Source organism: Carcharhinus amblyrhynchos, unplaced genomic scaffold (assembly GCF_965287045.1).
Source record: "Carcharhinus amblyrhynchos unplaced genomic scaffold, sCarAmb.v2.hapA chromosome_218, whole genome shotgun sequence".
NCBI classification, from domain to species: Eukaryota; Metazoa; Chordata; class Chondrichthyes; order Carcharhiniformes; family Carcharhinidae; genus Carcharhinus; species Carcharhinus amblyrhynchos.
In genome coordinates this window covers 99,052-235,000 of record NW_027649958.1, presented here as the reverse complement: position 1 = coordinate 235,000, position 135,949 = coordinate 99,052, and the positions used below count along the sequence as shown (strand labels likewise).

Below are 135,949 nucleotides of genomic sequence, written 5' to 3'. Positions count from 1 at the left end.
TAGTCACCCTATTGGTGTGGGGATTAGGACGAGAGATTAATACTGCGACGGAAGGTGGGTGGGTGACTGAGGATGAATCATTACAAAGCAGGATCCACTCACCAGAATTCGCCCTTCACTCCGAGGGAGTGGAGATATCGGCAAACTGCCTCCCGAATGGCAGTGACTCACTCAAATCCGAGCCATGCACACAGGCTGGTCTGAATAGTTGAAGAATGAATATAACCTCACACAGTTAACAACGCAACCCGTACACCGGTGTGGCTTCACTCCAAATACTCACAGTCAAGGGCAAACGGTGAAGCTAAATGGAAATATTTTCTGCTCTCTTGTGCTATCGGATGCCCTTGAGTGAGTCACGGAATAATGGTTAAGAACAGAGACACCGGCGAAATTTTCACTGTTTTGGAACAAAACTGTCTTTACTGCTGCAAGATTAGTCTGTGCTTTTATCTGTGTGTGTGATTGTGTGCGAGAGAGTGTGTTTTTATTTCAAACAAGGGTTCGTACAGAATGATTTCAACAAGCGAGAGGTTTGTTGTTTTGTTAGGAGAACAATGTGATCTCAGTGCACTTTGTGATGGGAGATTACTTACCAGTCACTGCGATGTTACAATCCGCACTGCATCTACTGTGTGAAATGGTGTATCTGTGCGTGAGAGTTACAAGATCACAGCATCAGATTAACCTCGCTGCAATTTTGCTGTCTTGAAATTAAATCTATTCCAGTGACTTTTATTTATTAGTCGGCTTACATTAACACTGCAACGAAATTACCTTGAAATTCCCCTACTTGCCACACTCTGACACCTCTCCGGGGAATTTAGCATGGCACCTAATCAGCATGTCTTTCAGACTGTGGGAGGAAACCCACACAGACACGGGGAGAATGTACAAACGCCACACAGACAGTGAGCCAAGGTCAGGAATCGAACCTGGGTCCCTAGCGCTGTGAGGCAGCCGTGCTAACCACTGTGCCATAGTGCTTTTCGACTTAAGCCTGATGTTATGTATAACATTAACAAAACTGCAGTCAGACACACAATTTATATCAAATGTGCTGGAGTTAGGCCACAAGTATTGGAGCAGACTTAGGCCACTCAGCCCATCGACTCTGCTCCGCCATGCAGTCATGGCTGATAATTTTCTCATCCCCATTCTCCTGCCTTTTCCCCATAACCCCTGACCCCCTTATTAATTAAGAACCTATCTATCTCTGTCTTAAAGACACTCAATGACCTGGCCTCAATGACCAGCCTTCTGTAGCAAAGAGTCCCACAGATTCCCCACTCTGTGGCTGAAGAAATTCCTCCTCATCTCTGTTTTAAAGGATTGTCCCTTTAGCCTGAGGTTGTGCCCTCTGGTTCTAGTTTTTCCAACTGGTGGAAACATCCTCTCCACATCCACTCTATCCAGGCCTCGCAGTATCCTGTAAGTTTCAATAAGATCCCCACTCATCCTTCTAAACTCCAACGAAGACAGACCCAGAGTCCTCAACTGCTCCTCATACGATAAGCTCTTCATTCCAGGGATCATTCTTGTGAACCTCCTCTGGATCTTTTCCAAGGCCAGCAAATCCTTCCTTAGATACCGGGCATTGGTGAGGCCGCAGCTGGAGTACTGTGTGCAGTTTTGGGCGCCGCACTTACGCAAGGATATTTTGGCCTTGGAGGGAGTGCAGAGGAGGTTTACTAGGCTGATGCCGGAGTTGAGGGGGTTGAGCTATGAGGAGAGGCTGAATAAACTCGGCTTGTACTCGTTAGAGTTTAGAAGAATGAGGGGAGATTTCATTGAGACGTACAAGATGATGAATGGGATGGATAGGATAGAGGTGGAGAGACTCTTCCCGCTCAGAAAGGACAGTAGGACTAGGGGGCACAGCCTCAAGATAAAGGGGGGGGCGGTTTAGAACGGAGTTGAGGAGGAACTTCTTCACTCAAAGGGTGGTGAATCTCTGGAATTCTCTGCCTGTTGAAGTGGTGGAGGCTGCCTCGCTAGATATTTTTAAGACACGGGTTGATGGGTTTTTGGTAAGAGAGGGGATTAAGGGTTATGGGGAGAGGGTGGGAAAGTGGAACTGAGACACGACAGATCAGCCATGATCTTATTGAATGGCGGGGCAGGCTCGAAGGGCTAGATGGCCTACTCCTGCTCCAATTTTTTATGTTCTTATACAGGGCCCAAAGCTGCTCACGATACCCCAAATGAGGTCTGACCAGGGCATTATACAGCCTCAGAAGTACATCCCTGCTCTTGTATTGAGACCGCACCTCGAGTGTGCTGCACAGTTTTGGACCCCTTATTTGACGAAGGAGGCAGTTCAGAGGAGATTCACTAGATTGACTCCAGAGATTAGGGGTTTGTCTTATGAAGAGAGTTTGAACAGTTTAGACCGATGCTCTCTGGAATTTAGAAGAATGAGGGGAGATCAAATTGAGGTATACAAGACGATAAAAGGTCTGAACAAAGTAGACATGGAGTGGATGCTTCCACTGGTGGGACGTTCTAGGATGGGAGATCATAGTCTTCGGATAAGGGGGAGCAAATTTAAAACAGAGTTGAGGAGAAACTACTTCTCCCAAAGGGTTGTGAATCTGTGGAATTCGCTACCCCAAAGTGCGGTGGATGCTGGGACAGTGAGTACATTTAAGGAGGAGTTAGACAGATTTTCAATAGGGAATGGGTTAAAGGGTCATGGAGAGAAGACAGGAAAATGGGGATGAGGAGCATATCAGCCACGATCGAATGGCGGAACAGACTTGATGGGCCAAATGGCCTAATTATGCTCCTATAATATGGACTTATGTATTCTAGTATGTTCACAGCACAATTCATATTGGGATCAGGGAAATGGTATTGCTCTGAATTTGATGAGCTGATGTCTGGAATGCAGCTTACATAGGATTCAACTGCTAATAGATTCATTGATGTTTCCAGGACAGAAGGAGGCCATTCGGCCTATCACGTCCATGCTGGCCAGCAAAGATCAGACTACACTAATCCCATTTTCCAGCGTTCAGTCCATAGGCCTAGAGGATGAAGCTGGAAATACTCCCTGCCTATCCACCCTATCTAGGCCCCTCATAACCTTACACCTTTATCAAACCCTCTCCGAACCTTCGCAAACCCCATCCTATCTAATAACGTGAAGAGGTGGCCATTCAGCCTATCGAGTCTGCACAATCCTTATCCCCATTAACTCCACATATTTAACCTGACACGGAGGGAGAATTTAGCATGGCCAATCGAACTAACCTGCGCAACTTTGGAGTGAGAGAGAGCACCCGAAAGAAACCCACACAGGGACGGCGGCACAGTGTTTAGCACTGCTGCCTCACAGCGCCAGGGACCTGGATTTGATTTCAGCCTTGGGTCGCTGTCGGTGTGGAGCCTGCACATTCTCCCCGTGTCTGCGTGGGTTTCCTCCGGATGTTCCAGTTTCCTCCCACAGTCCGAAGGTGTGCAGGTCAGGTTGATTGGCCGTGCTAAATTGTCCCTTAGTGTTAAGGGACTAGCTAGGGTAACATACGTGGGGTTACGGGGATAGGGCCTGTGTGGGATTGTTGTCTCAATGGGTCAAATGGCCTCCTGCAATGTAGGGATTGTATGATTCGGATATGGGGAGAACGTGCAAATTCTATGCAGTCATCAGAGGCAGGAATTGAACTCAGGTCCCTGACATGTCAGGCAGCATTCATTTATTCATTCTTTCATGGGATTTGGAGGGGGGTGGGGAGGAGTGAAGTGGGGAGTGGTTTCGCTGGCAAGGCTACCATCCTTTATTCCCTGAAAGGTGAAAAGGACTGGGGGAGCAGCTTTTACAGTGAGCTAGCATTGGGCTCAATGGACCAAATGGCCTCGTCCAAGCTGGAGCCAGTCTATGATTCTCCAAGAGGTGAAAGGATTATAGCTGAGATGGAGCAGTCAGGATAATCATCCTCACCAGAATGAGCACAGGAACAGGCTCGTTGGCCCTCCAAACCTGCGCTGATCATGTTAAGAACATAGAACATAGAACATTACAGCGCAGAACAGGCCCTTCGGCCCACGATGTTGCGCCGACCAGTTACAAAACAATGACCCACTAGCCTATACCAATCCCTTTTCGTCCATAAACCTGTCCACAGATCTCTTAAACGCCCCCAAACTAGGCGCATTTACAACTGCAGCAGGCAGGGCATTCCAATCCCTCACCACCCTCTGGGTAAAGAACCTACCCCTGACATCCGTCCTATAACTACCCCTCCTTAGTTTAAAGCCATGCCCCCTCGTGCTAGATTTCTCCATCCGAGGAAAAAGGCTATCACTGTCCACCCTATCTAAACCTCTAATCATCTTATATGTTTCAATAAGATCCCCTCTTAGCCGCCTTCTTTCCAGCGAAAACAACCCCAAATCCCTCAGCCTCTCCTCATAGGACCTCCCCTCCATACCAGGCAACATCCTGGTAAACCTCCTCTGCACCCTCTCCAAAGCCTCCACATCCTTCCTGTAATGTGGGGACCAGAACTGCACACAGTACTCCAAGTGTGGCCGCACCAGAGTTGTGTACAGTTGCAACATAACGCTACGACTCCTAAATTCAATCCCCCTACCAATAAACGCCAAGACACCGTACGCCTTCTTAACAACCTTATCTACTTGATTCCCAACTTTCAGGGATCTATGTACACATACACCTAGATCCCTCTGCTCCTCCACACTATTCAAAGTCTTCCCGTTAGCCCTATACTCAACACATGTTGTCCTACTAAACCAAACCGCCTGTATCCCTTTACTTCCCGTCTGTCCATGTGTCTACCCAGATAAGTCTTCAATGTCACTAATATAACTGCCTCAACCATCTCACTTGGCAGTGCATTCCAGGCTCCCACCACCCTGTGTGTAAGAAACGTCCCCCCACGCATCTCCACTGAACCTTCCTCCCTCACCTTGAACTTGTACCCCCCGTGTAGTTGTCATTTCTGTCCCGGGAACAAGCTTCCAACTGATCACCCTATCGATACCCCTCCTAATTTTACAAACTTCTATCAGGTCTCCCCCCACACTCAGCCCCTGTCTTTCCAGGGGGAAAAATCCCAGTTTACTCAATCTCTCCTCCATACCAGGCGACACCCTGGTAAACCTTTTCTCTCTAGAGCCTCCACATCCATCTGAGGTCAAACCTCAGCACTGTGTGAGGTTCAGGAGTAGCTCCGATATAAGCAGATGCTTACACAGCAACTGTGAGAGGAAATGTAATAGCTACAACCCACTCCCTCTCTCTCTCTCTCTCTCTGTTATAATCACCCTCACTATAAGGATCTCAATATCAGTAACTAGTCCCTCTGGTGGCTGGTCCCCAAAGCTAGTGGCTTTTGCTACCAAATAAACCTGTTGGACTTTAATTGTGAGAATTCTTACTGTTTTTATCCCTGTCCAACACCGGCATCTCCACATCTGAGTCAGTAAACAGATGGTGTAGATTTAAAACAGAAACATAGAAACTAGAAGCAGGAATAGTCTAAGTTGCAATTCCAGCTGTGGCCAAATATCTCATTCGCTTTGTTCTGTGTTGTTCACTTTGGAAGCGAAAAACAAGAAGGCAGGTTACTGCCTGAATGGCTGTAAATTGGGAGAGGAGAGTGTGCAGAGGGACCTGGGTGTCCTCGTGCACCAGTCGCTGAAGGTAAGCATGCAAGTGCAGCAGACGGGAAAGAAGGTAAATGGTATGTTGGCCTTCATTGCCAGAGGTTTCGAGTACAGAAGCAGGAATGTGTTGTTGCAATTATACAGAGCCTTGGTGAGGCCCCACACCTAGAGTATTGTGTGCAGTTTCGACCTCCTTTTCTGAGGAAGGATATTCTACAGAAGGTCAGGGGACATGGAGTTGGGGGTAGGGTGTTAGCGTGGATAGAGGATTGGTTGTCAAATAGGAGGCAGAGAGTGGGGGTCAATGGGTGCTATTCGGATTGGCGGTTGGTGACTAGTGGAGTGCCCCAGGGGTCGGTGCTGGGGCCTCAGCTATTTACCATTTATATAGATGATCTGGAGGAGGGAACCGAGTGTAGGGTGTCGAAATTTGCTGATGACACCAAGATTGGGGGAACGGCAAATTGTGCGGAGGGTGTGGAGAGTCTACAGAAGGATCTAGATAGGCTGGGCGAATGGGCCAGGAAATGGCAAATGGAATTTAATGTTGGCAAGTGCGAGGTGGTCCACTTTGGTAGGAAGAATGGTAGGAAGGATTATTACTTACATGGAGAAAAACTGCAGCAGGTGATGGTGCAGAGGGACCTCAGGGTCCTTGTGCATGAGTCGCAAAAACCCAGCTTGCAGGTGCAGCAGGTGGTCAGGAAGGCGAATGGGATGCTGGCCTTCATAGCGAGGGGGATTGAATATAAAAGTAGGGAGGTCTTGCTGCAGCTGTATAGGGCATTGGTGAGGCCGCAGCTGGAGTACTGTGTGCAGTTTTGGGTGCCGCACTTATGCAAGGATATTTTGGCCTTGGAGGGAGTGCAGAGGAGGTTTACTAGGCTGATACCGGAGTTGAGGGGGTTGAGCTATGAGGAGAGGCTGAATAAACTAGGCTTGTACTCGTTAGAGTTTAGAAGAATGAGGGGAGATCTCATTGAGACGTATAAGATGATGAATGGGATGGATAGGATAGAGGTGGAGAGGCTCTTCCCGCTCAGAAAGGACAGTAGGACTAGGGGGCACAGCCTCAAGATAAAGGGGGGGGCGGTTTAGAACGGAGTTGAGGAGGAACTTCTTCACTCAAAGGGTGGTGAATCTCTGGAATTCTCTGCCCGTTGAAGTGGTGGAGGCTGCCTCGCTAAATATTTTTAAGAAGCGGGTTGATGGGTTTTTGATAAGCGAGGGGATTAAGGGTTATGGGGAGAGGGCGGGAAAGTGGAACTGAGCCACGACAGATCAGCCATGATCTTATTGAATGGCGGGGCAGGCTCGAAGGGCTAGATGGCCTACTCCTGCTCCTATTTCTTATGTTCTTATACCGGGCCTGATGTCTGAGGAGAGATTGACTAGGTTAGGATGGTTTTCACTGGAGTTCAGGGGGAACGAGAGGGGAATCTCACAGAGACTTTTAACAGGACCACACAGAGTAGATGCAGGGAGGATGTTCCCGATGATGGGGGAGGCTAGAACCAGGGGTCACTGTCTGAGGATTCGACCATTTAGGACGGAGGTGAGGAGACATTTCTTCACCCAAAGAGCAGTGAGCCTGTGGAATTCATTACCACCGGAAGGAGTTGATGCCAAAACTGTTAATGTGTTCAAAGGTGGCTGCACATAGCACCTGGGGCGAATGGGAGTCTAACCAGCCTCTCCCCATAGCTGAAATACTCTATCCCAGGCAGCATCCTGGGGAATCTCCCTCTCCAGTTCAATCAGATGCTGAGGGACAGAGATGGAGATAAATAAACAGGGATTGAAAGAGAGTCACAGAATCATAGAGGTTTATAGCATGGAAGCAGGCCCTTTGGCCCAATTTGTCCATGCTACCCTTTTCTGAAACTACTAAGTTAACCTCAATTGCCCACATTTGGCCCGTATCCTTTTATATCCATCTTACCCATGTAACTGTCTAAATGCCTTTTAAAAGATAAAATTGTACTCACCTCTACTAGTACCTCTGGCAGCTTGTTCCAGACACTCACCACCCTCTGTGTGAAAAGATTGCCCCTCTGGACACTTTTGTATCTCTCCTCTCTCACCTTAAACCTACGCCCTCTACTTTTAGACTCCCCTACCTTTGGGAAAAGTATTGACTATCTAGCTGATCTGTGACCCTCCCAATTTTATAGACCTCTATAAGGTCACCCCTCAGCCTTCTATGCTTCAGGGGAAAAAGTCCCAGTCTGCACATTCTCCCCGTGTCTGCATGGGTTTCTCCCGGTTTCCTCCCACAGTTCTGGTTAGATGGATTGGCCACGCTAAGTTCTCCCTCAGTGTACCTGAACAAGTGCAGGAGTGAGGCGACTAGGGGTTTTCGCAGTAACCTCATCGCAGTGTCAATCTAAGCCCATTTGTAACGCTAATAAATAAGCTTCAAAAACTTAAAGTTTAAACAAAATGACCAACCCATGACCTCTGACTTCCGTCGCTGCAATCATTCTCACAATGACAGGGTAGGGTAGTATAGGGGACCTGGATAGGTTGCTGTTGTCAGAGAGTTGCTGCATACTCGATGGGCTGAATGGCCTCTCCTGCACTGTCCGAATTCTATGATTGCGTTGGGGCCAAGTCTTTCCAAACTGATGTCAGGAAACGGCCATCGACACAAGGAGAAATGGAGATCTCGAACTCTCTCTCCCCACAAAAAACTGAGGGTCAGTTAAACATTTCAAACATTAAACTGAGAGGCTGAAGGGTGATATAAACAAAGTGGATCACTGGAACTCATCAGCCATGGCCCACCGGGGCTGTACAGAAGGCTGAATGGCCTCCTCCGGTTCCAAAACAACTTGAAGTGGGCTGAATGGCCTCCTCCTGTCCCTGTGTAACAGGCTGGAGAAGGGGCTGAATGGCCTCCTCCGGTTCCTGTGTAACAGGCTGGAGAAGGGGCTGAATGGCCTCCTCCTGTCCCTGTGTAACAGGCCGGAGGAGGGGCTGAATGGCCTCCTCCTGTCCCTGTGTAACAGGCCGGAGAAGGGGCTGAATGGCCTCCTCCTGTCCCTGTGTAACAGGCCGGAGAAGGGGCTGAATGGCCTTCTCCTGTTCCTGTGTAACAGGCTGGAGAAGGGGCTGAATGGCCTCCTCCTGTCCCTGTGTAACAGGCTGGAGAAGGGGCTGAATGGCCTCCTCCTGTCCCTGTGTAACAGGCCGGAGGAGGGGCTGAATGGCCTCCTCCTGTCCCTGTGTAACAGGCCGGAGGAGGGGCTGAATGGCCTCCTCCTGTCCCTGTGTAACAGGCCGGAGAAGGGGCTGAATGGCCTCCTCCTGTCCCTGTGTAACAGGCCGGAGAAGGGGCTGAATGGCCTTCTCCTGTTCCTGTGTAACAGGCTGGAGAAGGGGCTGAATGGCCTCCTCCTGTCCCTGTGTAACAGGCTGGAGAAGGGGCTGAATGGCCTCCTCCTGTCCCTGTGTAACAGGCTGGAGAAGGGGCTGAATGGCCTCCTCCTGTCCCTGTGTAACAGGCTGGAGAAGGGGCTGAATGGCCTCCTGCTGTCCCTGTGTAACAGGCTCTTATTAACGAGTGCCCCAGGGGTCGGTGCTGGGGCCTCAGCTTTTTACCATTTATATAGATGATCTGGAGGAGGGAACCGAGTGCAGGGTGTCGAAATTTGCTGATGACACCAAGATTGGGGGAAAGGCAAATTGTGCGGAGGGTGTGGAGAGTCTGCAGAAGGATCTAGATAGGCTGGGTGAATGGGCCAGGAAATGGCAAATGGAATTTAATGTTGGCAAGTGTGAGGTGGTCCACTTTGGTAGGAATAATGGTAGGAAGGACTATTACTTACGTGGAGAAAAACTGCAGCAGGCGACGGTGCAGAGGGACCTCGGGGTCCTTGTGCATGAGTCGCAAAAACCCAGCCTGCAGGTGCAGCAGGTGGTCAGGAAGGCGAATGGGATGCTGGCCTTCATAGCGAGGGGGATTGAATATAAAAGTAGGGAGGTCTTGCTGCGGCTGTATAGGGCATTGGTGAGGCCGCAGCTGGAGTACTGTGTGCAGTTTTGGTCGCCGTACTTACACAAGGATATTTTGGCCTTGGAGGGAGTGCAGAGGAGGTTTACTAGGCTGATACCGGAGTTGAGGGGGTTGAGCTATGAGGAGAGGCTGAATAAACTAGGCTTGTACTCGTTAGAGTTTAGAAGAATGAGGGGAGATCTCATTGAGACGTATAAGATGATGAATGGGATGGATAGGATAGAGGTGGAGAGACTCTTCCCGCTCAGAAAGGACAGTAGGACTAGGGGGCACAGCCTCAAGATAAAGGGGGGGCGGTTTAGAACGGAGTTGAGGAGGAACTTCTTCACTCAAAGGGTGGTGAATCTCTGGAATTCTCTGCCCGTTGAAGTGGTGGAGGCTGCCTCGCTAAATATTTTTAAGAAGCGGGTTGATGGGTTTTTGATAAGAGAGGGGATTAAGGGTTATGGGGAGAGGGCGGGAAAGTGGAACTGAGCCACGACAGATCAGCCATGATCTTATTGAATGGCGGGGCAGGCTCGAAGGGCTGGATGGCCTACTCCTGCTCCTATTTCTTATGTTCTTATGTTCTTAGGTATCTGAGTGTGATATTCGCACTCACTTGTCACCCTGACCCCAATCTTTCTGTTCCTCTCTTGTGATCTCTCACACTCTCTGTATTTTTATTAATCTATCATTCTCTCACTGTCTCTGACACTGACTTCCCATTCCAATCATTCTACATCTTCCTCCTTTATCTCTGCCTCCCTCTATCTCCCTGTGTCTCTCAGTGACTGTACCCTCCCCTCTCTCTCTTCCTCCATGCTCTGTCTCGTTCTGTCCCTCTCCCTCTCTCTCCCTCCCCTGTTCCCATCTTTTGACTTTCTTCCTCAACCTCCCTCCCTTTACTTCAACCTCTTTCTCTCTCATCTTTCCTTTCTCCACCTATCCTCCTCTCTCTGTCCATCCCTCCATCCTTTCTCTCTCAATCTATCTGCTTCGCTCATTCCTTCATGCATTTCTCTCTCACACACACACACACTCCCTTCTGCTCCCTCTTTCGCTCTCCTCCTATCTCCTTCCCTCCATCATTCCTGTCTCTCTCTCTCCCTCCTTATTCCTTTCTACCTCACTGTTCCTCTATCCCTCATTCCTCTATCCATAGATATCCCTCTCTCTTTCCGACCCTCTATCTCTCTATTCCTCTTCATTCCTTTCTTGCCCTCTCCATCCCTCTATCTTTATCTCTGCCTCCTGTCTGCTTTTCTCCCCTCTTCCTCTATCCTTCTGCCATCATCCTCCTTTCCCCATCTTTGTTTTTCTCCATCTTTTGCCCTCTCTTTGTATCTCTCTCTTTCATTTTCCTTTCTCATTCACCCTTTATCCCTTCCCTCTCTCTCTGCCTCACAGTTTCTGCTCTTCTTTCTGCTGCTTCTCATTCCCTCTCTCTCTCCTCCTCTTACTCCCTTTGCATCTCACTCTCTCTCCTTCGCTCGCCATCCATCTCTCACTGGTTATCTCCAGCTCATTGCCCCTCTCACTCTCACTCCAGCTCTCTCAACATTCTCTCACACTTTCTCCGGCTCTCAATCCCTCCCCGTCTCTCACTCCCTTTCTCTCTTTATTCCTCTCTCGCTCCCCCCCACCCCCGGTCTCTGTCCTTCTCCATATTTCTCTGTCGCTCTGCCTTGATCGCTCCCTCTCTCCCTTTTTCTGCCCTTCTCTCTCTCACTCCATCTCTCTCTTCTATTTTCTGTTTCTCTTGCTCCCTTCTTCTCTCTGTTACTTTCTCCCTCATTCCCCCTCTCTCACTCCCTTTGTCTCGGTCTATTCTCTCTTTCTCTGCCTCTCTCACCGCCTTTATTTCTCTGTGCTCTCAATCTATCTCTGTTTCTCTACTTTGCTCATTCCCTTTATCCATTTCTTTCTTTCTCTATCTCTCTGTCTCACTCACACACACACACACACACACACACACACTCACACTCACACACACACACACACACACTCACACACTCTCACACACACACACTCACACACACACACACACACACACACTCACACACACACACACACTCACACACACACACACTCACACACACACACACACACACACTCACACACACTCACACACTCACACACACACACACTCACACACTCACACACACTCACACTCACACACACACACTCACACACTCTCACACACACACACTCACACACACTCACACACACACACACACACACACTCACACACACACACACACACACACTCACACACTCACACACACACACACACACTCACACACACACACACTCACACACACACACACTCACACACTCACACACACACACACACTCACACACACTCACACTCACACACTCACACACACACACACACACACACACACACACACTCACACACACACACACACACACACACAAACTCCCTTTTGTGGCCCATCTCTCCTTCTCTTCGCTTTCTCTCCATCTCTCTCTCTCTACTTCCCTTTCTACCTCTCTCAATCATCATCTCTCTCTCTCTCTTGCTCTTTTCATCCAAGTTAACTGGACTGGGGCAGCAGTTAGACACATGCACACTCTCCCGTGCATATTCTCACATGCATAAGAACATAAGAACATAAGAAATAGGAGCAGGAGTAGGCCATCTAGCCCTTCGAGCCTGCCCCACCATTCAATAAGATCATGGCTGATCTGTTGTGGCTCAGTTCCACTTTCCCGCCCTCTCCCCATAACCCTTAATCCCCTCTCTTATCAAAAACCCATCAACCCGCTTCTTAAAAATATTTAGCGAGGCAGCCTCCACCACTTCAACGGGCAGAGAATTCCAGAGATTCACCACCCTTTGAGTGAAGAAGTTCCTCCTCAACTCCGTTCTAAACCGCCTCCCCTTTATCTTGAGGCTGTGCCCCCTAGTCCTACTGTCTTTTTTGAGTGGGAAGAGTCTCTCCACCTCTATCCTATCCATCCCATTCATCATCTTATACGTCTCAATGAGATCTCCCCTCATTCTTCTAAACTCTAACGAGTACAAGCCTAGTTTATTCAGCCTCTCCTCATAGCTCAACCCCCTCAACTCCGGTATCAGCCTAGTAAACCTCCTCTGCACTCCCTCCAGGGCCAAAATATCCTTGCGTAAGTACGGCGCCCAAAACTGCACACAGTACTCCAGCTGCAGCCTCACCAATGCCCTATACAGCTGCAGCAAGACCTCCCTACTTTTATATTCAATCCCCCTCGCTATGAAGGCCAGCATCCCATTCGCCTTCCTGACCACCTGCTGCACCTGCAAGCTGGGTTTTTGCGACTCATGCACAAGGACCCCGAGGTCCCTCTGCACCGTCGCCTGCTGCAGTTTTTCGCCCCGTAAGTAATAGTCCTTCCTACCATTCTTCCTACCAAAGTGGACCACCTCGCACTTGCCAACATTAAATTCCATTTGCCATTTCCTAGCCCATTCGCCCAGCCTATCTAGATCCTTCTGCAGACTCTCCACACCCTCCGCACAATTTGCCTTTCCCCCAATCTTGGTGTCATCAGCAAATTTCGACACCCTACACTCGGTTCCCTCCTCCAGATCATCTATATAAATGGTAAATAGCTGAGACCCCAGCACCGGCATTCTCTCGTTCACACTCTATCGCCCATGCACTCTCACACACACTCTCAGGCACGTGTTCTCCAGTGCGCTCTCTCCAGCACATGCTCTCCAGTGCGTGCTCTCCAGTGCGCTCTCTCCAGTGCGCTCTGTCCAGCACATGCTCTCCAGTGCGTGCTCTCCAGTGCGCTCTCTCCAATGTGCGCTCTCTCCAGTGCATGCTCTCCAGTGTGCTCTCTCCAGTGCGTGCTCTCACACATGCTCTCTCCAGTGTGCGCTCTCACACACGGTCTTTCCAGTGCATGCTCTCCAGTGCGCTCTCTCCAGTGTGCGCTCTCACACACGGTCTTTCCAGTGCATGCTCTCCAGTGTGCGCTCTTTCCAATGCACTCTCACCAGTGCGCTCTCTCCAGTGCACTTTCTCCAGTGCATTCTCTCCAGTGTGCTCTCTCCAGTGCGTGCTCTCCAGTGCGCTCTCTCCAGTGTGGTCTCTTGCATGCACTCTGGCACTTGCTCTCTTGTGCACAATCTCTCGCATGCATTCTCTCGTGCATGCTCTCTCTTGCGCGCGATCTCTTGCGTGCACTCTCTCACATGCACTCTCTCACATGCTCTCTCTTGCATGCACTCTCTCTTGCATGCACTCTCTCATGTGCACTCTCTTGCAAGCACTCTCTCGCACACTTTCTCATGTGCAGTCTCTCGTGAGCACTCTCTCGCGCACTCTCTTGCGTGCACTCTCTCACGCGCAGTCTCTCATGTGCACTCTCACACACATTCGTTCGCACTCACAAGGGCACACATAGTCACACTCGCACTGTTATGTGTCTTGAGTTATGGTTCAGGTTAGAAACTCCGCAGTGTTCTATGAAGCCCGCCTAGATTACAAGTTTTGCACCTTGAATTTGGTTAGGATAAGCACGATATGGTTTACTCCAGGCATGATTCAAATGACCCACTGGGAAGCTTTTATCAAACAAAGTTTATTTTAGAATACAGTTAACATGTATAGTAAGAATATTAGCAAGAACTTTTATCAATTACAAAAGCAAAACAAATGATAATGTATAACCCTTAACAAAGATATCTACAATGTTCCAATCCAACCAATCCGATAGACAAAAGACCCTCTAAACAGGTTTAACACAGCACAGACTAATGCTCACGTGATACTTGGATTGAGGCCATTAGTTGAATTCTGCAGTCAAATACTTTTGCGGCTCAGAAACAGTTTGAAGACAAGACAGCTTCCCAAAACACCAGAGAGACTCTGGACCCAGCCCCCAACAAGAGCAACTTTTCACCCTTCAGGAAAGCAGCAGAACTTTCAACGCCACACCTAACCAGCCCAAGGATTTTTCATCCTCCCAACAATGCTGTGAGCTGGAATTAAAAAATAACTCTTAAAGGTACACTAACATATCACAACATGCACGTACATACAAACAAACAAACACTCACACACACTCTCTCACACACACTCTCTCTCTCACACACTCTCTCTCTCACACACACTCTCTCTCACACTCTCTATCGCACACACTCCCTCACTCACACACACTCTCGCACACTCTCTCTCTCACACACTCTCTCTTGCACACTCTCTCACACACACTCTCTCTCTCACACACTCTGTCGCACACACTCTCTCTCTCACACACACTCTCTCACACTCTCTATCGCACACACTCCCTCACTCTCTCACACACACTCTCGCACACTCTCTCTCTCACACACTCTCTCTTGCACACTCTCTCACACACACTCTCTCTCTCACACACTCTGTCGCACACACTCTCTCTCTCACACACACTCTCTCTCACACTCTCTATCGCACACACTCCCTCACTCTCTCACACACACTCTCGCACACTCTCTCTCTCTCACACTCTGTCGCACACACTCTCTCTCTCACACACTCTCTCCCTCACACTCTCTCCCTCACACTCTCTCTTTCCCACACTCTCTGTAACACATTCTCTCTCACACACACTCTCTCTTTCCCACACTCTCTGTAACACATTCTCTCTCACACACGCTCTCTCACACAATCTCTCTTTCACACACTTTCTCGCACACACATTCACTCCACACATTTGTTTTCTCTCTCTCTCTCTCTCTCACATACACACACACACACACACATTCACTCCACACATTTGTTTTCTCTCTCTCTCTCTCTCTCACACACACACACACACACACACACACACACAACCACACACACTCTCACACACACTCTCTTTCACACACAATCTCTTATACACTCTCTCTCTCACACACAATCTCTCTCACACACACTCTGTCACTCACATGCTCTCTCTCTCTCACAAGCACACACTCTCTCTCTCACACACACATATATTCACACACACACACACACACACTCTCTCACACAGACACACTCTCTCTCTCTCACACACACACACACATGCTCTCTCTCTCACACAGACACACTCTCTCTCTCACACACACACACACACACACACACACACATGCTCTCTCTCTCACACAGACACACTCTCTCTCTCACACACACACACACACACACACACACACACATGCTCTCTCTCTCTCACACACACACGCTTTCTCTCACACACACGCTGTCTCTCACACACACGCTCTCCTTCACACACACACACACTCACATTCTCTCTCTCACACACACACTTTCTCACGCACTCTCTTTCTTGCAGTCTCTCTTGTACACTCTCTCACACACACGCTCTCTCTCACTCTCTCACATACACACTCTCTCACACACACACTCGATTTCTCATACACTCTCTCACACACGCTCTCACGCACATTCTCACACACACACTCTCTCTCACACACACGCTGTCTCACATGCACTCTCTCACACACTCTCTCTTGCATTCTCTCTCACACACAAACCCTCTCTCTCTTGTACACACTCTCTCACATACACACTCTCTCACACACTCTTTCTCGCATACGCTCTCTCACACGTTCATACACACACACACTCACACACAAACATTCACACACTCACTCACATACACACAAAGACACTCACACACACACACGCACATCCTGACTCTCACTCACATGCACACACATAGACACACATATATTTACAGAGACACACACACACTCACATTAACTCACGCACTCACAGACATTCACACACACACACTCACACACACACCCCCTCATGCACACACTTTTACAAACCCTCATTCTCACACATTTACACTCACACTCAGACACGCTCACACTCTCTCTCAGACACATACACACTCACACACACAGCTCACATACACTCTCTCACGTTCACACACACACACACATTCACACACAGTCTCACACTCTCTCAGACACACACACCAGCACACACTTACAGACACACTCACACACATTCACATACACACACCCTGACTCACACTGACACATAAACACACACACATACTCACACACACACACATACACCCTCACTCACACACTCACAGTTACAGACACACTCACACCCTTGTGCACATACACACACACACACATTTACACATACTGTTATACACACACGCTCACACACACAACATACAATCACACGCTTACGTACAAACGCACACATACTTACACACAAACACACACACTTACACTCACTCACACAGACAGAATCACACTCTCTCACACTCACACAACCTTAACACACACACCCTCACACACACTCTCTCACATAATCACACACACCTTCATGCACAGATATGGACACGCTCGCACACGCTCTTATACACACACCTTCACCCTCACACACACACACACACCCTCACACACACACACACACCTTCACCCTCACACACACACACACACCTTCACCCTCACACACACACACACACACTCTCTGTTTGTGAGGTGAGTCTGTGGGGCCCCACACAAGGAGAGCTTGGTTACCAGTCACGACTCGGTTGGAGGTTATTTGAAGTTGTTGTGTCAGCTTGTAGGAGACCACACAGGAAGCTAGAGAGCGAGCGAGCGAGCGAGATAACCTGCACTCTCCGCATTGCCAGCCTGGTCTCCAGGGGGTGAGCGAGACAGAGAGCGAGCGCTGTGTAAATACCTCCACAACCGTACCCTGGGTCTTTGAGACCTGCCCTGAAACAGCTCGGACCCCCCCCCCCACCCCGAGGAGTCCTGCAGGAACCAGCCCCGAGGAGGTGGAGAATGGTCCTCTCAGTGTGTTTGCTGTCAGTCCAAATCTGCACAGGTAAGAAACCAACCTTTGTTTCCTAACCCTAACCCTAACCCTATCCCTAACCCTAACCCCACCCAAAACCCGACATCATCCCCCCACCCCCCCCCCCCACCCACCCGCAGTCCAATTCACCACCCCCTTGTAATCCACCTCCTCTCCCTCTCTCCCATTCCCCCACCCTCGATATCTGAGTGCCCCCCCCCCACAATGCTCGCGTGGGCACCTGAAGGTCCCGTCAGCGTAAATCGATCGTTCTCGGAAAGGGGGCATCGCTGAGTTGGGGGGGGTGGGTTGGATGGGCTGAGTGGCCTCTTTCAGGCTCCATTCTCCGTCACTCGCTGCCGCCCTGAGCCACGGCACATCAGTCACCCGGCGCTCCCTGCACAGCGGCAGAACCAAAGACGCGACCACGTTGGTTCGTGCCTGGGTTACCGCAAGCGGGGAGAGACCCAGGACGGGGTCTGCTGTCCGGATCTGGAGATCTCCCAATCCCGCTTTTCTTTGTCAATGAAGTATTCGCATCAGGGCGTTCCAAACTCCGGCCTCCCGTGTCCAAACATTTCCTCCCGGAAACGCTCCTGAGAAAACAGCTTGGAATTCCAGAGGCTGGCCAGAATTTTAGCAACCGGCCAGCCACGGGAACCGGAGTGAGCCGAAGGCAGAGAACAGAAAGGTCCGTTAACCTCAGTTTTTGGGACAAGCGGGTCTTAAACTTCTGCCCTCTGCCTCCTGCTCCCAGAGAGCTGAAATCAACTCCCCCCTCCCCACAACAACCCCTCCTTGTCTCTGTCTATCTGAACAATTCTCCTCAATATCTTGAAAGGTGCGATCAAATCCGCCTCCGAGTCTTCGGAATTCCAGGGAAAATAGCCCCTAGTTTGTGCCATCTTTCCCCGTAATTTAGTTTTTTTATTAATCCATGGAACGTGGGCACTGCTGGCTGGGCCAGCATTTATTGCCCATCCCTAGTTGCCCGAGGGCAGTTGAACGTCAACCACATTGCTGTGCCTCTGGAGTCACGTGTAGGCCAGACCGGGGTAAGGACGGCAGATTCCCTTCTCGAGAGGAATCAGGTGGGTTTTTTTCCAACAATCGACAACGGCCATCAGTCGATTCCAGACGTTTTTTATTGAATTCAAATTCCACCATCTGCTATGGTGGGACTCGAACCGGGGTCCCCAGAACCTGAGCTTGAGTTTCTGGGTTGTTAGTCTAGCAATAATACCAGTAGGCTAGGTTTAGTTAGGGTAAATCCATGATGTACTCCTCTCGAGGCTAATATCTCCTTCCTAATATGCGCTGCCTGGATATATAGCTGTGGATAACCTGACCAGGATTATGTGCACGGATTATAGTCTAATCTCTAACACTTGGGTTGTCCGGTCCTCTGTACAGGGTGGCTAAGGTCAGCACAGTGGGATTTCTTCCTTACAAGACATTGCTGAAGTCTGTAACACAAACAGAAAATGCTGGAAAATCTCAGTGGGTCTGACAGTATCTGTGGGTAGAGAATAGAGCCAACGTTTCAAGTCTGGATGACCCTTCATCACTGAGCTCTGACTCGATACATTTGCTCTATTCTCTCTCCGCAGATGCTGTCAGACCTGCCGAGATTTTCCAGCACTTTCTGTTTGTATTTCAGATTCCAACATCCTTGTGCATGAGTCGCAAAAACCCAGCCTGCAGGTGCAGCAGGTGGTCAGGAAGGCGAATGGGATGCTGGCCTTCATAGCGAGGGGGATTGAATATAAAAGTAGGGAGGTCTTGCTGCAGCTGTATAGGGCATTGGTGAGGCCGCAGCTGGAGTACTGTGTGCAGTTTTGGGCGCCGCACCTGCGCAAGGATATTTTGGCCTTGGAGGGAGCGCAGAGGAGGTTTACTAGGCTGATACCGGAGTTGAGGGGATTGAGCTATGAGGAGAGGCTGAATAAACTAGGCTTGTACTCGTTAGAGTTTAGAAGAATGAGGGGAGATCTCATTGAGACATATAAGATGATGAATGGGATGGATAGGATAGAGGTGGAGAAGACAGTAGGACTAGGGGGCACAGCCTCAAGATAAAGGGGAGGCGGTTTAGAACGGAGTTGAGGAGGAACTTCTTCACTCAAAGGGTGGTGAATCTCTGGAATTCTCTGCCCGTTGAAGTGGTGGAGGCTGCCTCGCTAAATATTTTTAAGAAGCGGGTTGATGGGTTCTTGATAAGAGAGGGGATTAAGGGTTATGGGGAGAGGGCGGGAAAGTGGAACTGAGCCACGACAGATCAGCCATGATCTTATTGAATGGCGGGGCAGGCTCGAAGGGCTAGATGGCCTACTCCTGCTCCTATTTCTTATGTTCTTATGTTCTTATCCACAGTATTTTGCTTTCACCTCGCTGAGGTTTGGTGCAGTTTTACAGCTTCATGGTTACTGTTCGTGATTGGGAGGGCATTTCTTTTATTTCTCAATATTCTACAAAGGGAATTTCCAATGGGGTTGGAACCCCCTTTCTCCGGATCAGTCATCAGGGCTTTGGCCCTGGTGACCAGGTTGTTACTGTGATCACTGCACTCTAGGACAAGCAATGGGAACACAGTGAGGGAACTCTGTCTCCTGGAACACTGTGATTCCCAAACTCCCGACTGCCTATTACAGCCGGAACTGAGGCAGAAAGATAGGGACCGTAAGAACAGGAGACCATTCAGCCCCTTCTCCAGCCTGTTACACAGGGACAGGAGGAGGCCATTCAGCCCCTTCTCCAGCCTGTTACACAGGGACAGGAGGAGGCCATTCAGCCCCTTCTCCAGCCTGTTACACGGGAACAGGAGGAGGCCATTCAGCCCCTTCTCCAGCCTGTTACACAGGAACAGGAGACCATTCAGCCCCTTCTCCAGCCTGTTACACAGGAACAGGAGACCATTCAGCCCCTTCTCCAGCCTGTTACGCAGGGACAGGAGGAGGCCATTCAGCCCCTCATTCCAGTACCGAAGTCTGGGCAAAGTTTATGTATTAGTGCGACAAGTAAGCTTACATTAACACTGCAATGAAGTTACTGTGAAAACCCCCTCGTTGCCACGCTCTGGCACCTGTTTTGGTACATTGAGGGAGAATTTAGCATGGCCAACGCACCGAACCAGCACATCTTTCGGACTGTGGGAGGAGACTGGAGCACCCCAAAGGAAACCCATGCAGGCATGGGGAGAATGTGCAAAATCCACACAGACAGTGACCCCAGGCCAGAATTGAATCCCGGTCCCTGGCTCTGTGAGGCAGCAGTAATGCTAACCACTGCGTCACTGTGCCCCCCCCGCTTACGATTACTGTGACTGAAATTGCTGTTTAAGCTTGTAAGTAAAAACAGGAGGAAGGAGGTCCATTCAGCTCCTCGAACCTTTTAAACAGGAACTAACGGAGGCCATTCAGCCCCTTCTCCAGCCTGTTACACAGGGACAGGAGGAGGCCATTCAGCCCCTTCTCCAGCCTGTTACACAGGAACAGGAGGAGGCCATTCAGCCCCTTCTCCAGCCTGTTACACAGGGACAGGAGGAGGCCATTCAGCCCCTTCTCCAGCCTGTTACACAGGGACAGGAGGAGGCCATTCAGCCCCTTCTCCAGCCTGTTACACAGGGACAGGAGGAGGCCATTCAGCCCCTTCTCCAGCCTGTTACACGGGGACAGGAGGAGGCCATTCAGCCCCTTCTCCAGCCTGTTACACGGGGACCGGAGGAGGCCATTCAGCCCCTTCTCCAGCCTGTTACACGGGGACAGGAGGAGGCCATTCAGCCCCTTCTCCAGCCTGTTACACGGGGACAGGAGGAGGCCATTCAGCCCCTTCTCCAGCCTGTTACACGGGGACAGGAGGAGGCCATTCAGCCCCTTCTCCAGCCTGTTACACGGGGACAGGAGGAGGCCATTCAGCCCCTTCTCCAGCCTGTTACACGGGGACAGGAGGAGGCCATTCAGCCCCTTCTCCAGCCTGTTACACGGGAACAGGAGGAGGCCATTCAGCCCCTTCTCCAGCCTGTTACACAGGGACAGGGGGAGTCCATTTGTGCCCCTTGAGCCTGTTACCAGAATGAGGCCATTCAGCCCTCGAATCGATGTGTACTTCGTCATTTTGCAGCCTTTGCATCACCCTCCTGTCCTGAATCAAGAAGTTATTCTCAATATCTTTGCTGGAACTTCTAGCAGACCCCTCAGTGTGAGCAGCATCCTGGGGAGAGAGTTCCAGATATCCACTCCCCGTTCTATGACCAACTGCTTCCTGACATCAGGCCTGAACGGCCAAGTTCAGATTTTCAGGTAACCTCTTTAGAGGAAGTAACCACTCTGAATTTACTTCATCCCGCTCAAAAAAGACAGTAGGACTAGGGGGCACAGTCTCAAGATAAAAGATTGCACATTCTCCTCGTGTCTGTGTGGGTTTCCTCCGGGTGCTCCTCCCACAGTCCAAAGATTGAATATAAAAGTAGGGAGGTCTTGCTGCAGCTGTATAGGGCATTGGTGAGGCCGCAGCTGGAGTACTGTGTGCAGTTTTGGGCGCCGTACTTACGCAAGGATATTTTGGCCTTGGAGGGAGTGCAGAGGAGGTTTACTAGGCTGATACCGGAGTTGAGGGGGTTGAGCTATGAGGAGAGGCTGAATAAACTAGGCTTGTACTCGTTAGAGTTTAGAAGAATGAGGGGAGATCTCATTGAGACGTATAAGATGATGAATGGGATGGATAGGATAGAGGTGGAGAGACTCTTCCCGCTCAGAAAGGACAGTAGGACTAGGGGGCACAGCCTCAAGATAAAGGGGGGGCGGTTTAGAACGGAGTTGAGGAGGAACTTCTTCACTCAAAGGGTGGTGAATCTCTGGAATTCTCTGCCCGTTGAAGTGGTGGAGGCTGCCTCGCTAAATATTTTTAAGACGCGGGTTGATGGGTTTTTGATAAGAGAGGGGATTAAGGGTTATGGGGAGAGGGCGGGAATGTGGAACTGAGCTACGACAGATCAGCATGATCTTATTGAATGGCGGGGCAGGCTCGAAGGGCTGGATGGCCTACTCCTGCTCCTATTTCTTATGTTCTTATGTTCTTATTAACCCTAACTAGATCACCCATTAATATCCCATACTCGTGGGAAGACAGGCCCAGCCTATAGAACCAGCAACCATCATTCTACCCACAGTCATGTTGGTACATTTGTACTACACGCTCTCCAACATCAATACGTCCTCTGAGACATCAACAGAAATGTTCCAGATAGGGTCTAAACAGGTCCCGAACGGTGCAAACTGAATATTGCTCCGTATCACACTGGGAGTCACCGTGCACAGTTCCGGTCTCCGTATCACACTGGGAGTCACTGTGCACAGTTCTGGTCTCCGTATCACACTGGGAGTCACTGTGCACAGTTCCGGTCTCCGTATCACACTGGGAGTCACTGTGCACAGTTCCGGTCTCCGTATCACACTGGGAGTCACTGTGCACAGTTCCGGTCTCCGTATCACACTGGGAGTCACTGTGCACAGTTCCAGTCTCCGTATCACACTGGGAGTCACTGTGCACAGTTCCGGTCTCCGTATCACACTGGGAGTCACTGTGCACAGTTCCCGTCTCCGTATCGCACTGGGAGTCTCTGTGCACAGTTCCGGTCTCCGTATCACACTGGGAATCACTGTGCACAGTTCCGGTCTCTATATCACACTGGGAATCACTGTGCACAGTTCCGGTCTCCGTGTCACACTGGGAGTCACTGTGCACAGTTCCAGTCTCCGTATCACACTGGGAGTCACTGTGCACAGTTCCGGTCTCCGTATCACACTGGGAGTCACTGTGCACAGTTCCAGTCTCCGTATCACACTGGGAGTCACTGTGCACAGTTCCAGTCTCTCTATCACACTGGGAGTCACTGTGCACAGTTCCGGTCTCCGTATCACACTGGGAGTCACTGTGCACAGTTCCAGTCTCTCTATCACACTGGGAGTCACTGTGCACAGTTCCGGTCTCCGTATCACACTGGGAGTCACTGTGCACAGTTCCGGTCTCCGTATCACACTGGGAGTCACTGTGCACAGTTCCGGTCTCCGTATCACACTGGGAGTCACTGTGCACAGTTCCAGTCTCCGTATCACACTGGGAGTCACTGTGCACAGTTCCGGTCTCCGTATCGCACTGGGAGTCTCTGTGCACAGTTCCCGTCTCCGTATCGCACTGGGAGTCACTGTGCACAGTTCCGGTCTCCGTATCACACTGGGAGTCACTGTGCACAGTTCCGGTCTCCGTATCACACTGGGAATCACTGTGCACAGTTCCGGTCTCCGTGTCACACTGGGAGTCACTGTGCACAGTTCCCGTCTCCGTATCACACTGGGACTCACTGTGCACAGTTCCAGTCTCCGTATCACACTGGGAGTCACTGTGCACAGTTCCGGTCTCTCTATCACACTGGGAGTCACTGTGCACAGTTCCGGTCTCCGTATCACACTGGGAGTCACTGTGCACAGTTCCGGTCTCCGTATCACACTGGGAGTCACTGTGCACAGTTCCGGTCTCCGTATCACACTGGGAGTCACTGTGCACAGTTCCCGTCTCCGTATCACACTGGGAGTCACTGTGCACAGTTCCGGTCTCCGTATCACACTGGGAGTCACTGTGCACAGTTCCGGTCTCCGTATCACACTGGGAGTCACTGTGCACAGTTCCCGTCTCCGTATCACACTGGGAGTCACTGTGCACAGTTCCCGTCTCCGTATCACACTGGGAGTCACTGTGCACAGTTCCGGTCTCCGTGTCACACTGGGAGTCACTGTGCACAGTTCCCGTCTCCGTATCACACTGGGAGTCACTGTGCACAGTTCCAGTCTCCGTATCACACTGGGAGTCACTGTGCACAGTTCCAGTCTCCGTATCACACTGGGAGTCACTGTGCACAGTTCCAGTCTCCGTATCACACTGGGAGTCACTGTGCACAGTTCCGGTCTCCGTATCACACTGGGAGTCACTGTGCACAGTTCCGGTCTCTCTATCACACTGGGAGTCACTGTGCACAGTTCCAGTCTCCGTATCACACTGGGAGTCACTGTGCACAGTTCCAGTCTCCGTATCACACTGGGAGTCACTGTGCACAGTTCCGGTCTCCGTATCACACTGGGAGTCACTGTGCACGGTTCCCGTCTCCGTATCACACTGGGAGTCACTGTGCACGGTTCCCGTCTCCGTATCACACTGGGAGTCACTGTGCACAGTTCCGGTCTCCGTATCACACTGGGAGTCACTGTGCACGGTTCCCGTCTCCGTATCACACTGGGAGTCACTGTGCACAGTTCCGGTCTCCGTATCACACTGGAAAAAGCGAAGAGATTGCAAAATGGTTTTAACAGATTGACGTAGAGGAAATGTTTCCACTTGCAGGAGGGACTCATAATTGATCAGCTAGTCAGTAACGAACCCAATGGGGAATTCTGGAGAAGTGTCTTTGTACAGCGAGCGGTGAGAATGTGGAACTTGTTCCCGTAGGGAATGGTTGAACCATAGAATTCCCGCAGAAAGAAGCCTTCCAGTCCATTGAGTCTGCACCGACCCTCCAAAAGCGTATTTTAAACCAGCGGCCCTCTCTGCATTTTACCATGGCCAATCCACTAAACCTGCACATCTTTGGAGTGTGGGAGGAAACCCACACAGACACAGGGAGAATGTGCAGAGTTTGCACACAGACAATGGCCCCCGGGAATTGAACCCGGGTCCCTGGCACTGTGAGGCAGCAGTGCGAACCACGGTGCCACTGTTCCGCTTGTATTGAAGGGAAGTGGTTTCCTGGGTTAAAGAGGTGCTGACACTTTGTGATGTTAATTCACCCACTGTAACCCACCTCCCCCCCCATCACCCACCCCAACCAGCATCAATGCTAAAGCTACTGGGAATTTACACAGGTGAATTGCTCTCCGATCTGCCCGGGATTCCGTTGGGAAGGACGTGACTGATATCTGTGGTGCCGGCCAGTTTCAAGACTTTAATTACACGGGCATTTCTGATTCTTCACTAAACTTCGCCAAAATCCAACATCAGTGTTTCTTTACAAACACACCAACCTTACTTGACAAACAACAGGATGCACATGTCATGTAAAAGCAGATTACTGTCGATGTTCCCACTCACTTAGCATGGTCAATCCACCCAACCTGCACATCTTTGGACACTAAAGGGTAATTTAGCATGGCCAATCCACCTAACCTGCACATCTTTGGACACTAAGGGGAAAATTAGCATGGCCAATCCACCAAATCTGCACATCTTTGGGCACTAAGGGGAAAATTAGCATGGCCAATCCACCTAACCTGCACATCTTTGGACATTAAGGGGAAAATTAGCATGGCCAATCCATCAAATCTGCACATCTTTGGACACTAAGGGGTAATTTAGCATGGCCAATCCACCTGACCTGTACATCTTTGGACACTAAGGAGCAATTTAGCATGGCCAATCCACCTAATCTGCACATCTTTGGACACTAAGGAGCAATTTAGCATAGCCAATCCATCTAACCTACACATCTTTGGACACTAAGGGGCAATTTAGCATGGCCAATCCACCCTAACCTGTACATCTTTGGACACTAAGGAGCAATTTAGCATGGCCAATCCACCTGACCTGTACATCTTTGGACACTAAGGGGCAATTTAGCACGGCCAATCCACCTAACCTACACATCTTTGGACACTAAGGGGCAATTTAGCATGGCCAATCCACCTAATCTACACATCTTTGGACACTAAGGGGCAATTTAGCATGGCCAATCCACCTAACCAGCACATCTTTGGACACTAAGGGGCAATTTAGCATGGCCAATCCACCTAACCAGCACATCTTTGGACACTAAGGGGCAATTTAGCATGGCCAATCCACCTGACCTGTACATCTTTAGACACTAAGGGGTAATTTAGCATGGCCAATCCACCTAACCTACACATCTTTGGACACTAAGGGGTAATTTAGCATGGCCAATCCATCTAACCTACACATCTTTGGACACTAAGGGGTAATTTAGCATGGCCAATCCACCTGACCTGTACATCTTTGGACACTAAGGGGTAATTTAACATGGCCAATCTACTTATTCGATTGCTGTCTGATAAGGGGACAAGGCAGGAACGTGCGACTCAGTTGAATACTATTTCACAGGGCGGGCATTTATGGCCTCGCTCGACCCAACAGTGGAAAATCCCGCCAAAGATCAACGAACCTTCCCAGTCTGCCACTTGCCCACTCCAATTCCCATGGGAGAGTCCCGGTGAGGCAGTCTGGTGCAGGCTTCATGGGCTGAATGGCCTGTACGCTAACGGTTTGGTGAATTAATTGGATCAAAGAATTTTACAGTGCAGAACAGAAGGAGAAGTGGGAGGGGATCATTCGATCTGTCAGACAACGTGTCAAAGCAATGCTTCTTTTCCAGATATCCTGCTGACATGGTCCATTACAGTTAGGAAGTCTGGGAAAGGGGAGATTTAGGAAATTGGGAAACGTTGGTCCCAGTCTCTGCCTGTCTCCAAGTCCGCATAAATCCTGCTGCGAATTCCAAGTTGAAATGCCAGAGCTGGAATGGCTAATATTTGGGGCATTCACTTATAGCGAGAGTGGGAAAGTTCAGTGGAAACGTGAGGGGCAAGTTTTTTAACACAGGGACCAGTAGGCATCTGGGACACGCTACTAGGGGTAGTGGAGAGAGGCAGATACGTTTGGGGTGTTTAAGGGGCTTTTAGATAAGCACTTTAATATGGAATAGAAGGATATGGGCCAAAGGCAGGGAGAAGAGGGAGGCAAGGACCTAGTGGTATTATTAATCTAGAAACTCAGCTCACTTTCTGGGGACCCGGTTTCAAATCTGACCACGGCAGATGGTGAGATTTGAATTCAATAAAAAATACACAATCACAAAATCCCTACAGAAGGAGGTCATTTGGCCCATCGAGTCTACACCGACTCTCCCACCCAGGTACTATCCCCATAACCCCACGCATTTACCCTGCTAATTCCCCCTAAGCTACGCATATGTGTACCACAACAGGCCATTCATCATGGCCAATCTACCTAATCCACACATCTTTGGACTGGGGAAGGAAACCAGAGCACCCAGAGGAAACCCACGCAGAAACAGGGAGAACATGCAAACTTCACACAGGCAGTGACCCCAACCAGGAAGTGAACCCAGGACCCCGGTGCTGTGAGGCAGCAGCGCTAACCACTGTGCCACATCTGGAATTGGGATACTGATATCTGATGGCCTTGAAACCATTGTCAATTGTCAGAAAAATGCATCAATATTTGGTCTGGCCTACATGTGACTTCACAGCCACAGCAATGGGCTTGACTTTCAACTATCCTCGGGCAACTAGGGATGGGCAATAAATGCTGGCCAGCCAGTGACGCCCGTGTACCATGGATGAATTAAAGAAAAAGAAGGGATTAGTTTAATTTGGTGTCATCTTCGGCACAACATAGTGGGTCTGAGGGTCTGTTCCTGTGCTGTAATCCTCAATGCTCAATATTCAAAGCTGGTTCTCCTCAGCTCGTTCCACTCCAATGGAGCGAAACCGTCACAAATCACTGGTAAATAGGCCACGGTTTGAGCGCTGGATCCAATTTCTGGACGCCGCACTTTATGTGGGAGACAGTCCAGCCCCTGGAGAGGTGGGGCAGAGGCAACTGGCCAAAAAACACCCAGGGGTCGAGGGAATTTAGTGAACGTTGAAGCGCCTGGGACTGTTCTCCTTAGAGCAGGCAAGGCAGATCGAAACCTTTCAGATCCTGAGGGGGGTATTGACAGGGCGAAGAGGACGTTTCCTCTTGTGGGAGAGTCTAGAACGGAGATGAGGTGGATTTCTTTCTCTCGGAGAGGGGTTGAGTCTTTGGAACGTCCTTCCTCAAAAGGCAGAGGAAGCAGAGTCTGCGAATACTCTAAGGCAGAGCGAGAGGGATTCTTGATGAACGAGGGGGTGAAAGGTTATTGGGGGGTCGGCAGGAATGTGCGACTGAGGTTACTATCGGGTTGGCTGTGAATGGGGTAGCAGGCTGGAGGGGCTGAGCGGCCTACTCCTGATTCCCAAGTGGTATTGTTTGTAAGAATAAAGGACAGTACAGCACTAGAACAGGCCCTCCGGCCCTCCAAGCCTGCACTGGTCACATTGTCCTATTGACCATCTGTATCCCTCTACACCCCGTCTGTCTGTCCTGATAAATAGTAAATGCCCCTAATGTATTTGCCTCAACCACCTCACTTGGCAGTGCATTCCAGGGCCCCGCTACCCTCTGTGTAAAATACTCCCCCCCCCTACATCTCCACTGAACCTTTCCCCCCTCACCTTGAACCCCCTGTGTAATTGCCATTTCTGTCCTGAGAGAAAGCTTCCAACTCCAAGAAGGCGTACGGTGTCTTGGCGTTTATTGGTAGGGGGATTGAATTTAGGAGTCGCAGTGTAATGTTGCAACTGTACACTACTCTAGTGCGGCCGCACTTGGAGTACTGTGTGCAGTTCTGGTCCCCGCATTACAAGAAGGATGTGGAGGCGTTGGAGAGGGTGCAGAGGAGGTTTACTAGGATGTTGCCTGGTATGGTGGGGAGGTCCTATGAGGAGAGACTGAGGGATTTAGGGTTGTTTTCGTTGGAAAGAAGGTGGCTAAGAGGGGATCTTATTGAAACATATAAGATGATTAGAGGTTTAGATAGGGTGGACAGTGATAGCCTTTTTCCTCGGATGGAGAAAGCTAGCACGAGGGGGCATGGCTTTAAATTAAGGGGGGGTAGCTACAGGACGGATGTCAGGGGTAGGTTCTTTACCCAGAGGGTGGTGAGGGATTGGAATGCCCTGCCTGCTGCAGTTGTAAATGCGTCTAGTTTGGGGGCGTTTAAGAGATCTCTGGATAGGTTTATGGACGAAAAGGGATTGGTATAGGCTAGTGGGTCATTGTTTTTGTAACTGGTCGGCGCAACATCGTGGGCCGAAGGGCCTGTTCTGCGCTGTAATGTTCTATGTTCTATGTTCTATGTTCTAACTGTTCACTTTATCCGTACCTCTCATAATTCTATAAACTTCTATTAAGTCACCCCTCAGCTCTGTCTTTCCAGGGAGAACAATCCCAGTTTACCCAATCTCTCCTCATAGCTAAGCAGGCAACATTCTGGTAACCCTTTTCAAAGCCTCCACATCCTTCTGGTAGATCTAAGACCAGAATTGGACACAGTATCCCAAATGTGGCCTCACCAAGTTTCACATAACTGAGATGTTGAAGGTTACGAAGAGTTTGCAGAGCGTAAATAAGGAGCGACTGTGGCAGGAGGGTCAGGGAGCAGAGGGACATGGATAAACGGTGGTCGTTAAGAGAATCAGAGGTCATATCTGAGGGGAATTCGATTTCTGTGGTGCGTTATTGTGATTGGGAACTCGCTGCTTGAAAGCGAGGTGCTAACACAACTGAAGAGCAGCTCCGAAAAGAGAAATTGGATAAGCCTTCCAACAGGAAAACCATTTAGGGGCTAGGGCAGGAGCAAAAGGGGATTGAGCTGTGAAAAGGAAGGCGCAGGCCTTGGGAGGGGCCGAATGGCCTCCTTTGGTGCTATATTGTTCGAGGATTGTTTTGTCTGGCGCTTCTGAACCACACGAGCAGGTGTTGTGTTTGAACTGCACCCAGGCAGAGAAAGCGAGCAGATACCGTCTCTTCTTCGCATCAACACAGAGGCACCAGGCAACTTGAAAAGACGCGAGTGAACAGATAGGCAGCTCCTTCAGAGGACAGCTGCTTCAGTCGCTCCATTTGTGCGAAACACCGTACCGATTGTCCAAATCGAGATGTGAGAAAAGGGGCCAGGCTCCAAATGCCGGCCTACGGTGCCCAGTTAGCTGATGTGACATTCGGTGTTAAGGGATACTGAGTCCCAAACCACGTGCGCATGCACCCACAGGCTCCGATCTCGGCCTAGCGCTAAAAAAATGTTTATTTATTAGTCACGAGTGAGACTTGCATTAACGCTGCAATGAAGTTACTGTGAAATGAGTTAGCCTGGTCACAACCAGGTGTGGTACAGGGAGCCTTAGAGAGCAGGAAAGGCCCAGGTTCCAATCTTGGCCGAGCACTGAGATAGTGTGGTCACAATGCGGTGTGAAACTGAGAGTCACAGAGAGCAGGAAAGGGCCAGGCTCCGATCTCGGCCTAGTGCTGAGTTACCCTGGTCGCACCCAGTGTGGTACTGAGAGCCAGAATCAGAGAGCAGGAAAGGGCCAGGCTCCAATCTTGGCCTAGTGCTGAGTTAGCCTGGTCACACCCAGTGTGGTACTGAGAGCCAGAATCAGAGAGCAGGAAAGGGCCAGGCTCCAATCTCGGCCTAGTGCTGAGTTAGCATGGTCGCACCCAGTGTGGTACTGAAAGCCAGAATCAGAGAGCAGGAAAGGGCCAGGCTCCAATCTCGGCCTAGTGCTGAGTTAGCATGGTCACACCCAGTGTGATACTGAGAGCCAGAATCAGAGAGCAGGAAAGGGCCAGGCTCTGATCTTGGCCTAGTGTTGAGTTAGCATGGTCGCACCCAGTGTGGTACTGAGAGCCAGAATCAGAGAGCAGGAAAGGGCCAGGCTCCGATCTTGGCCTAGTGCTGAGTTACCCTGGTCACGCCCAGTGTGGTACTGAGAGCCAGAATCAGAGAGCAGGAAAGGGCCAGGCTCCGATCTCGGCCTAGTGCTGAGTTAGCATGGTCACACCCAGTGTGGTACTGAGAGCCAGAATCAGAGAGTAGGAAAGGGCCAGGCTCTGATCTCGACCTAGTGCTGAGTTACCCTGGTCACGCCCAGTGTGGTACTGAGAGCCAGAATCAGAGAGTAGGAAAGGGCCAGGCTCCAATCTCGGCCTAGTGCTGAGTTAGCCTGGTCACACCCAGCGTGGTACTGAGAGCCAGAATCAGAGAGCAGGAAAGGGCCAGGCTCCGATCTCGGCCTAGTGCTGAGTTAGCCTGGTCACACCCAGCGTGGTACTGAGAGCCAGAATCAGAGAGCAGGAAAGGGCCAGGCTCCAATCTCGGCCTAGTGCTGAGTTAGCCTGGTCACACCCAGTGTGGTACTGAGAGCCAGAATCAGAGAGCAGGAAAAGGGCCAGGCTCCGATCTCGGCCTAGTGCTGAGTTAGCATGGTCACACCCAGTGTGGTACTGAGAGCCAGAATCAGAGAGCAGGAAAGGGCCAGGCTCCGATCTCGGCCTAGTGCTGAGTTAGCCTGGTCACACCTGATGTGGAGCCGAACGCCCTCTCCTCCCCACCGTGCACCCGCACACAGAGAGGGAAAGGCCCAGTGGTTTCAATCCCAGCAGAGTTAGCCGAATATTCGACAAGTTAGTCGGTTGCAATCAGATCAAGTGCGCCCTGTGCCGTCTCACGGACTCATGCAGCGAAGGGAAATTCAGTAGGACTTGAGAAATGACTAACAAGGATCCAAAACTGTAACACCTTAAAATGGAGCTGCAGTTTGGGCCAGTCATTACCAGAATCACTGTTCCTTCCTTCTACCCTTCAGCTCTTTATGTCTGTATCAGGCCAGAGCTTAGTGGAGAAAAAAAGAAAAAATTGCACCTTCTGGCATATTTTTCTCAACCGGGTTTTTACGCACAGACGTCTCAATGTGCTTTACGGTCAATGAGGAATACTTAAAATGTGCTCCCTGTTGCAATATAACAACTGAATCCAGGCACAGCAAAGGGTCCCGCAAGCTGATCTTTCTCTACACCCTAGCTATGACTGTAACACTACATTCTGCATTCTCTCCTTTCCTTCTCTATGAACAGTATACTTTGTCTGTATAGCGCGCAAGAAACAATACTTCTCACTGTCTGCAAACACATATGACAATAATAAATCAAATCAAAGGAACGGCTGGATAATGGGTCTCATCTGAGACGTCGATGGAGGGGTAACTGTTAACCAGGACACCTGAGATGCCAGGGTGGTACAGCGGCACAGTGGTGAGCACCGCTGCCTCATAGCGCCAGGGACCTGGGTTCAATTCCAGCCTTGGGTCACGGTCTGTGTGGAGTTTGCACATTCTCCCCATGTCTGCATGGGTTTCCTCCGGGTGCTCCAGTTTCCTCCCACACTCTAAAGATGTGCGGGTTTGGTGGGTTGGCCATGACAAAGTGCCCCTTACTGTCAGGGGGATTAGCTGGGGTAAATACACGTGATCCCAGAAATAAGGCCTGAATACGATTGCTGTCGGTGCCCTCTCAATGGGCTGAATGGCCTTTTTCTGCACTGTACAGTTCTATGAAGATCCCTCCTAATTTTGAATGCTTCCACCAAACCTCCTCCCAACCTTCTCCACACGAAGGGAAATGCCTCGGCCCCTGGTTCCATTCTGGCCAGTCGCCTGATACACCTAGTCCTTGGTATCTGTGCGGTGCCCATAAATTGGGGCACAGTGCTCCAGGATGTTTCTGCTTTCTCTCCTCTCTTTAATCTTCCATGAGGATACGTGCGCTGTGGGCAAGGCCCAGCCTTTGATGCCTAATTGCCCCTTAAAGTTAAGCGGCTTGCTCAGCCATTTTGGAGGGGCAGTTAAGAACATAAGAACATAAGAAATAGGAGCAGGAGTAGGCCATCTAGCCCTTCGAGCCTGCCCCGCCATTCAATAAGATCATGGCTGATCTGTCGTGGCTCAGTTCCACATTCCCGCCCTCTCCCCATAACCCTTAATCCCCTCGCTTATCAAAAACCCATCAACCCGCGTCTTAAAAATATTTAGCGAGGCAGCCTCCACCACTTCAACGGGCAGAGAATTCCAGAGATTCACCACCCTTTGAGTGAAGAAGTTCCTCCTCAACTCCGTTCTAAACTGCCCCCCCTTTATCTTGAGGCTGTGCCCCCTAGTCCTACTGTCCTTTCTGAGCAGGAAGAGCCTCTCCACCTCTATCCTATCCATCCCATTCATCATCTTATACGTCTCAATGAGATCTCCCCTCATTCTTCTAAACTCTAACGAGTACAAGCCCAGTTTATTCAGCCTCTCCTCATAGCTCAACCCCCTCAACTCCGGTATCAGCCTAGTAAACCTCCTCTGCACTCCCTCCAGGGCCAAAATATCCTTGCGTAAGTGCGGCGCCCAAAACTGCACACAGTACTCCAGCTGCGGCCTCACCAATGCCCTATAGTCTCGTGTGGGTCAGATTCAAACCTGTATCAGGCCCAGAACAAGACCCGAAACGTGGTTTAAATAAATGATTTAGACTCGAATGTGGGAGGGTTGATCAGCAAGTTCACGGATGATTTTTTACAGAAGTTTTATTCCCTGTGGGACATGGTCATCGCTGGGTGGCCAGCATTGCCCATCCCGAGTTGCCTGAAGACAGCTGAGAGTTCCCCACATTGCTGTGGCTTTGGAGTCACATGTAGGCCAGACCGGGGTAAGGACGGCAGATTTCCTTCCCTAAAGGAAGCAGATGGGTTTTTCCGACAATGGGTCATCAGTAAATTCTTAATTCCGGATATTTTTTATTGAATTCAAATTCCACCGTCTGCCGTGGCTGGATTTGAATCTGGCTCCCCAGAACGTTAGCTGAGTTTCTGGATTAATAGTCTAGCGATGGGCCAACCTCTAATAGAGTGTAAACAGTGGGGAGTAAGCCTTCGATTACAGGAGAGAGGAGCCACAGTAGCACAGTGGGTTAGCACTGTTGCTTCCCAGCTGCCGGGAGCTGGATTCGATTCCCGGCTCGGGTCACTGTCTGTGTGGAGTTTGCACATTCTCCTCGTGTCTGTGTGGGTTTCCTCCGGGTGCTCCTCCCACAGTCCAAAGATTGAATATAAAAGTAGGGAGGTCTTGCTGCAGCTGTATAGGGCATTGGTGAGGCCGCAGCTGGAGTACTGTGTGCAGTTTTGGTCGCCGCACTTACGCAAGGATATTTTGGCCTTGGAGGGAGTGCAGAGGAGGTTTACTAGGCTGATACCGGAGTTGAGGGGGTTGAGCTATGAGGAGAGGCTGAATAAACTAGGCTTGTACTCGTTAGAGTTTAGAAGAATGAGGGGAGATCTCATTGAGACGTATAAGATGATGAATGGGATGGATAGGATAGAGGTGGAGAGACTCTTCCCGCTCAAAAAAGACAGTAGGACTAGGGGGCACAGCCTCAAGATAAAGGGGAGGCGGTTTAGAACGGAGTTGAGGAGGAACTTCTTCACTCAAAGGGTGGTGAATCTCTGGAATTCTCTGCCCGTTGAAGTGGTGGAGGCTGCCTCGCTAAATATTTTTAAGACGCGGGTTGATGGGTTTTTGATAAGCGAGGGGATTAAGGGTTATGGGGAGAGGGTGGGAATGTGGAACTGAGCCACGACAGATCAGCCATGATCTTATTGAATGGCGGGGCAGGCTCAAAGGGCCAGATGGCCTACTCCTGCTCCTATTTCTTATGTTCTTATGTGTAGGTTAGGTGCATTGACCATGCTAAAAATTGCCCCTTAGTGTCCTGAGATGTGTGGGTTAGAGGGTTAGCAGGTAAAGGGGATAGGGCCTGGTTGGGATTGTGGCTGGTGCAGACTCGATGGACCAAATGGCCTCTTTCTGCACTGTAGGGATTCTGTAATCCTATGAGGAGAGAAATGGGCTGATCAGTGGCAAATGGAATTCAATCCAAGTAATTGTGAGGTGATGTATTTGGGTAGGACAAACAAGACAAGAGAATGGGTGCTGTGAAGCACTGAGGATCAGAGGGACCTTGGTGTGTATGTACACCAATCCATTAAGGTAGCAGGACAGGGGGATGAAGTGTTTCAGAAGGCGTGGTATACTTACCTTATCAGCTGAGTTTAAAAGCAGGGAAGTTATGCTGGAACTATATAAAACACTGGTTAGGCCACAGCTAGAGTATTGTTTACAGTTCTGGCATCCACATTACAGGAGGGATATGATAGCAATGGAAAGGGTACACAGGAAATTTACCAGGATGTTGCCTAGACTGGAGAGTTTTAGATATGAAGAGAGATTGAATAGATTAGGGTTATTTTCCTTACAGCAGAGACGACTTGGGGGTACACGACAGAGGTGTATAAAATTATGAGAGGCGCAGATAGATTGAAAACTTTCCCCTTGGTAGACGGGTCAATAACCAGGGGGAGAGATCTAAGGTAAGGGGCAGGAGGTTTAGAGGGGATGTGAGGAAATACTTTACCACCCAGAGGGTGATGGAGTCTGGAACTCACCGCCTGAAAGGATGGTGGAGGCACAGACCCTGTAACGTTTGACAAGTATTTAAGGCATATTGCATATTGCAAGGCAGACAGGGCTATGGAGCAGGTGCTGGGAACCGGGATTAGTGGGTGGTTTGTCTTTGACCGTCATACACACGGTGGGACAAAGGGCCTTTTCCTCTGCTGTATAACTCTATGATTCTCTGAATCATACTGGTCTAGCAACTTTACCACTAAACCACCATCCTCCATTTTGCCGTGCACAGTTTAGCTGCTGTGTTGCTGTTCTCAGCCTCCAGCCAGTAACGGTTAGCAGCGCTGCCTCTCAGTGCCAGGGACCCGGGTTCGATTCTCGGCTTGGGTCACTGCCTGTGAGGAGTTTGCACATTCTCCCGTGTCTGTGTGGGTTTCCTCCTGCATTCGGGTTAGGTGTATTGGCCGTGCTAAATCCTCCCTCAGTGTACCTGAACAGGGGATTTTCAGTAACTTCACTGCAGTGTTAATGTAAGCTTTGCTTGTGAAACTAATAAATAAATAAATAGATTCCAAAATGGCCAGCATGAAAAAGTAATAACATTCAGGCTCTTCATAAATGCCTAGTAACATTGCAAGAGGCTTCAGTTCAGTAAAGGAAATGTTTCAGACATTTTACAATGCTGCTTACAGTGTTATTTTAAAGGCTGCCGCCCATAGAAATAGTCGCACTCCGAGGTATCACAGAGACACGTGTAATATTCACTGTATACATTCAGTGAGATAGCCGAACCGAGAGAAGGTTTCGTGTCACACAGGGAGGTGATGGCCTCGTGGTATTTAACACTAGACTATTAATCCAGAAACTGAGCTAATGTTCTGGGGACCTGGGTTCGAATCCTGCCACGGCAGAAGGTGGAATTTGAATTCAATAAAATAATATCTGGAATTAAGAATCTACTGATGACACATTGTCGATTGTTGAAAAAACCCATCTGGTTCCTTTAGGGAAGGAAATCTGCCGTCCTTACCCCGGTCTGGCCTACATGAGACTCCAGAGCCACAGCAATGTGGTTGACTATTAACTGCCCTCAGGATGGGCAATAAATGCTGGCCCACCAGCGACGCCCATGTCCCCTGAATGAATAGAAAAAACAAGTAGGCTTACATTAACGCTGCAATTAAGTTACTGCGAAAATCCCCTAGTCTCCACACTCCAACTTTGAAGGGGAATTTAGCATGGTCAATGCACCTAACCAGTACGTCTTTCAGACTGTGGGAGGAGACTGGAGAACCCGGAGGAAACCCACGCAGACACAGGGAGAATGTGCAAACTCCACACAGACGGAGAACCAAGGCTGGGAATTGAACCAGGGTCCCTGGCGCTGTGAGGCAGCAGCGCTAACCACCGTGCTGGCATTGTATTCTGCTCCCCTCGGTTCACTGTGTTTGAAATATCTTAGACGGCCACCTCTTCCCCTCACGGCTCTGTGCTGGCTGTGTTAGTGCCTCCCACAGTACGTAGCCCTGGGCTTTGGAAGGTGCCCCAGTCTTCAACATCAAAAATCAGCAGACGCCTGTGTCACTGTGCCTGTACGGTGGGCAGGAACATCAATGAGGGGAAAGTGAAACCCTTTCTTAGCCGCATGAGCGAGAGTTTGAAGAGAGGGATGTTTCAGCAGAGCGAAGGCAGAGGGGGTGAACAGAGGGAGCTCGCCCCAATTTGAAAAGATTGGCAGAGAGGAGAATAATTTACACAAACTAGGCTTATACATTAACCTCTTTAACAAGCAGCAGGATGATTCGATCACAGATTTTGAGACGTGAATCACAGAATCCCTACAGTGCAGAAAGAGGCCATTCAACCCAGCGAGTCTCCACTGACTCTCCGACAGAGTATCCTACCCAGACTCTATCCCTGTAAACCCACAGATTTACCCCACCGATCTCTCTGACTGACATATCCTTGGACACTAAGGGGCAATTTAGCATGGCCAATCCACCTAACCTACACATCTTTAGGCACTAAGGGGCAATTTAGCATGGCCAATCCACCCTAACCTGCACATCTTTGGACACTAAGGGACAATTTAGCATGGCCAATCCACCTAACCTACACATCTTTGGACACTAAGGGACAATTTAGTATGGCCAATCTACCTAACCTACACATCTTTAGGCACTAAGGGACAATTTAGCATGGCCAATCCACCTAACCTACACATCTTTGGACACTAAGGGACAATTTAGCATGGCCAATCCACCTAACCTACACATCTTTGGACACTAAGGGACAATTTAGCATGGCCAATCCACCTAACCTGCACATCTTTGGATACTAAGGGACAATTTAGCATGGTCAATCCACCTAACCTACACATCTTTGGACACTAAGGGACAATTTAGCATGGCCAATCCACCTAACCTACACATCTTTGGACACTAAGGGGCAATTTAGCATGGCCAATCCACCTAACCTACACATCTTTGGACACTAAGGGGCAATTTAGCATGGCCAATCCACCTAACCTACACATCTTTAGACACTAAGGGGCAATTTAGCATGGCCAATCCACCTAACCTACACATCTTTGGACACTAAGGGGCAATTTAGCATGGCCAATCCACCTAACCTACACATTTTTGGACACTAAGGGACAATTTAGCATGGCCAATCCACCTAACCTACACATTTTTGGACACTAAGGGACAATTTAGCATGGCCAATCCACCTAACCTACACATCTTTGGACACTAAGGGACAATTTAGCATGGCCAATCCACCTAACCTACACATCTTTGGACACTAAGGGACAATTTAGCATGGCCAATCCACCTAACCTACACATCTTTAGGCACTAAGGGACAATTTAGCATGGCCAATCCACCTAACCTACACATCTTTGGACACTAAGGGGCAATTTAGCATGGCCAATCCACCTAACCTACACATCTTTAGGCACTAAGGGGTAATTTAGCATGGCCAATCCACCTAACCTACACATCTTTGGACACTAAGGGGCACTTTTTTGCAGGTTATTTATTTATTAGTCACAAGCAAGGCTTACATTAACCCTGCGATAAAGTGACTGTGAAAATCCCCTAGTCACCACAGTCCAGCGCCTGTTTGGGTCAGTGACCCTAACCAGCACGTTTTTCAGACAGTGGGAGGAAACTGGAGCATCCAGAGGAAACCCATGCAGACACGGGGAGAACATGCAGACTCCACAGGGACAGTGAGCCAAGCCGGGAACTGAACCGGGGTCCCTGGCACTGTGAGGCTAATCACTGTGCCACCAGGCCGCCCCAAATAATGGGTTAGCCAGGTTACAGATCAGTCCTGATCTCAGTGAACGGCAGACGGATCGAAGGGGCAGAATGGTCCCCTTCTGTTCCTGCCTTGATTGAACTCAGCGAATCGCTCTTTCAAAAGAGTGGGAACACACATAAGAGGGGGGCCGAATGGACTCGGGCTACGGCAGGCAACATCGCACAGGTAACCAAAATAAAAAACCCCATAATACTGAAATCTTGGACGGAAAATGGAAAATGCTCGGGGGGGGGGGGGGGTTGTTGATGGGGAAGGGAGAATTGGCACGGTTCAGGCAGAGGAAAAGCACGGAGAGCGAAAAAGAGAAAATAAGTTAACGTTGCAGCCCGTGACCTTTTCTGACCTTTCGGAAAAGGTTAAGCTTTCGAGTCAGTGGGCGGTGGGTGGGTGGGTGCCTTGGGACAAGGACTGACAGGGTGAAAGTTGGGAGAGAATGAACAACGGAAGAGTTGGGGGGGGGGGGGAGGCGGCGGGGTTTCTGCTGCAGCTAAATGTCAGTGGCCTTTTGGCTGGGCCAATCGATGGCGCGCACTCCCTCCCCCCTCACCTCCCTCACCCCCCCCCCAATCTGCCTCGGGTGGTGGTCTTACTGTGTCAGGGAAAGGAAATGTTGGTCTGACTCTTCTGGGATGGAGAAAATGGAGTTGTGGCCAGAAACAAAGAAACCTTGAAGATCCTGAGGGGGTATTTATTGACGGAGTGGAGGTGGAGAGGATGTTTCTCTTGTGGAAGGATGTAAAACTTGGCGTCACTGTTTAAAAATAAGGGGCCGCCAGTTGGAGACGGAGGTGGGGGAATTTTTTTTCTCTCAGAGGAGGGCTGGGTCTCTGGAACGTTCTTCCCCAAAAGGCAGGGGAAGCAGAGTCTGTGGATATTTTTAAGGCAGAGCGAGAGAGGTTCTTGACGAACGGTCGGGGGATGGATGAAAGGTTATTGACAACGGGCGGAATGCAGTCTTGGGTTTACTATCAGGCTAAGTGCTCATTCAATGACGTTTGAGGGGCTGAACGTTCATATGTTTGAAACAGAAAATGCTGCTAGCTAGGAAATGGAAACCTGTACAGAGCAAAGGAAAAACAGAGCAGAGGTTACGCTCTGAAACGACTGAACTCAGCGTCGAGTCCAGAACGCTGGAAAGTGCTTGAGTGGAAGGCAAGGTGCTAAAAGTTTATTTATTAATCACAAGTGAGGCTTACATTAACACTGCAATGAAGTAACGGTGAAATCCCCTCGTCAGCACACTCGGACGCCTGTTCGGGTCAACACACCTAACTAGCACGTCTTTCTGACCATGCGAGGAAACCAGCGCACCCGGAGGAAACCCACGCCGACACGGGGAGAATGTGCAGTCTCTGCACAGACAGTGACCCGAGCCAAGAATCATACCTGGGTCCCTGGTGCTGTGAGGTGGCAGTGCTAACCACTGTTACACCGTACCGCCCACAGTCATTGGGCTGAGGGCAGTATTTTTCTTTTTATTCACTGTGTGCAATGCATTGCTTTCAACTGGTTTGATGTATTATTGTTACATTTATTAGCAAACAGTGAGAAGTATTGTTTCTTGCGTGCTATACAAACAAAACATACGTTCGTAGGGAAGGAAAGCAGAGAATGCAGAATCGCTAGGGTGTAGAGAAAGATCAGCAAGAAAGTACAAAGGGTCATAATGGAACCCAATCCATCACACAAACCAGCCTCCCATCTATTAACTCTGTCTACACTTCCCGCTCGGGAAAGTAGCCAGCATAATTAAGGACCCCACGCACCCCGGACGTTCTCTTTTCCACCTTCTTCTGTTGAGACAAAGAAACAAAAGGTCACGTACCAACCGACTCAACCAACTTTTGAGTGGACCTACCTCGCACTAAGTTGCTCTTTCTCTATACCCTAGCTATGACTGTAATACTACATTCTGCACTCTCTTCTTTCCTTCTCTACGAACGGTATGCTTTGTCAGTATAGCGCGCAAAAAACAATACTTTTCACTGTATCCCAACACATGTGACAATAATAAATCAAATCAAATTATTATGATACGTCCAGTCAAAAGTCTGACAGCAGCAGGGAAGAAGCTGTTCTGGAGTTGGTTGATGTGTGTCCTCAGACTTTTGTATCTTTTTCCTGACGGAATAAGTGGAAGAGAGAATGTCCGGGGTGCGTGGGGTCTTTAATTATGCTGGCTGCTTTCCCCAGCGGGAAGTGTAGACGGAGTCAATGGATGGGAGGCTGGTTTGTGTGGTGGACTGAGCTTCGTTCACGACCGTTTGTAATTTCTTGCGGTCTTGGTCAGAGCAAGTGATTATTTTGCGAATCACTTTCAATCTTTGCCCTCTCGTTCGCGATCCCTTTACAAGCGGGGACCGTTTCTCCCTCTCTACTCGATCCTCCCTCCCCCGTATCATGATTTTGAATGTCTTTCTCGAATTAACAAGGTGCCTCATACAAAGCGAATCATCGTTAAATGAAACTCGACACTCCGGAGATATTAGAATATAAGAACATAAGAAATAGGAGCAGGAGTAGGCCATCCAGCCCTTCAAGCCTGCCCCGCCATTCAATAAGATCATGGCTGATCTGTCGTGGCTCAGTTCCACTTTCCCGCCCTCTCCCCATAACCCTTAATCCCCTCTCTTATCAAAAACCCATCAACCCGCGTCTTAAAAATATTTAGCGAGGCAGCCTCCACCACTTCAACGGGCAGAGAATTCCAGAGATTCACCACCCTTTGAGTGAAGAAGTTCCTCCTCAACTCCGTTCTAAACCACCCCCCCCTTTATCTTGAGGCTGTGCCCCCTAGTCCTACTGTCCTTTCTGAGCGGGAAGAGTCTCTCCACCTCTATCCTATCCATCCCATTCATCATCTTATACGTCTCAATGAGATCTCCCCTCATTCTTCTAAACTCTAACGAGTACAAGCCTAGTTTATTCAGCCTCTCCTCATAGCTCAACCCCCTCAACTCCGGTATCAGCCTAGTAAACCTCCTCTGCACTCCCTCCAGGGCCAAAATATCCTTGCGCAGGTGCGGCGCCCAAAACTGCACACAGTACTCCAGCTGCACTGGTCGTCAAATCCTTACCCCTAAATTTTTTGATTTTAAAACACTTATCCCACTGTTCAAACCCCTCCAAGCTCCCCTCTATCTCTGCGATCTCCTCCGGAATCTCTACACCCCTTCCATTCTGCTCTCCACAGCAGCCCCACTACTGATTTTAATCGTTCTGTCATTGGCTTTCTCTCTCTCTTTCATTCAGACACTCATTAAGACCAATCTCTCTGACCAACCTTCTGACGACCTGTCCTAGTATCCCGAGTGTGAAGTTTGATGAAGATTTGTCTTGCTAATTTGAGACGGCTGCTCCAAATCATGAGGACAGCAGAGCAGAGCAGAGCAGGAGATAATCTTCCTGCTTCTAAAATAATCAAGGGTGAGGGGGGCCCAGGCTGAAAGTGATTTACAAAAAAAGCAAATGTGATGTGAGAGGAAGCTTTATCCACAGTGAGTGGCTGGAAAATGCTGCCGGGAAGTGCGGTAGAGGCAGGTTCATCCGGGCATTCAAGAGGGTATCAGATGATTCCTTCAGTAGAAACAATTTACAGGGGTAAGATGTATGGGCACTGCTGCGTCACAGTGCCAGGGTTTTGGGAGTCTGTCTGTGCGGAGTCTGCACATTCTCCCTGTAGGTTATCGCCGGGTGTTTCGGTTTTCTCCCACAATCCAAAGGTGTGCAGGTTAGATGACACTAAGGGTCAATTTAGCATGGCCAATCCTCCTAACCCGCACATCTCTGGACACTAAGGGGTAATTTAGCATGGCCAATCTACCTAACCCGCACATCTCTGGACACTAAGGGTCAATTTAGCATGGCCAATCCACCTAACCCGCACATCTCTGGACACTAAGGGACAATTTAGCACGGCCAATCTACCTAACCCGCACATCTCTGGACACTAAGGGGCAATTTAGCATGGTCAATCCACCTAACCCACACATCTCTGGACACTAAGGGTCAATTTAGCATGGTCAATCCACCTAACCCGCACATCTCTGGACACTAAGGGTCAATTTAGCATGGTCAATCCACCTAACCCGCACATCTCTGGACACTAAGGGTCAATTTAGCATGGTCAATCCACCCTAACCTACACATCTCTGGACACTAAGGGGTAATTTAGCATGGCCAATCCATCTAACCCGCACATCTCTGGACACTAAGGGTCAATTTAGCATGGCCAATCCACCCTAACCCGCACATCTCTGGACACTAAGGGTCAATTTAGCATGGTCAATCCACCCTAACCTACACATCTCTGGACACTAAGGGGTAATTTAGCATGGCCAATCCACTTAACCCGCACATCTTTAGACACTAAGGGTCAATTTAGCATGGCCAATCCACCTAACCCACACATCTTTGGACACTAAGGGGCAATTTAGCATGGCCAATCCACCTAACCCACACATCTCTGGACACTAAGGGTCAATTTAGCACGGCCAATCCACCTAACCCGCACATCTCTGGACACTAAGGGGTAATTTAGCATGGCCAATCCACTTAACCCGCACATCTTTAGACACTAAGGGTCAATTTAGCATGGTCAATCCACCTAACCTGCACATCTCTGGACACTAAGGGTCAATTTAGCATGGCCAATCTACCTAACCCACACATCTCTGGACACTAAGGGATAATTTAGCATGGTCAATCCTCCTAACCTGCACATCTTTAGAGTGTGGGAGAAAACTGGAGCATCCGGAGGAAACCCACAGAGACACGAGGAGAACGTGCAAACACCACACAGACAGTGACCTGGGCCGGAATTGAACCGGGATCCCCGGTGCTGTGAGGCAGCAGTGCTAACCACTGCACTGCCCCCTAATCCAAGGCTGAGACGGAAATGTGAGATAAAGTAATGAAATGAGAGTGGCCGTAATTGAGAGGTAGCATGACTCTGAGATCACTCAGTGTCCCTGCAAGTTTGGGAACTGCCTCCAGTTATCTCAGCAGGGGGAAGATGCGACAGGCTCATTCACCTGATTGCCCTTTGGCCTGTGGGCCTGTTTTGTACTGTGTGTGTGCTTTATTATTGCTGAGGCAACATGCTGCACCTGTTTAACTGGATAATCTCTTTCATTTCAGTGTTAATCTGTGGAGTGAATTCCATTAATGGTAAGTGAGCCCCTCTCTCACATCACAGTGAAGGTCAGCACCTATTTCACAGTATCTCACTTAGTCACAGAATCTAACCTGGATGATCAGCACTCCCTCAGCACTGACCCTCTGACAGTGCGGCACTCCCTCAGTACTGACCCTCTGACAGTGCAGCACTCCCTTAGCACTGACCCTCTGACAGTGCGGCACTCCCTTAGCACTGACCCTCTGACAGTGCGGCACTCCCTCAGTACTGACCCTCTGACAGTGCAGCACTCCCTCAGCACTGACCCTCTGACAGTGCAGCACTCCCTTAGCACTGACCCTCTGACAGTGCGGCACTCCCTCAGCACTGACCCTCTGACAGTGCAGCACTCCCTCAGCACTGACCCTCTGACAGTGCAGCACTCCCTCAGTACTGACCCTCTGGCAGTGCAGCACTCCCTCAGCACTGACCCTCTGACAGTGCAGCACTCCCTCAGTAGTGGCCTTGCACAGCGCTCTCTCACTGATGGGGTTTATGGATTGGGGATTGTCTCTGGGACTCAGTAAGTTGTGGGTGTGTGTGTTTCACACAGAGCCTTGTCTGATCACACTGTACATGGAGATAAAACTGATGTTTCAATCATACCTCCCAAGACTCAGCCTCACGGAATGTCTCATTTTGTTTTTCAGGACCTGTGATACCAACACAGAATGGTTTGTATTCCTGTGTATCTCACTCAAATAGAAATGAATACATTCATTATTCCTATCAATGCTTCCTATGGCAAAATGTTCCCCTTGTTTCCAGGCTCATTTAATATTATCCAGCCATTCCACTGTCTGTTATTGGTGAACTGTGTTTGACACACACACACTCACACACACACACACACACACACACACACACACACACACACACACACACACACACACACACACATACACTGACAGACACACTCACACACACCCTGACACACACACTTCCTCAGCTCTGACCCTCTGACAGTGCAACACTCCCTCAGCACTGACCCTCTGACAGTGCGGCACTCCCTCAGCACTGACCCTCTGACAGTGCGGCACTCCCTCAGCACTGACCCTCTGACAGTGTGGCACTCCCTCAGCACTGACCCTCTGACAGTGCGGCACTCCCTCAGCACTGACCCTCTGACAGTGCGGCACTCCCTCAGCACTGACCCTCTGACAGTGCGGCACTCTCTCAGTACTGACCCTCTGACAGTGCAGCACTCCCTCAGCACTGACCCTCTGACAGTGCGGCACTCCCTCAGCACTGACCCTCTGACAGTGCGGCACTCCCTCAGCACTGACCCTCTGACAGTGTGGCACTCCCTCAGCACTGACCCTCTGACAGTGCGGCACTCCCTCAGCACTGACCCTCTGACAGTGCGGCACTCCCTCAGCACTGACCCTCTGACAGTGCGGCACTCCCTCAGCACTGACCCTCTGACAGTACAGCACTCCCTCAGTACTGACCCTCTGACAGTGCGGCACTCCCTCAGCACTGACCCTCTGACAGTGTGGCACTCCCTCAGCACTGACCCTCTGACAGTGCGGCACTCCCTCAGCACTGACCCTCTGACAGTGCGGCACTCCCTCAGCACTGACCCTCTGACAGTACAGCACTCCCTCAGCACTGACCCTCTGACAGTGCGGCACTCCCTCAGCACTGACCCTCTGACAGTGTGGCACTCCCTCAGCACTGACCCTCTGACAGTGTGGCACTCCCTCAGCACTGACCCTCTGACAGTGCGGCACTCCCTCAGCACTGACCCTCTGACAGTGCGGCACTCCCTCAGCACTGACCCTCTGACAGTACAGCACTCCCTCAGCACTGACCCTCTGACAGTGCGGCACTCCCTCAGCACTGACCCTCTGACAGTACAGCACTCCCTCAGTACTGACCCTCTGACAGTACAGCACTCCCTCAGTACTGACCCTCTGACAGTGCAGCACTCCCTCAGTACTGACCCTCTGACAGTGCGGCACTCCCTCAGCACTGACCCTCTGACAGTGCGGCACTCCCTCAGCACTGACCCTCTGACAGTGCGGCACTCCCTCAGTACTGACCCTCTGACAGTGCGGCACTCCCTCAGCACTGACCCTCTGACAGTGCGGCACTCCCTCAGTACTGACCCTCTGACAGTGCTGCACTCCCTCAGCACTGACCCTCTGACAGTGCGGCACTCCCTCAGCACTGACCCTCTGACAGTGCGGCACTCCCTCAGTACTGACCCTCTGACAGTGCAGCACTCCCTCAGCACTGACCCTCTGACAGTGCAGCACTCCCTCAGTACTGACCCTCTGACAGTGCAGCACTCCCTCAGCACTGACCCTCTGACAGTGCGGCACTCCCTCAGCACTGACCCTCTGACAGTGCGGCACTCCCTCAGCACTGACCCTCTGACAGTGCAGCACTCCCTCAGTACTGACCCTCTGACAGTGCAGCACTCCCTCAGTACTGACCGTCTGACAGTGCGGCACTCCCTCAGCACTGACCCACTGACAGTGCGGCACTCCCTCAGCACTGACCCTCTGACAGTGCGGCACTCCCTCAGTACTGACACTCTGACAGTGCGGCACTCCCTCAGTACTGACCCTCTGACAGTGCGGCACTCCCTCAGTACTGACCCTCTGACAGTGCAGCACTCCCTCAGTACTGACCCTCTGACAGTGCAGCACTCCCTCAGCACTGACCCTCTGACAGTGCAGCACTCCCTCAGCACTGACCCTCTGACAGTGCGGCACTCCCTCAGCACTGACCCTCTGACAGTGCAGCACTCCCTCAGCACTGACCCTCTGACAGTGCGGCACTCCCTCAGTACTGACCCTCTGACAGTGCGGCACTCCCTCAGTACTGACCCTCTGACAGTGCAGCACTCCCTCAGCACTGACCCTCTGACAGTGCGGCACTCCCTCAGCACTGACCCTCTGACAGTGCGGCACTCCCTCAGCACTGACCCTCTGACAGTGCGGCACTCCCTCAGTACTGACCCTCTGACAGTGCGGCACTCCCTCAGCACTGACCCTCTGACAATGCAGCACTCCCTCAGCACTGACCCTCTGACAGTGCGGCACTCCCTCAGCACTGACCCTCTGACAGTGCGGCACTCCCTCAGCACTGACCCTCTGACAGTGCGGCGCTCCCTCAGTACTGACCCTCTGACAGTGCAGCTCTCCCTCAGCACTGACCCTCTGACAGTGCAGCACTCCCTCAGCACTGACCCTCTGACAGTGCAGCACTCCCTCAGCACTGAGCCTCTGACAGTGCGGCACTCCCTCAGTACTGACCCTCTGACAGTGCAGCACTCCCTCAGCACTGACCCTCTGACAGTGCAGCACTCCCTCAGCACTGACCCTCTGACAGTGCAGCACTCCCTCAGTACTGACCCTCTGACAGTGCGGCACTCCCTCAGCACTGACCCTCTGACAGTGCAGCACTCCCTCAGTAGTGGCCTTGCACAGCGCTCTCTCACTGATGGGGTTTATGGATTGGGGATTGTCTCTGGGACTCAGTAAGTTGTGGGTGTGTGTGTTTCACACAGAGCCTTGTCTGATCACACTGTACATGGAGATAAAACTGATGTTTCAATCATACCTCCCAAGACTCAGCCTCATGGAATGTCTCATTTTGTTTTTCAGGACCTGTGATACCAACACAGAATGGTTTGTATTCCTGTGTATCTCACTCAAATAGAAATGAATACATTCATTATTCCTATCAATGCTTCCTATGGCAAAATGTTCCCCTTGTTTCCAGGCTCATTTAATATTATCCAGCCATTCCACTGTCTGTTATTGGTGAACTGTGTTTGACACACACACTCACACACACACACACACACACACACACACATTGACACACACACAAACACTCACACACACACACACACACACACACTCACATTGACACACACACAAACACTCACACACACACACACACTCACATTGACACACACACAAACACTCACACACACACACACACACACACACACACTCACATTGACACACACACAAACACTCACACACACACACACACTCACATTGACACACACACAAACACTCACACACACACACACACACACACACACTCACATTGACACACACACACACACACACTCACATTGACACACACACAAACACTCACACACACACACACACACACACACACTGACAAACACTGAAACACACACACACTTTTACATACTGACACACACTGACACACACACTGACACACACAGACTCACACTGGCACACACACACTCTCACATACTGGCACACACACTCTCACATACTGACACACACAGGCTCACACACACATACACACACTGACACACAACACACACGCACACAAACACTGAAACACACACACACATTGACATGCACACTGACACACACAATCACACTCATGCGCACACACACACACACTCGCACACTGTCACACACACAGATATTCGCATACACACACACACACACACAAACACACACCCCCACAGATGGTCACACTCGTACACACACACACAAAAACGCCCACACAAGCACACTGATGCTCACACAGACACTGAAGCTCATATAAACACACAAAGACACAAAACATTCATACAAGCACACACATATACACATGCACACACTATCAGACACATACAGTTACACACTCACACTAACACACATTGACACACACACACACACAAATTCTCAAACACCCACACACACATTCAGTCGAACACGTGCACACAAGTAGGCACACGCTGACACATGCTCACAAACTTGCACCTATTGAATGGCCTCCTCCTGTCCCTGTGTAACAGGCTGGAGAAGGGGCTGAATGGTCTCCTCCTGTTCCTGTGTAACAGGCTGGAGAAGGGGCTAAATGGCCTCCTCCTGTCCCTGTGTAACAGGCTGGAGAAGGGGCTGAATGGCCTCCTCCTGTTCCTGTGTAACAGGCTGGAGAAGGGGCTGAATGGCCTCCTCCTGTTCCTGTGTAACAGGCTGGAGAAGGGGCTGAATGGCCTCCTCCTGTCCCTGTGTAACAGGCTGGAGAAGGGGCAGAATGGCCTCCTCCAGTCCCTGTGTAACAGCTGGAGAAGGGGCTGAATGGCCTCCTCCTGTTCCTGTGTAACAGGCTGGAGAAGGGGCTGAATGGCCTCCTCCTGTTCCTGTGTAACAGGCTGGAGAAGGGGCTGAATGGCCTCCTCCTGTCCCTGTGTAACAGGCTGGAGAAGGGGCTGAATGGCCTCCTCCTGTCCCTGTGTAACAGGCTGGAGAAGGGGCTGAATGGCCTCCTCCTGTCCCTGTGTAACAGGCTGGAGAAGGGGCTGAATGGCCTCCTCCTGTCCCTGTGTAACAGGCTGGAGAAGGGGCTGAATGGCCTCCTCCTGTCCCTGTGTAACAGGCTGGAGAAGGGGCTGAATGGCCTCCTCCTGTTCCTGTGTAACAGGCTGGAGAAGGGGCTGAATGGCCTCCTGTTCCTGTGTAACAGGCTGGAGAAGGGGCTGAATGGCCTCCTCCCGTTCCTGTGTAACAGGCTGGAGAAGGGGCTGAATGGCCTCCTCCCGTTCCCGTGTAACAGGCTGGAGAAGGGGCTGAATGGCCTCCTCCTGTTCCCGTGTAACAGGCTGGAGAAGGGGCTGAATGGCCTCCTCCTCTTCCTGTGAAACAGGCTGGAGAAGGGGCTGAATGGCCTCCTCCTCTTCCTGTGAAACAGGCTGGAGAAGGGGCTGAATGGCCTCCTCCTGTTCCTGTGTAACAGGCTGGAGAAGGGGCTGAATGGCCTCCTCCTGTTCCTGTGTAACAGGCTGGAGAAGGGGCTGAATGGCCTCCTCCTGTTTCTGTGTAACAGGCTGGAGAAGGGGCTGAATGGCCTCCTCCTGTTCCTGTGTAACAGGCTGGAGAAGGGGCTGAATGGCCTCCTCCTGTTCCTGTGTAACAGGCTGGAGAAGGGGCTGAATGGCCTCATCCTGTTCCTGTGTAACAGGCTGGAGAAGGGGCTGAATGGCCTCCTCCTGTTGCTGTGTAACAGGCTGGAGAAGGGGCTGAATGGCCTCCTCCTGTCCCTGTGTAACAGGCTGGAGAAGGGGCTGAATGGCCTCCTCCTGTCCCTGTGTAACAGGCTGGAGAAGGGGCTGAATGGCCTCCTCCTGTCCCTGTGTAACAGGCTGGAGAAGGGGCTGAATGGCCTCCTCCTGTCCCTGTGTAACAGGCTGGAGAAGGGGCTGAATGGCCTCCTGTTCCTGTGTAACAGGCTGGAGAAGGGGCTGAATGGCCTCCTCCCGTTCCTGTGTAACAGGCTGGAGAAGGGGCTGAATGGCCTCCTCCCGTTCCCGTGTAACAGGCTGGAGAAGGGGCTGAATGGCCTCCTCCTGTTCCCGTGTAACAGGCTGGAGAAGGGGCTGAATGGCCTCCTCCTGTTCCTGTGAAACAGGCTGGAGAAGGGGCTGAATGGCCTCCTCCTGTCCCTGTGTAACAGGCTGGAGAAGGGGCTGAATGGCCTCCTCCTGTCCCCGTGTAACAGGCTGGAGAAGGGGCTGAATGGCCTCCTCCTGTCCCTGTGTAACAGGCTGGAGAAGGGGCTGAATGGTCTCCTCCTGTTCCTGTGTAACAGGCTGGAGAAGGGGCTGAATGGCCTCCTCCTGTTCCCTGTGTAACAGGCTGGAGAAGGGGCTGAATGGCCTCCTCCTGTTCCTGTGTAACAGGCTGGAGAAGGGGCTGAATGGCCTCCTCCTGTCCCTGTGTAACAGGCTGGAGAAGGGGCTGAATGGCCTGTTCCTGTCCCTGTGAGCAGGTGTACTCAGCCTAGTTCTGGAACCTCCCACACCCAGGGTCACTGGACCCACTTGCGTCACCACAGACCTCACTCACATTCTCCCTGGTACTGTTCCCACCCCCAGGCAGAGATGGTTTGAGTCAGGCAGGAGCTGGAAGCAAACTTCGGGAACTTCCGCTGCACTCCGTAATGGGCGTGAAAGCGAGTGCTATTGTTCATCTGAAACCACTACCTTCCCATCGCCCACATAACAAAACCACACGTTAAAAACAAGCAGCCTCGAAAACCAAAACTCAGCACATCCTGGCCATGAGATCAGCTCCGTGCCAAACCTACGCTGTACCTGTGCTGGGAGTGTTTGATGGGGACAGTGTAGAGGGAGCTTTACTCTGTATCTAACCCCGTGCTGTACCTGTCCTGGGAGTGTTTGATGGGGGGACAGTGTAGAGGGAGCTTTACTCTGTATCTAACCCCGTGCTGTACCTGTCCTGGGAGTGTTTGATGGGGGGACAGTGTAGAGGGAGCTTTACTCTGTATCTAACCCCGTGCTGTACCTGTCCTGGGAGTGTTCGATGGGGGGACAGTGTAGAGGGAGCTTTACTCTGTATCTAACCCCGTGCTGTACCTGTCCTGGGAGTGTTTGATGGGGACAGTGTAGAGGGAGCTTTACTCTGTATCTAACCCCGTGCTGTACCTGTCCTGGGAGTGTTTGATGGGGACAGTGTAGAGGGAGCTTTACTCTGTATCTAACCCCGTGCTGTACCTGTCCTGGGAGTGTTTGATGGGGACAGTGTAGAGGGAGCTTTACTCTGTATCTAACCCCGTGCTGTACCTGTCCTGGGAGTGTTTGATGGGGGGACAGTGTAGAGGGAGCTTTACTCTGTATCTAACCCCGTGTTGTACCTGTCCTGGGAGTGTTTGATGGGGGGACAGTGTAGAGGGAGCTTTACTCTGTATCTAACCCCGTGCTGTACCTGTCCTGGGAGTGTTTGATGGGGGGACAGTGTAGAGGGAGCTTTACTCTGTATCTAACCCCGTGCTGTACCTATCCTGGGAGTGTTTGATGGGGGACAGTGTAGAGGGAGCTTTACTCTGTATCTAACCCCGTGCTGTACCTGTCCTGGGAGTGTTTGATGGGGGGACAGTGTAGAGGGAGCTTTACTCTGTATCTAACCCCGTGCTGTACCTGTCCTGGGAGTGTTTGATGGGGACAGTGTAGAGGGAGCTTTACTCTGTATCTAACCCCATGCTGTCCCTGTCCTGGGAGTGTTTGATGGGGACAGTGTAGAGGGAGCTTTACTCTGTATCTAACCCCGTGCTGTACCTGTCCTGGGAGTGTTTGATGGGGACAGTGTAGAGGGAGCTTTACTCTGTATCTAACCCCGTGCTGTACCTGTCCTGGGAGTGTTTGATGGGGGGACAGTGTAGAGGGAGCTTTACTCTGTATCTAACCCCGTGTTGTACCTGTCCTGGGAGTGTTTGATGGGGGGACAGTGTAGAGGGAGCTTTACTCTGTATCTAACCCCGTGCTGTACCTGTCCTGGGAGTGTTTGATGGGGGGACAGTGTAGAGGGAGCTTTACTCTGTATCTAACCCCGTGCTGTACCTGTCCTGGGAGTGTTTGATGGGGACAGTGTAGAGGGAGCTTTACTCTGTATCTAACCCCGTGCTGTACCTGTCCTGGGAGTGTTTGATGGGGACAGTGTAGAGGGAGCTTTACTCTGTATCTAACCCCGTGCTGTACCTGTCCTGGGAGTGTTTGATGGGGGGACAGTGTAGAGGGAGCTTTACTCTGTATCTAACCCCGTGCTGTACCTGTCCTGGGAGTGTTTGATGGGGGACAGTGTAGAGGGAGCTTTACTCTGTATCTAACCCCGTGCTGTACCTGTCCTGGGAGTGTTTGATGGGGGACAGTGTAGAGGGAGCTTTACTCTGTATCTAACCCCGTGTTGTACCTGTCCTGGGAGTGTTTGATGGGGGGACAGTGTAGAGGGAGCTTTACTCTGTATCTAACCCCGTGCTGTACCTGTCCTGGGAGTGTTTGATGGGGACAGTGTAGAGGGAGCTTTACTCTGTATCTAACCCCGTGCTGTACCTGTCCTGGGAGTGTTTGATGGGGGGACAGTGTAGAGGGAGCTTTACTCTGTATCTAACCCCGTGCTGTACCTGTCCTGGGAGTGTTTGATGGGGGACAGTGTAGAGGGAGCTTTACTCTGTATCTAACCCCGTGCTGTACCTGTCCTGGGAGTGTTTGATGGGGGGACAGTGTGGAGGGAGCTTTACTCTGTATCTAACCCCGTGTTGTACCTGTCCTGGGAGTGTTTGATGGGGACAGTGTAGAAGGAGCTTTACTCTGTATCTAACCCCGTGTTGTACCTGTCCTGGGAGTGTTTGATGGGGGGACAGTGTAGAGGGAGCTTTACTCTGTATCTAACCCTGTGCTGTACCTGTCCTGGGAGTGTTTGATGGGGGGACAGTGTAGAGGGAGCTTTACTCTGTATCTAACCCCGTGCTGTACCTGTCCTGGGAGTGTTTGATGGGGACAGTGTAGAGGGAGCTTTACTCTGTATCTAACCCCGTGCTGTACCTATCCTGGGAGTGTTTGATGGGGACAGTGTAGAGGGAGCTTTACTCTGTATCTAACCCCGTGCTGTACCTGTCCTGGGAGTGTTTCATGGGGGGGACAGTGTAGAGAGAGCTTTACTCTGTATCTAACCCCGTGCTGTACCTGTCCTGGGAGTGTTTGATGGGGGACAGTGTAGAGGGAGCTTTACTCTGTATCTAACCCCGTGCTGTACCTGTCCTGGGAGTGTTTGATGGGGGGACAGTGTAGAGGGAGCTTTACTCTGTATCTAACCCTGTGCTGTACCTGTCCTGGGAGTGTTTGATGGGGACAGTGTAGAGGGAGCTTTACTCTGTATCTAACCCCGTGCTGTACCTGTCCTGGGAGAGTTTGATGGGGGGACAGTGTAGAGGGAGCTTTACTCTGTATCTAACCCCGTGCTGTACCTGTCCTGGGAGTGTTTGATGGGGGGACAGTGTAGAGGGAGCTTTACTCTATCTAACCCTGTGCTGTACCTGTCCTGGGAGTGTTTGATGGGGGGACAGTGTAGAGGGAGCTTTACTCTGTATCTAACCCTGTGCTGTACCTGTCCTGGGAGTGTTTGATGGGGGACAGTGTAGAGGGAGCTTTACTCTGTATCTAACCCCGTGCTGTACCTGTCCTGGGAGAGTTTGATGGGGGGACAGTGTAGAGGGAGCTTTACTCTGTATCTAACCCCATGCTGTACCTGTCCTGGGAGTGTTTGATGGGGGGACAGTGTAGAGGGAGCTTTACTCTGTATCTAACCCTGTGCTGTACCTGTCCTGGGAGTGTTTGATGGGGGGACAGTGTAGAGGGAGCTTTACTCTGTATCTAACCCCGTGCTGTACCTGTCCTGGGAGTGTTTGATGGGGGGACAGTGTAGAGGGAGCTTTACTCTGTATCTAACCCCGTGCAGTACCTGTCCTGGGAGTGTTTGATGGGGACAGTGTAGAGGGAGCTTTACTCTGTATCTAACCCCGTGCTGTACCTGTCCTGGGAGTGTTTGATGGGGGGACAGTGTAGAGGGAGCTTTACTCTGTATCTAACCCCATGCTGTACCTGTCCTGGGAGTGTTTGATGGGGGGACAGTGTAGAGGGAGCTTTACTCTGTATCTAACCCCATGCTGTACCTGTCCTGGGAGTGTTTGATGGGGGGACAGTGTAGAGGGAGCTTTACTCTGTATCTAACCCCGTGTTGTACCTGTCCTGGGAGTGTTTGATGGGGGACAGTGTAGAGGGAGCTTTACTCTGTATCTAACCCCGTGCTGTACCTGTCCTGGGAGTGTTTGATGGGGGGACAGTGTAGAGGGAGCTTTACTCTGTATCTAACCCCGTGCTGTACCTATCCTGGGAGTGTTTGATGGGGGACAGTGTAGAGGGAGCTTTACTCTGTATCTAACCCCGTGCTGTACCTGTCCTGGGAGTGTTTGATGGGGGGACAGTGTAGAGGGAGCTTTACTCTGTATCTAACCCCGTGCTGTACCTGTCCTGGGAGTGTTTGATGGGGGGACAGTGTAGAGGGAGCTTTACTCTGTATCTAACCCCGTGCTGTACCTGTCCTGGGAGTGTTTGATGGGGACAGTGTAGAGGGAGCTTTACTCTGTATCTAACCCCGTGCTGTACCTGTCCTGGGAGTGTTTGATGGGGACAGTGTAGAGGGAGCTTTACTCTGTATCTAACCCCGTGCTGTACCTGTCCTGGGAGTGTTTGATGGGGGGACAGTGTAGAGGGAGCTTTACTCTGTATCTAACCCCGTGCTGTACCTGTCCTGGGAGTGTTTGATGGGGGACAGTGTAGAGGGAGCTTTACTCTGTATCTAACCCCGTGCTGTACCTGTCCTGGGAGTGTTTGATGGGGGACAGTGTAGAGGGAGCTTTACTCTGTATCTAACCCCGTGTTGTACCTGTCCTGGGAGTGTTTGATGGGGGGACAGTGTAGAGGGAGCTTTACTCTGTATCTAACCCCGTGCTGTACCTGTCCTGGGAGTGTTTGATGGGGGACAGTGTAGAGGGAGCTTTACTCTGTATCTAACCCCGTGCTGTACCTGTCCTGGGAGTGTTTGATGGGGGGACAGTGTAGAGGGAGCTTTACTCTGTATCTAACCCCGTGCTGTACCTGTCCTGGGAGTGTTTGATGGGGGACAGTGTAGAGGGAGCTTTACTCTGTATCTAACCCCGTGCTGTACCTGTCATGGGAGTGTTTGATGGGGGGACAGTGTGGAGGGAGCTTTACTCTGTATCTAACCCCGTGTTGTACCTGTCCTGGGAGTGTTTGATGGGGACAGTGTAGAAGGAGCTTTACTCTGTATCTAACCCCGTGTTGTACCTGTCCTGGGAGTGTTTGATGGGGGGACAGTGTAGAGGGAGCTTTACTCTGTATCTAACCCTGTGCTGTACCTGTCCTGGGAGTGTTTGATGGGGGGACAGTGTAGAGGGAGCTTTACTCTGTATCTAACCCCGTGCTGTACCTGTCCTGGGAGTGTTTGATGGGGACAGTGTAGAGGGAGCTTTACTCTGTATCTAACCCCGTGCTGTACCTATCCTGGGAGTGTTTGATGGGGACAGTGTAGAGGGAGCTTTACTCTGTATCTAACCCCGTGCTGTACCTGTCCTGGGAGTATTTCATGGGGGGGACAGTGTAGAGAGAGCTTTACTCTGTATCTAACCCCGTGCTGTACCTGTCCTGGGAGTGTTTGATGGGGGACAGTGTAGAGGGAGCTTTACTCTGTATCTAACCCCGTGCTGTACCTGTCCTGGGAGTGTTTGATGGGGGGACAGTGTAGAGGGAGCTTTACTCTGTATCTAACCCTGTGCTGTACCTGTCCTGGGAGTGTTTGATGGGGACAGTGTAGAGGGAGCTTTACTCTGTATCTAACCCCGTGCTGTACCTGTCCTGGGAGAGTTTGATGGGGGGACAGTGTAGAGGGAGCTTTACTCTGTATCTAACCCCGTGCTGTACCTGTCCTGGGAGTGTTTGATGGGGGGACAGTGTAGAGGGAGCTTTACTCTATCTAACCCTGTGCTGTACCTGTCCTGGGAGTGTTTGATGGGGGGACAGTGTAGAGGGAGCTTTACTCTGTATCTAACCCTGTGCTGTACCTGTCCTGGGAGTGTTTGATGGGGGACAGTGTAGAGGGAGCTTTACTCTGTATCTAACCCCGTGCTGTACCTGTCCTGGGAGAGTTTGATGGGGGGACAGTGTAGAGGGAGCTTTACTCTGTATCTAACCCCATGCTGTACCTGTCCTGGGAGTGTTTGATGGGGGGACAGTGTAGAGGGAGCTTTACTCTGTATCTAACCCTGTGCTGTACCTGTCCTGGGAGTGTTTGATGGGGGGACAGTGTAGAGGGAGCTTTACTCTGTATCTAACCCCGTGCTGTACCTGTCCTGGGAGTGTTTGATGGGGGGACAGTGTAGAGGGAGCTTTACTCTGTATCTAACCCCGTGCAGTACCTGTCCTGGGAGTGTTTGATGGGGACAGTGTAGAGGGAGCTTTACTCTGTATCTAACCCCGTGCTGTACCTGTCCTGGGAGTGTTTGATGGGGGGACAGTGTAGAGGGAGCTTTACTCTGTATCTAACCCCATGCTGTACCTGTCCTGGGAGTGTTTGATGGGGGGACAGTGTAGAGGGAGCTTTACTCTGTATCTAACCCCATGCTGTACCTGTCCTGGGAGTGTTTGATGGGGGGACAGTGTAGAGGGAGCTTTACTCTGTATCTAACCCCGTGTTGTACCTGTCCTGGGAGTGTTTGATGGGGGACAGTGTAGAGGGAGCTTTACTCTGTATCTAACCCCGTGCTGTACCTGTCTTGGGAGTGTTTGATGGGGGGACAGTGTAGAGGGAGCTTTACTCTGTATCTAACCTCGTGCTGTACCTGTCCTGGGAGTGTTTGATGGGGACAGTGTAGAGGGAGCTTTACTCTGTATCTAACCCTGTGCTGTACCTGTCCTGGGAGTGTTTGATGGGGACAGTGTAGAGGGAGCTTTACTCTGTATCTAACCCCGTGCTGTACCTGTCCTGGGAGTGTTTGATGGGGGACAGTGTAGAGGGAGCTTTACTCTGTATCTAACCCCATGCTGTACCTGTCCTGGGAGTGTTTGATGGGGGACAGTGTAGAGGGAGCTTTACTCTGTATCTAACCCCGTGCTGTACCTGTCATAAGAAATAAGAAATAGGAGCAGGAGTAGGCCATCTGGCCCCTCGAGCCTGCCCCGCCATTCAATAAGATCATGGCTGATCTGTCGTGGCTCAGTTCCACTTTCCCGCCCTCTCCCCATAACCCTTAATCCCCTCTCTTATCAAAAACCCATCAACCCGCTTCTTAAAAATATTTAGCGAGGCAGCCTCCACCACTTCAACGGGCAGAGAATTCCAGAGATTCACCACCCTTTGAGTGAAGAAGTTCCTCCTCAACTCCGTTCTGAACCGCCCTCCCTTTATCTTGAGGCTGTGCCCCCTAGTCCTACTGTCTTTTTTGAGCGGGAAGAGTCTTTCCACCTCTATCCTATCCATCCCATTCATCATCTTATACGTCTCAATGAGATCTCCCCTCATTCTTCTAAACTCTAACGAGTACAAGCCTAGTTTATTCAGCCTCTCCTCATAGCTCAACCCCCTCAACTCCGGTATCAGCCTAGTAAACCTCCTCTGCACTCCCTCCAGGGCCAAAATATCCTTGCGCAGATGCGGCGCCCAAAACTGCACACAGTACTCCAGCTGCGGCCTCACCAATGCCCTATACAGCTGCAGCAAGACCTCCCTACTTTTATATTCAATCCCCCTCGCTATGAAGGCCAGCATCCCATTCGCCTTCCTGACCACCTGCTGCACCTGCAGGCTGGGTTTTTGCGACTCATGCACAAGGACCCCGAGGTCCCTCTGCACCGTCGCCTGCTGCAGTTTTTCGCCACGTAAGTAATAGTCCTTCCTACCATTCTTCCTACCAAAGTGGACCACCTCACACTTGCCAACATTAAATTCCATTTGCCATTTCCTGGCCCATTCGCCCAGCTTATCTAGATCCTTCTGCAGACTCTCCACACCCTCCTCACAATTTGCCTTTCCCCCAATCTTGGTGTCATCAGCAAATTTCGACACCCTACACTCGGTTCCCTCCTCCAGATCATCTATATAAATGGTAAATAGCTGAGGCCCCAGCACCGACCCCTGGGGCACCCCACTAGTCACCAACCGCCAATCCGAATAGCACCCATTGACCCCCACTCTCTGCCTCCTATTTGACAACCAATCCTCTATCCACGCTAACACCCTACCCCCAACTCCATGTCCTCTGACCTTCTGCAGTAACCTCTTGTGAGGTACCTTATCAAACGCCTTCTGAAAATCCAGAAAGACCACATCCACCGGCTCTCCTCTATCCACCGCCCTAGACACATCCTCATAGAACTCCAGTAAATTTGTCAGACACGACTTCCCTTTAATGAAACCGTGTTGCGTCTGTCCTGGGAGTGTTTGATGGGGGACAGTGTAGAGGGAGCTTTACTCTGTATCTAACCCCGTGTTGTACCTGTCCTGGGAGTGTTTGATGGGGGACAGTGTAGAGGGAGCTTTACTCTGTATCTAACCCCGTGCTGTACCTGTCCTGGGAGTGTTTGATGGGGGACAGTGTAGAGGGAGCTTTACTCTGTATCTAACCCCGTGCTGTACCTGTCCTGGGAGTGTTTGATGGGGGGGACAGTGTAGAGGGAGCTTTACTCTGTATCTAACCCCGTGCTGTACCTGTCCTGGGAGTGTTTGATGGGGGACAGTGTAGAGGGAGCTTTACTCTGTATCTAACCCCGTGCTGTACCTGTCCTGGGAGTGTTTGATGGGGGACAGTGTAGAGGGAGTTTTACTCTGTATCTAACCCCGTGCTGTACCTGTCCTGGGAGGGTTTGATGGGGACAGTGTAGAGGGAGCTTTACTCTGTATCTAACCCCGTGTTGTACCTGTCCTGGGAGTGTTTGATGGGGGGACAGTGTAGAGGGAGCTTTACTCTGTATCTAACCCCGTGTTGTACCTGTCCTGGGAGTGTTTGATGGGGGGACAGTGTAGAGGGAGTTTTACTCTGTATCTAACCCCGTGCTGTACCTGTCCTGGGAGTGTTTCATGGGGGACAGTGTAGAGGGAGCTTTACTCTGTATCTAACCCCATGCTGTACCTGTCCTGGGAGTGTTTGATGGGGACAGTGTAGAGGGAGCTTTACTCTGTATCTAATCCCGTGCTGTACCTGTCCTGGGAGTGTTTGATGGGGGGACAGTGTAGAGGGAGTTTTACTCTGTATCTAACCCCGTGCTGTACCTGTCCTGGGAGTGTTTGATGGGGGACAGTGTAGAGGGAGCTTTACTCTGTATCTAACCCCGTGCTGTACCTGTCCTGGGAGTGTTTGATGGGGGACAGTGTAGAGGGAGCTTTACTCTGTATCTAACCCCGTGTTGTACCTGTCCTGGGAGTGTTTGATGGGGGGACAGTGTAGAGGGAGTTTTACTCTGTATCTAACCCCGTGCTGTACCTGTCCTGGGAGTGTTTGATGGGGGGACAGTGTAGAGGGAGTTTTACTCTGTATCTAACCCCGTGCTGTACCTGTCCTGGGAGGGTTTGATGGGGACAGTGTAGAGGGAGCTTTACTCTGTATCTAACCCCGTGTTGTACCTGTCCTGGGAGTGTTTGATGGGGGGACAGTGTAGAGGGAGCTTTACTCTGTATCTAACCCCGTGTTGTACCTGTCCTGGGAGTGTTTGATGGGGGGACAGTGTAGAGGGAGTTTTACTCTGTATCTAACCCCGTGCTGTACCTGTCCTGGGAGTGTTTGATGGGGGGACAGTGTAGAGGGAGCTTTACTCTGTATCTAATCCCGTGCTGTACCTGTCCTGGGAGTGTTTGATGGGGGGACAGTGTAGAGGGAGCTTTACTCTGTATCTAACCCCGTGCTGTACCTGTCCTGGGAGTGTTTGATGGGGGACAGTGTAGAGGGAGCTTTACTCTGTATCTAACCCCGTGCTGTACCTGTCCTGGGAGTGTTTGATGGGGACAGTGTAGAGGGAGTTTTACTCTGTATCTAACCCCGTGCTGTATCTGTCCTGGGAGTGTTTGATGGGGGGACAGTGTAGAGGGAGCTTTACTCTGTATCTAACCCCGTGCTGTACCTGTCCTGGGAGTGTTTGGTGGGGACATATTACTCTGCATGAAGGCAGCCTATTGCACCGTGATGTGTCAGCTTGTAGAGTTCTGATTTGTTCAAGCTTATTTGCTGCGTTAATCGATGATGAATCTCTTTTATTTGTAGGTTCTTGCACAATTGTCCCGCCTGTGACTGAACCCCCAAAAATAAAAGCCGAGCGTGAGTATAATCGTCCCTCCCTGAAGTATCATAACAGCCAGAGCAGTGTGTATCAGATATTCCCATTGCAATAGTTTGAAATCAAACAATGTTCCTCACACCAGAGAATGTCCAGCCAACTAATGGCATGCAATGGCAGAAATTATCAAGCAGATTGTCTGGCAGTGGAACTGAATCCTAGTCAGGTATGTGGGATTGGAACCACTTCCCAGTAGGGCATATGAGAGTGGAGCTGTACCTCAGCAGGATATATGGGAGTTGGACTGTATCCCAGCACGGATACGAAAGTGGGATTGTATCCCAGAAGGTTATGAGAGTGGAACTGTATTCCAGCAGGGTATAAGAATGGAATTGTATCCCAGCAGGGTATATGGGAGTGGGACTGTGTCCCAGCAGGGTATATGGGAGTGGATCTGTATCCCAGCAGGGTATAGGAGAGTGGGACTGAATCCCAGCAGGGTATATGGGAGTGGATCTATATCCCAGCAGGGTATATGGGAGTGGGACTGTATCCCAGCAGGGTGTATGAGAGTGGGACTGTTTCCCAATGGGGTATAAGAGAGGGGGACAGTTTCCCAGCAGGGTATATGGGAGTGGGACTGTATCCCAGCAGGATATATGGGAGTGGAGCAGTATCCCAGCAGAGTATATGGGAGTGGGACTGTATATCAGCAGGGTGTTTGGGAGTGGGACTGTATCCCAGCAGAGTATATGGGAGTGGAGCAGTATCCCAGCAGGGTATATGGGAGTGAAGCTGTATCCCAGCAGAGTATATGGGAGTGGAGCTGTATCCCAGCAGGGTACATGGGAGTGGGACTGTATCCCAGCAGGGTATATGAGAGTGGGACTATATCCCCAGCAGGGTATATGGGAGTGGGACTGTATCCTAGCAGGGTGTATGAGAGTGGGACTGTATCCCAGCAGGGTATATGGGAGTGGGACTGTATCCCAGCAGGGTGTATGAGAGTGGGACTGTATCCCAGCAGGGTATATGGGAGTGGGACTGTATCCCAGCAGGGTGTATGAGAGTGGGACTGTATCCCAGCAAGGTACATGGGAGTGGGACTGTTTCCCAGCAGGGTATATGGCAGCGGGACTGTATCCCAGCAGGGTATATGAGAGCGGGACAGTTACCCAGCAGGGTATATGGGAGTGGGACTGTATCCCAGCAGGGTATATGGGAGTGGATCTGTATCCCAGCAGGGTATATGGGAGTGGGACTGTATCCCAGCAGGGTATATGGGAGTGGGACTGTATCCCAGCAGGGTATATGAGAGTGGGAGTGAATCCCAGCAGGGTATAGGAGAGTGGGACTGTATCCCAGCAGGGTATAGGAGAGTGGGACTGTATCCCAGCAGGGTATAGGAGAGTGGGACTGAATCCCAGCAGGGTATAGGAGAGTGGGACTGAATCCCAGCAGGGTAGGTGAGAGTGGGACTAAATCCCAGCAGGGTAGGTGAGAGTGGGACTGTATCCCAGCAGGGTATAGGAGAGTGGGACTGTATCCCAGCAGGGTAGGTGAGAGTGGGACTGAATCCCAGCAGGGTATAGGAGAGTGGGACTGTATCCCAGCAGGGTATAGGAGAGTGGGACTGTATCCCAGCAGGGTATAGGAGAGTGGTTCTGTATCCCAGCAGGGTAGGTGAGATTGGCACTGAATCCCAGCAGGGTATAGGAGAATGGGACTGAATCCCAGCAGGGTATAGGAGAGTGGGACTGTATCCCAGCAGGGTATAGGAGAGTGGGACTGTATCCCAGCAGGGTTTAGGAGAGTGGGACTGTATCCCAGCAGGGTATAGGAGAGTGGGACTGTATCCCAGCAGGGTAGGTGAGAGTGGGACTGAATCCCAGCAGGGTAGGTGAGAGTGGGACTGTATCCCAGCAGGGTATAGGAGAATGGGACTGTATCCCAGCAGGGTATAGGAGAGTGGGACTGTATCCCAGCAGGGTATAGGAGAGTGGGACTGAATCCCAGCAGGGTATAGGAGAGTGGGACTGTATCCCAGCAGGGTAGGTGAGAGTGGGACTGAATCCCAGCAGGGTAGGTGAGAGTGGGACTGTATCCCAGCAGGGTATAGGAGAATGGGACTGTATCCCAGCAGGGTATAGGAGAGTGGGACTCAATCCCAGCAGGGTATAGGAGAGTGGGACTGTATCCCAGCAGGGTATAGGAGAGTGGGACTGAATCCCAGCAGGGTATAGGAGAGTGGGACTGAATCCCAGCAGGGTATAGGAGAATGGGACTGTATCCCAGCAGGGTAGGTGAGAGTGGGACTGAATCCCAGCAGGGTATAGGAGAGTGGGACTGTATCCCAGCAGGGTATAGGAGAGTGGGACTGAATCCCAGCAGGGTATAGGAGAGTGGGACTGAATCCCAGCAGGGTATAGGAGAATGGGACTGTATCCCAGCAGGGTAGGTGAGAGTGGGACTGAATCCCAGCAGGGTATAGGAGAGTGGGACTGAATCCCAGCAGGGTATAGGAGAATGGGACTGTATCCCAGCAGGGTATAGGAGAGTGGGACTGAATCCCAGCAGGGTATATGAGAGTGGGACTGTATCCCAGCAGGGTAGGTGAGAGTGGGACTGAATCCCAGCAGGGTATAGGAGAATGGGACTGTATCCCAGCAGGGTATATGAGAGTGGGACTGAATCCCAGCAGGGTATAGGAGAGTGGGACTGTATCCCAGCAGGGTATAGGAGAGTGGGACTGTATCCCAGCAGGGTATAGGAGAGTGGGACTGAATCCCAGCAGGGTATAGGAGTGTGGGACTGTATCCCAGCAGGGTATAGGAGAGTGGGACTGAATCCCAGCAGGGTATAGGAGTGTGGGACTGTATCCCAGCAGGGTATAGGAGAGTGGGACTGTATCCCAGCAGGGTATAGGAGAGTGGGACTGTATCCCAGCAGGATATAGGAGAGTGGGACTGTATCCCAGCAGGGTATAGGAGAGTGGGACTGTATCCCAGCAGGGTATAGGAGAGTGGGACTGTATCCCAGCAGGATATAGGAGAATGGGACTGTATCCCAGCAGGGTATAGGAGAGTGGGACTGTATCCCAGCAGGGTAGGTGAGAGTGGGACTGTATCCCAGCAGGATATAGGAGAATGGGACTGTATCCCAGCAGGGTATAGGAGAGTGGGACTGAATCCCAGCAGGGTATAGGAGAGTGGGACTGTATCCCAGCAGGGTATAGGAGAGTGGGACTGTATCCCAGCAGGGTATAGGAGAGTGGGACTGAATCCCAGCAGAGTATAGGAGAGTGGGACTGTATCCCAGCAGGGTAGGTGAGAGTGGGACTGAATCCCAGCAGGGTATAGGAGTGTGGGACTGTATCCCAGCAGGGTAGGTGAGAGTGGGACTGAATCCCAGCAGGGTATAGGAGAGTGGGACTGAATCCCAGCAGGGTATAGGAGAGTGGGACTGAATCCCAGCAGGGTATAGGAGAGTGGGACTGTATCCCAGCAGGGTATAGGAGAGTGGGACTGAATCCCAGCAGGGTATAGGAGAGTGGGACTGTATCCCAGCAGGGTATAGGAGAGTGGGACTGTATCCCAGCAGGGTATAGGAGAGTGGGACTGTATCCCAGCAGGGTATATAGGAGAGTGGGACTGAATCCCAGGAGGGTAGGTGAGAGTGGGACTGTATCCCAGCAGGGTATAGGAGAGTGGGACTGTATCCCAGCAGGGTATAGGAGAGTGGGGCTGTATCCCAGCAGGGTATAGGAGAGTGGGACTGTATCCCAGCAGGGTATAGGAGAGTGGGACTGTATCCCAGCAGGGTATAGGAGAGTGGGACTGTATCCCAGCAGGGTATAGGTGAGAGTGGGACTGTATCCCAGCAGGGTATAGGAGAGTGGGACTGTATCCCAGCAGGGTATAGGAGAGTGGGACTGAATCCCAGCAGGGCATAGGAGAGTGGGACTGTATCCCAGCAGGGTATAGGAGAGTGGGACTGTATCCCAGCAGGGTATAGGAGAGTGGGACTGTATCCCAGCAGGGTATAGGAGAGTGGGACTGTATCCCAGCAGGGTATAGGAGCGTGGGACTGTATCCCAGCAGGGTATAGGTGAGAGTGGGACTGTATCCCAGCAGGGTATAGGAGAGTGGGACTGTATCCCAGCAGGGTATAGGAGAGTGGGACTGAATCCCAGCAGGGCATAGGAGAGTGGGACTGTATCCCAGCAGGGTATAGGAGAGTGGGACTGTATCCCAGCAGGGTATAGGAGAGTGGGACTGTATCCCAGCAGGGTATAGGAGAGTGGGACTGTATCCCAGCAGGGTATAGGAGAGTGGGACTGAATCCCAGCAGAGTATAGGAGAGTGGGACTGTATCCCAGCAGGGTATAGGAGAGTGGGACTGTATCCCAGCAGGGTATAGGAGAGTGGGACTGAATCCCAGCAGGGTATAGGAGTGTGGGACTGTATCCCAGCAGGGTATAGGAGAGTGGGACTGTATCCCAGCAGGGTATAGGAGAGTGGGACTGTATCCCAGCAGGGTATAGGAGAGTGGGACTGTATCCCAGCAGGGTATAGGAGAGTGGGACTGTATCCCAGCAGGGTATAGGAGATTGGGACTGTATCCCAGCAGGATATAGGAGAGTGGGACTGTATCCCAGCAGGGTATAGGAGAGTGGGACTGTATCCCAGCAGGGTATAGGAGAGTGGGACTGTATCCCAGCAGGGTATAGGAGAGTGGGACTGTATCCCAGCAGGGTAGGTGAGAGTGGGACTGTATCTCAGTGAATATTTTGGACTTTCTCTTGCTTTACAGAGATTCGGGGAGTTTCTCTCTCTCAATCCCGATGTTCCGGGCGGCTCAGCCTTGAATTGGGAAAATCCGATGTGACAGTGTGTCGCGATGGATTCTCCAGGATGGAGGCAGATGTGGTGTGCAGGCAGCTGGAATGTGGTTCCGCACATGCGATTGTGCCTGGGAGTTTCTTTACCATTCCGGAGAGAACGATGTGGGAGAAGCAACTGAACTGTTCGGGCAGTGAACCCGCATTGGATCAGTGCTACGAAGTCCCATGGCAGTGCAGCTACCAGAGTGACAGTGTGGGCATCGTGTGCTCGGGTAAGGAAAGCCTTCTACAATCCCCTTCCTCTCCCTCTCGCATCCCGCAAAAGAAACTCCCACACTAAACCCCTTCCCATCTCCCCTCCCTGGCCTTTCCTCCCCTCTCTATCACATCCCCCTCCGCCTCCTTCTTCATTCTCCCCAAAACAGAAACATAGAAAATAGGAGCAGGAGGAGGCCATTCCGCCCTTCAAACCTGCTCCATCATTAAGATCATAGCTGATTATCCAACTCCTAATCCTCCTTTCTCCCCATAACCTTTGATCCCATTCACCCCAAGTGCTATATCTGCCGCCTCTTGAATACATAGAACATAGAACATTACAGCGCAGAACAGGCCCTTCGGCCCACGATGTTGCGCCGACCAGTTACAAAAACAATGACCCACTAGCCTATACCAATCCCTTTTCGTCCATAAACCTATCCACGGATCTCTTAAACACCCCCAAACTAGGCGCATTTACAACTGCAGCAGGCAGGGCATTCCAATCCCTCACCACCCTCTGGGTAAAGAACCTACCCCTGACATCCGTCCTATAACTACCCCCCCTTAATTTAAAGCCATGCCCCCTCGTGCTAGATTTTTCCATCAGAGGAAAAAGGCTATCACTATCCACCCTATCTAAACCTCTAATCATCTTATATGTTTCAATAAGATCCCCTCTTAGCCGCCTTCTTTCCAGCGAAAACAACCCCAAATCCCTCAGTCTCTCCTCATAGGACCTCCCCTCCATACCAGGCAACATCCTGGTAAACCTCCTCTGCACCCTCTCCAAAGCCTCCACATCCTTCCTGTAATGTGGGGACCAGAACTGCACACAATACTCCAAGTGTGGCCGCACCAGAGTTGTGTACAGTTGCAACATAACGCTGCGACTCCTAAATTCAATCCCCCTACCAATAAACGCCAAGACACCGTACGCCTTCTTAACAACCTTATCTACTTGATTCCCAACTTTCAGGGATCTATGTACACATACACCTAGATCCCTCTGCTCCTCCACACTATTCAAAGTCCTCCCGTTAGCCCTATACTCAACACATCTGTTATTCCTACCAAAGTGAATTACCTCACATTTCTCTGCATTAAACTCCATCCGCCACCTCGCGGCCCAGCTCTGCAACCTGTCTAAGTCTCCCTGCAAACTATGACACCCTTCCTCACAATCTACCACACCTCCGACTTTGGTGTCATCAGCAAATTTACTGATCCACCCAACTATATCCTCATCCAGATCATTAATAAAGATTACAAACAGCAGTGGCCCCAAAACAGATCCCTGAGGCACACCACTTGTAACCGATACATTCAATGTTTTGGCATCAGCTACTCCCGTGGTAATGAATTCCACAGGCTCACTGCTCTTTGGATGAAGAAATGTCTCCTTACCTCTGTCCTAATTAGTCTACCCCGAATCCTCAAACTGTGACCCCTGGTTGTGGACTCCCCCACCATCGCGAACACCCTCCCTGCATTTATCCTGTCTTAATCTATTAGAATTGTATAACTCTCTGTGAGATTCCCCTCTCGTTCCCCCTGAACTCCAGTGAAAACCATCCTAACCTAGTCAATCTCTCCTCAGACATCAGGCCCGGCATCCCCAGAATCAGCCTGGTAAACCTTCACTGCTCTCCCTCGAGAGCAAGAACATAAGAACATAAGAAATAGGAGCAGGAGTAGGCCATCTAGCCCTTCGAGCCTGCCCCGCCATTCAATAAGATCATGGCTGATCTGTCGTGGCTCAGTTCAAAGTCTGACAACACCAGGTTTTGCGAGTATATTATCAAATAAATAGGTTGGACTAAAACCTGGTGTTGTCAGACTTTTTACTGTGTTTACGCCAGTCCAACACCGGCATACCCACATCATGGCTGCTCAGTTCCACTTTCCCGTCCTCTCCCCATAACCCTTAATCCCCTCTCTTATCAAAAACCCATCAACCCGCGTCTTAAAAATATTTAGCGAGGCAGCCTCCACCACTTCAACGGGCAGAGAATTCCAGAGATTCACCACCCTTTGAGTGAAGAAGTTCCTCCTCAACTCCGTTCTAAACCGCCCCCCCCTTTATCTTGAGGCTGTGCCCCCTAGTCCTACTGTCCTTTCTGAGCGGGAAGAGTCTCTCCACCTCTATCCTATCCATCCCATTCATCATCTTATACGTCTCAATGAGATCTCCCCTCATTCTTCTAAACTCTAACGAGTACAAGCCTAGTTTATTCAGCCTCTCCTCATAGCTCAACCCCCTCAACTCCGGTATCAGCCTAGTAAACCTCCTCTGCACTCCCTCCAAGGCCAAAATATCCTTGTGTAAGTACGGCACCCAAAACTGCACATAGTACTCCAGCTGTGGCCTCACCAATGCCCTATACAGCTGCAGCAAGACCTCCCTACTTTTATATTCAATCCCCCTCGCTATGAAGGCCAGCATCCCATTCGCCTTCCTGACCACCTGCTGCACCTGCAGGCTGGGTTTTTGCGACTCATGCACAAGGACCCCCAGGTCCCTCTGCACCGTCGCCTGCTGCAGTTTTTCTCCACGTAAGTAATAGTCCTTCCTACCATTCTTCCTACCAAAGTGGACCACCTCGCACTTGCCAACATTAAATTCCATTTGCCAGTTCCTGGCCCATTCGCCCAGCCTATCCAGATCCTTCTGCAGACTCTCCACACCCTCCGCACAATTTGCCTTTCCACCAATTTTGGTGTCATCAGCAAATTTCGACACCCTACACTCGGTTCCCTCCTCCAGATCATCTATATAAATGGTAAATAGCTGAGGCCCCAGCACCGACCCCTGGGGCACTCCACTAGTCACCATCCGCCAATCCGAATAGCACCCATTGACCCCCACTCTCTGTTTCCTATTTGACAACCAATCCTCTATCCACGCTAACACCCTACCCCCAACTCCATGTCCCCTGACCTTCTGTAGAACATCCTTCCTCAGAAAAGGAGGTCGAAACTGCACACAATACTCTAGGTGTGGGGTCTCACCAAGGCTCTGTATAATTGCAACAACACATTCCTGCTTCTGTACTGGAAACCTCTCGCAATGAAGGCCAACATACCATTTACCTTCTTTCCCGTCTGCTGCACTTGCATGCTTACCTTCAGTGACTGGCGCACGAGGACACCCAGGTCCCTCTGCACACTCTCCTCTCCCAATTTACAGCCATTCAGGTAGTAACCTGCCTTCTTGTTTTTCGCTTCCAAAGTGAATAACCTCACACTTATCCAAATTATACCGCGTATGCCATTGATTTGCCCACTCACCCAACCTGTCCAGATCATTCTGAAGGATCTCTGCATCCTCGTCACAGTTCATCCTCCCATCCAACTTGGTATCATCTGAAAGTTTGAGATGTTACATTTTGTTCCCTCATACAAATCATTAATATATATTGTGAATAGCTGGGGTCCCAGCACCGATCCCTATGGCACCCCATTAGTTACTGCCTGCTAATTTGAAAAGCACCCATTAATTCCGACTTTGTTTTGTCTCTGCCAACCAGTTTTCTATCCATCTCAATACACTTCCCCCAATCCCATACACTATAATCTTAAGAACATAAGAACATAAGAAATAGGAGCAGGAGTAGGCCATCTAGCCCTTCGAGCCTGCCCCGCCATTCAATAAGATCATGGCTGATCTGTCGTGGCTCAGTTCCACTTTCCCGCCCTCTCCCCATAACCCTTAATCCCCTTGCCTATCAAAAACCCATCAACCCGCTTCTTAAAAATATTTAGCGAGGCAGCCTCCACCACTTCAACGGGCAGAGAATTCCAGAGATTCACCACCCTTTGAGTGAAGAAGTTCCTCCTCAACTCCGTTCTAAACCGCCTCCCCTTTATCTTGAGGCTGTGCCCCCTAGTCCTACTGTCTTTTTTGAGCGGGAAGAGTCTCTCCACCTCTATCCTATCCATCCCATTCATCATCTTATACGTCTCAATGAGATCTCCCCTCATTCTTCTAAACTCTAACGAGTACAAGCCTAATCTATTCAGCCTCTCCTCATAGCTCAACCCCCTCAACTCCGGTATCAGCCTAGTAAACCTCCTCTGCACTCCCTCCAAGGCCAAAATATCCTTGCGTAAGTGCGGCGCCCAAAACTGCACACAGTACTCCAGCTGCGGCCTCACCAATGCCCTATACAGCCGCAGCAAGACCTCCCTACTTTTATATTCAATCCCCCTCGCTATGAAGGCCAGCATCCCATTCGCCTTCCTGACCACCTGCTGCACCTGCAAGCACGATAATCTCTTGTGCGGGGCTTTGTCAAATACTTTCTAAAACTCCAAGTATACCACATCGACTGGTTCCCCCTTGTCGACCTAGTTACATCTTCAAAAAATTCCAACAGATACGTCAAGCATGAATTTCCCTTCACAAATCCATGCTGACTCTGTCTGATCCTGCCACTGCTTTCTAAATGCTCCGCTATAAAGTCCTTGATCATACATTCAAGAATTTTCCCCACTACCAATGTTAGGCTTACATCTCTAAAATTCCCTGTTTTCTCTCTACCTCCCGTTTTGAATACTGGAGTGACATTAGCTACCCTCCAATCTGCAGGGATTGTTCCAGAGTCTATAGAATCCCGGAAGATGACCATCAATGCATCCACTATTTCTACAGCCACTTCCTTCAGCACTCTGGGATGTAGGTTATCAGGCCCTGGGGATTTAGCTACCTTCAATTCCATCAGCTTTCTCAGTACCATTTCTCTACTAATATTGATCTCCCTCAGTTCTTCCCTCTCACTAAATCTTGCATTCTCCAATATTTCTGGCATCTGATTTGTATCCTCTTTTGTGAAGACAGAACCAAAGTATGTATTCAGTTGGTTGGCCATTTCTTTGTCCCCTATTATACATTCCCCCATTTCTGTCTGTAGGGGGAACCGACATTTGTTTTCACCAACCTCTTTCTCTTCACATATCGATAGAAACTCATAGTGTCAGTCTTTATGTTCCCTGCCAGCCTACTTTTGTCCTGTATTTTTCCCTTCTTAATCAATCCCTTGGTCCTTTGCTGAACTCTAAACCGCTCCCAATCCTCAGACCTATTATTTTTCTCGGCCAATCTGTCTGCTTCTTCTTTAGGTTGGATCCTCTCTCTTTGGATCCTTTGTAAGCCACGGATTGGCTCTCTTACACATTTTGCTTTTGTGCGAGACAGGAATAAACAGTTGCTGCAGTTTCCCCATGTGTTCCTTGAATGTTTGCCATTGCCTATCTACCGTTATCCCTTTCAATAACTCTCTCCAATCTATCAAGATTAATTCACGCCTTATATCCTCAGTTTCCTTTATTAAGGTTCAGCGCCCCAGTCTCTGAATCAACTACTTCTCTCTCCACCTTGACAAAAAATTCTAACATGTTCTGGTCGCTCATCCCCAAGGGGTCTCGCACAGCTAGATTCTAACATAGTCTAACATAGAACATAAGAACATAAGAAATAGGAGCAGGAGTAGGCCATCTAGCCCTTCGAGCCTGCCCCGCCATTCAATAAGATCATGGCTGATCTGTTGTAGCTCAGTTCCACTTTCCCGCCCTCTCCCCATAACCCTTAATCCCCTCTCTTATCAAGAACCCATCAACCCGCTTCCTAAAAATATTTAGCGAGGCAGCCTCCACCACTTCAACGGGCAGAGAATTCCAGAGATTCACCACCCTTTGAGTGAAGAAGTTCCTCCTCAACTCCGTTCTAAACCGCCCCCCCTTTATCTTGAGGCTGTGCCCCCTAGTCCTACTGTCTTTTTTGAGCGGGAAGAGTCTCTCCACCTCTATCCTATCCATCCCATTCATCATCTTATACGTCTCAATGAGATCTCCCCTCATTCTTCTAAACTCTAACGAGTACAAGCCTAGTTTATTCAGCCTCTCCTCATAGCTCAATCCCCTCAACTCCGGTATCAGCCTAGTAAACCTCCTCTGCACTCCCTCCAGGGCCAAAATATCCTTGCGCAGGTGCGGCGCCCAAAACTGCACACAGTACTCCAGCTGCGGCCTCACCAATGCCCTATACAGCCGCAGCAAGACCTCCCTACTTTTATATTCAATCCCCCTCGCTATGAAGGCCAGCATCCCATTCGCCTTCCTGACCACCTGCTGCACCTGCAAGCTGGGTTTTTGCGACTCATGCACAAGGACCCCGAGGTCCCTCTGCACCGTCGCCTGCTGTCTTGTTGGTTCCTCCACATATTGGTGACAAAAACTATCCCGTACACACTCCGGGAATTCCTCCGCTATGGCACTGCGGCTAATTAGATTTGCCCAATCTATGTGCAGATTGAAATCTCCCGTGATCACCAACATTCCCTTATCACATGCATCTCTAATTTCCTGTTTAATGCCATTTCCAACATCACCACTGCAGATTGGGGGTCTGTACATGACACCCACTAATGTTTTTTGCCCCTTAGTATTTCTCAACTCCCCCCATACAGACTCCACATTGTAATAGCCAATATCCTCTCTCACTAGTGTTTATTTCCTCTTTAACCAGCCGTGTAATATACTAGGAGTCTTGTTTGTGGCCACAGAAATGCCCGTCTAAATCCCTTACAGTTGAATCCCCTGTAACTATTGCACTGGCACAATTTCTACCCTCCCCTGTGCAGCAGAACCAACCATGGTGCAATGAGTTTGGCTGCTTTCCCCAGAGAGGTCATTCCCCTCAACAGTATCCAAAGTCAGGGGAATGGCCACAGGAGATTCCTGTTCTACCTGCCTATCTCTCTTCCTCTGTTACCCCCCCTTCCCATCCCATCCTCCCCTCACTTCCCTCCCCTCTGCACACTCTTCCCCCCCATCCCATCTCCCACCCTACCCATCACCCCTCCCCCACCCTATCCATCACCCCTCCCCCACCCTATCCATCACCCCTCCCCCACCCTATCCATCACCCCTCCCCCACCCTATCCATCACCCCTCCCCCACCCTATCCATCACCCCTCCCCATCCCATCACCCCATTTCCCCTCACTTCTCTCCCCTCTGCACTCTCTTCCCCCTCTCCCCATCCCATCGCCCACCCTATCCATCACCCCTCCCCATCCCATCGCCCCCCTTTCCCCATCCCCCTCACTTCCCTCCCCTCTACACTCTCTCTCCTCCCTCCCTTTCCACTCCCTCACCCCCCTCCTTCTGCCTTCAACCCAGCAACTTCCTCAAATCCCTCTGTCCTCCTCCTGCCCTCCTTCCTCCCTCTGCCTTCATCTATCCTCCTTCTCCTCCCTTTCTCATGCTATCCTATTTATTTCTCCTTTCTCCTCTTCATTTCCACTTTCCCTCTCGCTGTTCACATTCACCCATTCCATCTCTGTCTCCTTCATCTGACCCCAGTCCTTGTCCTGACTCCATCAGTTTTCCACTCTCTCCGTTCACCTTCTCTGTGCTCAGACTCAATTCTAAGCCTCCTTTATGCTGGCTCCCTCCTTCTCCACCCTCCTTTCACCCCTGTCCTTTTTTCTCCCACTCCCTCTTTGTCTCTGTCTATTATCACACTGTCTCTCACTCTCTCTCTGTTGTTCACTTTCTTCAAATCAAACCAGAGTTCAATTCCCAGCTTGGGTCACTGTCTGTGTGGAGATGGCACATTCTCCCCGTGTCTGTGTGGGTTTCCTCCAGGCGATCCGGTTTCCTCCCACAGTCTGAAAGACATGCTGGTTAGATGCATTGGCCGTGCAAAATTCTCCCTCAGTGTACCCGAACAGGCACCGAAGTGTGGCAACTGGGGGTTTTTCACAGTAACTTCACTGTCGTGTTAATGTAAGCCGACTTGTGACACTAAATAAACTTTAAACATCTCTCTCTCTGTCCCCACAGATGCATACTTCGAGCTGAGGTTGCAGAATGGAGCTAGCCGTTGTCAGGGTGTTGTACAACTCTACTATAATGGGTCTTGGCATGATATCTCCCAGTCGTTATCCTCAGTACGGGATGCAGAGCTGTTGTGTCAAAAGCTGAAGTGTGGCCATGCTGTCTCTAAGGGGGATGAGAGCACACAGGAGCACAAGACTGTCCAAGTGAAAAACTGGACTTGTTTACTGACAGAACCAGAGGTCCACAAGTGTCTGGACACAACTGTCGGTGTAAAACAGATCTTACATTGCTCAGGTAACCTTCAGAAATACCCGGTGTCTGTAAACCCCAGTGCAACACTGCAGTTTAATGTTTCAGCTGGATTACACAGTAAAAAGTCTGACAACACCAGGTTTTAGTCCAACCGATTTACTGTGTTTACCCCAGTCCAACGCCAGCACATCCACATCAGCTGGATTAACCAGACCATACTAATTATAGAGAGAGCTTTACTCTGTATCTAACCCCATGCTGTACCTGTCCTGGGAGTGTTTGATGGGGACAGTGTAGAGGAAGCTTTACTCTCTATCTAACCCCGTTCTGTCCCTGTCCTGGGAGTGTTTGATGGGGGGACAGTGTAGAGGGAGCTTTACTCTGTATCTAACCCCGTGCTGTACCTGTCCTGGGAGAGTTTGATGGGGGGACAGTGTAGAGGAAGCTTTACTCTGTATCTAACCCCGTGCTGTACCTGTCCTGGGAGAGTTTGATGGGGGGACAGTGTAGAGGGAGCTTTACTCTGTATCTAACCCCGTGCTGTACCTGTCCTGGGAGTGTTTGATGGGGGGACAGTGTAGAGGAAGCTTTACTCTGTATCTAACCCCGTGCTGTACCTGTCCTGGGAGTGTTTGATGGGGACAGTGTAGAGGGAGCTTTACTCTGCATCTAACCCCATGCTGTACCTGTCCTGGGAGTGTTTGATGGGGACAGTGTAGAGGGAGCTTTACTCTGTATCTAACCGCGTGCTGTACCTGTCCTGGGAGTGTTTGATGGGGGACAGTGTAGTGGGAGCTTTACTCTGTATCTAACCGCGTGCTGTACCTGTCCTGGGAGTGTTTGATGGGGGGACAGTGTAGAGGGAGCTTTACTCTGTATCTAACCCCGTGCTGTACCTGTCCTGGGAGTGTTTGATGGGGGGACAGTGTAGAGGAAGCTTTACTCTGTATCTAACCCCGTGCTGTACCTGTCCTGGGAGTGTTTGATGGGGACAGTGTAGAGGGAGCTTTACTCTGCATCTAACCCCATGCTGTACCTGTCCTGGGAGTGTTTGATGGGGACAGTGTAGAGGGAGCTTTACTCTGTATCTAACCGCGTGCTGTACCTGTCCTGGGAGTGTTTGATGGGGGACAGTGTAGTGGGAGCTTTACTCTGTATCTAACCGCGTGCTGTACCTGTCCTGGGAGTGTTTGATGGGGACAGTGTAGAGGGAGCTTTACTCTGTATCTAAACCCGTGCTGTCCCTGTCCTGGGAGTGTTTGATGGGGGACAGTGTAGAGGGAGCTTTACTCTGTATCTAACCCCATGCTGTACCTGTCCTGGGAGTGTTTGATGGGGGGACAGTGTAGAGGGAGCTTTACTCTGTATCTAACCCCGTGCTGTACCTGTCCTGGGAGTGTTTGATGGGGGACAGTGTAGAGGGAGCTTTACTCTGTATCTAACCCCATGCTGTACCTGTCCTGGGAGTGTTTGATGGGGGGACAGTGTAGAGGGAGCTTTACTCTGTATCTAACCCCGTGCTGTACCTGTCCTGGGAGTGTTTGATGGGGGACAGTGTAGAGGGAGCTTTACTCTGTATCTAACCCCGTGCTGTACCTGTCCTGGGAGTGTTTGATGGGGACAGTGTAGAGGGAGCTTTACTCTGTATCTAACCCCGTGCTGTACCTGTCCGGGGAGTGTTTGATGGGGGACAGTGTAGAGGGAGCTTTACTCTGTATCTAACTCCGTGCTGTACCTGTCCTGGGAGTGTTTGATGAGGGACAGTGTAGAGGGAGCTTTACTCTGTATCTAACCCCGTGCTGTACCTGTCCTGGGAGTGTTTGATGGGGGGACAGTGTAGAGGGAGCTTTACTCTGTATCTAACCCCGTGCTGTACCTGTCCTGGGAGTGTTTGATGGGGACAGTGTAGAGGGAGCTTTACTCTGTATCTAACCCCGTGCTGTACCTGTCCTGGGAGTGTTTGATGGGGGACAGTGTAGAGGGAGCTTTACTCTGTATCTAACCCCGTGCTGTACCTGTCCTGGGAGTGTTTGATGGGGGACAGTGTAGAGGGAGCTTTACTCTGTATCTAACCCTGTGCTGTACCTGTCCTGGGAGTGTTTGATGGGGACAGTGTAGAGGGAGCTTTACTCTGTATCTAACCCCGTGCTGTACCTGTCCTGGGAGTGTTTGATGGGGGGACAGTGTAGAGGGAGCTTTACTCTGTATCTAACCCCGTGCTGTACCTGTCCTGGGAGTGTTTGACGGGGGACAGTGTAGAGGGAGCTTTACTCTGCATCTAACCCCGTGGTGTACCTGTCCTGGGAGTGTTTGATGGGGGGACAGTGTAGAGGGAGCTTTACTCTGTATCTAACCCCGTGCTGTACCTGTCCTGGGAGTGTTTGATGGGGGGACAGTGTAGAGGGAGCTTTACTCTGTATCTAACCCCGTGCTGTACCTGTCCTGGGAGTGTTTGATGGGGGGACAGTGTAGAGGGAGCTTTACTCTGTATCTAACCCCATGCTGTACCTGTCCTGGGAGTGTTTGATGGGGACAGGTTAGAGGGAGTTTTACTCTGTATCTAACCCCGTGCTGTACCTGTCCTGGGAGTGTTTGATGGGGGACAGTGTAGAGGGAGCTTTACTCTGTATCTATCCCCGTGCTGTACCTGTCCTGGGAGTGTTTGATGGGGGGACAGTGTAGAGGGAGCTTTACTCTGTATCTAACCCCGTGCTGTACCTGTCCTGGGAGTGTTTGATGGGGACAGTATAGAGGGAGCTTTACTCTGTATCTAACCCCGTGCTGTACCTGTCCTGGGAGTGTTTGATGGGGGGACAGTGTAGAGGGAGCTTTACTCTGTATCTAACCCCATGCTGTACCTGTCCTGGGAGTGTTTGATGGGGGACAGTGTAGAGGGAGCTTTACTCTGTATCTAACCCCGTGCTGTACCTGTCCTGGGAGTGTTTGATATAAGTGTATGAATGCAAGTTCTTGTCAATATTCTGTTTGATGAACCTGTCTTTCTTTACAGAGGGTGAGGTGGTTGCATTCAGGCTGCTGGATGGACGGAACCCCTGCGAGGGTAGGACGGAGGTTTTCCACGGGGGCTCCTGGAAGCCACTGTGTCGGAGTCAATTTACCGAGAGCCAGCAGTCTCTGGTCTGTTCACAGCTGGAGTGCAACACAACTGACGTCAGATGGAATGGTCCTGGGATGAGGGGCAGGAACAGGACTGGCGAGCAATGTGTCAAGTGTAGAAGTCGAGGGGTGAAAATGCTGGTGAATAATGCCAGCCTCTGGGATTGTAATGTAGACCAGGTGGACTACACGCAACTGAACATCACTTGTCCAGGTACAGAACAAATGATCATGTTCACATTCCACACAAGGCAGCACGGTGGTTAGCACTGCTGCCTCACATCACCAGGGACCCGGGTTCGATTCCTGGCTTGGGTCATTGTCTGTGTGGAGTCTGCACATTCTCCCCATGTCTGCATGGGTTTCCTCCAGTTTACTCCTACAGTCCAAAAGTCACGCTGGTTAGGTGCATTGGCCATGCTAAATGCTCCAATGTCATTGTGACTGTTTAAACCCGAGCAGGGTTAGGTTAAAGTTGCTCAGCTCTGACCATGATAGGGTTAACTGTGCGGTATGAATGTGGCTGTGCCTCTTTGTCATGCTGCAGCAGTGTCTAGACTGCAGGTTAGCTGCTCCCCGTCTCTCTCTAACCTCTCATGCACCAGGCCTCCTGTCTACACCACAGTCAGTTCAGAGGCTGCCAATCCTTTCACAACCCTGGTTTTGTTTGTGTGTGTGTGTGTGTGTGTAATTATTTGTGTGTGAGAGCGTGTGATTGTGTGTGTGTGTGAGCGTGTGATTGTGTGTGTGTGTGTGTGTGTGTGTGTGTGTGTGTGTGAGTGTCAGAGCATGTGATTGTGTGTGTGTGTGTGTGTGTGTATGTGTGTGATTGTGTGTGTGTGTGTGTGTGTGATTGTGTGTGTGATTGTGTGTGTGATTGTGTGTGTGTGTATGTGTGTGATTGTGTGTGTGTGTGTGTGTGATTGTGTGTGTGATTGTGTGTGTGTGTGTGTGTGTGAGTGTCAGAGCATGTGATTGTGTGTGTGTGTGTGTGTGTGTGTATGTGTGTGTGTGATTGTGTGTGTGTGTGTGTGATTGTGTGTGTGATTGTGTGTGTGTGTGTGTGTGATAGAGCGTGTGATTGTGTATGTGTGTGTGTGTATGTGAGAGAGTGTGTGATTGTGTGTTTGTGAGAGAGTGTGTGATATTGTGTGTCTGAGTGTGAGAGTGAGTGTGTATGTGTGTGTGAGCGTGTGATTGTGTGTGTGTGTGAGTGATTGTGTGTATGATTGTGTGTGTGCGTGTGTGTGATAGAGCGTGTGATTGTGTATGTGCGTGTGTGTGTGTATGTGAGAGAGTGTGTGATTGTGTGTGTTTGTGAGAGAGTGTGTGATATTGTGTGTCTGAGTGTGAGAGTGAGTGTGTATGTGTGTGTGAGTGTGTGATTGTGTGTGTGTGTGAGAGTGAGTGTGTGTAAGAGTGAGCGTGTGTGTATGTGTGTGTGTGTGATTGTGTGTGTGTGTGTGTGAGAGTGTGAGCGTGTGAGAGTAAGTATGTGTGTGATTGTGTGTGTGTGAGAGTGTGAGCGTGTGAGAGTAAGTATGTGTGTGATTGTGTGTGTGTGAGAGTGTGAGCGTGTGTGAGAGTGAGCGTGTGTGAGAGTGAGCGTGTGTGAGAGTGAGCGTGTGTGAGAGTGAGTGTGTGTGTGTGAGAGTGTGAGCGTGTGAGAGTAAGTATGTGTGTGATTGTGTGTGTGAGAGTGTGAGCGTGTGTGAGAGTGAGCGTGTGTGAGAGTGAGCGTGTGTGAGAGTGAGCGTGTGTGAGAGTGAGCGTGTGTGAGAGTGAGCGTGTGTGTGTGAGAGTGTGAGCGTGTGAGAGTAAGTATGTGTGTGATTGTGTGTATGTGAGAGTGAATACATGGAGGTGAGTGAGTGTGTGAGTGCATGTGTGAGTGAGTGTGAATGAGTGAGTGAGTGTGAATGAGTGAGAGTGTGTAAGTGAGTAAGTAAATGTGTGCGAGTGAGTGAGTGAGAGTGTGTGAGAGTGCGTGAGAGAGTGTGAGAGTGCATGTATCCTGGATTAAACTGTATCTTTCCAAATGGTCTCTCAGGATCCTTTCCATTAACTTCCCGACCACTGAAGTAAGACTAACTGGCCTATAATTACCAGGGTCATTCCTATTTCCGTTCTTGAACAGAGGAACAACATTCGCCACTCTCTAGTTCTCTGGCACAATCCCCGTGGACAGTGAGGACCCAAAGATCAAAGCTAAAGGCTCCCCAATCTCATCCCTTGCCTCCCAAAGAATCCTCGGATATATCCCATCTGGCCGAGGGGACTTATCGACTCTCAGGTTTTTCAAAATTGCTAATACATCTTCCCTTAGAACATCTACCTCCTCCATCCTACCTGCCTGTATCACAGTCTCATCCTCAAAAACATGGCCCTTCTCCTTAGTGAACACTGAAGAAAAGTATTCATTCAATGCCCCACCTATCTCTTCCTACTCCATGCACAAGTTTCCACTACTATCCTTGACTAGTCCTAACCTCACCCTGGTCATTCTTTTATTTCTCACATAAGAGTAAAAAGCCTTGAGGTTTTCCTTGATCAGACCTGCAAAGGATTCCTCACGCCCCCTCCTAGCTCTCCTAAGCCCTTTCTTTAACTCATTCCCAGCTACCTTGTAACCCTCAAGCGACCCAACTGAATCTCGTTATCTCATCCTTCATAAGCTGCCAACCAGTACATATGCTTCCTTTCTCCTCTTAACAAGACATTCAACCTCCTTTATGAACCATGGGTCCCTCATTCGGTCATTTCCTCCCTGCCTGACAGGGACATACCTACCAACGACACGCAGTATTTGTTTATTGAACACGCTCCACTTTTCATTTGTGAGTGTATGAGAGTGTGTGAAAGAGAGAGAGAGAGTGTTTAAGAGAGAGTGTGTGAGAATGAGTGTGAATGTGAGTGAGTGAGAGTGAGTGTACATGGGTGAGTGTGAGTGAGTGTAGGTGAATGTATGAGTGTATGAGTGAGTGTAAGTGAGTGTGTGTGTGCGTGTGTGTGTGCGTGTGTGCATGAGAGAATGAGAGTGAATGAGTGAGTGAGACTGAGTGAGTGTGAGTGAGAGTGAGGATGTGTGTGAGAGTGTGAGAATGTATGTGTCTGTGTTGGATGTTGCTTTGAGAGTTGCCTCGTGCTTCACGTCGTAAGTGTACTTAAACTGGACCATCTGAGGGCAGCATGACAGCTCAGTGACTATCACTGTTTGCTGTGCAGATACATAGATTTGGGTCGGTGTCTGTGGGAGTTTGCACATTCTCCCCGTGGTTGCGTGCGTTTTCTCCGGGTGCTCCGGTTTCCTCCCACATCCCAAAAAACGTGCTCTTAGGCTGATTGGTGTAACAAATTGTCCCTAAATTAGTCTTCCCTCAATCTTCCCCAATAGGTGTAGACAAAGGTCATGGGTAGAGGACGGCACTCATAATGTTAAAATGGCAGCAGGGGCTCGTTGGGCCGAAGGGCCTGTTTCCCGTGCTGTGTTGTTCTTTGAGTGGGTGAGTGTGTGTGTGACTGAGTGTGTGTGTGTGAGTATGTGTGTGAGTGACTGAGAGTGTGTGTGTGTGTGCGTGTGTGTGTGTGAGTGCGTGTGAGTGAGAGTGTGTGTGTGAGAGAGTGTGTGTGTGAGAGAGTGTGTGTGTGAGTGTGTGTGTGTGTGTGTGAGAGTGTGTGTGACAGAGTGTGTGTGTGTATGAGAGTGTGTGTATGAGAGTGTGTGTATGTGTGTGTGTATGTGTGTGTGTGAGAGAGTGTGTGTGTGTATGAGAGTGTGTGTATGTGTGTGTGTATGTGTGTGTGAGAGAGTGTGTGTGAGAGAGTGTGTGTGTGAGAATGTTTGTGTGTCTGTGGGAGAGAGTGTAACAGAGTGACAGTGTTAGCGAGTGTGAGTGTGAATGAGTGTGGGTGTGTGAGAGAGAGTGAGAGTGTGAATGAGCGTGGATGTGTGAAAGAGAGTGTGAGTGTGAATGAGAGTGTGTGTGTGTGAGAGAGAGAATGTGTGTGTGTGCATGTCAGTGTGTGTGTGTCAGTGTGTGAAAGAAAGAATGTGTGTGTGAGTGAATGAGTGTGAGAGAGAAGTGTTAGCGAGTGTGAATGTGAATGAGTGAATGTGTGTGTGTGGGAGCGTGAGTGTGAGAGCGTGAGTGTGAGTGAGTGAGTGTGTGTGTGTTAGAGAGTGTGTATGTGTCTGAGAGAGAATATGTGTGTGTGTGTCTGTGTGAGTGTGAGAGTGAGTGTGTGAGTGTGTGTGAGAGAGAGTGTATGTGTGTGTGTGTGAGAGAGAGAGAGAGAGTGTGTGTGTGTGTATGTGTGTGTGAGAGAGAGAGAGACAGTGTGTGTGTCTGTGTCTGTCTATGTGTGTGAGAGAGAGAGAAAGTGTGTGTGTGCCTGTATGTGAGAGAGAGAGTGTGTGTGTGTGTGTGTATATGCACGCGTATGTGCGTGTGTGTGTGTATATATACACGTGTGCTTTAAACAAGATGCTCTTGTTTTATGTCTCATGCCAGAAACTGCAAGGTGTTGAGTGACGTTAGCACAGATCCTAAATTTTACATTTGAATTTGGCATTAGGGTGGGCATAAGGTGTTTCAATATGATTCAAATGATCCATGAGGAAGCTCTAATCACACAAAGTATATTTAAGAAGAGCGTGAAGACATAATAAAATGAATTAGCATTGCTTTTACCACTCACACCACTTAAACATGACACAGTGTAACTCCTACCAGCTAGCTATCTCTGTTGTTCCAAGTCAAACACCATCCCATACAGCTCTCTTCAGACTCGGCACAGAAACAAGTATGCTCACGTGATGCTGGATTTTGCAGCTTTTTAACCCGCCGTGAATTAGTCCTTTAGATGTTGGATTAAATCTCTGAGACTCTGGAGTGCTCAGCACGCCTCTGGAGAGCGAGAGACAGGGACACGGCCTTCTTCCATCAGCTTCTAACAGCGGCTGAGAACTAAATCTAAAAATTAAAGTTTTTTTATTATAAAAAAATGAAAAACTAAGAAAAAACTTTATGCTTACTTTGTTTGAAACGTAAGATTTTTCTGTGTTAAAAATAATCAGTCCCCAGGCATCACCTGACCTATCAATGATCCCCAAATCAAGCTCCACCCACAATCCCCAAAAGGGCCATTAAAATCCCCGAACCCTGCATTGGGCCAGATTAAAATCATAAGAACATAAGAAATAGGAGCAGGAGTAGGCCATCTAGCCCTTCGATCCTGCCCCGCCATTCAATAAGATCATGGCTGATCTGTCGTGGCTCAGTTCCACATTCCCACCCTCTCCCCATAACCCTTAATCCCCTCTCTTATCAAAAACCCATCAACCCGCGTCTTAAAAATATTTAGCGAGGCAGCCTCCACCACTTCAACGGGCAGAGAATTCCAGAGATTCACCATCCTTTGAGTGAAGAAGTTCCTCCTCAACTCCGTTCTAAACCGCCTCCCCTTTATCTTGAGGCTGTGCCCCCTAGTCCTACTGTCTTTTTTGAGCGGGAAGAGTCTCTCCACCTCTATCCTATCCATCCCATTCATCATCTTATACGTCTCAATGAGATCTCCCCTCATTCTTCTAAACTCTAACAAGTACAAGCCTAGTTTATTCAGCCTCTCCTCATAGCTCAACCCCCTCAACTCCGGTATCAGCCTAGTAAACCTCCTCTGCACTCCCTCCAAGGCCAAAATATCCTTGCGTAAGTGCGGCGACCAAAACTGCACACAGTACTCCAGCTGCGGCCTCACCAATCAACATGGCGACGTGCATTATATTGCTTCAGTAACAATTAGAGGACACCGATTACAGACATCATGGCACCAATAAAATGCTTGGACCTGCTCGAAAGACCTGCAGCGAAACATGATTAAAGTACGCTTGTTAAAGGCACAGTTTGGTTTCACCTGCTCAGTGTGATCCTTTCCCTCCGTATCATGCGACACAGCTTGGCCATTTCACAGAGAGTCAAAGTCTGACCCAGGGGCAGTGGAAATCCCGCATGTGTGTGTGAGAGAGAGTGTGTGTGTGTGTGCGGGAGGGGTTTAGGATATGAAGGACCCTGACTGACCGTCCGCTGTGGGCCACTCCCCCACCCACTGATCCACTTACTTCTGTCCCCCTTTGTTTGCACAGAGCCACGACGCAGGGAGAGAAAGGTCGCGGAGGGGTTGTCGGGGGGTGCGACAGCCTGTATCGTCCTGGTGGTCCTCCTGATCTTGCTTCTCCTGCTGAGCTATGGCTGGAAGTTGTACAAGCGTGACGGAAAGGAAGGTGAGAGCGCAGCGAGGCGGGCAAACACTGGGGCACGCGTGTGCACACACATGTGCAGACATACACAGGTGGATGCATCCCTGTTTGCAGTCATGAACATGCTGCGTGCATTGTCACAGAAGCACACGCACTCGGTACTTCACTCGCACATACATGAACACATTTACATACAAGAAGGAAATACTTGCACGCGCACACAGGCAATTACATGCAAAATGCACAAACATGAGATACACACCTATGCATGCCTACAGGCAAACATGCATGTACACATACATGTACATAGGGATGTACAAGCATGGTCAGGCATGCACACTGGCAGAAACAAGAGAAACCTTGAACGAGGCACACATACATGCAGAGATTCACATGTATTCATACATGCATGCTTGCAAATGCACACATGTGCAAGCAACATTGACACGGCACACATGTAGTACATGCACACGTGTGCCTTTTCTAAGGAAGGATGTCCTTGCTATAGAGGGGGTATAGTGAAGGTTTCCCAGGCTGATTCCTGGGAAGGCAGGTCTGTCATATGAGGAGAGACTAAATCAATTTGGATTATATTCACTGGAGTTTAGAAGAGTGAGAGGGGATCTCATAGAAACTTATAAAATTCTAACAGGGTTAGACAGGGTAGATTCAGAAAGAATGTTCCTGGTGGTGGGAGGAGTCCAGAACTAGGGGTCAGAGTTTGAGGATAAGGGGTAAATCTTTGAGATCTGAGATGAGGAGAAATTTCTTCACCCAGAGGGTGGTGAATGTGTGGAATTCACTCCCATAGAAAGTAGTTGAGGCCAAAATGTTCTGTGATTTGAAGAAATTAGATATTGCTCTTGGGGCTAAAGGGATCAAAGGATATGGGGGGAAGAGGGGTTATCAGGATATTGAATTCGATGATAAGCCATGATCAAAATGAATGGCGGAGCAGGCTCGAAGGGCTAAAGGGCCGAATGGCCTCCCCCTGCTCTAGTTTCAATGTTTCTAAGTCAAATGCATTGGCACAAGCGTGTGCAAAGGTGATACAACAGGCGTGCGCCACTGACACAAGCAAACACTCACTCGCTCACTGACTCACTCAGTCGCACTGACTCACTCAGTCACACTCACTCACTCAGTCGCACTGACTCACTCAGTCGCACTGACTCACTCAGTCGCACTGACTCACTCAGTCGCACTGACTCACTCAGTCACACTCACTCACTCAGTCGCACTCACTCACTCAGTCACACTCACTCACTCAGTCACACTGACTCACTCAGTCGCACTCACTCACTCAGTCGCACTCACTCACTCAGTCGCACTCACTCACTCAGTCACACTCACTCACTCAGTCACACTCACTCACTCAGTCACACTCACTCACTCAGTCGCACTCACTCACTCAGTCACACTCACTCACTCAGTCACACTCACTCACTCAGTCACACTGACTCACTCAGTCGCACTCACTCACTCAGTCGCACTGACTCACTCAGTCGCACTCACTCACTCAGTCGCACTCACTCACTCAGTCACACTCACTCACTCAGTCGCACTCACTCACTCAGTCGCACTGACTCACTCAGTCACACTGACTCACTCAGTCGCACTCACTCACTCAGTCGCACTGACTCACTCAGTCGCACTGACTCACTCAGTCGCACTGACTCACTCAGTCGCACTCACTCACTCACACTGACTCACTCAGTCACACTCACTCACTCAGTCGCACTCACTCACTCAGTCGCACTGACTCACTCAGTCGCACTCACTCACTCAGTCGCACTCACTCACTCAGTCGCACTGACTCACTCAGTCGCACTGACTCACTCAGTCGCACTCACTCACTCAGTCACACTCACTCACTCAGTCGCGCTCACTCACTCAGTCACACTCACTCACTCAGTCGCACTCACTCACTCAGTCGCACTCACTCACTCAGTCGCACTCACTCACTCACACTGACTCACTCAGTCACACTCACTCACTCAGTCGCACTCACTCACTCAGTCGCACTCACTCACTCAGTCGCACTCACTCACTCAGTCGCACTCACTCACTCAGTCACACTGACTCACTCAGTCGCACTCACTCACTCAGTCACACTCACTCACTCAGTCGCGCTCACTCACTCAGTCGCGCTCACTCACTCAGTCGCGCTCACTCACTCAGTCGCGCTCACTCACTCAGTCACGCTCACTCACTCAGTCACACTCACTCACTCAGTCACACTCACTCACTCAGTCACACTCACTCACTCAGTCGCACTGACTCACTCAGTCGCACTCACTCACTTTGCCAGCAGGTTCGATGTTAATCGCTCTCTAAACCTCTCCCCCTCTCTCAGTGTTTCGGCGGAAACATACACAACGCCAGTGGATAGGACCCACCGGGGCTGCCAGTCACGCAGGTAAGCACGGTATTACCCCAACAGCAACGGGCTAGCGGGGTGGGGAAACGACCAGGTAAGCACGGCAATGGGCTAGTAGGGCGGGGCAGGGGAATGGCCAGGAGGAAGGCTGGGAGACCCAGGAGCTAATTCACTAGCTGGGGTTGGCACTCACTCCCATTGGGGCCCAACTCGGGGATGTCTGCCTGTCTCCCACAAAGTTAGAGACAGAGAGGACACAAAGAGAATGAGTTTAAGTTTACTCATAGATTCCCTACAGTGCAGGAGGAGACCATTCGGCCCATTGAGTCTGCACTGACCCCTATCTCTGTAACCCCACGCATTTACCCTAGCTATTCCCCTGATACTAAGGGACAATTTTATCACAGCCAATCCACCTAATCCGCACATTTATTAGTTTCACAGGAACATTAACAGGCTGATACCGGAGTTGAGGGGGTTGAGCTATGAGGAGAGGCTGAATAAACTAGGCTTGTACTCGTTAGAGTTTAGAAGAATGAGGGGAGATCTCATTGAGACGTATAAGATGATGAATGGGATGGATAGGATAGAGGTGGAGAGACTCTTCCCGCTCAGAAAGGACAGTAGGACTAGGGGGCACAGCCTCAAGATAAAGGGGAGGGCGGTTTAGAACGGAGTTGAGGAGGAACTTCTTCACTCAAAGGGTGGTGAATCTCTGGAATTCTCTGCCCGTTGAAGTGGTGGAGGCTGCCTCGCTAAATATTTTTAAGACGCGGGTTGATGGGTTCTTGATAAGAGAGGGGATTAAGGGTTATGGGGAGAGGGCGGGAAAGTGGAACTGAGCCACAACAGATCAGCCATGATCTTATTGAATGGCGGGGCAGGATCAAAGGGCTAGATGGCCTACTCCTGCTCCTATTTCTTATGTTCTTATGTTCTTATGTAAGTGACTGTGAAAATCCCCCAGCCACTACATTCTGGCACCTGTTCGGGTCGATGCGCTCGAACCCACACGTCTTTCAGACTGTGGGAGGAAACCGGAGCACCCAGAGAAAACCCACGCAGACACGGGGAGGACGTGAAAACTCCACACAGACAGTGACCCAAGTTGGGAATTGAATCCAAGTGCCTGGCGCCGTGAGACAGCGGTGCTAATCACGGTGCCATCATAACAGAATGATGGTGACAGAGGGAGGGAGGGGGGTGGAGAGAGGGAGAGGGAAACAGAAACATAGAGGATAGGAGCAAGAGGGGGCCATTTGGCCCTTCAAACCTGCTCCACCATTCACTACGATCACGGCTGATCATCCAACTCAGCAGCCTAATCCTGCTTTCTCCACATGATCCTGTTCGCCCCAAGTGACTCTTGAGCACATTCAACGTTTTGGCCTCAACTCCTTCCGGTGGTAATGAATTCCACAGGCTCACTGCCCTTTGAGTGAAGAAATGTGTCCTCGCCTCTGTCCCAAATGGTCTACACTGAATTCTCAGAGTGTGACCCCTGGTTCTGGACTCCCCCCTCAACCATCGCAAACATCCTCCCTGCATCTATCCTGTCTGGACCTGTTAGAATTTTATAAGTCTCTATGAGATTCGCCCCCACCGCCATTTATCTGAACCCCGGCAAAAACAATCCGAACCTAGAACATAAGAACATAAGAAATAGGAGCAGGAGTAGGCCATCTAGCCCTTCGAGCCTGCCCCGCCATTCAATAAGATCATGGCTGATCTGTCGTGGCTCAGTTCCACTTTCCCGCCCTCTCCCCATAACCCTTAATCCCCTCTCTTATCAAGAACCCATCAACCCGCTTCTTAAAAATATTTAGCGAGGCAGCCTCCACCACTTCAACGGGCAGAGAATTCCAGAGATTCACCACCCTTTGAGTGAAGAAGTTCCTCCTCAACTCCGTTCTAAACCGCCCCCCCTTTATCTTGACCGCCCCCTAGTCCTACTGTCTTTTTTGAGCAGGAAGAGTCTCTCCACTTCTATCCTATCCATCCCATTCATCATCTTATACGTCTCAATGAGATCTCCCCTCATTCTTCTAAACTCTAACGAGTACAAGCCTAGTTTATTCAGCCTCTCCTCATAGCTCAATCCCCTCAACTCCGGTATCAGCCTAGTAAACCTCCTCTGCACTCCCTCCAGGGCCAAAATATCCTTGCGCAGGTGCGGCGCCCAAAACTGCACACAGTACTCCAGCTGCGGCCTCACCAATGCCCTATACAGCTGCAGCAAGACCTCCCTACTTTTATATTCAATCCCCCTCGCTATGAAGGCCAGCATCCCATTCGCCTTCCTGACCACCTGCTGCACCTGCAAGCTGGGTTTTTGCGACTCATGCACAAGGACCCCGAGGTCCCTCTGCACGGTCGCCTGCTGCAGTTTTTCGCCACGTAAGTAATAGTCCTTCCTACCATTCTTCCTACCAAAGTGGACCACCTCGCACTTGCCAACATTAAATTCCATTTGCCATTTCCTGGCCCATTCGCCCAGCCTATCTAGATCCTTCTGCAGACTCTCCACACCCTCCGCACAATTTGCCTTTCCCCCAATCTTGGTGTCATCAGCAAATTTCGACACCCTGCACTCGGTTCCCTCCAATCTCTCCTCATACATCAGTCCTGCCATCCCCAGAATCAGCAGAAAAAAGATAGATAGAATGAGGGTGATAAAAAGAGAGAGGGAGGGAAAGACAGGGGGAGGGAAATTTCTACAGTGCCTTTCACTACCCCAATTCAAGCCAAACACTTTGCAGCCGCTGAGGTACTGTTGTAATGCAGGAATGACAGAAGACCCAACCCTAACACTCTAACACAGCTCAATCCCAAGTAGGGCATTGTGGTAACAGCCTCGATAATAATTCTGAAGTGATGCTGATTACAGTTTAATTGTTGATCCGACAGTTCAGTGACATTTCTTGCTCCACTTTCCAACTACTGCCTGTGGGACATTTACCTTCAACTGAGAGGGACAACTGCAACTGTGCTGACAGTGCGGCACTCCCTCAGCACTGACCCTCTGACGGTGCGGCACTCCCTCAGCACTGACCCTCTGACAGTGCAGCACTCCCTCAGCACTGACCCTCTGACGGTGCAGCACTCCCTCAGCACTGACCCTCTGACAGTGCGGCACTCCCTCAGCACTGACCCTCTGACAATGCAGCACTCCCTCAGCACTGACCCTCTGACAGTGCGGCACTCCCTCAGCACTGACCCTCTGACAGTGCAGCACTCCCTCAGCACTGACCCTCTGACAGTGCGGCACTCCCTCAGCACTGACCCTCTGACAGTGCAGCACTCCCTCAGCACTGACCCTCTGACAGTGCGGCAATCCCTCAGCACTGACCCTCTGACAGTGCGGCACTCCCTCAGCACTGACCCTCTGACAGTGCGGCACTCCCTCAGCACTGACCCTCTGACAGTGCGGCACTCCCTCAGCACTGACCCTCTGACAGTGCAGCACTCCCTCAGTACTGACCCTCTGACAGTGCAGCACTCCCTCAGTACTGACCCTCTGACAGTGCAGCACTCCCTCAGTACTGACCCTCTGACAGTGCGGCACTCCCTCAGCACTGACCCTCTGACAGTGCAGCACTCCCTCAGTATTGACCTCTGACAGTGCGGCACTCCCTCAGCACTGACCCTCTGACAGTGCGGCACTCCCTCAGTATTGACCTCTGACAGTGCGGCACTCCCTCAGCACTGACCCTCTGACAGTGCGGCACTCCCTCAGCACTGACCCTCTGACAGTGCGGCACTCCCTCAGCACTGACCCTCTGACAGTGCGGCACTCCCTCAGCACTGACCGTCTGACAGTGCGACACTCCCTCAGCACTGACCCTCTGACAGTGCGGCACTCCCTCAGCACTGACCCTCTGACAGTGCGGCACTCCCTCAGCACTGACCCTCTGACAGTGCAGCACTCCCTCAGCACTGACCCTCTGACAGTGCAGCACTCACTCAGCACTGACCCTCTGACAGTGCAGCACTCCCTCAGCACTGACCCTCTGACAGTGCGGCACTCCCTCAGCACTGACCCTCTGACAGTGCGGCACTCCCTCAGCACTGACCCTCTGACAGTGCGGCACTCCGCAGCACACTGGGATGGCAGTGTTGCTGGCTGATCCAGCGTTCATTGCCCATCCCTAGCTGCCTCTTGAGAAGGTGGTGGTGAGCTGCCTTCCTGAATCGCTGCAGTCCCTGAGGCGTAGGTATACCCACAGTACTGTTAGGGAGGGTGTTTCAGGATTTTGACCCAGTTGCAGTGAAGAAACATCCGACAGATTTCCAAATCAGGATGGCGAGTGATTTGAGGGTGAACCTCCAGGTGATGGTGTTCCCAGGTATCTGCTGTCCTCGTTCTTCCCCATGGTAGCAGTTGTGGGTTTGGGAGGTGCTGCCTAAGGAACCTTGGTAAGTTACTGCAGTGCATCTTGTAGATGGTGCACATGGCTGCTACTCAGTGTCACTGGTCCTCTTAGGTGAACATCAAGGTATAAACAGTCTCTTTTTTCACATTTCTGTTTTGCAAAGTGTCATTTCACCGAAACAACAACGCCAACCTCAGACCGGTCTCCACCCAAAGTGCAGACGGCAACCTCTACGCAGGAACTCCACAGAAAGCCACTTTCTCTGCTTACCCAGGTATGGAAACAGGGGCCACGGACAGGCAAGGACAGGCCAAGGCTTCCATTTTCCCATAACACCATGCATTTACCCTCCTAATCCCCCTGACAATAAGGGGCAATTTTGGCTTGGCCAATCAACCTAACCAGCACATCTTTGGACTGTGGGAGGAAACTGGAGCACCCGGAGGAAACCCACGCAGAGACGGGGAGAACGTGCAAACCCCACACAGGCAGTGACCCAAGCTGGGAATCAAACCCAGGTGCCTGGAGCTGTGAAGCAGCAGCACTAACCACTGTGCCACCCTTTGTAGAGATTGTAGGGGCTGGAGGTGGTTACAGAGATGGGGAGAATTGTAGGGATTGGAGGTGGTTGCAGAGATAGGGAGGGTTGTCGAGGCTGGAGGAGGTTACAGAAATAGGGAGGATTGTAGGTGCAGGAGGGAGTTTCAAGATAGGAGGGTTGTAGGAGCTGGAGGGGGTTACAGAGATAAGGATGGTTGTAGGGGACTGGAGGGGGTTACCGAGATAGGGTGAGTTGTAGGAGCTGGAGGAGGTTACAGTGATAAGGAAGGTTGTAGGGACTGGAGAAGGTTACAGAGAAAGGGAGGGTTGTAGGAACTGGAGGAGCATACTGCGACAGGGAGGGTTGTGGAGACTGGAGAAGGTTACAGAGATAGGGAGGGCTGTAGGAGCTGGAAGAGGTTACTGAGATAGGGAGGGTTGTAGGGACTGGAGTAGGTTACTGAGATAGGGATGGGTAAAGGGGCTGGTGGAGGTTACAAAAATAGGGAGGGTTGTAGGGACTGAAGGAGGTTACAGAGATGGGAGGTTGTTGGGTCTGGAGGAGATTATAGGAATAGGGAGGGTTTTAGGGGCTGGAGGAAGTTACAGAGACAGGGAGGGTTGTAGGGGTTGTAGCAGGTTACAAAGATAGGGAGGGTTGTAGAGACTGAAGGAGGTTACAGAGATGTGGCTTGTTGAGTCTGGAGGAGGTTATAGAAATAGAGGGTTTTAGGGGCTGTAGCAGCTTACAGAGATAGGGAGGGGTGTAGGGGCTGGAGGAGATTACAGAGATAGGGAGGTTTGTGGGAGCTGGAGGAGATTACAGAGATATGGAGGGTTGTAGGGGCTGGAGGAGATTACAGAGATAGGGAGGTTTGTGGGAGCTGGAGGAGATTACAGAGATATGGAGGGTTGTAGGGGCTGGACGAGGTTACTGAGATAGGGAGGGTTATAGGAGCTGAAGGAGGTTACAGAGATATGGAGGGTTGTAGGGGCTGGAGGAGATTACAGAGATATGGAGGGGTGTAGGGGCTGGAGGAGATTACAGAGATATGGAGGGGTGTAGGGGCTGGAGGAGGTTACAGAGATAGGGAGGTTTGTGGGAGCTGGAGGAGGTTACAGAGATATGGAGGGGTGTAGGGGCTGGAGGAGATTACAGAGATAGGGAGGTTTGTGGGAGCTGGAGGAGATTACAGAGATATGGAGGTTTGTAGGAACTGGAGGTTACAGGGCTAGGGAGAGTAAGGATCAAAGTGAATATCCTCCACTATTACCCTCTCACCAGTCCCACCACTGTTGTCAGCTCAGTTTTCTTATTCTCTACAGCTTTGGAGCGAAGGGCGAACATCTCTGTGAATCCACGTGACAATTCCTCAGACAGTGACTACGATTTCTTCGACACAAATGCCCAGCGATTGTAGAAAGCTTCAGAAGAGTGAGTATCCAGAGAAATGGTCAATGGGTCGTTCACAGAGAAACAGGTAAAGGGGGGAGCAGAGGGGCGGACCCAGTCACGACCCCGAATCCTTCTCTAATCACTCCACACTGGCTGAAGATGGGGGCTAAAGGAAAAGGTTCAATTAGTCAGACTTAATGGATTTCGTGTGAAGATGGCACTGATAGAGGTCCGACTGCAAAGTGATGATGCCAGTGGCAAGGAAAGGTAACGCAGTTTGTCTCATATCACAGTATGATGCTTCACAGAATGGGGCCATTTGGCCACTTGTGCCTGTGCTGGCCCTTTGAAAGACGCCACTCAACTGATCCCACCGCCCTTGCTGCTTTTGCACTATATCTCTGAAAAATTCCTGGCCAATTAACCTAACCTGCACATCTTTGGACTGTGGGAGGAAACTGGAGAGCACCCGGAGGAAACCAATGCAGACATGGGGAGAACATGCAAACTCCATACAGTTTACCCAACTCCCTCTTTGAAAATGTTTTGGTTTATTTTAGCCACAGCCATTCACAGTGTGAATAAAATTCTGCCATCCTGTCTCACTCTTTCTTTACCAGTTACCTTCAGTCTGTTACCCAGCCTTCTGCCATTGGAAAGTGGGTCTCCTTATTTCCTGGGGTCCTTGAGGAAGGATATAAATGCGGGAGAGGTTGCTTGGAGAATGTTCACTAGATTGATTCCAAGGATAAAGGACTTGTCTGAGGAAGACAGATTGAGCAGTTTAGGCCAATACCCACTGGGGTTTAGAAACGTGAGAGGAGATTTAATTGTTAAGACGGAGGCCAGAAAGTCCAAGATGTTTTGTGAATTTAGCCTAAGTTTTACATTTGATTTTGGCACTGGGGTGAACATAAAGGGCCTGATTTTACCATCAAGTTGTGCCTGTTTTCAGGTGTGAAAACTTGGTAAAGTCAGGCGTGAGGCAAGTAGTGTGACCCGTGCCCACCTCCGTGTCCGTTCCCCCTTTACCAAGGCCCAAAAAAGGCCATGATCAGGACCACATCTGCACGCATTTAAATTGACTTAACTGGCTGCACACCCAACCTTACTGGCATCTCCCCCTTTACCTCTGCGTTCACCCACCCAGAATCGGCACCAAACAGACCTGCTCCACAGAAGTCCGATTTGGGCGCTCTAGTTAGTGAGGAAGTAAGTGTTGAGTGTCGGGGGGGGCGGGAGCAACGGCTCTCTGCCTGAGATCAGTGAGGGCGAAGGGAGGCCCACTGCCACTCTGCCTGAGATCAGTGAGGGGCGGGGTGGGTCTGCTACCACTCTGCCTGAGATCAGTGAGGGGCGGGGTGGGTCTGCTACCACTCTGCCTGAGATCAGTGAGGGCGAAGGGAGGCCCACTGCCACTCTGCCTGAGATCAGTGAGGGCGAAGGGAGGCCCACTGCCACTCTGCCTGAGATCAGTGAGGGGGCGAAGGGAGGCCCACTGCCACTCTGCCTGAGATCAGTGAGGGGCGGGGTGGGTCTGCTACCACTCTGCCTGAGATCAGTGAGGGGGCGAAGGGAGGCCCACTGCCACTCTGCCTGAGATCAGTGAGGGCGAAGGCAGGGGGATATTCCATCACACTCCTGACTTGTCCCTCGTCGATGGTGGCTAGGAAGTGAGTTACTCGCCGCAGAATTCCGCTGAGTATTTTTTCCGTTTATTTATTAGTATGACAAGTAGGCTTACATTAACGCTGCAATGAAATTATTGCGGAAACCTCCTAGTCGCCACACTCCGGCACCTGTTCGGGTACACTGAGGGTGAATTTAACACAGCCAACGCACCTAACTGAATTGTGGGAGGAAACCCACGCAAACATGGGGAGAACGTGCAGACTCTGCACAGACGGTGACCCAAGCCAGGAATTGAACCTGGGTCCCTGGTGCTGTGAGGCAGCAGTGTTAGCCACTGTGTTGGATCAGTTGAGTTTCTGGTCAATAGTAATCCCCAATTTTGTTCAGCTATTTCTGTGGATGGTTAAGTATCAAGCACATTGTTATGGGTCCAGATCACATAAGTATGCCTATTTCCCAAAGATTTCCTCTTCTGAAGTACACTCACGATCTTCTTGCCAAACATTTAACTCCAGATTTATTAATTCAATGTAAATTACCTCAGTTGGGCTCTGAACTCATGTCTCCAGCATAGTGGTCCAGACCTCTGCATTAGAAATCCAGTAGCAGTACCACTAGGTAGTTCTTGCCACCTAGCTTTCTGTCCACCTCATACCCCAACAACATCATTCATATTTTAATCATAATTGCAATCCCATTCCAAATTCATTCACTTTTGAAAGCTCCTTGCACAAGGGATGTGGACATCACTGCCTAGGCCCAACATTTATTCCCCATCTCCCTAATTGCCCTTAAGAAGGTGGAGGTGAGCTGCCTTCTTGAACCGCTGGGTCTAGGTAGACCCACAGTGCTGTTAGGGAGAGATGACACATTGGGACCGCTACTTTCCAGGATTCCTTCCACCATCCTGTCTTGGAAATATATCGCTGTTCCTTCACTGACACTGGGTCAAAGTCCCAGGACTCGGTTCCTAACAGTACGGTAGGTGAACCTACACCAGAGGGGCAGCACAGTGATTAGTACTGCTGCCTCACACGCCAGCGCCTTGGGTCGCTGTGAGGAGTTTACACATTCTCCCCATATCTAAATGGGTTTCCTGCGGGTGCTCAGGTTTCCTTCCACAGTCCAGAGATGTGTGGTTTAGGTGGATTGACCATGCTGAATTGCCCTTTAGTGTCGAAGGATGTGCGGGTTTGGTGAATTGGCCATGCTAAATTGCCCTTTAGTATCCTGATTAGGAGGATTAGTAGAGTAAGTAAGTTACCAGGATAGGGCCTGGTAAGATTCTGTCATGGAGTCTGTTCAGATTTGACGGGCTGAATGGCCTCCTTCTGCACTGGAGGTGCTCTTTGATTCTATGTCGCTGAAACTTTTTATCATGCAGTAATCAGGACAAATACGAGAATGCCAAATTTCACGCAATGGCAACAGTTTGTGCTGTAGGGGAAATGGCTGATAATAACTACACTGAGAACCAGGTTGAGATAATCAGTCAAACTCCTAATGTGCTTGGAGTGACTTACAGCAAACATAGGGACCTATTCTCTGCAAACCAAAGGAATATTATCAAGCCTTACATCTTTTGGAATGACCCGGGGAGCGTGGGAGCCAATGGTTTCCCTTCCTCCACAGAAATCCCTCGTCAGAATTAACTTGCCGCCATTCAGCACCGTGTGGTATAAACTGTCATTTAAAATCTGCCACTCCTGTGTTTGTCCTGGTGGTGCGAGGTGAGAATCATTGGCGACAAGGCTCTTTTCACAGCAATGTTTAAGTGCCGCCAGGTCAGTGGAAATGAATGAAGCTGCGAATCTTACTGTTGACGCTGTAAATCCCATGATGTTGAGGAACGTAAGAACATAAGAAATAGGAGCAGGAGTAGGCCATCTGGCCCTTTGAGCCTGCCCCGCCATTCAATAAGATCATGGCTGATCTGTCGCTGCTCAGTTCCACTTTCCCGCCCTCTCCCCATAACCCTTAATCCCCTCGCTTATCAAAAACCCATCAACCCGTGTCTTAAAAATATTTAGCGAGGCAGCCTCCACCACTTCAACGGGCAGAGAATTCCAGAGATTCACCACCCTTTGAGTGAAGAAGTTCCTCCTCAACTCCGTTCTAAACCACCCCCCCTTTATCTTGAGGCTGCACCCCCTAGACCTACTGTCCTTTCTGAGCGGGAAGAGTCTCTCCACCTCTATCCTATCCATCCCATTCATCATCTTGTACGTCTCAATGAGATCTCCCCTCATTCTTCTAAACTCTAACGAGTACAAGCCTAGTTTATTCAGCCTCTCCTCATAGCTCAACCTCCTCAACTCCGGTATCAACCTAGTAAACCTCCTCTGCACTCCCTCCAAGGCCAAAATATCCTTGCGCAAGTGTGGCGACCAAAACTGCACACAGTACTCCAGCTGTGGCCTCACCAATGCCCTATACAGCTGCAGCAAGACCTCCCTACTTTTATATTCAATCCCCCTCGCTATGAAGGCCAACATCCCATTCGCCTTCCTGACCACCTGCTGCACCTGCAGGCTGGGTTTTTGCGACTCATGCACAAGGACCCCGAGGTCCCTCTGCACCGTCACCTGCTGCAGTTTTTTGCCCCGTAAGTAATAGTCCTTCCTACCATTATTCCTACCAAAGTGGACCACCTCACACTTGCCAACATTAAATTCCATTTGCCATTTCCTGGCCCATTCGCCCAGCCTATCTAGATCCTTCTGCAGACTCTCCACACCCTCCGCACAATTTGCCGTTCCACCAATCTTGGTGTCATCAGCAAATTTCGACACCATACACTCGGTTCCCTCCTCCAGATCATCTATATAAATGGTAAATAGCTGAGGCCCCAGCACCGACCTCTGGGGCACTCCACTAGTCACCAACCGTCAATCCGAATAGCACCCATTAACCCCCACTCTCTGTCTCCTATTTGACAACCAATCCTCTATCCACGCTAACACCCTACCCCCAACTCCATGTCCCCTGACCTTCTGCAATAACCTCTTGTGAGGTACCTTGTCAAACACCTTCTGAAAATCAAGAAAGACCACATCCACCGGCTCTCCTCTATCCACCGCCCTAGACACATCCTCATAGAACTCCAATAAATTTGTCAGACACGACTTCCTCTTAACGAAACCGTGCTGCGTCTGCTCTATCAAGCAATTCCCCCCAAGATGCCTCGCTATTTCCTCCTTGATGACGGATTCTAACATTTTACCTACAACAGACGTTAAACTAACCGGCCTATAATTACCTGCCTTTTGCCTGGCACCCTTCTTAAACAATGGCGTAACATTAGCCGCTTTCCAATCTTCCGGCACTTCCCCAGAATCCAGCGAAGTCTGGAAAATAACCACCAAGGCATCCACTATCACCTCCGCCATTTCTTTCAGAACCCTCGGATGCATTCCATCCGGTCCTGGGGACTTGTCCACAATCAGCCCCTCCAGTCTGTCGAGCACCGCCTCTCTAGTAACAATAATGTCATTGAGACCCTCCAGTCCTACCACCTTTCCATCGCTAACACCCGGCAAATTATTCACGTCTTCCTCCGTGAAGACCGAAACAAAAACGTTATTCAAGACCTCAGCCATTTCCCCATCCCCTACCACTAAGTCTCCCCTCTCATCCTCTAAGGACACAGGTCCAGGAACCCACTTTCTCCTCCTCCATCTGCATCAGAAACTCCACCATACAATGATCACTCTTCCCAAGAGGATCCTTTACCACAAGGTCCCTAATTCTACCTGCTTCATTACATAACACCAGATCCAAGATAGCTCGCTCCCTCATCGGCTCCAACACACACTGTTCAAGGAAACTATCCCGGCAGCATTCCAAGAACTCTTCCTCAAGCCCACCGCGTCCAACATGGGTCGACCAATCAATATGTAGATTGAAATCCCCCATAATTATCACAGACTGCGAGCAAGAACACCTGACCTTTAACTGACCAGTGTACTCTCTTGTTTCTGTTTTACAGATGCGGGGAGCATTGTGAAATTTCTGGAGGTCCCTGGGGGGGTGGGGGGGTTTTCAGGGGCTGACTTGCAGGCTGAGAGGGTCAAAGAGCTAGGAGGTAACCCCAGGCATCGAGGGACTTGGGGCAAGATCTTCAGTATGGCTGATCCGAGGCGTCAATCTTTGGATGAATATTAAGACTCGTTGGGTTAGAGTTGATGCCCACTGTCACTGGTTAGGTGATGGCAGCAGCCGTTCGCAGAGTCACGCAGATTCCCTGAGCCAGCGCGATTGGATACAACGCAGCCGTTTTAATTACTGTGTCCATTCCCCACCCACCCACCCACCTCACCCCCCCCTTCCCATTCAGACATCTTCCCGAATGCACTGAAGATTGGTAACCTAGTCAGCAGTTATTCACACAGCTGGAAACGTATCCCTCAATGATAAGGGTCACACATTTCTCCATCTCACTATCAGTTCTGCTATCTGACTGTAATCGGACTCAAATACAGTGGAAAATGACTCAAAAAGGACACAGCACCCACTTGCTGACCATAAGAAGCATTCTTTCTGGATGTATCGCAACTTGGTACAGCACCAGCTCTGCCCAAGACTGCAAGGGACTACAAAAAGGTCATGAATATAACCCAATCCATCACACCAACCAGCCTCCCATCCATTAACTCTGTCCACACTTCCTGCTGCCTCGGCAAAGCAGCCAGCTTAAGGACTCCACACACACCCCGGACATTCGCTCTTCCACCTTCTTCCATCAAGAGAAAGATACAAAAGTCTGAGGTCGCGTACCTACCGACTCAAGAACAGCTTCCTCCCTGCTGCTGTCAGACTTCTGAATGGGCCTACATCGCACAAAGCTGATCGTTCCCTACACCCTATCTATAACTGCAACACTATATTCTGCACCCTCTCCTTTCCTTCTCCTCTATGTACTCTATGAACGGTATGCAGCAAACAATACTTTTCACTGCATGTGACAACAATAAATCAAGTGTCGATAGTGTTTGCTGATCAGTCTCTGAATCATAGAATCCCTATACTGCAGAAGGAGGCCATTCGGCCCATTGAATCTACACCAACCACAATCCCACCCAGGCGCTATCCCGCAATTTCATGTATTTACCCTGCTAATCCCCCAACACTAAGGGGCAATTTATCATGGCCAATCCACCTAAAAGTGAAACATCTTTGGAATGTGGGAGGAAACCGGAACACCTGGAGGAAACCCATGCAGACACGAGGAGAACATGCAAACTCCGCACAGACTGCCAGGAATTGAAGCTGGGTCCCTGGCACTGTGCTAACTACTGTATCACCATCTCTGAATGAAATAATTTTTTTGTGATTGCGAATAAATTTGTAAAAATCTTTGTGTAATCCCAGGAAAATAAATGTTGTTTTGAACCAGTGCAATGCAATTGGCAGAAATATACCATTTTTGGCCTGGGATGAGGTGGGTGAGGCTGGGTAGGTGACGGGGTCAGTTTTGTGGGCTTAGCCAGATTGCGGTGGGTCCAGCTCTATGGGTGCAGCCTGTTTGGTTGCTGGATCACGAACGCCTCCCCCGATCCGAGTCCACTTGCGACTAAATCACCTCACTGTCTTCTCATACGGTATCAATTGTTGTTTGAGATTTGGCATTCTCGTGACTCTGTCCTGGTGAGCTTACATCAGGAAGCTCTGATAGCGTGTGAGAGATTCTCGGCTCTCCCCATAGCGTTATTTGCAATTCGGGGAGGTGGGAGGAGTGGGGGGGCAGAGGTGGGGGGGAGGCGAGGAAGGAGGAGGGGAGGAAGGAGCGTGGCTTGCCATTCGCAGCATCTTCTTGTCCCACCACTGACATACTGGGAATTGCCACTGAAGCCACGCCACTCTACTGGGAAGCCCGTGGCAGGGAGGGTGCACTGCAAGCAGGACCAGGGAATCCCACCGGTGTGAACAGCTGGAGAATTCCAGCCCTTCTCTCTTTTTTCAGCAATATTCAAGTTCTGGGCTACCAAATGACTAATCCTGAATGGGTAATAAAGCAACAGGGTGCTAATTTGCTAAATTGAGGCACTTTTGTAAAACGTACAAGGCTGGTTCTCAGTGCAGTGCCAGTGGCATAGGCAAGATACAAACTCACAAATAGGAGTCCATCAATCTCTGATGGAATCGCAGCATCAGAGGAGGCCATTCAGCCCATTGTGTCTGTAGCGACACTCTGCAAGACCAATCCAGCTAGTCTGACTCGCCGCCCTGTCCCCACAACCCTGCACAACTTTTCTCTTCCGATATATAGTGATCCAATTCTCTCTGAAAGCCTCGACTGAATTCCCCTCAGCCTCTGCCCCTCTTTTTCTGGCAGTGTGTCCCAAATCCAAAGCACTTGTAGTGTAAAAACATTTTCCCCTTCTTCCTCACGGCTCTTGAATCAGTCGTCTTAAGTCAGTGCTCTCTGGTTCTAGATTCTTCCACCAATAGGAACAGTTCCTCTTCTCCCCACTTAAATTGAGCTTAATGTGTGTAAATGTGAACATGTCTACTTTGCCAGGCAGAATTTTAAAAAAAGTACTATCTAAATGGAGACAGTTTGCATTACTTTGTGGTGCAGAGGGATCTGGGCGTCGTGGGACATGGAATCCCTGCAGGAGGCCATTTGGGCCATGGAGCCTGCACCAACAACAATCCCACCCAGGCGCTATTCCCATTAACCCACATATTTACCCTGCTAATCCCCCTGATGCTAAGGGGCAATTTAGCATGGCTAGTTTCCAGAAAAACAGTTTATACTATTGGAAATTACTCTATGGTGCAGAGGGATCTGTGCGTCAAGGGACATGAATCATAAAAACAGCACACAGATACAGAAAGTGATTGGGAACGCAAAGGGAATGTTGTCGTTTATTGCAAGGGGAATGGGATATAAAAGTCGAGAAGTTTTACTGCAGCTGTGGTGAGACCACATCTGGGGGCACTGTGTGCAGTTTTGGTCTCTTGATTAAAGAATGGATATAAATGCATTAGAAGCAGCTCAGAAAAGTTTCACGTGACTTTGGGATGAAGGGGTTGTCTTACGAGGAAAGGCTGGGCCTGTATTCTTTGGAATTTAGAGGAATGGGAGGTGATCCGAGTGAAACATTTCCGATTCTGAGGGGAACCTGACAGGGTGGATGCCGAATAGAATGTCTTAAAGCACAGGGAGAACAAAGTACGAAACAGCACAGGAACAGGCCCTTTGGCCCTCCAAGCCTGTGCCAATACGCGGTTTCTCCCTCTATTCTCTGTTCATGTGACTATCAAGATACACCTTTAATGTTGGTAATGTGCCTGCTTCCACCATCTCCACTGGCAGCGTGTTCCAGGCATCCACCATCCTCTGTGTGAATAACCTCCCCGCGCACATCTCCTTTAAATTTTGCCCTCTCACCTTGGACCTGTGAACATAAGAAATAGGAGCAGGAGTAGGCCATCTAGCCCTTCGAGCCTGCCCCGCCATTCAATAAGATCATGGCTGATCTGAAGTGGATCAGTTCCACTTTCCCACTTTCTCCCCATAACCCTTAATTCCCTTGTCTGTCAGAAATCTATCTACCCGTGACTTAAATATATTCAGTGAGGCAGCCTCCACCACTTCAATGGGTAGGGAATTCCAGAGATTCAGCACCCTTTGAGTGGAGAAGTTCCTCCTCAACTCCGTTCTAAAGTGCCCCCCCTCCCTTATTTTGAGACTGTGCCCTCTAGTTCTGTTTTCCTTTCTAAGCGGGAAGAATCTCTCTACCTCTATCTAGCCCCTTCATTATCTTATACGTCTCATTAAGATCCCCCTTCAGGCTTCTAAACTCTAATGAGTACAGGCCCGGTCTATTCAATCTCTTCTCATAAGCTAACCCCTCATCTCCGGTATCAGCCTGGTGAACCTCCTCTGTACTCCCTCCAAGGCCAATATATCCTCCTGTAATTGACACTTGCACCCTAGGAAAAAGCCTCTGACTATCCATTTTGTCTGTGCCTCTCATAATTGCATAGACCTCTTATCTGGTCTCCCCTCAGCCTCCGTCGTTCAGTGAAAACAATCCTAGCTTATTCAACCTTAGTTAACACCCTCGAGACCAGGCAACATCCTGGTGAACATTCTTTACATTCTCTCCAAAGCTTGCACATCCTTTTGGTTGTGTGGCGACCACAACTGTACACAATACTCCAAATGCGGCCTAATTGAAGTTTTTTTACAACTGTAACATAACTTGTTAACTTTTATACTCGATGCCTAGCCTAATGAAAGCAAGCATGATGTATGCCTTCTTGACCACCTTCTTCACCTGTGTTGCCGCTTTCAGTGTTACCCTGTATGCCCAGATCCCTCTGTATGTCAATACTCTTAAGGGTTCTGCCATTTACTGTATAATTCGTATAAGGGGCCTCACATTTAAGACAGCCAAAAGCTCCAGGTCAATGGTTCCTAACTTGTGGTCCGGTCCATGAGGGTAAAGGAGGTGGTCCATAGACAAGAAATACAATACCGTGTAAAGTTGGTTCAGATTATATTCACTGGAGTTTAGCAGAGTGAGAGAGGATCTTAGAGAAACTTATAAAATTCCAACAGGATTAGACAGGGTAGATTCAGAAAGAATGTTCCCCATGGTGAGGGAGTGTAGAACTAGGGGTTAGTGTTTGAGGATAAGGGGTAAATCTTTTAGAACTGAGGTGAGGAGAAATTTCTTCACCTAAAGGGTGGTAAGTGTGTGGAATTCACTCCCACAGGAAGTAGTTGAGGCCAAAACATTGTGTGATTTGAAGAAGAAATTAGATATTGCTCTTGGGGCTAAAGGGATCAAGAGATATGGTGGGGAGGGGGGAATCTGGAATCAGGATATTCAATTTGATGATCAGCTATGATCAAAATGAATGGTGGAGCAGGCTCAAAGGGCTGAATGGCCTACTCCTGCTTCTAGTTTCTATGTTTATATGTAAGTTTCATAATTGACATTATTCACAATATAATTTGCTTCATAAACATCTTTGTGTAAGATAATCCATTATCGTTCTCTGAAAAAGTGTAACACAATGTATTTGTGAATGTGCACCAGAGACTATTAAAAATAGCTGTGTTTTTAATACCCATTGATACACAAGTGTCGTGAATGAAGTCCAGTCCCTCACTCAAACCAGCGTCCCATCCATTGACACTGCCTATACTTCCCGCTGCCTCGGCAAAGCAACCAGCATAATCAAGGACCCCACGCACCCCAACATTCTCTCTTCCACCTTCTTTCATTGGGAAAAAGACACAAAAGTCTGAGGTCATATACCAACCAACTCAAGAACAGCTTCTTCCCTGCTGCTATCAGACTTTTGAATGGACCGACCTCGCGTTAACTTGGTCTTTCTCTACACCCTAGCTATGGCTGTAACACTACATTCTCTCCCTTCCTTTTCTATGAACTGTATGCTCTGTCTGTATAGCGTGCAAGAAACAATACTTTTCATTGTATACTACTACATGTGACAATAATAAATTGAATCAAATCATAAGACCATAAGACATAGGAGCAGAATTAGGCCACTCGGCCCATCGAGTCTGCTCTGCCATTCAATCATGGTTGATATTTTTCTCATCCCCATTCTCCTGCCTTTTCCCCATAACCTATGATCCCATTATTAATCAAGAATCTATCTATCTTTGTCTTAAAGACACTCAATGACCTGGCCTCCACAGCCTTTTGCAGCAAAGACTTCCACAGATTCACCACGCTCTGGCTGAAGAAATTCCTCCTCTGTTTTAAAGGATCGCCCCTTCAGCTTGAGGTTGTACCCTCTGGTTCTACATTTTCCTACGAGTGGAAACATCCTTTCCACGTCCACTCTATCCAAGCCTCGCAGTACCCTGTAAGTTGCAGTAAGATCCCCCCCCCATCTTTCTAAACTCCAATGAGTACAGACTCAGATCCTCAACCGTTCCTCATATGACAGGCTCTTCATTCCAGAGATTATTCTTGTGAATCTCCTCTGGACCCTTTTCAAACCCGGAACATCTTCCTTAGATATGGGATCCATGAGGGTAAAGGAGGTGGTCCATAGACAAGAAATACAATACTCCAAATGGGGTCTGACCAGATTTGTCAGACATGACCTCCCCTTGACGAAGCAGTGCTGATTCAGTCCTATTTTATGCCCTTCCAAGTACTCTACAATCTCACCTTTAATAATGGACTCTAAAATCTTGCCAATGACTGAAGTCAGGCTAACTGACGTATAATTTCCCATCTTCTGCCTCCTTCCATTCTTAAATAGTGGTGTTACGTTAGCTACTTTCCAGTCCTCTGGGACCCTCCCTGCCCGCAGTGATTCCTGAAAGATCACCACCAATGCCTCCACAATTTCCTCAGCTCTCTCTTTTAGAACTCTGGGGTGTAGCCCATCCAGTCCAGGTGATTTATCCACCTTCAGACCTTTCAGTCCCCCCAGAACCTTCTCCTTAGTGATGGCCACTATACTCACGTGTGCTCTTGACTCTGCTGGAGCTCTGTAGACCAAATTCCACCAATTTGAATTCAATAAAAAAAATCTAGAATTAACAATCTACTGACGATCATGAAACCATTGTCAATTGTTGGAAAAATCCATCTAGTTCACTAATACCCTTCCTTAGGGAAGGAAATCTGCTGATAGTCAGATGCTCTTTCCTAGGGTAGAAAAGACAAGTACTAGGGGACATCAGTTTAAGGTGCGTGGAGAAAAGTTTAGAGAAGACGTGAGAGGCAAGTTTTTTTACACAAGGGTGGTGAATGTCTGGAACTCACTGCCTGGGGAGGTGGTGGGAGCAGGTACAATAGTGACATTTAAGAGGCAACTAGACAAATACATGAATAGGATGGGAATGGAAGGATACGGGCTCCGTAAGTACATATGGTTTTTTTGACATGTGTGTCCTCACTTTAATAAAACAATAATTAGAAAATGTCCTATGAGAATTTGTTAGACGATTTCACTGTCAAAAGAAAAACTTGACACACAAAATATCCAGCATCTAGACATCTGAATGAAAAAAAAAATCTTTCCTTCTAGTGATTCCAGAGTATATTTTACACTCTGGACCTCATGAAATGTGCTATTGATTGATTCTGGATCTAAAACTAATCCAAAGGTTTATCAGGTTCTTTGATGTCACCAGCCTGGTTGAGCTTCAGCCAATTGCCTCTTCATCTTCACTCAATCCATGGCAATTAGAATCATCAGCACCAATGTTGAGCAGAAGAGTATTAGGAAGAGCTATGGCTTAGAAAAAGTTGATGTTAATACTGAAAGCTTTGTTTGGTCTGAATATCATCAAGGATCTGCTGGAGCTCCTCATCCTCAAATCAACCTTCCAAGCTGGGAATGAGAGCTTTGGCCTCCTCAGCCATTTCAGGACACAGGTTGGCCAGACTGGCCAGCTCAAATTTGTGCAATTTTTTTTGGAATAGCAGATTCCTCACACTGGCGAAGGTCTCCCTGTGTAGTTTAATGTTTTCATGAAGACTTCAGAGAGCTCCTGTTCGTCCTCTGCACTCTCATTCTGCTGCTTCCTGTGGTCCAGCAGCCTGTGGACCTCAGAGTTCAACAGGGTCTCCGAGCTTTCAAATTCTTTCGGAAACACCAGCTGGGAAGCGTCCTTCTCCACATCCCTGACCCGGGCTTCACTCCCGCAGGCCCAGTTTTAGATTAGATCATGATTGGTGTAGGCTTGGAGGGCTGAGGTCCCTGTGCCGTACTTTTCTTTGTTCTTTGTCCTACAGACAAAGTAAGGACAAACCTGTAGCCATGGCCTAGGTGCGACTCCAGAGCCATAGTAATATGGTTGGTTCTCAGCTGCCCTCTGAAATGGGTGAGGGAGCCACTCAGTTCAAGGGCATCCAGTGACGCCCATGTCCCATGAATGAATAAAAAGTAGCTATGCCCCATATTGTGTGCCATTAGTGATAAAGCTCAGGATACTGTATGCCTTTTTAAACACTTTTTCAAACTGCCCTGCTACCATCAACTTGAGTATGTACCTTCCTCCCTCCCCCACCACCCATCCCATGTTTCCTACTTGTGATTTTTCCCTCCATTGCCAAGTCCCAGAAGGTTAGAAATTCCCACATGACAAGTTTTCCAGGTAGATTCCATGCAATCTCCTCTGTTTTCCAATGCTCACTCCCATTTGCCTGGTTAACACCAGTTTGCTACAGCAATTTTTACAGATGGACCTTTCTGGTCGTATCACAGCTTGTTATGGTTCCTCAACTTGACAATCGGTAATCGGATTCAAATACACTGGAAAATGGGTTTCATAAAGGACACTGCACCCACTTGCGAACCACAGAAAGCATTCTTTCTGGTTGTATCACAGCTTGGTACGGCTCCTGCTCTGCCCAAGACTGCAAGGAACCACAAAAGGTCGGGAATGTAGCCCAATCCACCACGCAAACCACCTCCCATCCATTGACACTGTCTACACCTCCTGCTGCCTCAGCAAAGCAGCCAGCCTAATTAAGGACTCCAAGCATCCGGACATTCTCTCTTCCACCTTCTTCCATCGGGAAAAAGATACAAAAGTCTGAGTTACCAATCGTCTCAAGAACAGCTTCTTCCCTGCAGCTGTCAGACTTTTGAATGGTCCTATCTTGCATTGAGTTGATCTTCCTCTACACCCTAGATATGTCTATGACACTACATTCTGCAGTCTCTCCTTTCCTTCTCTTATGAATGGTATGCTTTGTTTGTATAGTGCACAAAAAAACAATACTTTTCACTGTATGTTAATACATGTGACAATAATAATTAAAATCTGTTAGCTGTAGACTGGTCTACTCCAGGCTGTCATCCCATACTCCACCCTCTGTCAATCTGAGTTCATCCAAAACTCAGCTGCTCTGTGTCTCGCAGAAGTTCCACCTTCCTCTGCCCCCCAACATCCCTCTACCCCACCCCAGCCCGTACCAAGCACAGCATCACTCCCAGCAAGCAAGAACTCCCCCTCCCCTTCCCCTCACCTTCCCCCTGCCCTTTTCCCCCCTCCTCTCTCCCCCTCTCCTCTCTCCCCTCCCCTCTCTGTCCCCTCTGCCCCACCCACTCCCTCTCCCCGTCCTGCCCTACCCCCGCTCATCCCTTTCTCCCCTCACTGCCGCCCCTCACCCCCCTCCCCTCCCCTCACTCCCTCTGCTTCCCCGTCACCCCATTCCCTCCCCTCGTCCCCCCACCCCTACCCTGCTCCCCCCTGCCCGTCCCTGCAACCCCCTCCCCTCCCCATCCCCCTCATCCACCCCCCTCCCCCCCACCCGCCCCCCTTACCCCTCCTGCCTCCCCCCAAAAACCCCCTCACCCGTCCCCCCTCCCCCTTCATCCCCCCTCCCCCCTCATCCCCCTCCCCCTCTGCATTCCCCCTTCCTCCTCCGCTTCTCCCCTCCCCCCTTCATGTCCCCCCTCCCCTCTCTGCTTCTCCCCCCCCTCACATACCCCTCCCCCCGTGTTCCCCCTCTGCGTCCCCCTCCCCATCCCCCCACGTCCTCCCTCCCCGTCCCCCCTCTACCTCCCCGTCCCCCCCGCCTCCCCTCTTCCCCCCCCACCTCCACCCCCTCTTCCCCCCCACCTCCACCCCCTCTTCCCCCCCCACCTCCACCCCCCTTCCCCCCCCCACCTCCACCCCCTGTCCCCCCCCCACCTCCACCCCCTCTCCCCCCCCCACCTCCACCCCCTTTCCCCCCCCACCTCCACCCCCTCTCCCCCCCCCACCTCCACCCCCTGTCCCCCCCCCACCTCCACCCCCTCTTCCCCCCCCACCTCCACCCCCCTTCCCCCCCCCACCTCCACCCCCTTCCTCCCCCCCACCTCCACCCCTCTCCCCCCCCCACCTCCACCCCCCCTTCCCCCCCCCACCTCCACCCCCTCTCCCCCCCCCACCTCCACCCCCCTCTCCCCCCCCCACCTCCACCCCCTCTTCCCCCCCCCACCTCCACCCCCTCTTCCCCCCCCACCTCCACCCCCTCTTCCCCCCCCACCTCCACCCCCCTCTCCCCCCCCACCTCCACCCCCTCTTCCCCCCCCACCTCCTACCCCCCTCTTCCCCCCCACCTCCACCCCCTTCCCCCCCCACCTCCACCCCCTCTTCCCCCCCCACCTCCACCCCCTCTTCCCCCCCCACCTCCACCCCCTCTTCCCCCCCCACCTCCACCCCCCTCTCCCCCCCCCCACCTCCACCCCCTCTTCCCCCCCCACCTCCTACCCCCCTCTCCCCCCCCCCACCTCCACCCCCTCTTCCCCCCCCACCTCCTACCCCCCTCTTCCCCCCCCACCTCCACCCCCTTCCCCCCCCACCTCCACTCCCTCTCCCCCCCACCTCCACCCCCTCTTCCCCCCCCACCTCCTACCCCCCTCTTCCCCCCCCACCTCCACTCCCTCTTCCCCCCCCACCTCCACCCCCCTTCACCCCTCACCTCCACCCCCCCTTCCCCCCCCACCTCCACCCCCTCTTCCCCCCCCACCTCCACCCCCTCTTCCCCCCCCACCTCCACTCCCTCTCCCCCCCCACCTCCACCCCCTCTTCCCCCCCCACCTCCACCCCCTCTTCCCCCCCCACCTCCACCCCCTCTTCCCCCCCCACACCTCCACCCCCCTTCACCCCTCACCTCCACCCCCCTTCCCCCCCCCACCTCCACCCCCTCTTCCCCCCCACCTCCACCCCCTCTTCCCCCCCCACCCCCTCTCCCCCCCCACCTCCACCCCCCTTCCCCCCCCCCACCTCCACCCCCCCTTCCCCCCACCTCCTACCCCCCCACCCCCTCCACCTCCACCCCCCTTCCCCCCCCCCACCTCCACCCCCCTTCCCCCCCCCCACCTCCACCCCCCCTTCCTCCCCCCACTCTCCACCCCCCCTCCCCCCTCTCTCCGCCCACGTTGCTCGCGCCTCACATTCTAAACCGTCTCCCTCGATGAATGTGCCGCGTGCTGGGGGCCGCATGCGCACTGCGGGAGCCGGCGCCGCTGTTGACCGCGGCTGGCGGCACATGTCAGGCCGGATGGGCCCCTTCACCACCGGGAAATCAGTCGGTTTGAGAACGAAAGCCCGAAGAACCCTCTCACGGGGCTGTTACACACAGAGTCAGGGTGAACAGGGGCAATAGCAGAGAGGGTTTTACAGCAACAAGAACCGGAGTAATGAATATTCTTTCACCTGGTTCCCAGAGTCAGATTCCGGTCAGGATTTCCAGTTCATCTGCCTGAAGACAGGGGACTCAGGAAAAGGTAGGGACACCACTGGCTGTCGAGTTCCCATCAAATGGAAGGGTTGGTGATGGGGTTTACTTTAAGTTGCTGACTTTCATTTCTTTTAACTGTGATGTTTTTTGCTTCTTCTCCTGTGCCAGTTGCTGGGAAAGTTTTTCAGAATCTTTTCAATCTCCTTGTTTGCCATGATGAATTCCCCGCTCTCTCCCTCTAACACACATTGCTTTTGTCCAGTCTCTCCCTGTTTAATATACTTGTTGAAGATTTTACTGTCTGTTTTTATAATTGCTGTAAGTTTTCTCTAATTGTACAGTTTTTCCTTTGAATTATTGTTCATGATCCTTTGCTGCATTGTAAAAGCATAATATTTTGTCCTGCCATTAATGTTTGCTGCATTGTAAAAGCATAATATTTTGTCCTGCCATTAATGTTTGCTGCATTGTAAAAGCGTAATATTTTGTGCTGCCATTAATGTTTGCTGCATTGTGAAAGCATAATATTTTGTCCTGCCATTAATGTTTGCTGCATTGTAAAAGCGTAATATTTTGTCCTGCCATTAATGTTTGCTGCATTGTAAAAGCGTAATATTTTGTCCTGCCATTAATGTTTGCTGCATTGTAAAAGCGTAATATTTTGTCCTGCCATTAATGTTTGCTACATTGTGAAAGCATAATATTTTGTCCTGCCATTAATGTTTGCTGCATTGTAAAAGCATCCTACTATTTTGTCCTGCCATTAATGTTTGCTGCATTGTAAAAGCATCCTACTATTTTGTCCTGCCATTAATGTTTGCTGCATTGTAAAAGCATCCTACTATTTTGTCCTGCCATTAATGTTTGCTGCATTGTAAAAGCATCCTACTATTTTGTCCTGCCATTAATGTTTGCTGTTTTGTAAATATTCTTCCTTCTGTTGGGCAACTGAGCTGAAATGGCAGGATGCGCATGCGGAGTGCGGGAGAACAGGGGACGCGTGCGCAGTCCGTGCATGGAGGCCGCATGGGCGGGGCCTTAACCAGCTCCTTCCACCAAATCGCGTGTCGTCATCAGGAGGCGGGGTCTAGCCACCGTCAGTGGGCGGGGTTTGAGTCGTCTGGTTGCGGCTATATTACGTCATCAGGCAATGAGGGGGCGGGGAAAATAGGCATCCGGCGCTTGCGCCAGCGCAGTCACCTGAGGGCGGGCCCCACCAGGGGCGTGAGGGAGGGGCCACAGGACCAGCTCGTCGGCTGTGGGAGGCATCGCGCAGAACCAGCTCGTCGTCTGTGGGAGGCATCGCGCAGAACCAGCTCGTCGGCTGTGGGTGCTGCTTCAATTGTGAGGTTTCAGTCTGAGATGACATATTTCTATTGAGCAGGGGTATGGAGGGATATGGGCCCTGACGCAGGTACACGGGCTCTGGCCACAGATCAACCATGTTCTTATTGAATGGCGGAGCAGGCTCGAGGGACTGAATGCCCCACTCCTCTTATTGTGTTCCTATGTTCCTAGATGGAGCTCATCAGCCACAGGAGGAATCGCACAGAAGCAGCTCATCAGCTACGAGTGGAATCGCGCAGATGGTGTTATTCGGTTAAGTGAGGAATCGCGCAGACAGTGCTCATTGGTTACAGGAAAGGTACCACGTCACACACTTTGTGACTTCAACGCATGTACAGATTCTTTCTCACTCAGTCTCTCATTCATTCACGCATGCTCACTGTCACGCACAAACACATTCACACAGTCTCTGTCACATCGTGCACTCCCACAAGAGTATAACACAGAAAAATACACACACACACTGTCTCACACACACACACACATATTCATTGTCATACACTCATTCTCCCTCACTCTCTCACTCACATACTCACTCATAAGCACCCTCACACTTACACTCACTGACTCTCTCTCACACACGCACACGCATTTACACATCCTTTTTCACACTCGTGCACAATCACACCCTAACAATCTCTCACACTGTTGCGAGCACAATCAGACTTACAAACTTCTCTTCCCTTGCCATTCCTCCTCCCCACTTCCCTCCTCATCCCCCATCCCCCATTTCTGGAACTTGCTGCTGGGGACGGTAGTGACTTTTAAGGAGCATCTGGACAAATACATGAATAGGTTGGGAATAGAGGGATATGGCTCCTGGAAAGGTAGAGGGTTTTAGTTAAGTTGCAGCATGGTCGCTGCAGGCTTGGAGGGCTGAAGGGCCTGTTCCTGTGCTGTAATTTTCTTTGTTCTTTATTTCCTCCTCCATCTTGCCTTCCTGTTCCCTCTCCCCCGTTTGCCCCTCTCTCCCCATTTGCCCTCTCCCATTTCTAATTCCCCTGCTCCCATTCACACATCCTCTTTCACACTCATGCACACTCACATCATCACTCACTCAATCACATTGGCTCAAACACACTCAATCAACAGCATTCACTCATTTGCACACACATTCGAGCTCACTCTCAGACACTGACACAGTCACTCTCAGAATTACCCACAAACACACATGCACGTGCGCGCATGCGCATATGCACACATGCACACACGCATGCGCACACACACACACAAACTCTCACTCTCATGAGCCACCCTCTCTCTCACACACAGACCAACACTCAACAGAATCATGCTCGTGCACACATTGACACAGACATTATTACATATTCCTACAGATGTGGGTGTATACAGGTGTGTGTATGTGAGAGGGCTTTGTGACCTTTTTCACACTTGCAGAGATACACAAATTCTTCTGTCAGTCACAGTCTCTCACTGTTCTTCACACACTGTCTCACACACACACTCACAAACACCCTCACACTCACACTCTCCCCCATTCCCCCCTCCCCCTCCCTCTCCCATCCCTGGTCCCTTCCTGCCTCCCTTTCCGCCCTCCTCCCCGCTCCCTAGCTCTGATCCTGTTAGAATCACATTGGCTCAAACGCTCACACACAATCAATTGCATTCACTCATTTGCACACAGATTCGAGCTCACTCTCATTCAGACACACGCACATGCGCGCACACACACTCGCTCACTCTCATTCTGACACACGCACATACACACAGTCACCCTCTCTCACACTCACACAGACACTATTACAGATCCCCACATATATACTGTGTCACTGACACTGTCTCAGTCACTCATTCACACACTCACAGACACTGTCCCTCTCACACACACAAACACATTCACACAGCCTCTTACACCCATTGTGTGAGAGCGATGTGTGAATGAGAGTGAGAGAATATGTGACAAAATATATGTGAATGTGTGTGTGTGGGGCAGGGAGCAAGTGAAAAAGAGTGTGAATGTATGTTTGTGTGTGTGTCAGTGTGGGTGGATACAGGTGTGTGTATGTGAGAGGGCTTTGTGACTTTTTCACACCTGCAGATATACACACAAATTCTTTGTCAGTCACAGTCTCTCACTCTTCACCCACTGCTGTGCGCGCGAGCTGTGCACACACAGATATACACACATAGGGGCTGACTCTCTCGGCCCGCTCTGTTGCTAGAGACATCAGCAGATGCCGTTTAGAGGGCTCCCCGCTGGGCACCATGGCCTCCACATGTCTCCCAGATGGAAATCGGGGCAGAGCTGATCTCCATATTAATATTGGAATGTGATTAGCAAGCCCAGGACTGAAGTCTCCGGGTCCGTTAGTGTCTCCACCCCCTTCCCCTGCCAGGAGTGGTTCACTCCAACAGGGTTTATAACAAGTCAATGGGAGCATTATATATCTCCAGTTAAAAATGTATGTGGACCCAAACAAACCTGAGGGCCATCCGACTGGCGGGGACTGGCATTAATGTTTTCACAAGTTACTATTCACTCTGACTTTGGTGGACTCGTGTACGTCAACTACCCACGGCAGGAACAGGAGAGTGGATGAAGAAACCCAACTGGACATCCGATCAAGTCACCCCCCACCCGTCATCAGACACAAGTAATCGTGCCGTCATGGGGAGGAACTGAGACACAGGTTTTTGTGCCCCTAGCAAGGCCAGACGAACCAACCAGAATCACTCAGCCTGTTTGTGGAATGTCTGAGAAAGCATGGGACAGTAGGATGGGAAACTGGTACTATAGCCTCCCCATTGGGTGGCCGTTTAAGAGGGAAGCAAAAGGACAGCCTGTTTGTTACACCCTCTGAGATGGGACTTGGATGGAAAAGGTTCAGAGGGAAATTTGGATATTAAAGGATATACGATTCAAGTATTGCATTTGCGTAAATGTTTATTCAATGTCACGGAACCTGACTTTGAGGGCCAGTGTTGTCAACAACTATGTAAAAGTGTAATGGATAAGACTTGATTGTAGAGATATTAGATGTTACCAGCTTGATACCTGTGGATATCAAAAACCTACCCAATGTCCAAACGTGATCGAGTCTCCCCCAGATGGGTTAGTCAGCATTGGGAAAACTAAAACCGTACTACATGATGTGACAAAGGTATGACAGTGGCACAGTGGTTAGCACTGCTGCTTCACAGCACCAGGGACCCGGGTTCGATTCCCAGCTTCAGTCACTGTCTGTGTGGAGTCTGCACGTTCTCCCCATGTCTGTGTGGGTTTCCTCCAGCTGCTCCAGTTTCCTCCCACAGTCCAAAGACGTGTGGGTTAGATGGATTGGCCATGCTAAATTCTCCCTCAGTGTAACCGAACAGGTGCCGGAGTGTGGTGACAAGGGAATTTACACAGTAACTTCATTTCAGTGTAAGCCTAATGTAAGCCTACTTGTGACTAATAAATAAACTTATATCTCTGGGGGTAATGTTTTGGGCGATTAACAATCCTACATTCAACGTGCCACCATCATCTTAATGCCATTAAATGGGCAGAGGTCCATCTGCAGGGAATTATTAATGATAATACTTACGGAATTGCCCCTGAATCACAGATACGAGATAAAGGGAGGATAGTGAGAAGTATCAGGGGGATTGTTACCTGATGGGCAGTGCCTGGCCAAGCCCCGGCCACCCGGGTGATTCAAGAGCCTCTGACCGCTCCCCCCGCCCCCCACCCCCCCCCCCCGCCGGCCGGGCGCCGGGTCCCCACTATTACAGAGCAGCAGCGATTCTCAGCCCGGTGAGGGTGGGGGTGGATGCAGCTGTGCCGAGCTCGTTAACTACATGTTAATGTATTTGATTCCATGTTAATAGATTTAGCTCCCTTTCTGAATGTGAAGCCGTTCGCTCCGGTGTAAAGGGGTTGGGAAGATCGGCACCCTGGTCTCCCAATCCCAGATCTAATACATCCTGAATGAACTCCGGGGGCAGGATTTCCCACCCGCGCTCGCCCCAAGGCCAGAAAATCCCACCCGAGGTCACCGGCTGCTCGCACGGACCGTGTCCCGCCCGCTACGATTCCCGGCACAAGCCAAACAAGAAAATTCCACCCCGGTCCCCAAATCCCAGATCTAACAGTGCAACAGGATCCCAGATGAACTCCTGGGCTCTGCATCTCAGATCCAACAGTGCGACAGGATTCCAAATGACCTCCTGGTCCCCAGATCCCAGATGTAACAGTGTGACAGGATCCCAAATGAACTCCTGGTTTCTGGATTCCAGATCTAACAGAGCGACAGGATCCCAAATGAGCTCCTGGGCTCCGCATCCCAGATCCAACAGTGTGACAGGATCCCAAATGAACTCCTGGTTTCTATATCGAAGATCTAACAGTGCAACAGGATCCCAAATGAACTCCTGGTCTCTGGATCCCAGATCTAACAGTGCAACAGGATCCCAAATGAACTCCTGGTCTCTGGATCCCAGATCCAACAGTGTGACAGGATCCCAAATGAGCTCCTGGTCTCCGGATCCCAAGTCTAACAGTGCGACCGGATCCCAAATGAACTCCTGGTTTCTGAATCAAAGATCTAACAGTGTGACAGGATCCCAAATAAACTCCTGGTCTCCGGATCCAAGATCTAACAGAGCGACAGGATCCCAAATGAGCTCCTGGTCTCCAGATCCCAGATCTAACAGTGCGACAGGATCCCAAATGAGCTCCTGGTCTCTGGATCCCAGATCTAACAGTGTAACAAGATCCCAAATGAACACCTGGTCATAGAGTCATAGAGGTTTACAGCATGAAAACAGGCCCTTCCACCCAAATTGTGCATGCAGCTCTTTTTTTAAACCCCTAAGCTGGCCGCAATTGCCTGCATTTGGCCCACATCCCTCTATACCCATCGTAACCATGTAACTGTTTAAATGCTTTTCAAAAGATAAAATTGTACCCACCTCCACTACTACCTCTGGCAGCTTGTTCCAGACACTCACCACTCTGTGTGAAAAAATTGCTCCTCTGGACTCTTTTATATCTCTCCCCTCTTGCCTTAAACCTATACCCTCTAGTTTTAGACTCCCCTACCTTTGGGAAAGGTTGCTGTCAGCAACCATGTTGCGACTGCAAGGCTGATAAGGAGAGTCCAACAGAGTGCTGTTGCAGGAGGTGGTGCCAACACCGCGTGAGAACCAGGCTAACCCTGCAAGGGTGACGACCAAAGTAGAAAGCCTGGCTCAGGGATTGTCCTCATAGGTGACAGGGTCCAGGCCATCCTGGAGACACAGCAGGCCACGGGCGAGGGCGTTGCAGGCTTCCAAAAGGCACATCTTTCCATGGCCTTGGGTGTCGGGGGCAAGTGGGAGACACAGCAGGCCGGGGCTGGGGGATCTCACTGACAGACTGGATACACAGCAGGCCGTGGCTGGGGAATCTCACTGACAGACTGGAGACACAGCAGGCCGTGGCTGGGGAATCTCACTGACAGACTGGAGACACAGCAGGCCGTGGCTGGGGGATCTCACTGACAGACTGGAGACACAGCAGGCCGTGGCTGGGGGATCTCACTGACAGACTGGAGACACAGCAGGCCGGGGCTGGGGGATCTCTCTGACAGACTGGAGACACAGCAGGCCGTGGCTGGGGGATCTCACTGACAGACTGGAGACACAGCAGGCCGTGGCTGGGACTGTCACTGACAGACTGGAGACACAGCAGGCCGTGGCTGGGGGATCTCACTGACAGACTGGAGACACAGCAGGCCGTGGCTGGGGGATCTCACTGACAGACTGGAGACACAGCAGGCCGTGGCTGGGGGATCTCTCTGACAGACTGGAGACACAGCAGGCCGTGGCTGGGGGATCTCTCTGACAGACTGGAGACACAGCAGGCCGTGGCTGGGGGATCTCACTGACAGACTGGAGACACAGCAGGCCGGGGCTGGGGGATCTCACTGACAGACTGGAGACACAGCAGGCCGGGGCTGGGGGATCTCTCTGACAGACTGGAGACACAGCAGGCCGGGGCTGGGGGATCTCTCTGACAGACTGGAGACACAGCAGGCCGTGGCTGGGGGATCTCTCTGACAGACTGGAGACACAGCAGGCCGTGGCTGGGGGATCTCTCTGACAGACTGGAGACACAGCAGGCCGTGGCTGGGGGATCTCACTGACAGACTGGAGACACAGCAGGCCGTGGCTGGGGGATCTCACTGACAGACTGGAGACACAGCAGGCCGTGGCTGGGACTCTCACTGACAGACTGGAGACACAGCAGGCCGTGGCTGGGGGATCTCTCTGACAGACTGGAGACACAGCAGGCCGGGGCTGGGACTGTCACTGACAGACTGGAGACACAGCAGGCTGGGGCTGGGGGATCTCACTGACAGACTGGAGACACAGCAGGCCGGGGCTGGGGGATCTCACTGACAGACTGGAGACACAGCAGGCCGTGGCTGGGGGATCTCTCTGACAGACTGGAGACACAGCAGGCCGTGGCTGGGGGATCTCTCTGACAGATTGGAGACACAGCAGGCCGTGGCTGGGGGATCTCACTGACAGACTGTAGACACAGCAGGCCGGGGCTGGGACTCTCACTGACAGACTGGAGACACAGCAGGCCGTGGCTGGAGGATCTCACTGACAGACTGGAGACACAGCAGGCCGGGGCTGGGGGATCTCACTGACAGACTGGAGACACAGCAGGCCGTGGCTGGGGGATCTCACTGACAGACTGGAGACACAGCAGGCCGTGGCTGGGGGATCTCTCTGACAGACTGGAGACACAGCAGGCCGGGGCTGGGGGATCTCACTGACAGACTGGAGACACAGCAGGCCGGGGCTGGGACTCTCTCTGACAGATTGGAGACACAGCAGGCCGTGGCTGGGGGATCTCTCTGACAGACTGGAGACACAGCAGGCCGTGGCTGGGACTGTCACTGACAGACTGGAGACACAGCAGGCCGGGGCTGGGACTGTCACTGACAGACTGGAGACACAGCAGGCCGGGGCTGGGGGATCTCACTGACAGACTGGAGACACAGCAGGCCGGGGCTGGGACTCTCACTGACAGACTGGAGACACAGCAGGCCGGGGCTGGGGGATCTCTCTGACAGACTGGAGACACAGCAGGCCGGGGCTGGGGGATCTCTCTGACAGACTGGAGACACAGCAGGCCGTGGCTGGGACTCTCACTGACAGACTGGAGACACAGCAGGCCGGGGCTGGGGGATCTCACTGACAGACTGGAGACACAGCAGGCCGTGGCTGGGACTGTCACTGACAGACTGGAGACACAGCAGGCCGTGGCTGGGACTCTCACTGACAGACTGGAGACACAGCAGGCCGGGGCTGGGGGATCTCTCTGACAGACTGGAGACACAGCAGGCCGGGGCTGGGGGATCTCACTGACAGACTGGAGACACAGCAGGCCGTGGCTGGGGAATCTCACTGACAGACTGGAGACACAGCAGGCCGTGGCTGGGACTCTCACTGACAGACTGGAGACACAGCAGGCCGTGGCTGGGGGATCTCACTGACAGACTGGAGACACAGCAGGCCGGGGCTGGGGGATCTCACTGACAGACTGGAGACACAGCAGGCCGGGGCTGGGACTCTCACTGACAGACTGGAGACACAGCAGGCCGTGGCTGGGGGATCTCTCTGACAGACTGGAGACACAGCAGGCCGTGGCTGGGGGATCTCTCTGACAGACTGGAGACACAGCAGGCCGTGGCTGGGACTGTCACTGACAGACTGGAGACACAGCAGGCCGTGGCTGGGGGATCTCACTGACAGACTGGAGACACAGCAGGCCGTGGCTGGGGGATCTCACTGACAGACTGGAGACACAGCAGGCCGGGGCTGGGACTCTCACTGACAGACTGGAGACACAGCAGGCCGGGGCTGGGGGATCTCTCTGACAGACTGGAGACACAGCAGGCCGGGGCTGGGGGATCTCACTGACAGACTGGAGACACAGCAGGCCGGGGCTGGGACTCTCACTGACAGACTGGAGACACAGCAGGCCGGGGCTGGGGGATCTCTCTGACAGACTGGAGACACGGCAGGCCCTGGCTGGGACTGTCACTGACAGACTGGAGACACAGCAGGCCGTGGCTGGGACTCTCACTGACAGACTGGAGACACAGCAGGCCGGGGCTGGGGGATCTCTCTGACAGACTGGACACACAGCAGGCCGTGGCTGGGACTGTCACTGACAGACTGGAGACACAGCAGGCCGTGGCTGGGGGATCTCACTGACAGACTGGAGACACAGCAGGCCGGGGCTGGGGGATCTCTCTGACAGACTGGAGACACAGCAGGCCGTGGCTGGGACTGTCACTGACAGACTGGAGACACAGCAGGCCGTGGCTGGGGGATCTCACTGACAGACTGGAGACACAGCAGGCCGTGGCTGGGACTCTCACTGACAGACTGGAGACACAGCAGGCCGGGGCTGGGACTCTCACTGACAGACTGGAGACACAGCAGGCCGTGGCTGGGGGATCTCTCTGACAGACTGGAGACACAGCAGGCCGGGGCTGGGACTCTCACTGACAGACTGGAGACACAGCAGGCCGTGGCTGGGACTGTCACTGACAGACTGGAGACACAGCAGGCCGTGGCTGGGGGATCTCTCTGACAGACTGGAGACACAGCAGGCCGTGGCTGGGGGATCTCTCTGACAGACTGGAGACACAGCAGGCCGGGGCTGGGACTGTCACTGACAGACTGGAGACACAGCAGGCCGGGGCTGGGACTGTCACTGACAGACTGGAGACACAGCAGGCCGGGGCTGGGACTCTCACTGACAGACTGGAGACACAGCAGGCCGTGGCTGGGGGATCTCTCTGACAGACTGGAGACTCAGCAGGCCGGGGCTGGGACTGTCACTGACAGACTGGCGACACAGCAGGCCGTGGCTGGGACTCTCACTGACAGACTGGAGACACAGCAGGCCGGGGCTGGGGGATCTCACTGACAGACTGGAGACACAGCAGGCCGTGGCTGGGGGATCTCTCTGACAGACTGGAGACACAGCAGGCCGGGGCTGGGGGATCTCACTGACAGACTGGAGACACAGCAGGCCGTGGCTGGGACTGTCACTGACAGACTGGAGACACAGCAGGCCGTGGCTGGGACTCTCACTGACAGACTGGAGACACAGCAGGCCGGGGCTGGGGGATCTCACTGACAGACTGGAGACACAGCAGGCCGTGGCTGGGACTCTCACTGACAGACTGGAGACACAGCAGGCCGGGGCTGGGGGATCTCTCTGACAGACTGGAGACACAGCAGGCCGTGGCTGGGACTCTCACTGACAGACTGGAGACACAGCAGGCCGGGGCTGGGGGATCTCTCTGACAGACTGGAGACACAGCAGGCCGGGGCTGGGGGATCTCACTGACAGACTGGAGACACAGCAGGCCGTGGCTGGGGGATCTCACTGACAGACTGGAGACACAGCAGGCCGGGGCTGGGGGATCTCTCTGACAGACTGGAGACACAGCAGGCCGTGGCTGGGACTGTCACTGACAGACTGGAGACACAGCAGGCCGTGGCTGGGGGATCTCTCTGACAGACTGGAGACACAGCAGGCCGTGGCTGGGACTGTCACTGACAGACTGGAGACACAGCAGGCCGTGGCTGGGACTCTCACTGACAGACTGGAGACACAGCAGGCCGTGGCTGGGGGATCTCACTGACAGACTGGAGACACAGCAGGCCGGGGCTGGGACTCTCACTGACAGACTGGAGACACAGCAGGCCGTGGCTGGGGGATCTCACTGACAGACTGGAGACACAGCAGGCCGGGGCTGGGACTGTCACTGACAGACTGGAGACACAGCAGGCCGTGGCTGGGGGATCTCACTGACAGACTGGAGACACAGCAGGCCGTGGCTGGGGGATCTCACTGACAGACTGGAGACACAGCAGGCCGTGGCTGGGGGATCTCACTGACAGACTGGAGACACAGCAGGCCGTGGCTGGGGGATCTCACTGACAGACTGGAGACACAGCAGGCCGTGGCTGGGACTGTCACTGACAGACTGGAGACACAGCAGGCCGGGGCTGGGACTCTCTCTGACAGACTGGAGACACAGCAGGCCGTGGCTGGGGGATCTCACTGACAGACTGGAGACACAGCAGGCCGTGGCTGGGGGATCTCACTGACAGACTGGAGACACAGCAGGCCGGGGCTGGGACTGTCACTGACAGACTGGAGACACAGCAGGCCGGGGCAGGGGGATCTCTCTGACAGACTGGAGACACAGCAGGCCGTGGCTGGGACTCTCACTGACAGACTGGAGACACAGCAGGCCGTGGCTGGGACTCTCACTGACAGACTGGAGACACAGCAGGCCGTGGCTGGGACTGTCACTGACAGACTGGAGATGCAGCAGGCCGGGGCTGGGGGATCTCACTGACAGACTGGAGACACAGCAGGCCGTGGCTGGGGGATCTCACTGACAGACTGGAGACACAGCAGGCCGGGGCTGGGGGATCTCTCTGACAGACTGGAGACACAGCAGGCCGTGGCTGGGGGATCTCTCTGACAGACTGGAGACACAGCAGGCCGGGGCTGGGGGATCTCTCTGACAGACGGGAGACACAGCAGGCCGTGGCTGGGGGATCTCACTGACAGACGGGAGACACAGCAGGCCGTGGCTGGGACTCTCACTGACAGACTGGAGACACAGCAGGCCGTGGCTGGGGGATCTCTCTGACAGACTGGAGACACAGCAGGCCGTGGCTGGGGGATCTCTCTGACAGACTGGAGACACAGCAGGCCGTGGCTGGGGGATCGCACTGACAGACTGGAGACACAGCAGGCCGTGGCTGGGGGATCTCACTGACAGACTGGAGACACAGCAGGCCGTGGCTGGGGGATCTCACTGACAGACTGGAGACACAGCAGGCCGGGGCTGGGGGATCTCTCTGACAGACTGGAGACACAGCAGGCCGTGGCTGGGCGATCTCACTGACAGACTGGAGACACAGCAGGCCGGGGCTGGGACTCTCACTGACAGACTGGAGACACAGCAGGCCGTGGCTGGGGGATCTCACTGACAGACTGGAGACACAGCAGGCCGTGGCTGGGCGATCTCACTGACAGACTGGAGACACAGCAGGCCGTGGCTGGGACTCTCACTGACAGACTGGAGACACAGCAGGCCATGGCTGGGACTGTCACTGACAGACTGGAGACACAGCAGGCCGGGGCTGGGGGATCTCTCTGACAGACTGGAGACACAGCAGGCCGTGGCTGGGGGATCTCACTGACAGTCTGGAGACACAACAGGCCGGGGCTGGGACTGTTACTGACAGACTGGAGACACAGCAGGCCGGGGCTGGGGGATCTCACTGACAGACTGGAGACACAGCAGGCCGTGGCTGGGGGATCTCACTGACAGACTGGAGACACAGCAGGCCGGGGCTGGGGGATCTCACTGACAGACTGGAGACACAGCAGGCCGGGGCTGGGGGATCTCACTGACAGACTGGAGACACAGCAGGCCGGGGCTGGGACTGTCACTGACAGACTGGAGACACAGCAGGCCGTGGCTGGGACTCTCACTGACAGACTGGAGACACAGCAGGCCGGGGCTGGGACTCTCTCTGACAGACTGGAGACACAGCAGGCCGGGGCTGGGGGATCTCTCTGACAGACTGGAGACACAGCAGGCCGGGGCTGGGGGATCTCTCTGACAGACTGGAGACACAGCAGGCCGTGGCTGGGGGATCTCACTGACAGACTGGAGACACAGCAGGCCGTGGCTGGGGGATCTCACTGACAGACTGGAGACACAGCAGGCCGTGGCTGGGACTCTCACTGACAGACTGGAGACACAGCAGGCCGTGGCTGGGACTCTCACTGACAGACTGGAGACACAGCAGGCCGTGGCTGGGACTCTCACTGACAGACTGGAGACACAGCAGGCCGTGGCTGGGACTCTCACTGACAGACTGGAGACACAGCAGGCCGTGGCTGGGGGATCTCACTGACAGACTGGAGACACAGCAGGCCGTGGCTGGGACTCTCACTGACAGACTGGAGACACAGCAGGCCGGGGCTGGGGGATCTCACTGACAGACTGGAGACACAGCAGGCCGGGGCTGGGGGATCTCACTGACAGACTGGAGACACAGCAGGCCGTGGCTGGGGGATCTCACTGACAGACTGGAGACACAGCAGGCCGGGGCTGGGGGATCTCACTGACAGACTGGAGACACAGCAGGCCGGGGCTGGGGGATCTCACTGACAGACTGGAGACACAGCAGGCCGTGGCTGGGGGATCTCACTGACAGACTGGAGACACAGCAGGCCGGGGCTGGGGGATCTCACTGACAGACTGGAGACACAGCAGGCCGTGGCTGGGGGATCTCTCTGACAGACTGGAGACACAGCAGGCCGTGGCTGGGGGATCTCTCTGACAGACTGGAGACACAGCAGGCCGTGGCTGGGACTGTCACTGACAGACTGGAGACACAGCAGGCCGGGGCTGGGGGATCTCACTGACAGACTGGAGACACAGCAGGCCGTGGCTGGGACTGTCACTGACAGACTGGAGACACAGCAGGCCGTGGCTGAGGGATCTCACTGACAGACTGGAGACACAGCAGTCCGTGGCTGGGACTCTCACTGACAGACTGGAGACACAGCAGGCCGTGGCTGGGACTCTCACTGACAGACTGGAGACACAGCAGGCCGGGGCTGGGGGATCTCACTGACAGACTGGAGACACAGCAGGCCGGGGCTGGGGGATCTCTCTGACAGACTGGAGACACAGCAGGCCGGGGCTGGGACTCTCACTGACAGACTGGAGACACAGCAGGCCGGGGCTGGGACTCTCACTGACAGACTGGAGACACAGCAGGCCGGGGCTGGGGGATCTCACTGACAGACTGGAGACACAGCAGGCCGTGGCTGGGACTCTCACTGACAGACTGGAGACACAGCAGGCCGTGGCTGGGGGATCTCACTGACAGACTGGAGACACAGCAGGCCGTGGCTGGGGGATCTCACTGACAGACTGGAGACACAGCAGGCCGTGGCTGGGGGATCTCACTGACAGACTGGAGACACAGCAGGCCGTGGCTGGGGGATCTCACTGACAGACTGGAGACACAGCAGGCCGGGGCTGGGGGATCTCACTGACAGACTGGAGACACAGCAGGCCGGGGCTGGGGGATCTCTCTGACAGACTGGAGACACAGCAGGCCGGGGCTGGGGGATCTCTCTGACAGACTGGAGACACAGCAGGCCGGGGCTGGGGGATCTCACTGACAGACTGGAGACACAGCAGGCCGGGGCTGGGACTCTCACTGACAGACTGGAGACACAGCAGGCCGTGGCTGGGGGATCTCTCTGACAGACTGGAGACACAGCAGGCCGTGGCTGGGACGGTCACTGACAGACTGGAGACACAGCAGGCCGTGGCTGGGGGATCTCTCTGACAGACTGGAGACACAGCAGGCCGGGGCTGGGACTCTCACTGACAGACTGGAGACACAGCAGGCCGTGGCTGGGGGATCTCACTGACAGACTGGAGACACAGCAGGCCGTGGCTGGGACTGTCACTGACAGACTGGAGACACAGCAGGCCGTGGCTGGGACTGTCACTGACAGACTGGAGACACAGCAGGCCGGGGCTGGGGGATCTCACTGACAGACTGGAGACACAGCAGGCCGTGGCTGGGACTGTCACTGACAGACTGGAGACACAGCAGGCCGTGGCTGGGACGGTCACTGACAGACTGGAGACACAGCAGGCCGGGGCTGGGACTCTCACTGACAGACTGGAGACACAGCAGGCCGTGGCTGGGGGATCTCACTGACAGACTGGAGACACACCAGGCCGTGGCTGGGGGATCTCACTGACAGACTGGAGACACAGCAGGCCGGGGCTGGGACTCTCTCTGACAGACTGGAGACACAGCAGGCCGGGGCTGGGACTCTCACTGACAGACTGGAGACACAGCAGGCCGTGGCTGGGGGATCTCTCTGACAGACTGGAGACACAGCAGGCCGGGGCTGGGACTCTCACTGACAGACTGGAGACACAGCAGGCCGTGGCTGGGGGATCTCACTGACAGACTGGAGACACAGCAGGCCGTGGCTGGGGGATCTCATGACAGACTGGAGACACAGCAGGCCGGGGCTGGGGGATCTCACTGACAGACTGGAGACACAGCAGGCCGGGGCTGGGGGATCTCTCTGACAGACTGGAGACACAGCAGGCCGGGGCTGGGGGATCTCTCTGACAGACTGGAGACACAGCAGGCCGGGGCTGGGGGATCTCACTGACAGACTGGAGACACAGCAGGCCGGGGCTGGGACTCTCACTGACAGACTGGAGACACAGCAGGCCGTGGCTGGGGGATCTCACTGACAGACTGGAGACACAGCAGGCCGTGGCTGGGACGGTCACTGACAGACTGGAGACACAGCAGGCCGTGGCTGGGGGATCTCTCTGACAGACTGGAGACACAGCAGGCCGGGGCTGGGACTCTCACTGACAGACTGGAGACACAGCAGGCCGTGGCTGGGGGATCTCACTGACAGACTGGAGACACAGCAGGCCGTGGCTGGGACTGTCACTGACAGACTGGAGACACAGCAGGCCGTGGCTGGGACTGTCACTGACAGACTGGAGACACAGCAGGCCGGGGCTGGGGGATCTCACTGACAGACTGGAGACACAGCAGGCCGTGGCTGGGACTGTCACTGACAGACTGGAGACACAGCAGGCCGTGGCTGGGGGATCTCACTGACAGACTGGAGACACAGCAGGCCGTGGCTGGGGGATCTCTCTGACAGACTGGAGACACAGCAGGCCGTGGCTGGGACGGTCACTGACAGACTGGAGACACAGCAGGCCGGGGCTGGGACTCTCACTGACAGACTGGAGACACAGCAGGCCGTGGCTGGGGGATCTCTCTGACAGACTGGAGACACAGCAGGCCGGGGCTGGGACTCTCTCTGACAGACTGGAGACACAGCAGGCCGGGGCTGGGACTCTCACTGACAGACTGGAGACACAGCAGGCCGTGGCTGGGGGATCTCTCTGACAGACTGGAGACACAGCAGGCCGGGGCTGGGACTCTCACTGACAGACTGGAGACACAGCAGGCCGTGGCTGGGGGATCTCACTGACAGACTGGAGACACAGCAGGCCGGGGCTGGGACTCTCACTGACAGACTGGAGACACAGCAGGCCGGGGCTGGGGGATCTCACTGACAGACTGGAGACACAGCAGGCCGTGGCTGGGGGATCTCACTGACAGACTGGAGACACAGCAGGCCGGGGCTGGGGGATCTCACTGACAGACTGGAGACACAGCAGGCCGGGGCTGGGGGATCTCTCTGACAGACTGGAGACACAGCAGGCCGGGGCTGGGACTGTCACTGACAGACTGGAGACACAGCAGGCCGTGGCTGGGGGATCTCTCTGACAGACTGGAGACACAGCAGGCCGTGGCTGGGACTGTCACTGACAGACTGGAGACACAGCAGGCCGGGGCTGGGACTCTCACTGACAGACTGGAGACACAGCAGGCCGGGTCTGGGGGATCTCACTGACAGACTGGAGACACAGCAGGCCGTGGCTGGGGGATCTCTCTGACAGACTGGAGACACAGCAGGCCGTGGCTGGGGGATCTCACTGACAGACTGGAGACACAGCAGGCCGTGGCTGGGACTGTCACTGACAGACTGGAGACACTGCAGGCCGTGGCTGAGGGATCTCACTGACAGACTGGAGACACAGCAGGCCGGGGCTGGGGGATCTCTCTGACAGACTGGAGACACAGCAGGCCGTGGCTGGGGGATCTCTCTGACAGACTGGAGACACAGCAGGCCGTGGCTGGGGGATCTCACTGACAGACTGGAGACACAGCAGGCCGTGGCTGGGACTCTCTCTGACAGACTGGAGACACAGCAGGCCGTGGCTGGGACTCTCACTGACAGACTGGAGACACAGCAGGCCGTGGCTGGGGGATCTCACTGACAGACTGGAGACACAGCAGGCCGTGGCTGGGACTGTCACTGACAGACTGGAGACACAGCAGGCCGTGGCTGGGGGATCTCTCTGACAGACTGGAGACACAGCAGGCCGGGGCTGGGACTCTCTCTGACAGACTGGAGACACAGCAGGCCGGGGCTGGGGGATCTCACTGACGGACTGGAGACACAGCAGGCCGGGGCTGGGGGATCTCACTGACAGACTGGAGACACAGCAGGCCGTGGCTGGGGGATCTCACTGACAGACTGGAGACACAGCAGGCCGTGGCTGGGGGATCTCTCTGACAGACTGGAGACACAGCAGGCCGGGGCTGGGGGATCTCACTGACAGACTGGAGACACAGCAGGCCGGGGCTGGGGGATCTCACTGACAGACTGGAGACACAGCAGGCCGTGGCTGGGGGATCTCTCTGACAGACTGGAGACACAGCAGGCCGTGGCTGGGACTGTCACTGACAGACTGGAGACACAGCAGGCCGTGGCTGGGGGATCTCTCTGACAGACTGGAGACACAGCAGGCCGGGGCTGGGACTGTCACTGACAGACTGGAGACACAGCAGGCCGTGGCTGGGGGATCTCTCTGACAGACTGGAGACACAGCAGGCCGGGGCTGGGACTGTCACTGACAGACTGGAGACACAGCAGGCCGTGGCTGGGGGATCTCACTGACAGACTGGAGACACAGCAGGCCGGGGCTGGGACTCTCACTGACAGACTGGAGACACAGCAGGCCGGGGCTGGGGGATCTCACTGACAGACTGGAGACACAGCAGGCCGTGGCTGGGACTCTCACTGACAGACTGGAGACACAGCAGGCCGTGGCTGGGGGATCTCACTGACAGACTGGAGACACAGCAGGCCGGGGCTGGGACTGTCACTGACAGACTGGAGACACAGCAGGCCGGGGCTGGGACTGTCACTGACAGACTGGAGACACAGCAGGCCGTGGCTGGGGGATCTCACTGACAGACTGGAGACACAGCAGGCCGTGGCTGGGGGATCTCACTGACAGACTGGAGACACAGCAGGCCGTGGCTGGGACTCTCACTGACAGACTGGAGACACAGCAGGCCGGGGCTGGGGGATCTCACTGACAGACTGGAGACACAGCAGGCCGGGGCTGGGACTGTCACTGACAGACTGGAGACACAGCAGGCCGTGGCTGGGACTCTCACTGACAGACTGGAGACACAGCAGGCCGGGGCTGGGGGATCTCACTGACAGACTGGAGACACAGCAGGCCGTGGCTGGGGGATCTCACTGACAGACTGGAGACACAGCAGGCCGTGGCTGGGGGATCTCAGTGACAGACTGGAGACACAGCAGGCCGTGGCTGGGGGATCTCACTGACAGACTGGAGACACAGCAGGCCGGGGCTGGGACTGTCACTGACAGACTGGAGACACAGCAGGCCGTGGCTGGGGGATCTCACTGACAGACTGGAGACACAGCAGGCCGTGGCTGGGACTGTCACTGACAGATTGGAGACACAGCAGGCCGTGGCTGGGACTGTCACTGACAGACTGGAGACACAGCAGGCCGGGGCTGGGGGATCTCACTGACAGACTGGAGACACAGCAGGCCGGGGCTGGGGGATCTCTCTGACAGACTGGAGACACAGCAGGCCGTGGCTGGGACTCTCTCTGACAGACTGAAGACACAGCAGGCCGTGGCTGGGACTGTCACTGACAGACTGGAGACACAGCAGGCCGGGGCTGGGGGATCTCACTGACAGACTGGAGACACAGCAGGCCGGGGCTGGGGGATCTCTCTGACAGACTGGAGACACAGCAGGCCGTGGCTGGGACTCTCTCTGACAGACTGGAGACACAGCAGGCCGGGGCTGGGACTCTCACTGACAGACTGGAGACACAGCAGGCCGTGGCTGGGACTCTCACTGACAGACTGGAGACACAGCAGGCCGTGGCTGGGGGATCTCACTGACAGACTGGAGACACAGCAGGCCGTGGCTGGGGGATCTCACTGACAGACTGGAGACACAGCAGGCCGTGGCTGGGGGATCTCACTGACAGACTGGAGACACAGCAGGCCGTGGCTGGGGGATCTCTCTGACAGACTGGAGACACAGCAGGCCGTGGCTGGGGGATCTCTCTGACAGACTGGAGACACAGCAGGCCGTGGCTGGGGGATCTCACTGACAGACTGGAGACACAGCAGGCCGTGGCTGGGGGATCTCTCTGACAGACTGGAGGCACAGCAGGCCGTGGCTGGGGGATCTCACTGACAGACTGGAGACACAGCAGGCCGGGGCTGGGGGATCTCTCTGACAGACTGGAGACACAGCAGGCCGGGGCTGGGACTGTCACTGACAGACTGGAGACACAGCAGGCCGTGGCTGGGACTGTCACTGACAGACTGGAGACACAGCAGGCCGTGGCTGGGACTGTCACTGACAGACTGGAGACACAGCAGGCCGTGGCTGGGGGATCTCACTGACAGACTGGAGACACAGCAGGCCGTGGCTGGGGGATCTCTCTGACAGACTGGAGACACAGCAGGCCGGGGCTGGGGGATCTCACTGACAGACTGGAGACACAGCAGGCCGTGGCTGGGACTGTCACTGACAGACTGGAGACACAGCAGGCCGTGGCTGGGACTGTCACTGACAGACTGGAGACACAGCAGGCCGTGGCTGGGGGATCTCTCTGACAGACTGGAGACACAGCAGGCCGTGGCTGGGGGATCTCACTGACAGACTGGAGACACAGCAGGCCGTGGCTGGGGGATCTCACTGACAGACTGGAGACACAGCAGGCCGTGGCTGGGGGATCTCTCTGACAGACTGGAGACACAGCAGGCCGTGGCTGGGACTGTCACTGACAGACTGGAGACACAGCAGGCCGGGGCTGGGGGATCTCACTGACAGACTGGAGACACAGCAGGCCGGGGCTGGGGGATCTCACTGACAGACTGGAGACACAGCAGGCCGTGGCTGGGGGATCTCTCTGACAGACTGGAGACACAGCAGGCCGTGGCTGGGAGTCTCTCTGACAGACTGGAGACACAGCAGGCCGGGGCTGGGACTGTCACTGACAGACTGGAGACACAGCAGGCCGTGGCTGGGGGATCTCTCTGACAGACTGGAGACACAGCAGGCCGTGGCTGGGGGATCTCACTGACAGACTGGAGACACAGCAGGCCGTGGCTGGGGGACTGTCGTTGACAGACTGGAGACACAGCAGGCCGGGGCTGGGGGATCTCACTGACAGACTGGAGACACAGCAGGCCGTGGCTGGGGGATCTCTCTGACAGACTGGAGACACAGCAGGCCGTGGCTGGGGGATCTCACTGACAGACTGGAGACACAGCAGGCCGTGGCTGGGGGACTGTCACTGACAGACTGGAGACACAGCAGGCCGTGGCTGGGACTGTCACTGACAGACTGGAGACACAGCAGGCCGGGGCTGGGGGATCTCACTGACAGACTGGAGACACAGCAGGCCGTGGCTGGGGGACTGTCACTGACAGACTGGAGACACAGCAGGCCGGGGCTGGGGGATCTCACTGACAGACTGGAGACACAGCAGGCCGTGGCTGGGGGACTCTCTCTGACAGACTGGAGACACAGCAGGCCGTGGCTGGGACTGTCACTGACAGACTGGAGACACAGCAGGCCGTGGCTGGGGGATCTCACTGACAGACTGGAGACACAGCAGGCCGTGGCTGGGGGATCTCTCTGACAGACTGGAGACACAGCAGGCCGGGGCTGGGGGATCTCTCTGACAGACTGGAGACACAGCAGGCCGTGGCTCGGGGATCTCACTGACAGACTGGAGACACAGCAGGCCGGGGCTGGGACTGTCACTGACAGACTGGAGACACAGCAGGCCGTGGCTGGGACTCTCACTGACAGACTGGAGACACAGCAGGCCGTGGCTGGGGGATCTCACTGACAGACTGGAGACACAGCAGGCCGTGGCTGGGACTCTCACTGACAGACTGGAGACACAGCAGGCCGGGGCTGGGACTGTCACTGACAGACTGGAGACACAGCAGGCCGTGGCTGGGACTCTCACTGACAGACTGGAGACACAGCAGGCCGGGGCTGGGACTGTCACTGACAGACTGGAGACACAGCAGGCCGGGGCTGGGACTGTCACTGACAGACTGGAGACACAGCAGGCCGTGGCTGGGGGATCTCACTGACAGACTGGAGACACAGCAGGCCGTGGCTGGGGGATCTCACTGACAGACTGGAGACACAGCAGGCCGTGGCTGGGACTCTCACTGACAGACTGGAGACACAGCAGGCCGGGGCTGGGGGATCTCACTGACAGACTGGAGACACAGCAGGCCGGGGCTGGGACTGTCACTGACAGACTGGAGACACAGCAGGCCGTGGCTGGGACTCTCACTGACAGACTGGAGACACAGCAGGCCGGGGCTGGGGGATCTCACTGACAGACTGGAGACACAGCAGGCCGTGGCTGGGGGATCTCACTGACAGACTGGAGACACAGCAGGCCGTGGCTGGGGGATCTCAGTGACAGACTGGAGACACAGCAGGCCGTGGCTGGGGGATCTCACTGACAGACTGGAGACACAGCAGGCCGGGGCTGGGACTGTCACTGACAGACTGGAGACACAGCAGGCCGTGGCTGCGGGATCTCTCTGACAGACTGGAGACACAGCAGGCCGTGGCTGGGACTGTCACTGACAGACTGGAGACACAGCAGGCCGTGGCTGGGACTGTCACTGACAGACTGGAGACACAGCAGGCCGGGGCTGGGGGATCTCACTGACAGACTGGAGACACAGCAGGCCGGGGCTGGGGGATCTCTCTGACAGACTGGAGACACAGCAGGCCGTGGCTGGGACTCTCTCTGACAGACTGAAGACACAGCAGGCCGTGGCTGGGACTGTCACTGACAGACTGGAGACACAGCAGGCCGGGGCTGGGGGATCTCACTGACAGACTGGAGACACAGCAGGCCGGGGCTGGGGGATCTCTCTGACAGACTGGAGACACAGCAGGCCGTGGCTGGGACTCTCTCTGACAGACTGGAGACACAGCAGGCCGGGGCTGGGACTCTCACTGACAGACTGGAGACACAGCAGGCCGTGGCTGGGGGATCTCACTGACAGACTGGAGACACAGCAGGCCGTGGCTGGGGGATCTCACTGACAGACTGGAGACACAGCAGGCCGTGGCTGGGGGATCTCACTGACAGACTGGAGACACAGCAGGCCGTGGCTGGGGGATCTCTCTGACAGACTGGAGACACAGCAGGCCGTGGCTGGGGGATCTCTCTGACAGACTGGAGACACAGCAGGCCGTGGCTGGGGGATCTCACTGACAGACTGGAGACACAGCAGGCCGTGGCTGGGGGATCTCTCTGACAGACTGGAGACACAGCAGGCCGTGGCTGGGGGATCTCACTGACAGACTGGAGACACAGCAGGCCGGGGCTGGGACTGTCACTGACAGACTGGAGACACAGCAGGCCGTGGCTGGGACTGTCACTGACAGACTGGAGACACAGCAGGCCGTGGCTGGGACTGTCACTGACAGACTGGAGACACAGCAGGCCGTGGCTGGGGGATCTCACTGACAGACTGGAGACACAGCAGGCCGTGGCTGGGGGATCTCTCTGACAGACTGGAGACACAGCAGGCCGGGGCTGGGACTGTCACTGACAGACTGGAGACACAGCAGGCCGTGGCTGGGACTGTCACTGACAGACTGGAGACACAGCAGGCCGTGGCTGGGGGATCTCTCTGACAGACTGGAGACACAGCAGGCCGTGGCTGGGGGATCTCACTGACAGACTGGAGACACAGCAGGCCGTGGCTGGGGGATCTCACTGACAGACTGGAGACACAGCAGGCCGTGGCTGGGGGATCTCTCTGACAGACTGGAGACACAGCAGGCCGTGGCTGGGACTGTCACTGACAGACTGGAGACACAGCAGGCCGGGGCTGGGGGATCTCACTGACAGACTGGAGACACAGCAGGCCGGGGCTGGGGGATCTCACTGACAGACTGGAGACACAGCAGGCCGTGGCTGGGGGATCTCTCTGACAGACTGGAGACACAGCAGGCCGTGGCTGGGACTCTCTCTGACAGACTGGAGACACAGCAGGCCGGGGCTGGGACTGTCACTGACAGACTGGAGACACAGCAGGCCGTGGCTGGGGGATCTCTCTGACAGACTGGAGACACAGCAGGCCGTGGCTGGGGGATCTCACTGACAGACTGGAGACACAGCAGGCCGTGGCTGGGGGACTGTCGTTGACAGACTGGAGACACAGCAGGCCGGGGCTGGGGGATCTCACTGACAGACTGGAGACACAGCAGGCCGTGGCTGGGGGATCTCTCTGACAGACTGGAGACACAGCAGGCCGTGGCTGGGGGATCTCACTGACAGACTGGAGACACAGCAGGCCGTGGCTGGGGGACTGTCACTGACAGACTGGAGACACAGCAGGCCGTGGCTGGGACTGTCACTGACAGACTGGAGACACAGCAGGCCGGGGCTGGGGGATCTCACTGACAGACTGGAGACACAGCAGGCCGTGGCTGGGGGACTGTCACTGACAGACTGGAGACACAGCAGGCCGGGGCTGGGGGATCTCACTGACAGACTGGAGACACAGCAGGCCGTGGCTGGGGGACTCTCTCTGACAGACTGGAGACACAGCAGGCCGTGGCTGGGACTGTCACTGACAGACTGGAGACACAGCAGGCCGTGGCTGGGGGATCTCACTGACAGACTGGAGACACAGCAGGCCGTGGCTGGGGGATCTCTCTGACAGACTGGAGACACAGCAGGCCGGGGCTGGGGGATCTCTCTGACAGACTGGAGACACAGCAGGCCGTGGCTCGGGGATCTCACTGACAGACTGGAGACACAGCAGGCCGGGGCTGGGACTGTCACTGACAGACTGGAGACACAGCAGGCCGTGGCTGGGACTCTCACTGACAGACTGGAGACACAGCAGGCCGTGGCTGGGACTCTCACTGACAGACGGGAGACACAGCAGGCCGTGGCTGGGACTCTCACTGACAGACTGGAGACACAGCAGGCCGGGGCTGGGGGATCTCACTGACAGACTGGAGTCACAGCAGGCCGTGGCTGGGACTCTCACTGACAGACTGGAGACACAGCAGGCCGTGGCTGGGGGATCTCACTGACAGACTGGAGACACAGCAGGCCGTGGCTGGTACTGTCACTGACAGACTGGAGACACAGCAGGCCGTGGCTGGGGGATCTCACTGACAGACTGGAGACACAGCAGGCCGTGGCTGGGGGATCTCACTGACAGACTGGAGACACAGCAGGCCGTGGCTGGGGGATCTCACTGACAGACTGGAGACACAGCAGGCCGTGGCTGGTACTGTCACTGACAGACTGGAGACACAGCAGGCCGTGGCTGGTACTGTCACTGACAGACTGGAGACACAGCAGGCCGTGGCTGGGACTCTCACTGACAGACTGGAGACACAGCAGGCCGTGGCTGGTACTGTCACTGACAGACTGGAGACACAGCAGGCCGTGGCTGGGACTCTCACTGACAGACTGGAGACACAGCAGGCCGTGGCTGGGACTCTCACTGACAGACTGGAGACACAGCAGGCCGGGGCTGGGGGATCTCACTGACAGACTGGAGACACAGCAGGCCGTGGCTGGGGGATCTCACTGACAGACTGGAGACACAGCAGGCCGTGGCTGGTACTGTCACTGACAGACTGGAGACACAGCAGGCCGGGGCTGGGGGATCTCACTGACAGACTGGAGACACAGCAGGCCGTGGCTGGGACTGTCACTGACAGACTGGAGACACAGCAGGCCGTGGCTGGGACTCTCACTGACAGACTGGAGACACAGCAGGCCGTGGCTGGGACTCTCACTGACAGACTGGAGACACAGCAGGCCGTGGCTGGGGGATCTCACTGACAGACTGGAGACACAGCAGGCCGTGGCTGGGACTCTCACTGACAGACTGGAGACACAGCAGGCCGGGGCTGGGGGATCTCACTGACAGACTGGAGACACAGCAGGCCGGGGCTGGGGGATCTCACTGACAGACTGGAGACACAGCAGGCCGTGGCTGGGGGATCTCACTGACAGACTGGAGACACAGCAGGCCGGGGCTGGGGGATCTCACTGACAGACTGGAGACACAGCAGGCCGGGGCTGGGGGATCTCTCTGACAGACTGGAGACACAGCAGGCCGTGGCTGGGGGATCTCACTGACAGACTGGAGACACAGCAGGCCGGGGCTGGGGGATCTCTCTGACAGACTGGAGACACAGCAGGCCGTGGCTGGGACTCTCACTGACAGACTGGAGACACAGCAGGCCGGGGCTGGGGGATCTCACTGACAGACTGGAGACACAGCAGGCCGTGGCTGGGACTCTCACTGACAGACTGGAGACACAGCAGGCCGTGGCTGGGACTCTCACTGACAGACTGGAGACACAGCAGGCCGTGGCTGGGACTCTCACTGACAGACTGGAGACACAGCAGGCCGTGGCTGGGACTCTCACTGACAGACTGGAGACACAGCAGGCCGTGGCTGGGACTCTCACTGACAGACTGGAGACACAGCAGGCCGGGGCTGGGACTCTCACTGACAGACTGGAGACACAGCAGGCCGTGGCTGGGGGATCTCTCTGACAGACTGGAGACACAGCAGGCCGTGGCTGGGGGATCTCACTGACAGACTGGAGACACAGCAGGCCGTGGCTGGGGGATCTCTCTGACAGACTGGAGACACAGCAGGCCGTGGCTGGGACTCTCTCTGACAGACTGGAGACACAGCAGGCCGTGGCTGGGGGATCTCTCTGACAGACTGGAGACACAGCAGGCCGGGGCTGGGGGATCTCACTGACAGTCTGGAGACACAGCAGGCCGGGGCTGGGGGATCTCTCTGACAGACTGGAGACACAGCAGGCCGTGGCTGGGGGATCTCACTGACAGACTGGTGACACAGCAGGCCGGGGCTGGGGGATCTCTCTGACAGACTGGAGACACAGCAGGCCGGGGCTGGGGGATCTCACTGACAGACTGGAGACACAGCAGGCCGTGACTGGGGGATCTCTCTGACAGACTGGAGACACAGCAGGCCGTGGCTGGGGGATCTCACTGACAGACTGGAGACACAGCAGGCCGTGGCTGGGACTGTCACTGACAGACTGGAGACACAGCAGGCCGTGGCTGGGGGATCTCTCTGACAGACTGGAGACACAGCAGGCCGGGGCTGGGACTCTCTCTGACAGACTGGAGACACAGCAGGCCGGGGCTGGGACTCTCTCTGACAGACTGGAGACACAGCAGGCCGTGGCTGGGACTGTCACTGACAGACTGGAGACACAGCAGGCCGGGGCTGGGGGATCTCACTGACAGACTGGAGACACAGCAGGCCGTGGCTGGGGGATCTCACTGACAGACTGGAGACACAGCAGCCCGTGGCTGGGACTCTCACTGACAGACTGGAGACACAGCAGGCCGGGGCTGGGGGATCTCACTGACAGACTGGTGACACAGCAGGCCGTGGCTGGGGGATCTCTCTGACAGACTGGAGACACAGCAGGCCGTGGCTGGGGGATCTCACTGACAGACTGGAGACACAGCAGGCCGGGGCTGGGGGATCTCTCTGACAGACTGGAGACACAGCAGGCCGTGGCTGGGGGATCTCTCTGACAGACTGGAGACACAGCAGGCCGTGGCTGGGGGATCTCTCTGACAGACTGGAGACACAGCAGGCCGTGGCTGGGGGATCTCACTGACAGACTGGAGACACAGCAGGCCGTGGCTGGGACTCTCACTGACAGACTGGAGACACAGCA

The 135,949-nt window shown here is 52.4% G+C and overlaps 1 protein-coding gene and 1 pseudogene across 1 annotated transcript; one reads left to right on the top strand and one right to left on the bottom strand.

Moving 5' to 3' along the window:
- Positions 1-39,064: 39,064 nt before the first annotated feature.
- LOC145338888 (CD5 antigen-like) lies at positions 39,065-97,649 on the top strand. Its single transcript, XM_080183289.1, has 10 exons — positions 39,065-39,098; positions 60,718-60,771; positions 65,543-65,845; positions 73,679-73,969; positions 76,938-77,258; positions 83,187-83,324; positions 85,657-85,719; positions 90,217-90,327; positions 91,920-92,028; positions 97,610-97,649. Exons 1-9 carry the CDS (start codon positions 39,065-39,067, stop codon positions 92,012-92,014), a joined length of 1,410 nt encoding a protein of 469 aa, XP_080039415.1. The 3' UTR covers positions 92,015-92,028; positions 97,610-97,649.
- A 7,233-nt stretch (positions 97,650-104,882) lies between these two features.
- Positions 104,883-110,075, bottom strand: LOC145338887 (DNA-directed RNA polymerase II subunit RPB4-like; annotated as a pseudogene).
- Between the last annotated feature and the right edge of the window lie 25,874 nt (positions 110,076-135,949).

Coding starts and splice junctions, on each gene's coding strand:
- LOC145338888 (XM_080183289.1), top strand. CDS start 39,065: ATGGACTCGGGCTACGGCAGGCAACATCGCACAG. Junction 77,259..83,186: donor ACTGAACATCACTTGTCCAG/GTACAGAACAAA, acceptor TTGTTTGCACAG/AGCCACGACGCAGGGAGAGA. Junction 83,325..85,656: donor CAAGCGTGACGGAAAGGAAG/GTGAGAGCGCAG, acceptor CCCCTCTCTCAG/TGTTTCGGCGGAAACATACA.